This window comes from Cricetulus griseus, chromosome 8, assembly GCF_003668045.3.
Source record: "Cricetulus griseus strain 17A/GY chromosome 8, alternate assembly CriGri-PICRH-1.0, whole genome shotgun sequence".
NCBI classification, from domain to species: Eukaryota; Metazoa; Chordata; class Mammalia; order Rodentia; family Cricetidae; genus Cricetulus; species Cricetulus griseus.
In genome coordinates this window covers 84,359,274-84,503,452 of record NC_048601.1, presented here as the reverse complement: position 1 = coordinate 84,503,452, position 144,179 = coordinate 84,359,274, and the positions used below count along the sequence as shown (strand labels likewise).

At 42.6% G+C, this 144,179-nt stretch overlaps 2 protein-coding genes across 4 annotated transcripts; one reads left to right on the top strand and one right to left on the bottom strand.

Moving 5' to 3' along the window:
- Positions 1 to 39,259: 39,259 nt before the first annotated feature.
- On the top strand, positions 39,260 to 88,257 carry Fkbp9 (FKBP prolyl isomerase 9). The gene is made up of 10 exons (XM_027429714.2): positions 39,260 to 39,480; positions 60,840 to 60,985; positions 61,955 to 62,144; positions 62,944 to 63,089; positions 64,648 to 64,837; positions 69,200 to 69,345; positions 77,500 to 77,686; positions 82,057 to 82,202; positions 84,427 to 84,590; positions 86,895 to 88,257. The coding sequence occupies exons 1-10, from the start codon at positions 39,260 to 39,262 to the stop codon at positions 87,069 to 87,071; spliced, it is 1,713 nt and encodes a 570-aa protein (XP_027285515.1). The 3' UTR covers positions 87,072 to 88,257.
- A 4,163-nt stretch (positions 88,258 to 92,420) lies between these two features.
- Nt5c3a (5'-nucleotidase, cytosolic IIIA) lies at positions 92,421 to 131,545 on the bottom strand. 3 transcript variants are annotated; one of them, XM_027429718.2, is made up of 10 exons: positions 131,326 to 131,545; positions 108,888 to 108,942; positions 102,811 to 102,909; positions 101,417 to 101,486; positions 99,578 to 99,624; positions 98,445 to 98,530; positions 97,182 to 97,271; positions 94,741 to 94,903; positions 93,708 to 93,908; positions 92,421 to 93,087 (listed from the first exon to the last, which is right to left on the bottom strand). In XM_027429718.2, the coding sequence occupies exons 2-10, from the start codon at positions 108,921 to 108,923 to the stop codon at positions 92,986 to 92,988; spliced, it is 894 nt and encodes a 297-aa protein (XP_027285519.1). In that variant the 5' UTR covers positions 108,924 to 108,942; positions 131,326 to 131,545; the 3' UTR covers positions 92,421 to 92,985. The 3 variants fall into 3 exon arrangements, with proteins under 3 accessions (XP_027285519.1, XP_027285520.1, XP_027285517.1); XM_027429719.2 differs by lacking the exon at positions 108,888 to 108,942 and having other exon boundaries at positions 131,326 to 131,544; XM_027429716.2 differs by lacking the exons at positions 108,888 to 108,942; positions 131,326 to 131,545 and adding an exon at positions 104,606 to 104,745.
- Between the last annotated feature and the right edge of the window lie 12,634 nt (positions 131,546 to 144,179).

The following is a 144,179-nucleotide window of genomic DNA, read 5'->3' as shown; positions in this document are numbered from 1 at the left end:
CAGAGCTAGAAGCACCCTGGCAAGCTGTTCCTTAAAGCCTACCTCTTAAAAAATGTTTATTACTCAGAAAGATAACTAGTATGTTAATGAACTTTGAGAACACTTCAAATTTAGTTAACTTTACTAATGGTTGGCACTAATATATAAGATAATGCATTCAGCCAACAAGTATTGCTACATCTTCCTACTACAGGCAGGTTATGTTTAAATTACAAACCCAAGCCTATTTTTCTGACCTCAAGCATAGATTTATGAAGGCCTAGTTGAAAATTTCATATTCATACACATAGCTGGAGAATTTGTGGGATGTCTGCCTATTTCCTCAGCTATAAGATAGGATTTGTGTAGTATAGACTACTATTCCTAAAGGGAGGAATTAATTAAAAGAGTTTTTTTTCATACACTAAAAATTGGGAAACGCTATTACAATGGAGTTAGGTCTCTGTATGATTACACAATGGATGGTTTAAAATTGGAACAATTAAATGAAGGGATAATCAACTTAACCAGGTTTGACATACTGTTAATTATCATTTTGATAATCACTGTTGTTGTTGTGATAATTCTTGGTTTATCTCTTAAAAAGTTGGTTGGTATGAGTGCTAAGATACAGGCCTTACAAAAACTTAGTAAAACAGATCATAAAGATAATCAAATCTAGACAGAGGAATTTAAAGGAAAACCTAAGGTTTTCAAACAACCAACCTTAATATATCCAGTAACCTTACAGGAATTGCCAAATGATAGAGGCTCTGTAAGAGCCGATTGGACTCCTGAGCCAATGTTATATTTAAAGAGATTCAGGGAAGCGATAGTCTCATATGGTATGCATTCACCATTTGTGAAGCAGATGTTAAACTAGTGGTCAACTTGCAATCAAATTATCCCTAAAGACTGGAGAAACTTGGTTACAGCAGTCTTGGAGCCTGGTCCTCAATTACAATGGAGGGCCTGGTGGAAAGATGAGACTAAGACCATTGAACAATGGAGTAGAGCTAGAGGTATGGAAATCTCCCAAGGTCAACTTCTTGGAGAAGGAGATTATGCTCCTATAGAAAGGCAATCTGTATATGATGGCCACATCCTGGCTTTATGCCATGCAGCAGCTTTGAATTCTTGGGACAGAATTGAAGAAGTAGGAAAGAAGATGGAGTCGTTTACTAAAAAGTCATACAGGGCCTGAAAGAAATCTTCACTGATTTTTTTTACAAAGGTTGACATCATCAGTAAATAGAATGATACCAAATTCAGAAGCTAGACAAATAATAATTGGATCTCTGGCTTTTAAAAATGCTAATTCTCAATGCAAAGGGATAATTAGGCCTTAGAGGATTGGATCATGATGATGCTTGGATAGGAGAGGTGATTTCCAGGGGTTTGAAGAAAAATTGGAATGTCAAGTGCTTCAGTTGTGGAAAACAAGGTCACCTTAAAAGGGATTATAAACAGTGTTCCTAGAAACAATGCTTTTTCTAAATAAAATTCAGACAGGATGCCCCCTCCCTTCTGGATTGTGCAGAAGGTGTGGCAAAGGTAGGCCAATGCTCCTAATCTGAATGTCAATATATAAATACATTTTTTTTTAATTAGTCTGGGTATGGGCATGCGACAGTCTCAGCTTTCAGAAGGTTGAGGATTGAGAGTTTAAAGCCGTCATGAGCTACATAGCTGTCCAGTCATATCCCTTCCTGTCTCCACCTCCTTAGTGCTGGGATTAAAGGTGTGTTACTCCAAGTGATGGGATCACCTTTGTTTGAGCTCTGTTTCTCTTTTAGACTGGATCAATTTTGTGTAGCTCAGGGTGGCCTTCAACTAACAGAGATCCATCTACCTGTGTCTCCTGAGTGCTGGGATTAAAGGTGTGTACCACCACTTCTTTACTTCTATGACTAACTAGTGTGGCTAGCTTTTCACTCTGATCTTCAAGCAAGCTTTATTTGTTAGATCATAAACAAAATATCACCACAGATGATCTCCAGACCCCATCCTCACTAAAGAGCTATTGGAAGTTGGTGGTTGCCTGAAAAGGGAGTATCACTTTTTTTGAGGAGCAACCACTGGTAGGTGAATTGCCTCATATTTGCAAAATATGAAATCGGTAGGGGATGTGTTCAAAATATTAGGAGAGGTGGAAAAGGGAAATGGGGGAGGTAAATCTTATCATATTTCATTGTTAACAGGTATGAAATTCTCAGGAATAAAGAAATTTTACTTGGCTAGAGAGTTGACTCTGTGGTTAGGAGCACTTGTTTCTCCAACAGAGGACCCAGGATTGATCCCCAGCACTAACAGGTCAGCTCACAGCCATCTTTTCATGATCTCCACAGACACCAGGTTTGCACGTGGTGCACAGATACACACACAGGCAAAACACTAACATGTAAAATAATAAAATAATCTTAAAAAATAAAGAAAACTGTAATGTAACAAACTTTTTCCACATCTAAGTTTCCCTGTTAGACTGCTGACTTAGGTCCCTCTGTTTTTTTGAAGCTCACTAGGCTATCTTAAAATTCTCCACCTAAGGCCTAGGTTCTAGGCAGTCTCTGATACTAATTACTATCTGGCCATTTTCTGGCTCTTTGTTTTGGCCAATAGGTAAGTTCAGGATGCTTATTGGTTTATTGTGTCGTCTGGGTGTTGAGGAATTCAGTGTCTGTTCAAATTTTTCCAATATAGCTTTGTGCTTATCTTTCCAGAAATGATAACCGGGCTGCTAACCTCCTGTGAGCTGTCAGGTGTCCCATCCTGCTCTACAATGTTTGCAGTTGGTGGGCTGCCACTGTTTCAACACTAGAGGGAGATCCAGCCCAAGTTTGACCAGATTGTACATCTGCTTTACTGTTCAGAATGAGCCAGAGGAATATTGGGAAGGGCTAAACAGTCATGATCCACCCCTTACCTCCCCTGGTAATCTGAGCTGGGCAGAATCACCATGGACTAATCAGTTCCGGGACCAGCGCTACGCCTGTGGCCACCAAGGCACCACCATGTACCACCCTGATGCACAGCACTGGAGTGAGACCAAGGTCAAAAATGCCACAGGCTGCCTGCTGCTGAATTAAGACTCGAATAAGACTGCTCCCACCAACCCTAAAGGATTCTGGCTGGAATGGAAGTCTGATATCCTGGGGTGATGTATCTTTCCCTGATTTCAGGAAAAAAAAGGGAAAAAAAAAGACCACTCTGTGTTGTTGAATTAACACTTAAGTGATATTATTAAAACTAAAATTAGTTTTAATTAGCTTAATTAATTTAGTTAATTAATTTAACTTTTAAACTAGCATATACTCACACTTGAAAACACCATCCACCACTGATAGATTTCCACAGCAACTAATTAGTCAGAAAATGAGCCATTTCCAAAACTTCTTCTTTCTTTCTTTCTTTCTTTCTTTCTTTCTTTCTTTCTTTCTTTCTTTTCAAATCCTTAATTTGGTGATACAGAAAAGTTTTCAGTCCCTATTTCCTTGCATGAATAACCTTAAGAAAAGACAGATGCAAAATATATATGACTTACATTAGTAGACATGTACACACACACACACACACACACACACACACACACACACACACACACACAACTGCCAGGAACTCTTATCCTATGTCTTTTTATCCTATACAAGGGAACAGTAATTTTGCTTATCACCTCATAATCTCTGTGACCTTCTTCCATGCCACTTTTCCTAACCAGTACCCACAGAATCACCAGAGTTCCCGCTACACCCCATTTCACCTTCGGCGTTATGGAAGCTTGAAGCTAACTGCTGTGTCAATCTTCCTCCTCCTCAGACACCTCCTCTGACCCAGATTCATGTGCCTCTGTTTGCTTTATCTCTAACATAGTTCAACCAGCTATTCTCCCCAAGTGTCAGCAGCTTCAGGTTCAAGAAGCAGAAGCCCCGAGCTCAGGAAAACCTCCGTACAGTCATGATGAGGAGAACATGTTATGTTCTTTGGAAAGGGAGAAGGAAGCCAGGGCGCCTTGATGAGAAAATGTCCAGAAGAAGTGGAGTACCATCTCTGAGCAAAGACAGTGGCAATGAGGAAAAGTGTGGCAGGACTCAACACCTGCTTAAGTACACTCAGCAGGACAACACCTGAGCCACAGGCTGAGGGCCAGCCAGGCCATTCCTGCCACCACTGGCTGTGTAGTGCTGGAGGAAGCTTCAGCTAACACAGGAGCAACACCCCTGGGTGTGAAGGCTTCCTGGCAGGGGAAGTTGGCCGGGGGAACTTTACCTTTTACAGGCTTGGGATGACTGTGTTCTGGATTTCTGATCTTTAGGGTGGACTCCCTTTCAGGCATGGAAGTTCTGTTATTCTAGAGAAGCACGAGTAATACAAGGCATGTCATTGAGGCTTCAAAAGCCTTCCTTCATCCCCAATGCGCTCATCACCTCTTACTAGCCGATCAAGATGTAAGCTCTCAATTGTTCCTGCTACTATGTATGCTTTTGCTCTGCCACCTCGAGCTTTAACCTTCTGAAACTGTAAGTCCAATTAAACACTTCCTTTTATAAGCTGTTTTGGTAACAGTCTTTTGTCACAGAAATGGAAATGTGACATATTGCCTGCAATGGGAATACTAGGGGTATATGTCTTAGTTTCTTTAATGTTGCTATGGTAAAATTCCCTGACAGAAGCAACTTCTGTCTTATGGTTCCAGGGCCCATCACGGTAGAGCTGGTAACAAGCCTCCATTGTCAAGAAGCAGGAAGTGAGGGATGTTCATGCTGAGCTCACTTTCTCCTTTTCATACAGTCCAGAATGCCAGCCTAGGGAATGGTGCAGCCTACAGTGGGCAAGTCTTCCCACCTCAACTAACCTGATCTAGACAATCCCGCATCCATGCTCCAGGGGCTCCTTTCTAGGTGAGTCTAGTCCTGTGAAGTTGACACTTTCTATCTGTATCATGTAGGCCAACCTGTGACTATTCCAGAGAGAACTATGGCTCTCATACCAACCCATGGAAATACTTCCATTCTGCAGCACTAAAAAATAAATTCTTTAAAGTCAAAGTGAAGCTTTGCCACTGAGGAGGCTGAGACAGGCTGCTCTCTGTGAATTTGCGGCCAGCCCAATCTACATAGGGAGTTCCAGAACAGCCAGAGCTGTGTAGAGTGACCCTGTCTCAAACAAAGCAAACCAACAAAAAGTGAAGCTATGCAGCATATCCCCATAGGAAACAGCCTAAAGAATCCTAGAAAAAAAAGAAAGTGAGATCCAAGAAAAGAGAGAACAGCTTCTTGGTGAAGGGCTGGCTGTGAAAAGGAAGAAAGAGAAAAAGAGGCAACAGAACTAAGATAAGAAAGAAGACTCCTAGGAAGAGTGAGAGTAGACTAGAGGTGGTACTGGAAAGGAAAGGCAACATGGACAAGGCCTGCATGGATGAGGTGAGGTGGGAGGGCCTTGCAGAAGAGATCATTTGGAAGTCAGGCAGACTTCAGAACTCAAGAAGTGGATGGGAGCACAGTTTGGCCAGTGGGACACTGCTAGTTTTGAAAAGAACAACAGAAACTAAAAGTCCTAAAGCTTAGGAGTGGCTTTAAGCACCTGTCCCCATCATTCAGAACTTCCCTCCCTCATGAGCGGCAGTCATAAATAACCTGGGACAAGAAGTCTTCAGATGCATTGCAGCAGAGCCTATAGCAGGACTGTGACCCAGCAGTGTACTGAAGTACAGCTGCAGTATCACCTGGGTTTCTCCTCTGAAGTCAGCAAGGTCTACATTGACAGGAAGTCCTCTGTGCTGGCTAGTTTTATGCCCACTTAACACAAGCTAGATCCACAGGAGAAGAAGGTGCCTTAGTTGAAAAAATACCCCCATAAGATCGGGCTGTAGGCAAGCCTGTAGGGCATTTTCTTAATTAGTGACTGAAGGGGGAGGGTCCAGCCCATGGTGGGTGGTGCCACCACTGGGCTGGTGGTCCTGGGTTCTATAAGAAAGCAGGGTGAAGAAGCCATCAGGAACAAGCCAGTAGCAGCGCTCCTCCATGGCTTCTGCTTCAGCTCCTGCCTCCAGGTTCCTGCCCTGTTTGAGTTCCTGTCCTGACTTCCTTCAGTGATGAACAGCATTGCTGAAGGGTAAGCCAAATAAACCCTTTCTGCTCCAACTTGCTTTTTTGGTCATGGTGTTTCATCCCAGCAATAGAAACCCTGATTAAGACAGACCCCAAGGTTATCAAGTTGCAAGAATAAACTTTATCATCTTGTTCTCCACACCGCATTTCTTCATCAGTTTTGTATCTGGCAAGTTGGTTTGAATCAAACCCCTGGAAATATTGGGGACCACTTACAATGAGTTTTGGACAAGTAGAGGCTACTTATGCGTTGGGAGCCAGTTGGTATGAACGGCTAACACCTCTTATTTTCTGTTTTAAACCCTCCATTCTCTTGGGTAACAGTGTTTGCAGTATTGGTAGCTAGCAGTTGCTGAGGTCTGGCATATAAAGAGCCCACACTAAAGCATTTTTCCTTGTAGTAATATATTTAAACCTAATTTTGAAATGGATGCTAGCCTCATTTCCATCAAGATAAAGTAATAAAATTTGCCCATGGCCACCTTAAAAAAAGACTACAAAATGGGCATTCTTCTTCAGTTGAGATTTAAAATTGTCAGGTCCAAAGCAGGCTCCCAAAATGGCAGTGCTGTTGACTAATGTCCTAAGTGATGGCCTGGGTCCAGCCCTGGCTGGACTGTGTTGGCATAAAGAGGAGAATTGCTATCCAGTAAATGAAACCCAAACTCAACATTCCTCAGGAATTTCATGAGGGGGGTTCCCACCTGTCAGGAAAGATATTGCTTCCTTTATTCACTCTCAGAGGTCAACTACCTTGGGCAAAGGTCATCTAGCTCCTGATTAACCCAAGCAGTCTGCAACAGATCAAAGTCCCCATGCTCATTCTCATACTGCTCAGGCCTGGCACCTCCTCCCATCACTTCCTATCCTAGTAAAACTGGCCAGGTTTGGTCTTCCCACCAGCTGCTGACCTCTAGTCTCTGGAGCAGCCCAGCAGTTTGTGTCCCCAGTAAACTGTTCTTTACTAGCTACCGAGTGGTCTAGTTCAGTGATTTCAATGAGTCTTACTAACAAAAAATATTTTAAGGAACGATGAAACTGATAATTTAGCCAAAAATAATGTTTTAGAAGCCACATCTAAGTTTGAAAGGAAATGAAATTAGAAAATTGAGAGTTTGTGTCAGTACTACACAGAGATTCCGAGGACTGTGACTACCCTCCCCACCCCTGTGGGGCACTTTCAGCTAGTCCTCTGGTCTTGCCTCTTTATTTCCAAGCAGAACAAAGGAAAATATTGATTCAGCCTGTTTTGTGATAAAGCCTACAGGGAGAAGAGATCTCAGACTTGTAAAATGATTTTCCCTTTCAATTCTGCTGATTGACTCTTTCTTAAATCTCAAAGAGATACAAGTTTTCTACTTTGTTTTTAATCAAAAGCGTACTCTGAACTAATGTAATTGTGTCATGTGTGTTCATGATAACTATTTTTATGTAATTATTATTGTTATTACTTGCTCATTTGAGAAAGGATCTCCGTATGTAACTCTGGCTGGCCTGGAACTCACTGAGTAGACTAGGAAGGCCCCAAACTCATAGAGATACACCAGTCTCTGCCTTCTTAGTGCTGGGATTAAAGGCATGCATCCATGCCAGCCACTCATGTATATGTTTTTAATGTGTCATTTTGTATCTAAGACATCATGGGACAAAACTGAATCTGCCCCTAAAATTACTAAAAGTAACTGAGCACGTCGTATGAGGTTACACATGCTCACCTGCACATGGAGGGCATGGGCCTATGCCCGGTGTTTTCCTCAGTCACTTGTGACCTCATTTGTGAACTTACTCATCTGGAGAAGATGGTTGGCTGGTAAGCTCCAAGGGTCCATCTGGCCTCTCTGCCAAGCTGGGGTGGGGAGTAGTCACGTGCTGCCACGCTGGACGTTTATGTGGCTGTTGAGGGTCCAGTCACGTCCTCACGTTTGCACAGCAAACACTTTACTGACTGAGACAGAGCCCTGCTCCCCACTTTGTAGTTCCTAAACTGATTTAAAACTAAAATCAATATTTCTTGGCATGTCTACTTTGAGATCTGTATGCTGTAAATATTTTGATATGTGTGTGTCACACACGGGTGTACTGGTGTTCACATGCGTGTGGGTGTGGATGCATATGTCTACACTCTACAGGCCTGAGGTTGAAGTTGGAAGTTTTCTCTAACCATTTTCCTTTGAGCAGGGCCTCTCAATTGAATCTAGAATTCATTTGCATGGCTAGACTAGCTAGCCGCTTGCTCCAGGGATGCCGCCTTGCTGCCTTCTGAGCACCAAAGTCCCAGGCTGCAGCATAAGCTGGCATCATGGGTTCTGGAGATCCAAACTCAGTCTTCATTTTTTTTTTAACATATTGATTCTTGGGGAATTCCACATATGCACCCCAACCCCACCCATTTCCCAGCCCCTGCATATTTACCTTCCCTTGTAGCATCCCCCAAAAGAAAATTTAAAAAGAAATAAAAATTAAAAATACAAATAAAAATATTAAAACCAACAAAAAACCCAAACGACAACAACAACAAGCAAAACAAAAGCAAACAAATAACCCATTTGCTCCTCGGTCTTTCCCACCTCTCCTTTGCCTCTTCATCTTGGTGATGGGAGCTGCTGTGTATCACGCAGTGTACCCTTTTTCCCAAACATCTTTACTCGCAAATGTTCCTTGTGTAATGTGTTGTTGGTCAGACTCAAGGCCTCTGGCTTCTCGCACACCATTAACTCTGGACCCTCACTGAAACTCTTCCCAGATATCCTGCTGCTGCCCTGAGTCATGGAGACCCAGCCGCTGAGTTTCCTCAAGATCAGTCCCTTCCCACACTCCTGCAGGTCATAGATGGGACAGATGTCGGGGAATGCCATCTCAAAGCCCTGGATGTGTGCCTGGGTGGTAGCTGGTCAGTCCAGGCAGGTGGCAGGAATCACGCCCATGGTGAGGGGTGGGGCCAGCTTTCTGAATTGTGGGGAAGGGATGGGAGAAGTTCTCCTATGAAGGACCAGGCCAGCTCTCCCGTATAGGCCTGGGGGCAGTGTGGTCCCTAGACTCCAACATGGTCCCAGGTGGTAGCCCAGACCCCAGGCATCTACACGGCCTTTGATGGTAACAGGAGCCATGGGTATCAACACATGCCCAGACATGGCCCCCAGCCACAGCTTGGGCCCCGGATGTCAACATGGTAGCAGTACAGGCTACTCAGGTCTGTATGCCCCGGTGGCAGCATGACCCTCAAATAGCAGCATAGCCTTCGATGGTGACAGGAGCCATGGACATTGATACAGACATGGGCTTCGGTAGGGTCATGCCAATTTCATTATTACACAGCATTCATTTTATTCTTTAAGTCACGGGATAAGATTTTACTTTCAAAAGCTACTGCCGCTTTTGAAAAAAACAAAACAAAAACAGGTTTGCCAAGTATGGTGGTACATGTCTTTAATCCCAGGATTTGGAGGCAGAGGCAAGCAAATCTCTGTGAGTTCAAGGTCCATACTGCAAGTTTCAAGACAGGCAGGGCTATATAGTGAAACCCTGTTTCAACAAACAAAAAAATACATTTGCTTAAGATCTCTGTCTAAGTTGGGGTTTCTATTGCTGTGATGAAACAACACAACCAAAAGCAATCTATCTCACTATAGATGGTTGTGAGCCACCATGTGGTTGCTGGGAATTGAACTCAGGACCTCTGGAAGAGCAGTTGGAGCTCTTAACCTCTGAGCCATCTCTCCAGCCCAAAGTATTTTCTTAATTGTCAAGGTTCCCTCCACTCAAATGATTTTAGCTTGTATCAAGTTGACATAAAACTAGCAGCACAGCCGTGCAGTGGTGGCGCTCGCCTTTAATCCCAGCACTTGGGAGGCAGAGACAAGTGAATCTCTGTGACTTCGAGGCCAACCTGGTCTACAGGTCGAGTTCCAGGACAAGCTCCAAAGCTACAGAGAAACCCTGTCTAAAAAAAATGCTACCCCCTCAAAAAAAAAAAAAAAAAAAAAAAAAAAAAAACAAAAAAAAAAAACAAAAAAAAACCCCAAAAAACAAAAAAACAAAAAAACAAGTGGAGACTCAAAGGCCAGACTTAGCCCTTCCTTTGGTTGCTTTGTGGATCCAAAGGAAAAGATCCTTTTTGGCAAGGGAGGTTTCTGGGTAACTGTTATGATGTCTTAAATCTTTAGCCAATAATTCATTTGAGAGAACACAGAAATACCTCAATATTTTCCCTGTATTTATGTTTAGATATTTAAGACACAGTCCATGTTTTCTGTGTCAGGCACAGCTTCCTAGATTTTAACTGATGTATAGCTATTTTATTTAGAGAATATATTTCATAAATTTTGTAAAGAAAACTATCTTTAAAAAGAGGTAACAGCTAAAGATAAAAATGATTTGCGTGTGTGTGTGTGTGTGTGTGTGTGTGTGTGTGTGTGTGTGTGTCTTTTTGAGACAGGGACTTACTATGTAACACTGGCCTGGAACTACTATTTAGATCAGGCTGGACTCAAACTCATAGAGATTCTCCTGCATCTACCTACAGAGTGCTAAGATGAAAGGTATGTGCCACCACCTGGCAAAACTGTAATTTTGATGAAGAAGCTTAAAGAAATACCTTTTTAATTTAAATTTTTATTTATCTATTTTTATGTCTATGAATGTCATGCCTGCATGCATGACTGTGTGTGTGCATGCCTGGTGCCTGCTGAGGCCAGAAGAAGATGCCAGATCCCCTGGGATGGGAGTTATAGACAGTTGTGAGCTGCCACGTGGGTGCTGGGAATCGAGCCTGGGCCCTCTGGAAGAAGAGCTAGTGCTCTTAATCACTGAGGCATCATTCCAGCCCCACAAAATACCTTAAAACTTGTTTTTTCAGCTGAGTGTGGTGGTGCATGCCCCAACACTCAGGAGGCAGAGCCAGGAGGATCTCTGTGAATTCCAGACCGGTCTAATCTATAGAGCGAGTTTCAGGACAGTCAGGACTGTAACAGAGAGACAAGCTGTTTCAAAAAATTTATTTTTTTATTATTTATTTATTTATTTTGTTGAATGTGCATGAGTGTTTTCCGTGCCTGTATGTATGCGCTTCACACATGCTTGGTGCTTGAGAAGACCAGAAGAGGGTGTTTGCTGCTATGCTGGCTAGTTTCTGTCAACTTGACACAAACGAGGGGCATCTGGGAAGGAGGAGCCTCGGGAACAGCCTCCATAAGACTGGCCTATTGGCATGTCTGTTGGACATTTCTTTGATTACTGATTGATGTTGGCAGATCTTCCTGGGCATTGCCACTTCTGGGCAGGGGTCCTGGGTCGTATAAGAAAGTAAGCAAAGAAGCCAGTAAGTAGCATTCTGTCAGTGTCTTTGTTTGAGATTCCTGAGGCCAATTTCTTCAGTAATAGACTGAAATTTGGACCTATAAGAAAAAAAAAAACCCAAAAAACAAAACAACAAACAAAACAAAACAAAAATAAAATCCAAACAAACAAAACAAAAACCCTCTCATCCCTAGGCTGCTTCTGATCATGGACTTATCCCAGCAACAGAAACTTAGTTAGGACAGATCTCTTGTACTTGGAGTTACAAACTGTTGTGAGCCATTATGTAGGTTCTGGGACCCAAACCCAGACCCTCTGCAAGAGCTCTCTCTCTCTCTCTCTCTAACACCAGAAATGCTTTTAGATGACAAAGAATTTTTAGATTAGTTTTGTTCTAAGGTGAAGAATCGTTCCCAAGTAGAAAAATCAATGTGAGGGAATACTTAAAGTTAGGGACCGGAGAGACAGTCTGTGGCTAAAAGCACTGGGGTGCTCTTCCAGGGGCTGGATTCGATTCCAAGAACCTGCTTTTTGGCTGGCAATCCTCTGTAACACTAGCTCTAGGGAACCTGACCCCCTCTTGTGGCCTCTTCGGGCACTGCAAGCATGTGGTGCACGGAACTTCACGCGGGAAGACACCGGTACTCACCAGGAGAGCTGACCTTAATTGTCAACTCCACATCTGGAACAAGTAAACCAAAGCAGCTGGGCAACTTGTGAAGGAGTTTCTGACTGGGTTATTCGAAAGACCCACCCTAAGTCTGGGCCATACCTTTTGGTGGCAGCCCACATAAAAGGATGTGGAAGAAGGAAGCTTTGGTTTTTGCTAGTTTACTCTCACCTCCATGGCAAGTTCTTCTGTACTGATGCTGAGGAATTCCTTCACTGGTCTTAGAGCCTACTTTGAAATTCCAACACAGACCGAAGACTAGCATCTTTCTAGACATCCTCCAGATCTCTAACACCATACTGGGACCACTGAGGCAGTCAGTCGTGTACACCACACGACTTGGCCTTTTCATCACAAGACAAACATTGTTAAACTACCTGAACCACAGCCTGTAAGGGAGTCATGTGTGTGTGTGTGTGTGTGTGTGTGTGTGTATGTGTGTGTGTGTGTGTGTGTGTGTGATCAGTTATCTTCCTGACTTTTATGACACATAAAAATGAAAATAATCAGATTTTGGCTTTGGGTCCTTCCTCTGCTCTGCAGAAGGTCTTCTCTGCCTGTGTGCTGTGTGCATGTCTCCTCCCTCCCAGAGATGCCTTCTTTAACGGCTCCTTCTGCCTGCAGGGCTTGAGCTTTCTCGGCTGCTACCGTGTGCTTCAGATTTTTCCTGCTTTTTAATGTTTTTAACTGGAAGAGAAAATGAGCCCAATCAAGACCCATAGACTATATTATGTCTCGACTGTAGCATTTGGGGGGTTTCCAGATTTCTTCTGAAGATGGTATCATTTGGGGACTTCATCTTGGGATTTCTTTTGAGGACCACTGACTCCTCAAAATGGAGATGAAATCTTTCAGGGTTCCCCCAAGTTCCCCTCTGAATTGCCTCCTGGACAACTGGAGCAGGTTAGACCCTCAGGTGCTTAAGGACAACAGTCTTAGTCCTGTTCTGAACCCAGGCAAAGGTAGGCCTCCAGGAAATAATAACCAGTGGTCCCCAGGGCAAACCTTTTACTATGCTCTCATTCTTCAATTAGAGTTGCTCTGTGAATGAGAGGAAAAGACCTCTGTTCTCTATGTTCAACTTTTCCTTTATATTCAGGACCATCCAGATCTTGCAAAAACCTGCAAGATGGCCCCACTGACGTTAGCTGCAATGTGTGACCTGGGAGGAAGCTTGTGCATAAGCCCAACAGGGGCAGCTGGACAGTCTAGTCCAAATGGGATCTGAACTAACTGTGGCCACTGGCCTACCCTTCTAAATGCGGAGGCTAACTCTGACTGTATTTTCACTAATTATGGTACCCTACTCCTCTGGAAAATAACCTCCTGTAACTGCAAGGTGACTTCCTGTGTCCTAACCATCCAGGTTCCTTGATTAAATGAGGCAATTAACTATCCTATTGACAAACTCATGGGATTAGGAGAGATTATTCAAAACAAACAAACAAGCAAGCAAAAACATGCTATGCCCACGGGACACTGATGGGCAATTCTACGAAACAAAACAAAACACAATGGGACTATGCTGGAAAATGACATCTGGCTTCGAGCTGAACAGGCATGGGACCCAGACTTCACCCAAACTTGACTTCGGGTGTCCACTACCATGCAAAATTTTATGTGATACATGAAGAATGGTATATATTATTGGGTGGGACTAACTAATGATACAATAGTTCTCATCAATTTCTTATTTGAGGTTTCCACACACCCTTTCAAACCTACAGGGCTCAGCCAGTCATACAGTTACTAAACCAAACGTATGTTGATCATGAAGTAAAGGGACATTCCTCATTGACCTTGTCTCTTAATGTTCCCGTGAGGTTACAACTGACTTCTGAAATTAAGTTGGCTGAGGAAAGGCTCCATGAACTCTTGAGTCAGACAGTGTCCTGCATGGTGCGTATTTTACAGTAGACAATGGTGGCAGAGAGATTACCAGTCTCACTGATACCCATGACAAAGCCTGTCAAGGGTTCTCTGGATATTTTTCTTGCCTGCTCTCTTACTCCAATAAGGGCAAAACTGCTCCAACTATTTTTCTAACTGCACTCTCAGTAGGAATTACAGTAGCCACGTTCTCACATCTTGTGTTTGTAGATGCTACCACAGTTGTGTATAACAAGTTCCAAAGATACACACCATCACCAATGGCTGTCTTATGCTCTGGGTAATCACCACCCATTAAGTTTTATCATGGCCCCTTAGAGGACTCCTCTGATGCACTTTTCTTTCTTTCTTTCCTTTTTTTTTTTTTTTTTTTTTTTGGTTTTTCAAGACAGGGTTTCTCTGTGTAGCTTTAGAGCCTATCCTGGCACTCGCTCTGGAGACCAGGCTGGCCTCGAACTCACAAAGATCCACCTGCCTCTGCCTCCTGAGTGCTGGGATTAAAGGTGTGCGCCACCAACGCCCAGCTTCTCTGATGCACTCTTAGCTGCTGACCCCTGTTGTTCACCCTTTGCTGGTTCGAAGCATCTAAGAGTGGCCGTTGCTCTTAACCCCCCTAATAGCAATTAGGGTGACCTCTGAAAGAGGGGAATGAGAGGCCAGGAGTTAGACTCACTGGTAGGCACACAGCTAGGGAGAGGGGTCATGTAGGCAATAAAGGTGGTAAAATTTCAAGACAGCAGCTTCTTCCTCAGAGTCCTGACTTGAGACAAAAGCCTCTCACCAGTAGGCCCTTGGCTTAACAAGTTCAGGGCCAGATCAGGACATGCAACTCAACAGTTACAGACCAATCAACCATCCTGTCTTCAAACCGGACAACCCTAAAGTAGGGAAAGACACTTCAGAGGCCTCCAGAAGTGACTACACTTTCAGCTATCTGAGCCCCTCCCCCTTTGTAGAGAGTCTTTCCTCCTACATGTGTTATGTATGTGTTTCCTCAGCCCCAATAAATGCCTTCCTGTAACTGCTAAAAAACAAAATAAAAGCAATAATAAAATGAAATTTTAAAAAATATTTCAAAAGTTAGAAAAAGGTAAAAATTAAAATGTAAAAAAAGATGGCACAGGTATGACAAAATTGTCTATAATTAAATGCATTAAAATTCCTAAATTCAGAAGTGAACATCCTAACGCTATTGTAGAACTGGTGCCCAAGTCTCCGTTTACCACAAGATTTCCTTAAAGCAGTGGGAAGAAATAATCATGAGGCCCAGTGATCCACCCACACCCTTCTTCAGGGTCCTGATATGAAGTTTTGGTTTAGAGATAAAATAAGAGATAAATGAGGGTCCCACCCATCACTGATCCATCATTGTCTAGGCTCCAGTCTCTCTTACAAAGGAGTTGACGGGTCTCCGGACTGTGTGATATCTTGAACAGGCTTGTCCCTGGGCTGGACCAGCAGCCTTTTCTTTCTCCCAGCATGACACTTCTGGGGGAATTCCAACTCCTTAGGGTCAGTCCCTCAACTCTCTGATAGCTGAAGGGAGTGTCTCTCTTTAGTCTCTTTAGTCTTTGCTTCTGCAAGACAGCTACATTAGTAACACTTCCAGAAAACCAGCTTAGAGAACAAGAATTTTATTTTTTATTGTTTGCAAATATTGAAGAAATTTAATTTTTGGTTTTTAAGCCCTGAAAACAGTAGTGATTAAATAACAACAACAACAACAAAATGGTGCAGTTTAATTACTGCTAGTTGTCACAAGACTTGAAACTTGAGATAGTGAATGATAACCAGGTTGCAATCAACCCCTTTTAGGAAAAATTGTATTTGGATTCTGTTTCATAGTTAATGGTTATCCTTTGTTCATGGAGTGCCATAGTTAATGAGAAGAGGTCAAATAAATCACATAGTCTAAGATGATCTCAATGAGACATCAGCTTCAATTCCAGCTTTCAGGCAATTCATATATCTTGGAACTTTTCCAAGACTTCCAAGTTACTTCCAACAGGTTTGTGAAAGTCTGTAGGGTTCTTTGGTGTATAATACGTATGAATTGCTCTCTGGATATATCCAACTCCAGGAAGCCTACCTTAGATGGAATGCTATTAATAAAATTTCATTTGACAACACTGCATGATCAGAGAACAAGGATTTTATGTTTTATTCTTTTACTGAATGAATCATTTAAAACTGTGATTAGATTTTGTCCAAATGCTAAGTTTATGTTTTCACTCTGGACTAAAGTCTTCACTTGCCAGACGCACACTTCCTTAGGAATACAGCATTCCATGAAAAAGAATTATTCTTATTTGGGAGCATTCTTACTAAATCATACAGTAACCAAGAAACTTTTTAGCAGACAAATATTCAAACCCATTTGTAAAATTGTCTATTGCCTAAGATTTTTATTTAGCCTATGGTTTTCAGCCCTATACATTGGTGGCCAAATAAATAAATAAATGAGAGTAACTTCGAAAATTGACTAGAGCTCTGGCTTCTTTAGTTAAAGGAATTTCCATTAGTTGGAAATTTAAGATCTATCCCGTTTGAGGGGAGAATCACTAATCCCCTTATTAAAATAATTACCCATTGTCCTACAAAAATAGACAGGAGGTCATATAAGCCCCTGGGAAGAAGCTGTGTCTTCAGACTGACTGATTACAACTGCAGCACTGTGAAGAGGTTGGGATGGTACAGGTTCAAAGGCTAATTACCTTATCTTGGACTACTTATAGCCCTTCAGAACATCCATTCCTTGCCCACCTGTGTCAGAACTAATATTCTGTGACTTATGGGTAAAAATGTTTTGGAACCTTAATAGCTTTCACCAACCCAAAGCTAAGAATGTCATCTTGTGCCTAAGGACAAGCTTCCTCCACCTCACTGTAACCGCCTCTCTGATGTGCACACCAGTGCCTTGCCTTGACTTATGACCTTCTTTGCTCTAAAAAATTACAAAACTTCACAAAACTGCTTCCACATTGGGACATGGAATTTAGGTTAACAGAAATCTGTCTTCTGGGGCCATGGTCACTTAAATGTGGCTCCAGAATAAACTGTCCCTTATTTTAAGTTGAAATCTATATTTTTGTTTTGACAGAAAGCGTTATGCATGGTTCTATAGGATCTTTAAACATAATAACTCAAAATACAGAACTTTGCAGAGCTGTTCTACAGTAAATTCCTAAAACAGTGACAGTAAAGAATTAAACCCATGTGATTTCATCAGCTGGAGAAAGGACAGCACAGTTTAGGCTCCACCTGGCCTGGAAGGAAGGCCTCTATCAGGTCTTTTTAACCACTTTCTGTGCTGTACAACTTCAGGAAGTAAACTCAGATGTACACTTCTCACCTTTGAACTTGTGCTTCTAGAAGCACATCCATGTAGACTCTGAGTGACAGTCATCTTCTGTTTACATTGACAATGCAGTGCCCCAAGTGTTTTGGTTAGGATTTCTATTGCTGTGAAGAGACACCATGACCATGGCAACTCTTAAAGAGGAAAACATTTGATTGGGGCTAGCTTATAGTTTCAGAGGTTTAGTCCATTGGCGTCATGGTAGGAAGCATCTTATTGGCCTGTAAGCGAGTCTGTACAGAATTTTTGATTAATGATTGATATGGGAGAGCTAAGTCCAAAGGTTAGTTCCCCTGGGTAGTTGTTCCTGAATGGTATTAACCAACCAGATGGAGCAAGCCATGCAGAGCAACTAGTAAGCAGCACTCCTCTATGGTCTCTGCTCCAGTTCCTGCCTCTGGGTTTCTGCCCTGAGTTCTTGCCTTGGCTTCCACTGATGATCAACTGTAACTTTCAAGCCAAATAAACCCTTCTGCCCCCCAAGTTGGTTTTGGTCAAAGTATTTCATCACAGAAATGTAAAGAAACTAAAACAAAAAAATGGTACCAGGTTTATATCGGTGTTGCTATGACAGACAAGATTAGGTTATTTTGGGAAGACTCTGAAAATGTTTAGAACTTTAGACTGGAAAAGCTTTTCATGCTCAGAGCTTAATGAACTGTTGTGAGAACTTGGAAAATAATGCAGATGATGGCAGCTTGGCTTTCAAAGTTTCAGAAGGAATCAAAGACTCCATTTGGGCTATTTGTAAATTATTGTGTATTAAGATCTGTGGTTAAGATCAGTTGAGACTGTAGAATCAGCTGTGACTTACAAGAGACCAGCACTACTGAAGGATGAAACCTTTGCTTTTCTGGGAAGTTGATGCTGGTTAGTTGGAGCTGAGAGGTAAGTGGTGATTAAAGAGAGACCAGCATCACTGATGTCAAATCTTCTGAGAGTATTTCCTCAGGCTCAGCACACAGAAGCTGCAGTCTAGAGCTGTCCAAGGCTTCATCTCATACTGGTAGCCAAACTGGTAATATGTGGGTATTTCTCATGTTGTGCTGGCTTTGAGGGTATGAAAGGAGTCATGGGAGCAGCTAAGGCTTGGAACTGTGAAAGGCCAAGAAGGCCAGTAGTGACAACGCAGCCACAGTTGTAGTGGAGACCCCAGTATACTGGGGATGCCAGGACTATGGGATGACTGTCAAGAACCGTGGCAGCTATGGGATGGAACTGGCTTGAGACTATGAAGAAATTGTGTGTGCTGCCAATGATAGAGCTGGAAAGTAGAGTGGCCCAGGACCTTTGGAGCCCAGAGGATGATGATGGGTTCCAGATGTCAAGAGCTGAAGTTTTTACACTGTTGAATTTTGATTTAGCTTTAATTTGATTGTGACTGTGCCCTGGTTCTTTCCTCTTGGAGTGATAAAGTAGTTAAATTATTTTTAATTTTATAGGAGGGGACAGTTGAAAGACATTGGACTTGTAAAGAGATGCTATATGTTTTCAAGTGTTTTAATTTTTTAAAGACTGTGGGATTTAAAAAGCTATTTACATTTTATATTGTAATATTGGTTTTAGGGGATATTGGTGATAAACAAGAAAGGAAAGGTTATAGTTTAATAATTATGTATTGGCATGTCAAGTTGACAAGGGATTGATTGCCTTGGTGTTTTTTTGTCACCTTGATACCAGCTAGATTTATCTGTAAATAGGGACCTCAACTGAGAAAATGCCTCCATCAGATTGCCTGTTTGCAAGTCTGTAGGGCATTTTCTTGATTGATGATTGATATGAGAGGGATCCAGCCCACTGTAAGCTGTGTCACCACCCTTGGGCAGGTTCTGAATTGTATAAGAAATGGGCTGAGCAAGTAATGCAAAGCAAGACAGTAAGCACCATTCTCCATAAAATCTTCCCTGACTTCTCTCAGGGATGGACTGCAACTGAAGGCTGAAGTAGACCCATTAATTTGAAAGCTGGTTGTGGCAATCATTTTATCATAGTAATAGAAGGCAAACCCAGACAGCAAAGCAATTTATTTTTTAAATTTTTTAAATTTAAAGTAAAAACAACCTTATTTTACATACCAATTCCAGTTTCCTCTCCCTCCCTACTCCTCCCATCATCCTCCCCCCCCAATTCACTCCTCGGAGGGAATGAGGCCTCCCATGGGGGAATCATTAAAATCACTTGGGGCAGAACCTAGACCCTCCTCTTTGTATCTAGGTTGAGAGAGTATCCCACCATAGAGAATGAGCTCCAAAAAGCCAGTTTATGCACTATGGATAAATATTGGTTCTACTGCCAGAGGCCCCATAGACAAGTCCCCAAACTGACTCCCACATTCAGGGGGCGTGGTTCAGTCCTATGCTGGCTCCCCAGCTGTCAGACTGGGGTTCATGAGCTCCTACTTGCTCAGGTCAACTGTTTCTGTGGTTTTCTCCATCCTGGTGTTGAGCCCTTTGCTCATCATTCCTCCCTCTCTACAACTGGATTCCAGGAGTTCGGATCAGTGCTTAGGTGTGAATCTCTGCTTCTGCTTCCATTAGCTACTGGATGAAGGCTCTATGATGGCATTTAAGGTAGTCATCAATCTAATTATAGGGGAAGGGCATTTAAGGTAAGTAAGGCAATTTCTTTTTGCAAAATGTATATGCCAAAACCCAAACTGGGTAACAAGCCTGCTAAGGCAGGAAGTTCACTTGATTTTTATCTTATAGATGCTTAAAGCTCCAAACTTAAGGGCCAGGGATGACTGGATGACTCTATGCTGTAAAATTTAGAGACTTAGAGCTCTAGGTACTCTGGTTGAAGGCTTGTTGCTCGGGCTGACCACTGGCAAGTAGCCCCGTTCATAGTAGTTTAGTGTACTCGACAGCATTGCTGGGCAATAGCAGGCAGGAGGAAGCGGTACCTTCTAATGTTAAAGGTTTCCCTTAGCCCTAGAGGAACACCCCTTATAGCTCTCAGGCTTGGGATATCTGAAACCCTTGGCAGCTAGCTCCCTGGATCTCTCCCAGCAACCAGGGCCTGTAGTTTCTCTTCTCAAGCTCTCCAAAGCTTTCTGCTTTTCTTCAGCTTCAGCTCTCCGGTCTCCCTTGCCTTCTCTCTGTACAACCGTCCCTTGTTCCTAACACTTTTAGCCCCATGCACAGATTGCAATACATTAGTGATGAACTCAAAGTTACCAATAATGTGTCAGGCTTGTCTAAAGGAAAGAAACAAAGCACTTGCCCTGGAAGTCCTTTAGCTAGGAGTGAGTCTGGATTGAATTCTCTCCTTCATGTTTCCCATGCCTTCTGTCTCTATGTGTATCTCTTCCCTTGACAAAGGGTTTCACTCTATTTAACGGCCAGCGCACAGAGAAGCAATGGGATACTTTACAGAAACCTTAACAGAGTTTTACAAGGGGTTAAGTTGCTGGCTCCAACAGACCCCAGCTGACCCAGACAGCAAACATGTCTATCAATCAGTGTCCAGAAACGCTTGCTTTCAAATGTTATAGTAGATTCTAGGAAACTGCTTTCAACTTCTGGATTTGCTGCTTTCAGCAAATAGACATGTGCATTGGCTGGATCAGAGGCACGGCAAGCATATAATTTAAGGTTGCTGCTATGCCCTAGCTTAGGTTGTAAAAGCTGATTACATGGGAAACTCAAGGCAAATAAGGTTGGATGTGACAGTGTTCTCTTAAAAACAGACTGAATGAACAGATTGAGGACCCAGTAGGCTAGCAGTGCTAAGTCTTAAGTGACTTCTAGATGTATTATTAATTTTCTATAAAGGTCCAGCAAAAATTTAAGTCTCTCAGAATGTGAGACATATTTTCAGCATACCTCATCTGCCAGTTTCTGGGACTGCTCTGCTGCTTTCTTGTCAATATTGTACCATTGCCACTGCTGCCACTTCCACTGATAGTGAGTGCTGCCTTTGCCACTGCCATGGCGTTTCTGTAGCTTCTGTTATCCTTTCTTTATGCTACCAGCTCAGCGCACTCTAACAATGGACTTTTCTCATCTGGGCTGATGATGGCCAACAACATGAGAAGCCCTTTTTGAGTTATTGGCCAGGGCTGTCTAATGGTGTCCTAGTCAGTGTTCTCTAAAGGAATAGAATGTACAGAATGAGTCGCTCTATATAGACAGGGCATTTATAGGCCGGGCGTTGGTGACACACGCCTTTAATCCCAGCACTCGGGAGGCAGAGGCAGGTGAGTGAATCTCTGTGAGTTCGAGGGCAGCCTGGTCTCCAGAGCGAGTGCCAGGATGGGCTCCAAAGCTACACAGAGAAACCCTGTCTCAAAAGACCAAAGAAAAGAAAGAAACGACATTTATTAGAATTATAGGCTGTGGTCAAGCTAGTCCAACAATGGCTGTCTACCAATGACACATCCAAGAATCCAGTGACTGAGCAGTCCATGAGGCTGGATGTCTTGGCTGGTCTTCAGTCTCAGCTGGAATCCTGAAGAAGTAGGCCCTAATTCCTTCACCGCCAGTGAAGGAACAGACTTGTGAGCAAGAGAAGAGCACACTGGCAAAGAGTGAAAGCTTCCTTCTTCTGTGATTTTTTATATAGACTCCCAGCAAAAGGTGTGGTGCAGGCCAGAGGTGGACCTTCCATGCATGCAGATATGGTGCTGGAGGGGTCATACATCTGGATTGGCAGGCAGCAGGAAGAAGGACGTGACACTGGGCCTGGCTTGAGCATCTCAAAACCTCAAAACCCATCCCCAGTGACATACTTCCTCCAACAAAACGTGCTAGTACCTCATGTAAAGGAAGGGCTATGGTTGCACCAATCACAGGCCTGCTGCTGGGTCACTGGGTCAGGGTACAGGTCCCCTCTGGCCAGGATTAAAATGGCTTCAGAGTCATGTAGAGTTCATCAAGGCTTGTCCATGCATTTTTCACTTAGAGTCCTTCTTATTTCCTAGTTTCTTTGGTGAAGAGGAATGTAGGCTGGTAATCCTTTGCTCTATGTCTAAAATTCATGTATGAGTGAGTACATACCATGTTTGTCTTTTGTGACTGGGTTACCTCACTCAGGATGGTTTCTTCTACTTCCATCCATTTGCCTGCGAATTTCAAGATTCCATTGCTTTTTTCTGCTGAGTAGTACTCCGTTGTGTAAGTGTACCACATTTCTCTATCCACTCTTCAGTTGAGGGGCATCTAGGTTGCTTCCAGGTTCTGGCTATTACAAACAATGCTGCTATGAACATGGTTGAAACATATGTCCTTGTTGTATGAATGTGCATTATTTGGGCATATGCCCAAGAGAGGAATTACTGGATCTTGAGGTAGACTGATTCCCATTTTTCTGAGCAACCATCATACTAATTTCCAAAGTGGTCTTACAATTTTCACTCCCACCAGCAATGGAGGAGTATTCCTTTTTCTTCACATCCTCTCCAGCATAGATTTTCATTGGTGTTTTTGGTTTTAGCCATTCTGGCCAGTGTAAGATGGTATCTCGGAGTTGTTTTGAGTTGCATTTCTCTGATGGCCAAGGGTTTTGAGCACTTTCTTAAGTGTCTTTCAGCCATTTCAGATTCCTCTGTTGAGAATTCTCTATTTAGTACTGCACCCCACCTTTTAATTTCATTGATTGGTATTTTGGTGGCTAGCTTCTTGAATTCATTGTATATTTTGGAAATCAGCGCTCTGTCAGATGTGGGGTTGGTGAAGATCTTTTCCCATTCTGTGGGCTACCGTTTTGTCTTACTGACTGTGCCCTTTGCCTTACAGAAGCTTCTCAGTTTCAGGAGGTCCCATTTATTAATTGTAGATCTCAGTGTCTGTGCTACTGGTGTAATGTTCAGGAAATGGTCTCCTGTACCAATCCATTCAAGGGTATCTCCTACTTTCTCTTCTAGAAAATTCAACTGTGACTGGATTTATGTTGAGATCTTTGATCCATTTGGACTTAAGTCTTGTTCATGGTGACAGATATGGATCTATCTGCAATCTTCTGCACGTTTGAATCCAGTTGTGCCAGCACCATTTGTTGAAGATGCTTTCTTTTTTCCATTGTATAGATTTAGCTTCTTTGTCAAAAATCAGGTGTTCATACGTATGTGGGTTAACATCAGGGTTTTCAAATCGATTCCATTGGTCTATTTGTCTATTTTTGTGCCAATACCAAGCTGTTTTCAAAGCTATGGCTCTATAATAGAGCTTGAAGTCAGGGATAGTGATGCCTCCAGAAGTTCCTCTATTGTACAGGGTTGTTTTGGCTATCCTGGGTCTTTTGTTTTTCCATATAAAGCTGAGTATTGTTCTTTCAATGTCTGCGAAGAGCTGTGTTGAGATTTTGATGGGGATTGCATTGAATCTGTAGATTGCTTTTGGCAAGATTTCCATTTTTACTTTGTTGATTCTACCCATCCAAGAACATGGGAGATCTTTCCATTTTATGGTATCTTCTTTAATTTCTTTCTTTAAAGACTCAAAGTTCATACTGTACAGATCTTTCACTTTTTTGGTTAGCATTACCCCAAGATATTTTATGTTGTTTGTGGCAATTGTAAAGAGTGATGTTTCTCTGATTTCTTTCTCAGCCCATTTATCATCTGTATATAGTAGGCTTACTGATTTTTTTTTTTGAGTTAATCTTGTATCCTGCCACTTTGCTGAAGGTGTTTATCAGCTGTAGCTGTTCCATGGTAGAGTTTTCGGGTCACTTATGTAGACTATCATATCATCTGCAAATAGTGAAAGTTTGACTTCTTCCTTTCCAATTTGTATCCCTTTGATCTTCTTTTCTTGTCTTATTGCTCCAGCTAGAACTTCAAGTGCAATATTGAAGAGATATGGAGAGAGTGGACAGCCTTGTCTTGTTCCTGATTTTAGAGGAATTGCTTTGAGTTTTTCTCCATTTAGTTTGATGTTGGCTCTTGGTTTGGTGTATATAGCTTTTATCATGTTTAGATATGTTCTTGTTATTCCTGTTCTCTCCAAGATCTTTATGATGAAGGGATGTTGGATTTTGTCAAAGGTTTTTTCAGCATCTAGTGAGATGATCATGTGGTTTTTCTTTTTCAATTTTTTTATGTGGTTGATTACATTGATGGATTTTTGTATGTTGAACCATCCTTGCATCCCTGGGATGAAGCCTACTTGATCATGGTGGATGATTTTTCTGACGTGTTCTTGCATTCGATTCGCCAATATTTTGTTGAGTATTTTTGCATCAGTTTTCATGAGGGACATTGGTCTGTAGTTGTCATTTTTAGTTGTATCTTTGTGTGGCTTGGGTATCAAAGTTATTGTAGCCTAGTAAAAAGAGTTTGGCAATGTCCCTTCTGCTTCTATTGTGTCGAACAATTTGAGGAGTACTGATATCAGCTCTCCTTTAAATTTCTGGTACAATTCTGCAGTGAAGCCATCTGGCCCTGGGCTTTTTTTGGTTGGGAGGCTTTTGATGACTGCTTCTATTTCATTAGGGGTTATCGGTCGATTTAAACTGCTTATCTGTTCTTGGTTTAATTTTGATAAGTGATATCTATCCAGAAAATTGTCCATTTCCTTTAGATTTTCCAATTTTGTGGAGTACAGGTTTTCAAAGTATGACCTGATGATTCTCTGTATTTCCTCAGTCTCTGTTGTTATATCCCCCTTTTCATTTCTGATTTTTTTTTTTAATTTGCATGTTCTCTTGCCATTTGGTTAGTTTGGATAAAGGCTTGTCTATCTTGTTGATCTTCTCCAAGAACCAACTCTTTGTTTCATTCTTTATAATGTTTTCCTAGTTTCTACTTTATTGATTTCAGCCCTCAGTATGATTATCTCTTGGCATCTACTCCTCTGTGGTGAATTTTCTTCTTTTTGTTCTAAAGCTTTCAGTTGTTCTGTCAATTCTGTAGTGTGACTATTCTCCAATTTCTTCATGTGGGCACTTAGTGCTATGAACTTTCTTCTTAGCACTGCCTTCAGAATGTCCCATAAGTTTGGGTATGTTGTGTCTACATTCTCATTAAATTCTAGGAAGTCTTCAATTTCTTTTTTTATTTCTTCCTCAACCCAGGAATGGTGCAATTCAGTGTTATTCAATTTCCAGGAGTTTGTAGGTTTTCTGCAATTTGTATTGCGGTTGAATTCTAACTTTAAAGTGTGGTGGTCTGATAAGATACAGGGGGTTATTTCAATAGTTTTGCTTTGTTGCCACTATGTGGTCAGTTTTAGAGAAGGTTCCATATGGCGCTGAGAAAAAGGTATATTCTTTTGTGTTTGGATGGAATGCTCTACAGATATCTGTTAAACCCAATTGGGTTATAACTTCTGTTAGATCCTTTGTTTCTTTGTTAAGTTTCTGTCTGTTGGTCCTGTCTAGTGGTGAAAGTGGGGTATTGAAATCTCCTACTATAAGTGAGTGGGGTTTTATGTGTGGTTTGAGCTTTAATAATGCTTCTTTTACAAATGTGGGTGTCTTTGTATTTGTGGCATAGATGTTCAGGATTGAGACTTCATCTTGATGGAACTTGTTTTACCCTCTTATTAAGCACTTTTGTGTAACAATCAATAAACATGCCTTTGCACATGTTCAAGCTTCAGGTCATGGAAACTGTTCTGGCTGCCAGAGAGCCTAAAATTTTTTTTGGAGTGACCCTCTTTCTTTGATTAACCCACACAATACTGAAAACGCAACAGCTTCAAATGATCCTTACATAAACCATGTGGGTGTTATGAAGAAACATGCCTTAAAGAAATTGGAACTCATAGAGTAGGATGTTGGCCCTGAGAAGCACTCCTCCTTTGCTGGAGGGAATGCAAACTTTACAGCCACTTTGGAAATCAGTATGGCAGTTTCTCAGAAAAATGGAAGTCAATCTACCTTAAGGCCCAGCAATTCCACTCTTAGGCACATTCATACAACAAGGACATCTGTTCAATTATGTTCATAGCAGCATTATTTGTAATTCCCAGAACCTGGAAGCAACCTAGATGCCCCTCAACTGAAGAATGGATAGAGAAAATGTGGTACATTTTACACTACTCAGTGGTAAAAAATAATTACATCTTGAAATTCTCAGCAAATAAATGGAACTAGAAAAAAACTATCCTGAGTGTGGTAAACCAGACACAGAAAGACAAACATGGCATGTACTTATTCATATATGGATATTAGACATAGAGAAAAGGATAACCAACTTACAATCCACAACCCCAGAGAAGCTAGGAAACAAGGAGGACCCTAAGAGAGACTAAATGGACTGCCTGAGAAGAGGAGAGAGACAAAATCTCCTGAGTAAATTGGGAGCATAGGAGAAAAAGGGGAGAAGGATAGCAGGGAGGAGAACATGAGGGATCAGGAAAGTTGAGTTGGGGGAAGAACAGAGAAGGAGAACAAGGAAACAGATATCTTAATAGAGGGAGTCATTATGGGCTTAAGACAAACATGACACTAGGGAAAATTCCAGGAATCCACCTAAGAATCTAAGCAATAGTGGAGGGGTTACCTTAAATGCCCTTCCCCTATAATAAGATTGGCGACTACCTTAAATGCCATCATAGAGCCTTCATCCAGTAGCTGATGGAAGCAGAAGCAGAGATTTATGGCTAAGCATTGAATCAAACTTCTGGAATCCAGTTGTAGAAAGGGAGAAATGATGAACAAAGGGGTAAGACCAGGCTAGAGAAACCCACAGAAACAGCTGACCTGAGCAAGTGGGAGCTCACGGATCCAAGTCTGACAGCTAGGGAACCTGCATGAGACTGAATCAGGCCCCCTAAACATGGGTGTCAATTAGGAGGCCTGGGCAGTCTATGGGGCAGCTGGCAGTGGAATCAGTTTTTGTCTCCTAGTGCAGGAATGGGCTTTTGGAGCCCATTTCTGTGGAGGGATACTCTCTCAGGGTAGATACACAAGGGAGGGCCTAGGTCCTATCCCAAATGAGGTGACAGACTTGGATATCCCCCCCCCCCCGGAGGTCTCACCCTCCCTGAGGAGTGGGTGCGGGGGTGGGTGGAGGGTTGGTGGGGGGAATGGGAGGCTGAGAGGGAGAAGGAACTGGGATTGGTATGTAAAATAATACTGTTTTTAATTTAAATAAAATATTAATGAAAAAATTTAAAAATTTAAACTAAATAGTCCAATTTCTAGCCCAGGGTTTATCATGGTAAATAATGTGAATTACAGTGTGTTGTGGACACTGGAGGTAGGAGACACTCTTGGAAATCTCGGGGAGGGAAAAGAATAGGGAGCCCCTGAAAATAACTTCCCTGGACTGCCCATTGACCTCAGCTCAGACAGCTGTGTTGTCACCATTCCTTTAGTTATGCTCAATGAGAAGGCTACAGTTACAGCCGCTCTGGCTTAGCTGCCACTGTTTGTTGCTTTCCAAGCTCAATAAAATGTGGAACTTTTTTTTTTTTTTTAGTGACCTACTTTACTTACCAGTTTATATTTGATTTCACTATTAACACTTCAAATCCTGTGTATTTCTGGAGGGGCTGGGTGGAGCCTAATTTTTTGCCTTTGATTCGTTGCCTTCTGTATAAAGTACCCCTTCTCCCTGGTGTGGTTTCACTGTCCCCTGAGGTTGCTGGTTTCCTATTCTCTCACTGAACCTCATCTATTTTTACCCTCTGAACAGCTTTCTCTCTCGGCATCCCTTTTTTATCCCAATATGAAGTTTCCTTCTTTTCTAGAAAATCTTTCTAAGGGCAGGAGACCAGCTGCTATCATAAAATATTCAAAAGTACTTCCTTCTATTTCTCACTGTGGTGTCTTGCCAGTCGCTCTGATTTCCTGGTCTTACCCTGGGGACCCAGAGACTGCACAGGAAATTGAGCCGAAAGCCTCCCCCATTTGCAAAAGAGAGGATACAACCGTAACTTGGCCCCAGCACCATCCACCCTAGGTGGCCCCGGGCTTCGTGGACCACTGTCTGGGGAAGGGCTATCTGATCCCAGGCACTTCCTCTTAGGAAGAATCAATGCTGCAAGAATGGGTATGCAGCCATCCACACGGTCGAGGGGTGACCTGAAGATCCTTGTCAGAATGGCTCTCATAACTCAGCGAGAAACTTTTCCTCCTTGGACCCCGCATTAATCCCTTATCCTCAGGGCCCTCTGCAGGAGCACAGACACTTTTTCAGGCGACAAGGGGCATCATAAATCTAGTTACAAGAAGCATGGTGTCCAAAGATGAGTGCTAATGGGGTTGCTCACCTCGATCTTGTGCAGCTCCCCATCCTTGTCAAAGACACCACGAGGGTCTGTTCTGCCAGGTCCTGACTCATTGGCCCGAATCAAGCCTTGGTGTTTGAGGTCAAACCAGCAGGAAAGGAGTGATTGTTCCCTTGCTGGAGTCCCCCAGCTGGCCTTTGTCCCAGGGTGGGTGCATTTGTATAAATAACACTTAATGCCAATAAGAAGAAAATATTTAAAAAGTATTGAAAAATAAAAATTGTACAAAATTTATGGGCTACAGTATAATATTTCAATACATGTGTACAATGTATAATGATCAGGGTGAAGCCGTCTCAGACATTCATCACTCCTCTAAGTTGGAAACTTTCCAAATACATATTAGTTAATTTGAAGTATTTAACTTATTTTTGTGGAGCTCATTTATCCTATAGTATTAGAGAATCCACCTCTATGAAGTGTGAATTAGGACCCCCTGTGGTGGCATGTGAGGGAATATAGGGCCTGACTTGTTAGGGTGACTATTGCTGTGATGGAACACGATGACCAGAAGCAACTTGGGGAATTTACTGGCTAGTTTTATCTCAAGTTGATAAAAGCAGGAGTCATCTGAGAAGAGGGAACCTCAGTTGGGAAAATGCCTCTAGATTAGGCTGTAAGCAGACAAGCTAGTAGGACATTTTCTTTTCAGTGATTGGAGGGGGTGGAGAAGGCCTAGCCTATTGTTGGTGGGGACACTCCTGGACTGGTGGTCCTAGATTCTGTAAGAAAGCAGGCTGAACAAGCCATGGGGAGCAAGCCAGTGAGCAGCATTCCTGCCCCCCATGGCCTCTGCATCACTTCCTGCTTCCAAGTTCCTGCCTCGTTTGAGTTCCTGTCCTGACTTCCTTTGATGATGAACTGCAATGCGAAAGTGTAAGCTAAATAGTCTCTTCCTCCCCAAGTTGCTTTTGATCATAGTGTTTCATCACAGCAATAGTAACTCTAAGCCAGAAATTGGTACCAGGACAGTGGAGTGTCATTGTGACAGACCTGACCACGTTGTTTTGGGGAAAGACTTTGGGACTTTGAGCTAGAAAAGCCATTGGATGTTCAAAGCTTAGTGAGCTGTTCTGTGGGAGCTTGGGATATAATATTGTTGAGAGAAATATAGATGACGTAGGCTTGGCTTGTGAAGTTCCAGAGGGAAGTATGACAGTCACTTAAAGTCTCTCTTGGGGCTGTTGCACATTTTGGGTTAAGAATTCGAGGTTCAAGTTAGCTGGGACTTAAGAATCAGCAGTGATCAGCAAGACACCAGAATCACTAAAGGGAACCCTTTGCTGGTCAGCTAGAGCTGAGAAATAAGTGGTGAGCAAGAAGTGAGCAGCATCACTGAGGTGAAATCTTGTGGGAAGTGTTTCCTTGGAGTTAGCAAACAGAAACTGTGTTCCAGGGGTGGCCAACATGGTGGCCGAACTTGGTAATGCTCACCAAGGTGGTATTGGTTTTGAAGGTCATGGAGAATAGTTGAGGCTTGGCAGTGTGTGGTAGAACTGGAGTCCTTGAAGAGAGCCCAGGAGAAACTGCTGGTGAAAGTGAAGCCTAGTTGCAGCAGAAGACCCTGGAATTTTGGAGATGCCAGTACCATGGTATGACTACCAAGAACAGCAGCAGCTTTGAAGTGAAGCCAAACGGAGTGTAGGAGACTCAGACTGTGTGGGCTGCAGAAGATGGAGTTGGAGAAGCGACTCAGGCTTTTCGGAGGATCCTAGACATTGGACACCAAGTTATTTACACAGTTGGAGTTCAGCTCTGCTTTTATTTGTTTGTGACTGTGCCCTGGTTCTTCCTTCTTGAACTAAGAAAGTATTTGACTTTTTTTTTTTTTTAATTTTATAGGACTTGTTGAATGTGGTGTACCTGAAAATGCTATGGCTGTCAGAGGAATGATTTTTTTCCAGAGGGATGTTTTTAAGAGACAGGAAGGAAATCTAGCTCAACATAACCTAGTTAGCTGGTGCTGGTGCAAACTTCTAGAGTCTGACACTGGGAGGTTTATTATAGGCATATTTAAGTACAGTGCAATTTGGAAATGTTTCCTGATGCAATACAACCCCCTGTACACAAGGAGGCATAACTACATTGAAACTCTTTTCAAAGTACATGTCACTTCTTCCATAAAGTTGGATTCTAGAGACAGGCTGCATGTGTTATCTTAAGGGACTATGGGAGGATCTGGTATGGTCTTGGTCGTACAGATAGCACAGAGGTCACCTGGGCTTTAACCACCTCCAGTTCTGGTTGTGGAAGTTTGGGGGAGCCCCTGGCTACACAGATAATGCAAAGGTCACCTAGACTATTAGCCACTTCTGGACCTGCTTGTAGGAGCTTGGTATGGCCGGCCCTACAAATAACACACACACAATCAAGTTATTAATCACCCCCATTCTCAGCCTTCTGGGTAGAAAAACAGGTTATACATCCTTTTCTTTGAAAAGACATCCCTGCTTTTTTTTTATTTTTAACATTCCCAGTTTTCCCAGAGCTATCTGTGAGTGGTAGGACCTTTGTGCTCCCACCAGTTGAGATATTAAACTTTTAAAGAGATTTAACTTTAAAGAGAGACTTTAACTTTAAAAGAGACCTCGGATTTTGAAAGAGACTAAATTTTCTAAGTATATGTTTCTTTCCCACCCACCAGCTCCCAAATAGTTAACACAGAGACTAATGTTAATCATAAATGCTTGACCAATAACTCAGGCTTGTTACTAGCTAACTCTTACATTTTAAATGAACCCATATTTCTTATCTATGCTTTGCCATGTGGCTGGGTAACTTTTCCAAGTACAGCATACCCATTTTGCTTCTCTCTGCATCTGCTTACTTCTCTTCAGACTCCATGCTTCTTCCCCCTAGCATTCTCAGTTTTGCTCTCTCACCTAAACTTATTCTGTTCAGCTATTGGCCAGTCAGCTTCTTTATCAAACCAATCACAGTGATATATTTTCACATACAATAAAAGGAATATTCCAAAAAAATTAAAGTGTTTAAATGTGTAAAGAATGTGGATGCTGTGGAATAACCTTTTTGTATTCTGTGAAGATGTGTCTTTGCCAAGGTGCCTTCTGATTGGTTTAATAAAGAGCTTAATGGCCAATAGCTAAGCAGGAAGAGTTTAGGGGAGACTTCCCAGCAGAGAGAGACGAAGAGAGGAATCTGGGCTTGGGAGAGATGCCAGGAGATGGAGAATAAGCAAGACATGTAGTTGGAGAGGTAACAGCCATGAGCCATATGGCAGCACTTAGATTAATTGAAATGGGTTAATTTAAGTTATAAGAATTAGGAACCAGCCTAAGTCATAGGCCAAACGTACATAACAATCTCTGTGGCATTTTATGTGAGCTGGTGGCTGAAAGAAAACTCCAACTACATATGGAACTCTTTAAGTCTATAAAATGTTTTTTTTTTTTAAGATTTATTTTTTTTTATTATGTATGCAGTGTTCTGCCTGCAGGTCAGAAGAGGGCACCAGATCTCATTATAGATGGTTGTGAGCCACCATGTGGTTGCTGGGAATTGAACTCAGGGCCTCTAGAAGAGCAGTCAGTGCTCTTAACCTCTGAGCCATCTCTCCAGCCTGTCTGTAAGATGTTTTATCTTGTGATGCTGATATAACTGTGTGACCTTGGGGATGAACAGGAAAAGAAAGGTTGTGGCTTAACAGTGATGTTTGTGTGTCAAGTTGAAAAGGGGTCTATTATCCTGGCTAGTTTTAGGTCAGCTTGACACAGCTATAGTCATCTGTGAGGAGGGAATCTCAGTTGAGAAAATGCCCCTAGAAGATCATGCCATAGGCATACCTGTAAGGTCCATTCTTAATTAGTGACTGATGGCAGAGGACCCAGGCTAGACTCCCAAAACCTCTGCATCAACTCCTGCTTCCAGGTTTCTTCCTTTCTTCCCTGTTTGAGTTCCTATCCTAACTTCCTTTGATGATAATCTATAATGTGGAAGTGTAAGCTAAATAAACCCTTTCCTCCTCAAGTTGCTTTGGTCATGGAATTTCATCATAGGGTTAGTGGAACTAAGGTGGAAAGGTTTATTTTGCTTATGTTTCCACATCACTGTTCATTATTGAAAGAAGTCAGGGCAGGAACCTGGAGGCAGGAGCTGATGAAGAGGCCATGGAGGGTTGCTGCTTACTGGCTTGCTCCTCATGGCTTGCTCAGCCTGCTTTCTTATAGAACCCAGGACCACCTGTCCAAGAATGGCCCCACCCACAATGGGCTGGCCCTTCCCCCATCAGTTGCTAAGTAAGACAATTCCTTGATCTTACAGAAGCATTTTCTCAATTGACTTTCCCTCTTCTCAGATGACTACAGTCATGTCAAGTTGACACAAACTAGCCAGCACAAGGCCCTTGGTAACAGTAAATGTTTTGTGAATTTGAACAACCAAAAAAATCAATGCAGTATCTACTCATAGTGAACTTGGGTGTTTCTGGAAGCATCTGTATTCACTACTTAGTGTCAATGTGGCTGAGGTTTTGAACCTGCACTTTTCCTTGCAAATGAACACTTTCTGAAACAGACTAGAGATCAGCATCTGACATGAATTTCAGTGTTTTTACTATATGAAACTTTTTACTCTTAAAGCAACATAATGGTAAGCCTGGCATTGGTGGCTCACACCTTTAATCCCAGCACTCCGGTGGCAGAGGCAGGCAGGTCTCCGTGAGTTTGAGGCCAGCCTGGTCTCCAGAATGAGTGCCATGATAGGCTCCAAAGCTACACAGAGAAACCCTGTCTCGGAAAACCAAAAAAGAAAAAAAAGAAAAAAGAAAAGAAACATAATGGTTTAGTTTAGTTATAGAAGACAAAGACTTTTTTCTTTTTTTCTTTTTTTTAAGACTTTTTTTCTTATCACCGTTTCTCAACATGTAATAAATAAGTCGGTATGTCTTTGGATAGTATGTGTAATAACATTTGATTATGTGGCTGATGCACTCTTGAGCTTATAGCAGCTAGTGTTACCTGCACAAGCCTGTGCCACCCACATTCTATCATGGATCAGGGAGGGGCTCCCAAGGCTCCATCCCTTCCCTAAGGAAGTTATGCTGGAGTCTCAGTGTATTTCCTGTAGGTAGTTTTACTGGAGTGTCAGTGTTCTGTATTTCGCAGGGCCATTAAAGAAAAAACTTCATTCCAGAGTGTAATTCAGGCTCTGTGGCAGCACGGAGCAACAGTTTCTAGGAACTGAACCTCTAACAGACAAGCAGAGCATTTATTGGTTGTTACATAAAGGATTTGGGGTGGGGGTAAAGCAAGTTCCTCAAATCAAACCTTTGATTTAATATATATATATATCTATATATATAGATATATATATGTTCTCTGAAAGAAATGACCACACCCCTGCAACTTCAGTCCTTATTGTGTACTCTTTGTGGTATCCAATAATGGAAGATGTTCCAGGTGCGCCAGGACTGTCTTGTGACCAAAGTCATGCAAAGGATGGGAGATTCCTTCAGAAAAACTACTCCATAAATCACAAAAAATAATCTGTTTTCTACAATGATTTCTTCAAGGTCTAAATACTTCTAGAAAACAACTGCTTCATTTAAATTTTTACCATAGATACAATGAGAAACAACTATTTTGCTTTAATGTTTACCCTAGGTACAATGACTACCAGATTCCCACCATGCTGGAGAAGGGTATCATATTCTTCAGTGGTGTAGCCATTGGTAGGTTGTCTATAAACAACCCTAGTTACGTTCAGTGGGAGCGCACATAAGCTCCTAACATACACACACACACACACACACACACACACACACACACACACACAGAGGAGGGGGGTGGGAGTTGGGAATAAGAAAGGGGAGGGGATTGAGATAAGAGAGGATTATGGGAGGGAATGATCAACGCCCATTATAGAATATGCTAAAATTGTCAGATAATTAAAAAAGAATGCTTGATTTTAAGAAAAGATTTTGAGCTAGACATGGTGCTGCTTGCTTATGATCTCAGCACTGGGAAGACAGAGGCAGGAGGATCAGGAATTCAAAGCCAGCATAGGCTACATGAGACCCCATATCAAAAAACAAAACAAAACATTTCTGTTGATGACTTTTGAGTTTTACATGAAAAATTCATTCATTGAATTTTGGTTTTTGATTAGAGCAGAATTTCCAAAATGACCCGAGGCAGGCTTTTACCATATTGTAGTCTGTATGTGTTTATCCAAAAGGTGATCTTAGCACTGAAGACTTTAAACATCAAAATATCAATTAGCTCAGGAAAGAAGGTTGATGTTGGTATGTGTCCTGCAGTGTCAACTATTCAGCCAGGATTAATTCTCTGTACAAAAATAAGCAATTATATGTATCTCATTGTTTCACAAACTTCGTTTCATTTCTAACAAATGGAAAAAAACACATATTAAAGAATTGTTTTAAAATAAAACTCTTTATGATTTAGCATTAGTAAATGTTTGATTTATATACCTATTTTATGCATTTATCTATTAGAGTGAGAGGGATCATGTGTAGAAAAAGTTTAAACATCTCTGTTATAAAACATATGAAGTCTCAGGGCTTTGGTGGTGCACACCTTTAATCCCAGCACTTGGGAGGCAGAGGCTGGTGGATCTCTGTGAGTTCGAGGCCAGCCTGGTCTACAGACTGAGTTCCAGGATAGGCTCCAAAACAATACAGAGAAACCCTGTCTCAAAAACCACCCCCCTCAAAAATAAAAAAATAAAAAAACCCAAACCAACCAAACAAACAAAAAACAAAACCCCCAAACAACAACAACAACAGCAAAGCATCTGAAATCATTATGTGTCATTCCAACAGCTCCTGGCCCATTAGCATCCTCTTTCCAGCCCTTCTCTCTTCCATACCATTCCCAGGTTCTGGTGACCTCTCTTTCCTCTCCTCCTCTTCTTCCTCCTTGCTCTTCTTTTTCTTCTCCTTTCCTCTACCTTTCTGCTGGACATTAGTCTTGGGCATGTTAGGCATGCACTGATATATTTATATATACATACATGTATATGTGTATATGTATATATGTAATTATAGCTCATATTTTCTTTTTTTTTAAAGATTTTTTTTTTTAAAAAGAATTATTTATTTATGTACTTTCTGTCTGCATGTATCCCTGCAGGCCAGAAGGGGGCACCAGTTCTCATTACAGATGGTTGTGAGCCACCATGTGGTTGCTGGGAGTTGAACTCAGGACTTCTGGAAGAGCAGACAGTTCTCTTAACCTCTGAGCCATCTCTCCAGTCCTAGCTCATATTTTCTACTTTGAGATGAACAGTTTACTTTCTATATTCAAGAATATGTGATATTTGTCCTTCTGTGTCTGATTTGATTTCCCCAGATCCATCCATGTTTCTTAAATGTATCATTTCATTCTTTTAAAGTATGTTGTAATAAACACGCTAGTGCAAGTGTCTCATTGAAACAGGGATTTCAATTCTCTTGGGTATGTACTCAGTATGGAATGTCTGGCTCATACCATACTTCTCCTTCCTGTTTTTCTTTCTGTAGTACTGGGGATTGCACCAAGTGCTCTGCCTGAGCCTCTTACTTATTTTTTGTCATGAGACAGCATCCTGCTAAGTTGCTTAGGGCAGACTTGAATTCATCCTGTAGCCCAAGCAGGCCTTGAACTCTGTCTAATCTCACTGCCTGAGGCTTCTTAGTAGCTTGATAATAGGCTTGTGCTTCCAGGCTTGCCTCAGATGGTAGCTCCACTTCTAGACTTTGAGTAACCTCCTATTTTCCAAAATAGCAATACTAATTTATACTTTCATTAAGAGTGTGAGATGAGCCAGATGTGGTGGCACATGCCTTTGGCAGAGGCAGGTGGATCTCTGAGTTTGATGCCAGCAGAGTTCGAGGCCAGTGTAGTTTACAAAGTGAGTTTCAGGACAGCTAGGGCTACATAGAGAAACTCTGTCCTGAAAAACCGAAAATCAAAACGAACAAAAACAAACAAACCCCCAAACCAAAATCAACCAACCAAACAAAAAACAACCAAAACAAAATGAAAAACAAAACAAAAGCAAAAAGAATGTGAGAAGATTCTATTTCCACACCCTTGCATTATGCTTTTGTCTAACGACAGCCATTCTGAATTGAAGTGATATCTCATTGTATATATTTTATGTGTATAATTGTTTTGTCTGCATGTATGTCTGCACCATATGTGTGCATGTTGCCTGCAGCAGCTGGAAGAGGATGCCAGATCCTCTGGAACTGAAGTTACAGACTGTTGTGAGCCACCTTGTAGATGCTAGAAATAGAACCAGAGTCTTCTGGAAGAGCAGCCAGTGCTCTTAACCACGGAACTGAAAGACCCCCGGAGGCTCAGGCCTCCAGGGTCTTGGTCCAGGACCTCGACGACCCCAATCACCGGGTGGAGGTGGAAACTTGATGCAGACAGCTCGAGGCTTTATTATAGTTGTTTAACGAGCTAACCCCATGTTGGCTCGGGCCTTTCTTCTATCCACCATGGCGGATGGCTAGGAAAGACAGCTCAAAGTGTCTGCATAGAGATCTTATAGGGTAGCGTAAGGGGAGTGTCTAGGGGTTCACACAGGCTCAGGATTGGTGTGCCTCCAGGCTTGGAGGGTTTGTCTTGTGTTGTTTGGTCAACTAGTTGTTATGGCCCATAGGCCTTCCCAGGGCAGTTGCTATGCTCTGCATGTCATTGCTGTGCACTTGTCTGTAAAGCACACCCAGAACCGTAAAGCATAGCACCACCAACTAACTTCTGATTGGTTCCTTGCCACGAGGCAGGCATCTGACCTCCTAGTAACCAAGGAAAGGTCAGGCAAGCAGTGTTCGGCTGTCATGGCTCCCAAAATGGGGAGCTGGTCCCTTCAGAACCATCTCTCCAGCCCCTCATTATGGTTTTGATTTGCATTTCTTTGATTAGTGCTGTTGAACATTTAAAAACTTTGATCACACACATTCATTTTTCCTATTGAAAAAGTATCTATTTATCAACTCATTTGTTTATTCATTTGCTTATTTAATGTGGCGCTGGGATTTGAATCCAGGACCTTGCACACGTGCTGGGATTAAAGGCGTGCGCCACCAAGCTGGGTGAATCGAAATTCTTATATTCTAGAAATGAATCCCTTTGTCAGATAAATAGGTGGCAAATGGGTCCTACCATCCCGAGGCTATGTCCTTTGTTGTTTTCTTTGCTTGACTTTTAATTTTACTTTTTAATACCAGCTTTAGATTTGATATACTCCTCTATGTCCAGTTGAACTTTTCTTTCCCAGGCTTTTGGAGTCTTAACCGCCCCCCCCCCCCAAAAAAAAATCCTCACTTAGATCAACGTCCTGAACTGTTTCTCTGTGTTTTAATTAAAAAATATTTATTTTATGTGTGTGGGTGTTTTGCCTGCATCTATGTCCTTTTACTACATCTATAGTGCCCACAGAGGCCAGAAGTTGGCCTCAGATTCCCTGTTGCTGGAGTTGCAGAGAGCTGTGAGCTGCCACGTGGGTGCTGGTAACCTAGTCAGCAAGAGCAGCCAGGGCTCTTAACTGCTGCGCCATCTTTCCAGCTCCTTCTCCCAGTAGTTTCAAGGCTTTGACCCATTTTGAGTTGGCCTTTGTGCACAGCAAGAGATAGTGTTCTAGTTTATTGTGCTTGCAAGAATATTCAGTTCCCCAGTGCCGTGACTGTGAATGTACGTGCCTGCTGGGGATTGAACGTTTGTCTTACAGATGCCTGGCAATGTGTAAGGAAGGCCTTCCCAGTGTCTCAAGTAGCTGGGAGTAAAGAAAGGTTTTGCTTGATTCTAAAAGCAGAATCCGATGTAGTCTTGATCTTCAGAGTCTGGGGAAGGAATGTGGATCTTCTCTTTTTTTTTTTTTTCTTTGTTGATTTAGCTTGAAGCTTAGTATGGATTTCCTTTTTTCCTCTATCCTTTGGCTTGTAACTTAATTTAGGACACACCAATTTTTTTTGAAGCACTAGAAAGACTGACACCTAACTTTTTTTCTTTCTTTTTTTTTTTTTTATGGTCCACATGTAGCTTCGTCGCTGGACTCTAGTAAGTAGCTCTATACTACTTTGTAAGTATCCTATTTTCTCTCCAGTTTGCAGATGCTCTGAAACTTTGCTAATTCTCAGCTCACTCAGGTTTAGTGCTTTTGCTTTTTTTTTTTTTTTTAAACAAGCTTGTTTGTTGTCGGCTGTTTATTTTTTCTTTTTAGTTGATGTCTTTACTAGTTTTTTTCTTTAATCTGGATTATTTGTTAGCATTCCAAAACGAGTTAAGAAAGCCCCAGTGACTTACTTTTCATATTTCAAAGTTTTACTAAATCGAGGATGCGTTTAGCTAGTGGAATCCTACACACGCTATTACATGTGCGGGAACTTCCCTTCACCGATCACATTAGTTCACAGCCACTCAGAGACATCCCGAGCGATGATGGTTCCAACCTCTTTCCTGGGTACACCCCAGTAACTAAGTTTTTAAAAAAAGACTCTTTTTAAGTTTCATTCCTTTTCCAGAGCAGCAATGGGAAACTGGATCCGCTGCCACGTAGGAGTTTGCAAATCGTCTCTTGGGACCTAAAGGGATCAGGCGCGGGGCCTGGCAGTCCGGCAGTCTTCTCCCGGCTTCTGGAAGCGGGGAGGGCAGAGGAAGTCCCGGGAGCTCGGCGCCCCTCCGGTAGGGCGCGGCTCCTCCCCTCCGCCTGGCTGGGGGCGGGCGCTGCGGCCCGGAGCTAGCCGGGAGCCCTTTCCACGTTTGCAACGCTGCGGCGCGCCCAGCCTTGCTCTCACCACTCCTGTCCAGGCCGTGCGATGGCGATCGGGGCCCGGGGCTGGCGGTCCCGGTCTTTGCTCCTGCTGCTCCTCTGGGTGACCGGACAGGCGGCGCCCGTGGCGGGCCTGGGTGTGAGCTCCGAGCTTCAGATCGAGCGGCGCTTCGTGCCTGAAGAGTGTCCGCGCACGGTGCGCAGCGGAGACTTCGTGCGCTACCACTACGTGGGGACTTTCCTCGACGGCCAGAAGTTCGACTCCAGGTACCCCGCGTCCCCTCACTCCCTAGGGATCTCCACCAGCCCTCCCCGGCCCCACCCGCCGCCCTCCCCCTTCCTGCCCCCGGAGATGGGTTGAATCTCCTTCCCTAGACCGCCGCGGTAGGTGCGACCTTGAGATTGTGGTCGGGACCATCCCTCCCTCCTCCTTCTCTGCCCGGCTCAGCGGCACATGCTTTCACAAATTCGTGTAAAATGGCCACTCGAGGAGACCTCCAGGCAGCCCGCTGCCTTCTTGACGGTCCCTTCTTACTGGCCCCTGAATTTCATCCCTTGAGGACTAGGAGGAGGAGGAGGAGAAGGAGGAGGCGGCGTCTGATAATCTCAGCCGCAGAACTACGCTGTTGAGGAGCTAGGCACCGTTCTGTTTTGTATATATCAATATGCATGAGATCATTTAAATATCTCGGGAAGTTCCAAGAAGAACCTCGCCTTCCTTCACCAGGGAGGTAACGGCGATGAGCGAGGCTTATGCAAACGGTGGACTCAGGCTATGGGAATTCAAATGCAGTGCCTGTGTGTAACGTCCTGTACCTTCCCTTCCGGCTTCACAAAAACTGCGGGAGAGACGGCCCAGAGCAGCCCTGCGCTCTTGCCAGCATAAACTGCCTCTCTTTAGCCTCTCTCCTCTCCCAGGCTGCTGTTACTAACCTTGGGCTGTGCCCTCGTAGTGAGCCACTCCACTAGACAGGTAATGGTTGAGCCTCTGCTGTGTGCGCTTATGAACAAATACAAGCAGCCACCCCTGTCTTTTTTGAAATTGTCGGTAGTGAGTATGTAAAAGCATTTAAAAGCAATTAGCAATTTAGCTATGTGGAAGGCACGGAGCAAGTGTTTAGATATGGCCATCTTTACTGTTAAGAATTTTCAGGGACACACAGGGAGATGGAACGCAGTACTTTATATATTCTAGGCAAGCTCTCTATTACTGGGTTATATCCCCAGACCTAGTCACACAGTTGTTTCAGCAGTAGCTTTTATACCAACCAGCTTTATCGAGGTATCATTATGTCATGCAATTCTAGAATGTAGAGGGCTGGTGAGATGGCTCAATGGTTAGGGTCATGCTGAGCATGATGACCTAAATTCAGTCCCTGGGATTCACATAGTGGAAGGAGAGAAATGACTCCCACAAGTTGTCTTCTAACCTCTACATGAATGTCATGCCCCCCACCCCATAAATGCATAATGTGTAAAAGAAAGCCCTGGAAAAATAGATTATACAATTTGGTGGGTTTTAATATGGTCATAGAGTGTTGTATAGATACCACAACTATCCAATTCTAGAGTGTTTCCAGAAAAATGCTGGGCATCTCCCGCCTTCCCCTCTTTCCTCCCATCTGAGCTTTCTGGAAGTTACTATTCTGGACATTCATATAAAATTGAGTTATGCAATACGATTTATGATGCTCTGTGTCTGGCTTTTTTCACCTCTCATAAATTTTCCAAGTTTCATCCATGGTCAGCATGTCAGAACTTCATTCTGTTTCATACACACAGACACACAGATACACACACACAGACACACAGATACACACACACAGACACACCGCATACACATACACACAGAGAGTCAGAACACAGACACACACACACAGACACACGCAGACACACATAGACACAAGACACACACATATACACAGACACATACAAACACACACACACACACACACACACACACACACACACACACACGCGCGCACGCGCGCTTGTGTCTAAGTTTTTGAGGCCCAGAACCTCAAAAGCAGCTACCAATTCTTTTCCATAATGCACTATACTGTCATTCCTTCCATCAGTATGCCGATTTCTTCATGTTCCTTTCACATTTTCTGGGCATGGTGGTGCACATAGCAGGAAGATCTCTGTGAGTCTGAAGCCAGCCTAGTCTGTATAGTGTGTTCCGGGACAGCCAGAGCTGTATAGTGAAACCCTGCCTGTCTCAAAAAACAAAACAAAACAAACTCCAAATCCCCAAATTACATTTATTTATTTAGTGTGTGCACACATGTGTGTCCATGCACATGCATGCCACAGTCAAGTGTGGAGGTCAGAGGTCAGCTTACTGGTGTTGAATCTCTTCTTTCACTCTGTGCATCTGGGGATTGAACTCAGGTTGTCGGGCTTGTTGGCAATCTCTGTTCCTGGCTGAGCTATATTGCTGACCCTTGTTTCCCTCAAGATGGTGAGCATCTCTTCATGTACTAATTGGTTATTTGTGTATCTTCTTTGATTTCCTCCTCTCATTATAAAATAGGGAATGATTTTTTTTCTTTTTCTTTTCTTTTCTTTTTTTTTTTTTTAGATTTATTTATTTATTTTGTATACAGTGTTCTGCCTGCATGCCAGAAGAGGGCATCAGATCTCATTACGGATGGTTGTGAGCCACTATGTGGTTGCTGGGAATTGAACTCAGGACCTCTGGAAGAGCAGTCAGTGCTCTTAACCGCTGAGCCATCTCTCCAGCCCATGTTTTTTTTTTTGTTTTTTTTTTTTTCTTGAACCGAAAGTAATTAATAATTCTCATTAGAACAGGTCCTACTCTTATGGAAGGCTGCCATTGTGAGGCAGTATAAGACAGTGGAAAGAGCAGCTTGGTACTACCTAGCATTTATGCACTGTCTACCCTCAAGAGGTCTAGTCTCTTACGTTTCTCTCTGATTCTGTCATTTAGCTTAATCAGGTAATTGCAAAATAATGAGATAGCCATGGTAAGAATAGCAGAGCCTGCACTCTCTCACAAAAGGCCATATCTAGTTTTACCTTGTGCCTTTACATATTTTAATTATTTCCAGAAGAATTCATCGACCCTCACAAGACAGTAAGGAAGATATATCTTCAGATGAAAAGCGAGGCTAAGAATGTCCAAACGACTTGCCCTAGACACCTTAGAATTATGTGGTCTTGTGGGGATTTTAATGCAGGCAGTTTATGACCACAATTCTATTCTATAGTCAGCCCATAAATATGATGGAAGAGAAGAAAAAAAGCAGTGGACTCACATAGAAGGCTTAACTATACGTTGTGTGTGTGCAGGAGGTGGGTGGGTGGTCCGGATGGAGTTCCTAGATTGCAGGGGAAGACCCAAGGAAGACTAAAATATACTAGGGAGGAGCAGAGGAGGAGGGCTTGGTTCGGGGAGGAGGTGTGGCTGGTAGTGGGGTATGGAGGTGGACGCATGGTGCTGTAGAAATGAGGTCTGAGGAAGAGTTGAAGGACGAGTGGGGTAATGACAAGCAGAAAAAGCAAGGGAAGCTAGAGGTGAAGATTTAAAGAAATGAAAGACTTTCCAACCTTTTAACTGACATGGAATTATGCATATTTACAGGAAACAATGTAATAGCTAGGAGCCGGCTAGCTTTGGTGGGAATCTTGCTTTCTGGATATGGCCTGTGTTTAAGGACAGTACTAAGTTCCTGAAGACTGAGTTCTGGGCCCCAGGGATCAGATTTGCTTTCACAAGTGGCTGTGATGGAAGACACTGAGAAGCTGCTTCACTGTTTCCTTCTTAGGTCTCTATTCCTTTGGAATTTGTGGAATGTTAGGATATGAGTTGGATAGTCTGTCTCTTTTTAAAAGACTTTTATTATTTGTAGTTATGTGTCTGTGTGTGGATATGGGCATATGCAGGTGCCCTCAGAGGCCAGAGGCGTTGAATATCCTAGAGCTGGAGTTACAGGCATTTGTGAGCTGCCTCATGTGTGTGCTGGGAACCAAAGCTAAGTCTGCTTCAAGAGCAGGGTGAGTTTTCCCACTGAGCCATCTCTCCATGGAGCCCATGACTTTGGTACTCTTACACAAAATGTGTGTGGAGAGGAGACGTCTAGGAGTTTGGACTTTGGCTGCTTTGGGGGTTTTGCCAGAAGAAAATGGCAACTGTGGGCCTGGTGAGGTGGCTAAGTGAGTAGAGGTGCTCGCTGTCACACCAGATGACTCATTGCCCCCCCCCCAAAAAAAAAAAAAAAAACAAAAAACACAGTAGCTGTTAAAAGAGAGAAAAGTAAATGATGACTTGAATTCAGAGTAGAGTCATAAACCATCAAGAGTTTCTTGGGCTATGATTTTTTTCTTTTTCTGTGTTTCTGTTGTCCGGACATTCAGTCACCAAGATGACCAGACCTTCAGCCCTTGGCCACCACTTTGGATGTGGCTGTGTATGACCTCGGTGGCCTTGTTAATATGCTCCCATGGCTACTGTTGCAGAAGCAGGCAGATGGCAGCCTCCACCTGCCGGTCCTGCCAGCCTTCCCAGGTTCATCGTAGGAGTTCCATGGCATTCCCAGGCATGAGAGTAAGGGGAACAACACTTCTAGGGCCTCTGATTTCCTTCTGGGACTAAAGTTGAGTATGTTTCCATTTCCATTGTCCTGGAAAAAAGTCCTCTCACTGGTTCACTCCCAGCCTTCAGACCTATCTGCAGACCACAATGTACTTGATTGATGGTGCCATGTGTCCACTGATAACTCGGTGGATAGGTCAACTTTTGCTGCTCTGACTTTCCCACTAAATACATCAAAATCACCCAGACAGATTCATTACACAGTTTCTGATTTGCTGGCTCTGGGGTTTGGGTTCAAGAACAATTTGTGACAAGTTCCCTACTGACCCAGCTGTCTCGAAGATAGGACTCTGAGGACCTTTGCTCTAAAGGAACCGTAGATTTGATGGGTCTCATTTTGTTACATTTTCATTCATTCACCCGTTCATTTATTCATTAAACAAATACTTATTGAGAGCCTGCTCTTCCAGGTGCTGGAGATGTAGCAGTGAATAAAACAGAATCCTGACCCTATGAAGCTCGAATTTCTAGGGGAAGGACACATATTTAAGTTACACAGCAAAATAGAAGTTGGTGAGAGCTGTAGAGACAGAGACGGGGGGAGGTTTTGAGGTGGGGGTGAAGCACTAGGCTCAGAAAGCTGTGATGACAGTAGCCACCTTGATAATAACTAACTTCTGGACTCCGTGGTAGACTCTCTGTGCCTCACGTAGGTCAGAGAGTGCCATGTGAGGGGTAGACATCCATGTCTCTGCCACTTGGAATGTGAAGGGGATTTCTGTCTACTGGACAAGGCTTTGGGGGAAGGCCTGATGCTTGAGATAGGCCTTGAGCATGGATGGGATTTTATTTCATCACTGTAGAGAATGTCTTTAAAAGAGAAAAGGGTGTGTGCAAACCCTGGGTGTGAACAGTGCATACTCAAGGCACAGAGAAAGAAAAGAAAAGAAAAAAAAAAGTGTTGATAGTTGGACCAGGAGGCAGAAGACCCAGGGCTGGTCAGGTGCGGGGGAGCCATTCCACAGAAGCCCTGATAACTATCAGAGGATTTTGTGTGCACTATCCAGGAGCTCTTCAGTAGGTAGATTATGAGTAGGGAGCCCTAGTTATTAGCCTTGTTGCAAATTTATTTTGCATAATTATTCAGTTATGTTTCTAATCTTGGGATATAACAGAATAAAAAAAGACAAAAGCCATGCCCGTATTATGGTTGAGAAAAGCATGAAGACCTATTCCAGCTTACCTGAGCAGAAAGCAGAGGGAGTTAGTGGAAGAATCTCTGATTTGGTGCGAAATTCCAGGATCGTGAGTTGAGATGACCTTCTCCAGATCCCTACGGGGCTGCATAGGAGGTGTCCTCAGAGGAGAGCCAGCTTTCCACACTATCCACGTGATTAACCAGACTCTATCTCAAGTCCCAGATTCCCGGGAGAGAGTTTGGTTGGTTCCATTTGGGTGAGGTGTCTGCTGTGTAGGCATTCAATTATAAGTCTCTTGAAGTTGGGACCCAGGCTCATCCCTGCAGTAGGCCTGGTCCTTAGAGAAGAGCCGCTGGGCTGAGTAGCAGCTGGCATTGTGTCGGGGTGTGCAGGGAGAAAATAGCAATGAGTAACTGGTCAGGGTGTACTCACAGGGAGGCAGAATTTAGAGAGTGAATGTAGGTGGCAAGAGCTGGAATGCTGGAGAGTGGCTGAGGAGGTGTGAGGTTGCCTTGGGATTCATTCTCTTGGGTCCCTGGAGGCTGCTGGCAGGTTGACCAGGCATCCCATCCTGGAGAGATTTATCGGCAGGACTTTTGATTCTCTCGGTGGGGGCATTGCAAGTTACTATACATTCATAAGGGTGGTTTGATTTGGGTGTATTTTTCTGACTGAGCCCTTGTGAAGAATTACCTATAGGAGTCTAACATTTTAATTTGTGCAATTGCTTGAGAGTAATACTCTGTAACAGGGACATGACAGCTTGACTTTGCTTTGAAGTGTTTTCCTTTAATATTTTCATGTGCTGGAGAACATTCCAGCTCCTGCCTGCTCACTCTCTCTGTTCGCCCTTCTCTTCCTTCATCACAAACCTTCTTTCATTTTTCCATCTGGGCAGCAGACAGGTAGCTTGCCAGATCGTTTCCTGGTGTCTTTATCCTGCCAGGTCCATTAGCTGCTGGTAGATGTGGCTGCTTGAGAGAAGTACTCTTGTACAAAGCATCTGGGAAGCCCAGCCACCTTTGGGAGTGTATGGTGTGGAGGGAGGGTGGGAGGCAGGAACATCAGACCTTGCCTGCCCTCTTTTGAGTCTGCAGCTGGATCCATCCTTAGTGGAGGAATGTCACCAGGGGAGGGGGCCGGTCACCCTGCAAGGAGGAGAGTTTTAGTCCACTTCACTAAGGGCTGCTGTGTCAGGACCACTGTTGTCATGTGAAGCAGATCCCAGATGAGGCAGCCACCTTGAGTTGGCAGAGGGGAAACTGAACTGTCTTGGAGGCACCCCAGGTGGCTTCTATCCTGTGTGTGTGTGTGTGTGTGTGTGTGTGTGTGTGTGTGTGTGTGTGTGTGTGTGTTTTGGGATGGGGTGGGAAGACTCCCTATGTCACCCCAGCGGGGATCAAACTTGACATCTTCCAGCCTCAGTCTCTTAAATATGGGGATTGGAAGTGTTTGCCACCAAGCTTGGCCTGTTTGCTTTTGAGACAGGATCTCCCAGTATTACCCAGGATATTGGCTCAAATTCATGGGTTCAACAAATCTTCCTGCCTCAGCCACTGGAGTGGCTGGGGCTGCCTTACTAGCCTTTGTAGTGTTCGGAAACATTGTCTTCAGTTTTGACTTGTCCAAACAGAATCTCAATCTAGAATTTAAAACAAGCTGACCTTTCCCCTCCTAGTTGATATGTATAACAGAACTGAGGAGAGAATTGTCTGCCTCCTCTGGGTTGGCCATTTTTCTTTTGTCTCTGGATCTGAGATAAAAGTGGTTTCATCAAAGAATAGTATAAGCATGTGCCATTTAATTTTAGTTTTTAAAAAATACTTTTTTTTTTTTTTTTTTTTTTGGTTTTTTGAGACAGGGTTTCTCTGTGGCTTTGGAGCCTATCCTGGAACTAGCTCTTGTAGACCAGGCTGGTCTCAAACTCACAGAGATCCACCTGCCTCTGCCTCCCGAGTGCTGGGATTAAAGGCGTGCGCCACCACCGTGCGCGGCTCCTTATTTTTTATTTTTATAAGTGTTTGTGCACCATGTGCATGCTGGAGCCTGTGGAGGTCAGCAGAGGACACTGGGTCCCCTGGAAGTAGAGTTACAAGGTAGTTGTGAGCTATCATGTGGGTGGTGGGAAGCAAATCCAAGTCCTCTGCTATGCAAGCCTAACGGGTGCTCTTAACCACCGAGCCTTCTCTCCCGCCTCAACAACTTATTAAAAATTAATACAACAAATAATAAAGGCTGGGGGTGTCGCTCAGTAATAGAAATGTGAGGCTGAGGGGCTGAAAAATGACTTGATGACTAAGAGCCGTGCTGCTCTTCCAGAGGACCCAGGTTCAATTTTCAGACATGGTGTCTCCCAACCCTCTGTAATTCCAGTTCCAGGGTATCTAGTGCCCTTTCATAGGCACCAGGCGTACATGTACACACAGGTACATAGGTGTACGCTCAACAAAACACTCGTACACATACAGCAATCAAAAGTATGTGAGGCCATGGATTCAATTCCAAGTTCAGCAAATAAATAATAGTGATATATATGCACTGGTTAGGCCATTTTAAAACTTAAAATTCTAGCTGCCCAGCTGCTAAGAATTGAGAAGGGGCTCCTGGGTAGGTGTGGTCCCTTGTTGCCCTGTATACTTCCTTCTGTCCTGCTCTAGCCTTCGCAGGTTCTAGGAGGCCCATGGGATGGACCTTTGGCCATGTCTTACGTTACACACTCTTTAACCTGTGTCTTCTCATTTAGATCCACTCCTATTTGCTTTCAGTTTTCCAAAGTTTTATTGCCATCCCTGGCCTGTTTTGGCCATTTTTACAGTTTCTTTAATCCTTTTGGAGGGGAAGACCTGGGAGGTTTTATGGATTCATTTTACTATTTGTTCTTATATTTATTTTAAAAGATTTACTTGTTTTATTTTATATTATATGTGTTCGTTTAAGTATGGCCATGCATTGTGGGTACCTGGGGAGGCCAGGTGTCAGATCCCGTGGAACTGGAATTATAGCTAGGTCCTCTGCAACATCTATTTCCGTTCCTGGGGACATCCATGCATCCTTCCTAGGGTCCTCCTTGTTATCCAGCTTTTCAGGAGCTGTGGACTGTAGCCTGGTTATCCCTTGCTTGACACCTAATATCCACTTATGAGTGAATACATACTGTTTTTGTCTTTCTGAGTCTGGGTTACCTCACTCAGGATGGCCTTTTCTGGTTCCATCCATTTTGCCTGAAAATTTCATGAGGTCATCATTTTTTACAGCTGATAGTACTCCACTGTGTACCACGTTTTCCCTATCCATTCTTTGGTTGAGGGGCATCTAGGTTGTTTCCAGGTTCTGACTATTATGAATAATGCGTCTATGAACATTGTTCCTTGTAAATAGAGTTCTTAATTGGTCTAAGTAATAAAATCCCAGAGTCAGATATAGAGGAAAAAGCTGAGGGATTAGAGAGAAGAAGGAGCAATCCACCGCCACAGCTTACTTCCTTAGTGTCTCAGCAGACAAGAGGGGGAGTTACTGTTTTTCCCTGCTTATGTCCTGTTTCTGCCCGGCTATCTCAATCCTGTCTGTCTGTACAGACCCCTAGACCTCTATGGTTAGCTAGTGACAAGCTCCATTCTCTGACCTTTAGACAGGCTTTATTTTGTACAAGTAAGATATCAACACATAGCCCTTTTTTTTGTCTAAAATTAAAAAAGGTTATAACTAGTATAAGAAAAACCATATACAATAAGTATAATAACTATATACAGCATATACAGGCAATAAGTACATCAACAATGTCTAGTTCTTGACAAATTCAGAGAAAATACTCCATATCTATTCTTTCTTGATGAGTCCAAAGTTTTGTACATAATTTACTTTCTATTCTAATTTGCATTATCAATTACCTTTTAATGTCTTTCAAACCTATTCCACTTAACACATCTTTAGTGAGTTTCTTTACTAAGTAAACAAGGAAATCTATAACTATACTATTTAGTCTTCAACTCCCTCAGTGACCCAAGAAGGAAATAATATTAACTGGGTAAACAGGAAGTGCAATCAAGTTACTTCCAAAAATGTGAGAAATGACAGCAACAGCTGGCTGCCTGGAAAGTCACCCAAGGTTGCTCTGCAATGTTGGGGCATCCATCTTCGGCCTATAGGCCTAGCATATCTGACAGACATTTCTGTGAGCCAGGATAATCTAAAGGACTGGACCGCCTTGTCTTGGCAAGGTTTGTAGTCACTCTTTTCGGTGTCCTGTTTGTCCAGTTTGGGCAGTACACTGTCAGCAGTTGAGGCAAGGGCACTTTCTTGCCCAGTGGCTTACTTTTGCCACAAAGAAAGTAAACTCCATATGGAGTTTCTTCTATGCCCATCATCTTCTCCAATGTAGATTGACGCTGCCAGTACCAGACATGTCTCATTGTCATAAAAAAGAACCTATGTTATTAAAACATGTTAAGTGCCATATTCTGTAAATCTCTGGTGTTGGAAGATGTCCTGTCTTTCTAAAATATCCAGTTTACCTTGTAAACATACCTAATGTGACTACAAATTTGATTGTAATAGTTGGCTAATTACTAAGCTACATTTCCTTATTATCCCATATAGTTGATAATAATAACTTTCAAGGACTAGAAATTTGTATTGCATTATTAAATAAGCTGTATAGGTACAATACCTTTAACATATTAGAAATGTATGCACAGTACGTTTTAGCAAAATTAATCTCAAATTTGTATAAATATACAACATTTGTATACACTATATAAAAATTCAATGCAATGTAAAATATTTAAAACTAGTAGTTGCTTTTTAAGAGTAGATTCAATAATCTACCTTTTTATCTTATCAACCTCAGTTTTCCCAGTGCTTGGGTTACAGGCATGTGCCAGCCCACCCAGCTTGCCATTTGTTCCTTCAAAGATTCTTCCTTGCTGTAAAAGAACCTATATTCAGAAGTGTAGCCTGTTATTTATACTATAAGAATAGAGCCACCAAGTACTTATTTGTGTTAAGTGATACGTTGCAAAATAATGTGTGCTTCTGTGTAGACAGTTTACTGAGTTGAATATGACGGGTTTTGCTTATCTCTAGCAATAGCGTCATGGCTAGATAGCCTTTTTTTTTTTTAATTCAAGTTAGGGAACAGGCTTGTTTCACATGTAAGTCCCTTCTCCCTCTCCCTCCCCTCACTCCCATCCCTCCTCCCCCACCCCCAACCTACCCCCACCCCATCCACCCACCACTCCCCAGGCAGGGTAGGGCCCTCAACAGGGGCTCTGCAAAGTCCACCAAATCTTCCTGTTTAGCCATTTTTTAGCCATTTTTTCTTTTTTTCTCTTTTCCTTTTTTGAGACAGGGTCTCAAACTTGTTGACCTTGACTTCTGATCCCCCTGCCTCCACTGCCTGAGTGTTAGGGCACAAGTGTGAGCCATCAAGGGATTGTTGTGGTGTTGGGGATTGAGTGCAGGGGTTTGTGCATGCTAGACTAGTACTCTGCTGTTGAGCCATATCCCAAGCCTTAGCTAGATTCCCGCCCCCCACTTTCTTAAATGTTAACTTCATTTTTCACTATTAGTCATTTATAGAAAACACCACAAATCTCCTGGAGTCAGAGATAACTTTTTAGAGCCAACCAGCATGGTTCATATATATATATATATATATATATATATATATATATATATATATATATATTTTTTTTTTTTTCCCATAAAACTTCACCTAAAATTATTTTTATGTACGGTGTCTCATGAAGGATAACTCAGCATCCTCACGTCCTTCTCTATTCTAAGTAGCTTACTAAATTCTGGGTGTTACTGAAAGACAGAAATCGAAATTTTGCCTAAAGTACCTTACAAATTTTTTTTTAATACAGAATATTTTTTCCTCAAAATCCAGTTTGTTTTCTCCTAGAGTTTGTTTCTTTTTGTAGAATTTTATTACAATATGTTTCGATCATATTCGCCCTGATACCTTCTGCAGACCCCCATTCTTCCTTCCCCTCCTAACTGTGTCCCTTTCTTCTTTTTCTCCATCAAGACGAATTTGTGCTGCCCAAAGGTGCTTGGATGTGTGGCCTTCTACTAGGAATGGTAGACATGCCAGGGGCCATACCCTTAGAGGAAATTGACCCTTCCTTTCCTGCAGCTAAGAATTGCAAGTAGCCCCTCAGCTAGAGGCGAAACTTCTTTACTCTCCGTGCTGGGATTTGGTTTGGCTTGGGCTTGCACAGGCCTTGTCCTAGCTAGATACCTTGAAGAGTGTCACTGGGAGGCGCTGCAGATCCCATCACCCTTTGGAGGCAGGTAGTAGTGTCCGGGGCAGTGACAGAAACTGCCAGTGAGTGAGCAGGGGCAGGAAGTGAGTGGAGAGGAAAGGCAGGCCAGGGTGCTCGATGTGCTGTGTCCCCTGGCCTTTCTAGGCCCGCTTTTCAGCAAGCGATTCTCTCTGCAAGGCTCCCCTGTTTGGGCCGTACATTTACCACCCACATGTCCTTTGGCTTTGGTTGGTTTCAGCCATAACACATAAGGAGGGGTCCTCAGAGGAAGTGGGGTGGTAAACTTTAGTTCCTACCAGTAGGGTCACCAAGGTTTGTGTCTCTAAACCAAAGGTCCCAGCCCTAGTCATGTGTCACTTAGCTGCTAAAAACTCCCCGCCCCCTGGCACAAACATAATAAAGGTACTCCCTTCTCAGTCTTGGGCTACTGCACTGTTCCCTGTGCACATAGCCCCTTTGCTAAACAATAAAACTTACTATTGTAACTGTTTAAAAGAATGGAGTTGCAGTGTGAATTACATGCATTTGACATACAGTGGCTCTCTAGGACTGTTTTTTCTTAAAAACTCCTAACTCTAGATGCACTGACAATTCCTCCCCGTCTTTACTGCTCCCCACTTTCCTGGTAGCCACATTTTACTTCCGTTTCTATGAGTTAATTAAAGTCATAGAAAGTCATGTCTGGCTCATGTACTTTGTAGAATCAATCAGACATGTAGTGTTTAATCTTTCTTGACTGGCTCATTTCACTTAGTGAAGTATCCTCAGGATACATTAGTGATACATAGCATATTGCCTTTATTTTATACATTTCTTTCATTTTGTGTATTTTCTCCCATGGGTCAGCTGCTGCACATTTAGTTTGCTTCCATTTTTTGTTTTTGACTGTTGTGGATCATGCTGTAGTGAACATGTTTGCACAAATATCTCTGCAGGTCTCTGTTTTTAATTCTTTTGGGCAAATAGATTCTTGGATCTTCTTTTACTTCTGAGCTACATTTTTTGATGCAATTCCTTTTTTCCATAGTAGTTGCTCCATTTTTCATTCCCACCAATAGTGCTCAGGGTTTGAGTTTCTCCACATGCTCATCTACACTGGTTATTTCCTGTGGTTTTTAGTGACCTCCCTGCCTGACCTGAGGTAATATTACTATCATTTTAAAATTATTTTTTAATTATTAAATTTATGTGTGTGAGCATATATGTGTGGGTGCTCACAGAGGCCAGAAGAGGGTGTTGGATCCTATGGGATAGGAATTATAGGCGGGACAGGAATCACAGGCAGATGTGAGCTGCCCAGTGTGGGTGCTGGGAAACAAACCCTGGTCTCCTAGGAGAGCAGCAAGCACTTTTAACTCCTGATCCTTCTTTCGAGCCCCCTTAATTCTGTTTATAGATGAGGAAACTGAGAAGGCCTGGAGAAGGGCATTGACTGGCTTTTGTCAGAGATGGGATTTAAGCCTGGGTTTTTCAGTTGCAGAGCCACTGAGGCCAACCTAGGATTCAGGACTGAGGAGGGAAGGATAGCAGTAGAGGCAGTAGATGTGGGGAGTTTTTAAGGAGAGATTCAGAGAAGGCAATGCTACAGTTTAGGGGAAGAGGGTAATGGTGCCAGTGTAGTCCAAGAGATGGGAGAGGCTACCTATGAAGATAGAATTTGAAGTCCTCTGGCCTGGCTTCTAGATGGCTCGGTATCTGCCCCCACCCCCATCCCTAGGTAAGTACCTGCTTTTGGAGCTTGCTGGGAAAGTGTAGGGTCTGAACTATTATGTCTTTATGCCCTGACTGTGTTCAGCCCTTGTTGGGGAAGGGTTTATCCCCGACTCTTTGGCTTGGCTTCCAGTGCTGTCCATGGAACCTTCTGAGGGCATTGAGAAGGGCCAGAGGGTCTTGATCTCTCTAGGGCAGTGGAGACAGTTTTTTTTTTTTTTTTTTTTTTTTTTTTCAGGTCCATCTGTGTAGATCACAGCTGAACCTGGAACCCAAGCTGCTTGAGACTCATGCTAGGCTGTGGGTTAGATACTGGTTGGCAGCACATACCTGTTATGAGTGCCCAGTAAGCTACCTGTGGTTAGTGGCCACATATGGACAGCACAGGATTCGAAACATGCTTTTATTCATTGTTCTGAGTTAGAGTGGAGATTAAGGCCAGTGATTGTCTACTGGTAGACACTGAGTTGTCTACTTGGGAGTGAGTCTGTTGGCCACCTGACTCACCAGCAGAGGGCATGCAGCTGATAAGTGCTTTGTAAGTACGTTGTGGTTTTAATTTGTATTTCCTTGGTGCTTGGTAATACTGAGCATCTTTTGACATGCTTGTTGGTCATTTGTATTTCTTCTTTGAAGAAATGTCTATTGAAATAGTTTTTCATTCTTTTAGTTGGGTCATTTTGCTGTTGTTGAGTTGTAAGATATCTTAGATAATCAAGGTATGTTAGTTATTTTTATATGGCGTGTTAGTTATTTTTCTTGTCACTGTAACAAAATACCTGACAGAATCGACTTAAGGAGAGGATTTTGCCATGTACTTTCGAAGGTTCATTCCATCATGGCAGGAAAGGCATGGTGGCCGGAGCAGCTTGGTCTATGACAGCTGGAGCTTGCAATGCAGCTGTCTATATCTCGGCCAGCGGGAAGTAGAGAACATGGGCCAGAGCTGCAAGTGGCTGTAATCTTCAAAGGGCCACCTGTAGTGGTCTGTGTCTACTTGCTGTGCCTCATATCCCTGAGTTGTGTAACTTTCCCATGGAGCATTACTAGCTAAGGCCTAAGTGTCCAAACACCCTGAGTTTGTGGGAGATGTTTCACATTTAAACCTTACGTGGTTTGCATATGCTTACTGCTGTTCTGTAGGTTCTCCCACTTTATTGATTATTTCCTTCACTGTGAGGGTTTCTTAAGTTTGAACAACCCCACTTGTCTGTCTTTGCTTTGTCAACCTGTGCTTTTGGTGCTGCCCAAGAAACCATTGTAAAATCCGATGCTAAGAGGCTTCCCCCAGTGCTTTTTGAGATGGAGTTGAAGAATGAAGCCTAAGTTGGCCTCTTGTTCCTTGATCTTCCTGTGTCAATCTCCCCATTGTTGGGATAACTCCTATGAGCTACCATGCCTGGCGATCCATGTTTTCTTCTAGGAGTTTTGTAGCTTTGGAGCTCAAGTTTATATCTTCAATGTGCTTTGCATTTGATGGCATAAAGCAAAGACCCAACTTTTTTCTTTTGTGTGTAGATATCCAGATTTTTCTGGGACAATTTATTGGAGCCTAGCATTTCACCACCACATGGTCTTATCAACGATCCCTTGATCATGTATGGAAGGGTTCATTTCTGGGCTCTCTGTTCAGTTTCATTGGTTTCTGTAATTTGAATCTGGGCTGTTTTCATTACTATCATCTTCTAGAGTTAGAGGTCAGGAACCAGAGGGTATTGCATTTACTCTTCTTTCTTAGGATTATTGTGGCTATTTGAGTCTTTGGACATTTCCAGATGAATTTTAAGATTCACCAGGAATTTGATAGGAATTGCGTTGGCTCTGTGGGTCACTTGGATGGTGGATGTGTTGATAGAGATTAAGTCTTCCAACCAACCAACACAGGGTGGGTGTCTTTATTTTTGTCCTCTCTATTTGTATTTGTATTTGTATTTGCTTAAAAAATTGTAACATTTATTTACCATGTGCATGTGTGTGTGTGAATGTGCAGTACACACATGCATGTATGGAGGTCAGAGGTCAGAGGACAGATATTCTCTGCTTCTACCATTTGGGTTCTGAGGATCAAACTCAGGTTCTCAGGCTTGTTGACAAGTGTCCTTACCAAATAAACCACCTTGCCAGCCCTCTTTAATGTATTTCAGCAGCATTTCTCTATTTTTCAGTGTGTAATTCTTTTGGGCCCTTGTTTAGTTTATTTCCAGCAAACATTTTTTTTGTTTTGCTATTGTAGATAGAATTTATTATAAACTTCTGGTTGTTTACTGGTAGTATGGAAATGGCTCATTTTTGCTTATTGACTTTTGTATTGTGTAACATTGTAAAAGTCACTTATTAGTTCAGAGAGGGGAGGGGAGGGAATTGAGAGAGATAGAGCTCTTTAGGGTTTTCTACAGACAGTTACATGTGTAAGCACTGTAATACTTACCTTTCTTCTCTCCAGTTTAGATGCCTTCTACTTCCTTTTCTTGCTGAATTGCTCTCACCAGTTTTTTCAGGACTTTGTTGAATAGAACTGGGAAAGCAGGCGTCATTATTTTATTTATGAGCACATGGGGAAAGCATCCGGTCTTCTCACTGTTGAGTATAATGTCAGCTGTGCACAGCCTCTTCATTAACTGCCTGGTTGGGTGAGCCATCTGTTTCCCGTAGGACCCCAGTTGGGACACCTATAAAAGGTGTGAAATAGCTGGACAGAGGGACAGGCTGCAGAAGTGCTTATTCTAGCATTGCAAAAATGATTTTCATGGCTAGTTCTTGGCTTGATGCTTCCTTCACAAGAGTTTGTGCCAGGATACTGATCAGCATAAATCTAGAACAACTTCAGTTTTTCCAGATGGCCAGCCTTTTGGGCAATAGATAGCACTGGTTTAGCATTGTTAGAACCTTACGTGTCTGGGTGGGTACGTAGCACATTTTTGCGTGTTTCTCATAGCTCTGTGTGACCATCAAAGGAAGGAATTAATACTGTGAGGCTGACCATCAAAGGAATACCGTGAGGCTGCAGAGCCTCCAGAGGCCTGTGCCAGGCAGGAGCGGACTTAAACAGTCCTCAAACACTAAATGTGTGAGTACCTACCTGTGTTGTGTGAATATTAGGAGGATTCAGGGACTAGGAGGGTTCAGACTCTTTGTGAAGAGCTCACTTAGCTACTGGACCTAATATGTAAGAGCTGCTCTATCAATAGTAATTATTATTGAAAATGTGCATTAAATTATGCTGAGTGAGGTCAACCAGACCTGGTGGAAAGAGAGCACCACATGCCCTCTCTTCTTTGTGGACACTAGCTCCAAATCTTTAGATTCAATTATGTAATTGGAAGGATCTGAAGAACCCACAAGAAAAGGACTACAGCGGGATGGAGAAGGAGGAGGAGGAGTCTAGAGAGAGGCAGGGTAGGAGAGCAGTGCTATAATAAAGGGATAATGGGAAAATGTGCACAGGGAATTTAACTGTGGATACAGGGGGAGAGTGAAGAGGTCATACTAAGGATGTTTGAAAAAGCCACAGGGCAACGTGTTGCTACATAAGCTTGCTTTAAAATATATGCGTGTATACGTATGTGTATGTATGCATGTGTGTGCATGCTACCCTCAAGAGGCATGCATTGAACACAAATCTCAGTGCCAGGATGGGAAACCTCCAACAAGATGTAGGTCAGAAGAATGCAAGACACTCCTAAAACAGCATGGGCTATTGCCATTTTCCTTGATTGCCTTCCAGATTTTGAAGGTAAAACTATTGCGGAAGATGCTAAAGACACAGGACCATAGAGGAATAGAGATGGAACTGACCTAGAAGGAAGATGCTGTGCAAGCTACCAAGGGAAGGAAGCAATTAGTGGTTCTAACCAGTTGTAAAGGCTACAAACAATATTACCAGCCCAGCAAGATATCTCCAGCAGTGCAATAGTGGCACTTTTGTCTTGGTTGGTTGTCTGTGACTGTACCTCACCCCAAAACTCCTGTATAAGTGTGTGTGTGTGTGTGTGTGTGTGTGTGTGTGTGTACATACATATATAGTATATATACATCTATATGCATGTTTATCCATCTAGCATTTCTTTTTTTTTTTTTTTTTTTGGTTTTTCGAGACAGGGTTTCTCTGTGGTTGGTTCTCACAACAACCAACCGTTGTCTAATTGGACTTAAGGCCTGTTCAACAGGAGGGAATCATGCCTGGTAATGTAAATTTAGTCAACTCCCCATGGCTGGAGAGGTCATCGACCTGAGAGAAGAACCTGCTATTACTGTTTTCCTAAATCACTAGAATTTCTAACTGCATTCTAAATGGTTACCTTTATACCCACAGAAAGCTGTAGCCCTCATGCCTCACCAAAGATGCTTCTTTCTACAATAGGTGGAGACTATTCTAGAGACCCTCAACTGGCCAAAGTGCAGAGAATGAGTGACTGGGATGCCCAACCCGAACTGATACACCTGTAATGTAAAGCTCAGGGGAAAGCACAAAGAAGGATTGTAAGAGCCAGAGGCCCAGGATGCCTGCTATTAAATGATGTCCCTTAGGTGTGTCAGGGAAAACACATCCATGAAATAGCAGCAATATGGTTTCCTGAAGAGATCTAGCATAATGACAATATCAGCACACATGCCAGTGTTGATGGGGGATGTTACACATGGTTTCACCCCTAGACGAAGAGCTACAGGTGGTCATTGTCTGCAAAGAGAATCAGTTTCTTCCATGAGCAAGCTCCTTCGTGGATTTCCAATCCCAAGTTTTCAGCTTTGGGATTGGATAACCTGTTTCATATAAGAAATGCTAGATGGAGCTGGGCGTTGGTGGCGCACGCCTTTAATCCCAGCACACGGGAGGCAGAAGCAGGCGGATTTCTGTGAGTTTGAGACCAGCCTGGTCTATAAGAGCTAGTTCCAGGATAGCCTCCAAAGCCACAGAGAAACCCTGTCTCGAAAAACCAAAAAAAAAAAAAAAAAAAAGAAATGCTAGATGGATAAACATGCAAAAAGATGTATAGATGTATATATACTATATATGTATGTACACACACACACACACACTTACACAGGAGTATTGGGGTGAGGTACAGTCACAGTCATCTAGGGAATCTGCAGAGTTTATTCGCTGGGACAGCCAGAGCATTGGACATCTGGGAAAGGTAGAAGACTGAGTCATGAAAAGGAGGAACCCCTTGGCAGATGCCAAGAAAGTAACACCTGGGAGTCAGAGGGCCGCCAAAGTGGAGAGCTTGGCTTGAGCCCAGATAGTAAAAGTGATAGGTGGAGATTCAGTGCTGCGGATGCAGAGAAAGAATTGTCAACTACAGAGAGAGGCAGAAAGAACCAAAGAACAAACTTCATTACAACAAGCAGCTCCCATCAAGATGGTTGAAGGGGCCTCAGAGGCGAGAGGCCACTCAGGGACTCAGGCTCCCCAGCACTCTCCCTCTGCATTCCTCCTCCCTGAGTGCTCTGGCTGGGATCCTAACCTGAGTAGACTTTTCCTTCTCTGGTCCTCAACCCCCTTGGAGCAGGAAGCAGGCCCTCTTGAAGGGCCCCACACTCAGTTCCCTCATCAGCTTCTGTTCCCCTGGTCCTCCTTCAATATGTATGTACACGGAATAATAATAACTAAACAAGGGAGCATGGATTTGGGAGGCAGGGCACGGGAGGGGTGTGAGCTGGAGGGCAGGGGGCGGGAGAGAAGTAGATACAGTGCTCATGTATGAAGTTCTCAAAATAAAATAGGGCCAGAGAGATGGCTCTGTGTTCAAAGCACTGACCACTCTTCTGGAGGTCCATAGCTCCAGTTCCAGACATGCATGCAGTGTACAGACATACATGCAGGCAAACACTCATACACATAAAATAAATTAAAAAAAAACAAAACTACAGACTAGTAAATAAAATAAAACAAAGCCCCAAGGCACTCTCAATTTAATTTGCAATTTCTTTATTCTCCATGTAGTTTTCAGTGGAATGGTTTTTCATCATCGTTGGCTGTGCCTACGATATTCTCCTGTCACAAATCATTCTTTGACTATTTTATTTTAGTCTAATGGACTTTTAAAATAGGAGTCAATGCTGAATGTGTAAATGTCTCAGAAAATGAACTAACGTCGTTGAAACAGGCCGTGTGTACTTAAAAAACTGCAATGAACTTGGGAGCTATTCACATTGTGCCGGTGGGGAGCGCATTTCTAAAGCCACTCCCTGCCTGCGCATTCTTGCTGCTCCCACACATGCTGTGTCTGGGGAGTCTTGGCAGCTGTGCTTTAGGGTTGGTTAGCACAATCCGGAAGATGGCCCTGAAGATGGCTCAGTGATATGGCCATGCTCAAGCACAAGTCGGTTGCTGGCATTTCAGGAGGTGGCGTTTGCGCCAGCATGGAGGTACACGGTTGACATGTGTGGAAGCTGCACACACTCCTTCGTGTTCTGGAGTGGTATCTGCCTGAAGTCCTGCTTTCTGTTCACTGGCTGTGAAGAAAGGAAGGCAATGGAAATGGGGTGTAAGAGTAGGGGGAGATGGAGAAGGGGGCAGGTCTGAGGAAGATGGCAGCACTGCTTGACCAAACTGTTCATTAGGAGAAAGTGAGGAAAAGGCAGGAGTTTCAAGAGGAGGGTCGGCACAGCCTCATGAAGTCAGTGCTATTACTTGGTAATTGTATTTTACTCCCTTTTCTGGATCTTAGAAAATGGATCTTTCCATATTCTATATATGAGTAATTGGAAAGTGGTATCATTTTACACGGTAGCTCTGTTACCTATAGTGTGTGTGTATGTGTGTGTGCTCACACGTGTGCGTGAATGCATGCCCATCATAGCACACATGTAGAGGTCAGAGGATGTCTTGTTGGTTCTCTCCTTCCTTCCATCCACCACGTTAAGTCCTGGGGGCCCAGGTTTTGTCAGGCTCGGCAGCAGGTGCCTTTAGCAGTGAGCCACCCCCTGGGCCCTACACCTCACTCACTGACTATCCTTCTAGTGTGAGTGAGCAGGAATCTGAAAGATGGCACAGAGCAATTCATGGCACATCTGACTCAAATGCAGCCAGGGCCATACCCTTGAGTTGTTTCCATAGTTTATTATTGTAAACCAAGATCCACAGCAAGTTTTCTTTTGCTTATTTCTATTTTTCACTCATTTCCCCTATCGACCTGTCTCTTTCCCTTGTTCTGCAGCACTGGGAACTAAATCCGGGGCCTTGCAATGCTAGGCAACTACTCCACCACTGAGCACTATCCCCAGACCTCCTTTGCTTTAAATTTTGAGGCAGTCTCACAAGGTTGCCCGGCTGGCCTTGAACTTGTGGACTTTTTTTCTCAGCTTCCCTTCTGCCTGATAGTCCATGTGGGCTGTGAAGCCCAGATGTGTGGTCTTTTTCTTTTTCTTTTTCTTTTTTTTTTCCAAATACAGTGTTTGCCATTTTCTAAAGTACTTTTAGGGAAGTACTTGTTTTGGACTTATTTATCTCCCAAAGCATATATCCATCATCTCCCGGAAGATAAAAGTGTTGCTGAATTCAACATTAAAAAACAAGGGCGTACATCCAAGCCGTGATTTGTTATATATTGTTTGACCCATCAGCATCCCTGTCTACTGCATGTGCCTCAGTGTACTTAGGACATCAGAGGACAGCTTTTAGGACTTGGTTCTTTGCTTCCATTGTGTGTTTCAGGGGGTCAAACTCAAGTTGTCAGGCTTGTGTGGCAATCATTTCTAAGTGGATCTGTTGGCAATATCTAAGCTAATATAAAAGTTTCAACTCCTCAGATACTGTCCAGTGAGGACATTTCCTGGGTCAGTAACTCTTTGCTAGGCCTTTTCCGTTGCTGTGACCTTCATGAAGCTGTTTTCTCTGTGGGAATAACTATGCTTTTATCTCTCCCCCCTTACCTTCTGGATCTTCAGCTATGACAGAGACTCTACCTTCAATGTGTTTGTGGGAAAAGGCCAGCTGATTGCCGGGATGGACCAGGCTCTGGTCGGGATGTGTGTAAACGAGAGGCGCTTAGTGACGATTCCCCCAAACCTCGCCTATGGAAGCGAAGGAGTGTGTAAGTTTTCACTCTAGTTATAGATACTTTTGCAGCCTCTGTAGCCTACATGGTTGGAGAATTTGGGATTTTTAACAGGGGAAAAAGAAAGGCTGAATTTACAGCTAGCATTTACATTGGTAGGTTTATCTCTTAGGCATAGAAGAAAGTGCCAACATAGGACTATCTAATGAAACTTTGATGAGAGGAGCTCTTCTCCCCCACCTCTTTTTTTTTTTGTTTTTGTTTTTTTTGAGACAGGGTTTCTCTGTGTAGCTTTGGAGCCTATCCTGGCACTCGCTCTGGAGACCAGGCTGGCCTCAAACTCACAGAGATCCGTCTGCCTCTGCCTCCCAAGTGCTGGGATTAAAGGCGTGCTCCACCAACGCCTGGCTTCTTTCTCTCATTTTAATTTTATTTGGAGGAAGGATGTAAGAAGAACGGGCCCTTTGGAATTGCATATCAGTGATGGGTTTGAATTCTTTTGACTTCTGTTACATTGATAGTTGTCAATTGACTTTCCTTGTGGGATGTGAAGATATTTATTTAACCCACTTAGGTCATTGATTGCAAACCAAAGATCCCACCTAAACCCAGCCTGGTGAACCAGTGAGTTTATTGGAGTAACTCATGGAAGCTTGGCTGGGGGTTACTTCAAGGAGTGTGAGCGACTCGGCAGCAGCTGGATCAGCAGCTACATCACCCTCTGTAGCATGGGTGATGCCAATCAAAACTGCATCTCTCGAGCTCCCTGTATTACTTAGAGGCAGCTCTTTGGGCACAGATCCTCTCCCTAGCCACGGTTTACACTTTTACAACGTTGGGGAGAAACCTAGTAAATCTTGTAACTTAGCTTCCCCAGTCTCCTTTCTCCCTCCTGGAGGGAGGGACTCAACATGGAGGAAACAGCTATTTGACAGTGGCTTTCTAGGGATCTCTGTATCGCCAGCAGATGGCAGACTTTCAGTGTGAACCCACTTTAACTTCTAGCTGGTGTGATCCCTCCAAACTCAGTACTTCATTTTGATGTCCTCCTGATGGATATTTGGAATTCTGAAGACCAGGTTCAGATTCAGACGTATTTCAAGCCCCCCAGTTGTCCTCGGACTATCCAGGTGTCTGATTTTGTGAGGTACCATTACAACGGAACGTTCTTGGATGGGACACTGTTTGATTCTAGGTAAGTCCCACTGTTTGTGGCAGTGTGTGAAATGCCATTTGGTTCCTTCTGTCATGTCTTCTTTCTGTTCTCTTTTGGAAACCAGAAAAGGTACCCTACCAAACTATACCTAGTACCAAATCCTACCCCATATATATATATGTTTTGGTTAGTGTTTGATTCTCTGAGGTACCAGTCAAAATATAACACCTTAGAAGAAATTAAGAAATTAAAGCCAATCTTGATTTCATTTAAACCACATCTCAAGACCTCCACTTAAGTGAAGAGCCACATTTCCTAGGAAGTTCATGCGTACTTGACTCATTTATATAGTTTGCCCATGAAAGGGGAAGGGGAGGGCTAGAGAGGTGGCTCAGAGGTTAAGAGCATTAACTGGTCTTCTGGAGGTCCTGAGTTCAATTCCCAGCAACCATATGGTGGCTCACAGCCATCTGTAATGAGATCTGGTGCCCTCTTCTGGCCAGCAGGGATACAAACAATCATACCACTGTATACATATTAAATAAATGGGGGATGGGGTGGAGGAATGGAACTATAGAGAAGTATGAGGCTAGGATGGAAACCGGGCGACACTCTGCGGTTTTCTGTAATGACAGAATGTTCAGTGAGCGGGATAGCTGTTGACTGCTGATCTAAATATGAGCTCCCTAAATAATATCAGGGAGCAAAAATGGGATATATGCTTGTCACTAGGGATGAGTGTGGGCTCTTTGTGTACTTGAGATTTGAGAAACAAAACATCCAATGGATGAATTAGAAATAGTATGGAATTTCCTTCCCTCTTCTCCTTTTTTTAAAGCCACAATCGCATGAAAACCTATGACACGTACGTGGGGATTGGATGGCTGATTCCGGGAATGGACAAGGGGCTGCTGGGCATGTGTGTTGGCGAGAAGCGTATCATCACCATCCCTCCTTTTCTGGCCTATGGAGAAGAAGGAGATGGTAAGTCCTCTTTCTCAGAGCTTCTCTCATTCATCTTTATATGTTTACTTTTATTTTTGAGGATGTGTGTGTTCCTGCTTGTCTGTATGTGCATTACATGAGTGCATTGCCCTCAGAGGCCAGAAGAGGGCTTCAGATCCCCTGGAGCTGGAGAGACAAGCCATTGTGAGCTGCTTGGTGGGGGTGCTGGGAACTGAACCTGGGTCTCTTGCCCACTGGGCCATCTCTGAGCCATGTCTCTAGCTTCATTGTCCTTACTTTTATTTGGAGAGCTCAGTTCATCTGTGTCCTGTGAAATACACCAGGACTTTTGCTCTGTATCAACACTCCCTCTATGGCAGCCACTAGCTACCACATGTGGCTGTTTACCTTGAAGTGAAAACGAATTAAAATTCAGTTCTGGTCACATCCTCACATTTCATGTTTGCAAGAGCCACACATTGCTGGGGGCACCTGAGCTGCTATGCTACAGAGACACCTTTCATTCCCATCATTGCACAAGGTTCTGTTGGATAGTGCTAGTCAGGATGATCTTCTGTCTGGAACTTGCATTTGGTCACGGCCATTGGTGCTCATGTTAAGCGCTGTGTTCCTCCCTGCCTTGCCAGCTGCTGCCCTGTGCACCAACATCTCTCTCTTTCTTATCTGTAAGCAGTATTTGACCTAGACAGTTTAAAAAGATGTACACATCAAAGTTTAGCCACTGATGTCTGAATGGGCACATTTCCCAGCTTTTTTTCTTGAGAGCGGTCTAATATAGTGTAGGCTGGCCTTGAATTCATTATGGAGCTGAGGATAACCTTGTATTCTCATCATCTTCCACCTCCGCAGTGCTGGGACTCATATGCCACCATGGCTGGTTTTACAGGCATAACTTTTTGTCTTCAATGTTTTTGTTCTGAGGTTGAGGTTGGTTGAATCCATGGATGTAGAACGTGTGAACATAGCGGGTAGGCTGTGTCCAGCACACCCTATCTTAGAAACATCCAAGAGAAACAGCACCATGCAGAAATGAGATAGAAAAGATATAAAAACTACTTTTGGATTATGTGTATCATTTTCCCCTTGTTATCTAATTTCTGTTTAATCTATATTTTGTTTTGGGTAAAGAACTTTATATTTAAAAAAGTGGCTCTTGCTTTTAAAGAACAAGACCATATAGTATTTTCCAGAGCAGAGTCACAGTTTTGGAATTTGTGCCTTTGAATGTTTAAATGCATCTGTGCAGACAGAACCCACAGGAGGTATGGTTTGGGTTTCCATGTGGGTGCATTCTGCCCACAGAGAGCTGCTCACTGCAGCCTGGGAATCTGGAGTGTGGTCATGGTGGTAGTATGTGGCTGCTGTCAGCTTGCTCTCCCTGAGTCAGTCAGTTGTTCTGCTATGCCCACTAGCCCACGGTTAGACACCAAGGTGAGACACTGTAGCTACACAACATGGAGAACTGAGCATTTGTTTCCTTGTCTTGAAAACTTCAAGGAATGAGGAATAGCAACACAGAAGGCATGAGTGGTGATTAAATTTTGTTTCTGGAATGAATTCTTCCATTTCACTCTAGGGAAGGACATTCCTGGGCAGGCATCCCTAGTCTTTGATGTTGCATTGTTGGACCTCCATAACCCCAAGGATAGCATTTCCATTGAGAACAAGGTAGTCCCTGAGAACTGTGAGCGAAGAAGTCAGAGCGGGGACTTCCTTCGGTATCATTACAATGGCACACTTCTGGATGGCACCCTCTTTGATTCCAGGTAAGGAAACTACTTTTCACTCACCAGAACATCTAAGTAAAGTGTAACCAACCACGGTTGACTGTGGTCTAAATATACCAATTGTGCTGACTCATAGTTTAATCTTCAGTACAGGTCTCTGTTTTCAGATTCTGAATTTGTTCCTAGGTGGTTACAAGGGTTTCCTGATTTAGATGTGTTGAAAGAAAATGGGAGGGACTTACCAGACACCTGTTATATTCCTTCCCATTCTGAACCCCGCTGTAGACTCCAAGATGTGGAGTGGTCAGAAGTGAGCTCACAGAGATACAGTGGACTAAAAAAACAACTCTCTGTGGTGCTGTAGCTTCCCAACATTGGATAGTGTTGGAGCTCTCTGAACATCATCTTCAGTTTATTCTTTGTTTCAACACGTTCTCCCAGATGGTTCTCCAAGTGAAGGTATCGAGGATGCTGGGTAAATGTTACAGGACAACCAGCTGGAGGAGGCCTCTGGATGTCTCTAGTTCCCTCCTGAATGGATGTTTCAGGGGGCGAATACTCTGCCATTTCATCAGTAATTACACAGGTGGCTTCAGTGCACAGTGCACGAGGCAAGCTGTGGCATGTCTTGCACATTCAGGTGTCAGCTTAGTTTTGAAACCACTCCTTTAGTCTCCTATAAACAAGTGGTGACGGAACCTCCCTGTCTCTGAGGTAATAGACTTCTAATTTGTTTTTCCACATCTAAAGCATCAGTACATCACAGGAGGACTTTTCTGTGGTATTCTTTCTATTGGGAAAACTCATCCTTCTTGTTATTAAGATCTCTTTTACACTTTTTACGAAAGTTTTCATATGAAAAATAGTAGTCACATGGTTTGAAGTAAAACTAAGTAATAAATTAAGATATTCAATAAACATGTCTATTTGCCTCATTTGTTCTATTCTTTAGAGTTAACAATTTTAATTAAGATGTGCTTATTTTATGTATGTGAGTGTTTTGCCTGCATTTATGTATATGTATCTGGTGCCCACAGAGGTCAGAGGTCAGAAGAAGTCATTGGCTCTCTTGGAACTGGAGTTATGGATGGTTGTGAGCCATCATGTGGGTGCTGGGAACTGAACTTGGCCCTCTGCAAGAGGAACCAGTGCTCTTAACTGCTGAGCCATCTCTCCAGCCCCAATTTAGCCATTTTATAAGTGTCTCTCTTACTCTTCCTTTTCCTTCCCCTGTCCTCTCTCTTCTCCCCTCTTCTCCTTTCTCTTTTTATTCTCTTGAATGTTTGTAATTTGGGAATGAACCCCAGGACTTCATACTAAGCTAAAACTCAAGTCTTTTATTTTTATTCTTTGAAATGGGCTATTCCTCTGTAGCTTACACTGGTCTTGAACTCCTGAACTCAAGGTGGTCCTGGTAGAATGGTATGTCCCTGTGTTCCCCAGCTACTTGGGAGGTTGAGGCAGGAGGATTATTTTAGCTCAGATGTTGGAGGCTAGCCTGGGCAGCTTAGGGATTGGCCTGTTGAAGGAAGGGAGGGAAGAAAAGAAGGAGGTAGACAGATTATTTTCTGGGCACACAAGATTTCTTTCCACATGACAGAACTATTGTTTCTGCAGGTTTTGAGTAGTTTTCCATTTGAGTACAGTGGGATATTGCTTTCCCTACCCAACATAATCAATTTTGTCCTAAACTTGGGCAATCAATCCTTTTTGGGGACTGTTACAATAAATCTTTCCGCCAAAAGCCACCCGAGCCCTACCGCCACGTGGTTGCTTTCCACCAGCTGCCCGAGTTCTGCCCGCTGAGTTAGGGCCTCAAAAGAAAAAAGGGACTGGAGAGATGGCTCAGAGGTTAAGAGCACCGACTGCTCTTCCAGGGATCCTGAGTTCAATTCCCAGCAACCACATGGTGGCTCACAACCATGTGATCCACTGGCAAGAGAGGGCGCCAGCAGAAGGCATCCTCTATAAGTCTTATAAAATATATAGATTTATGATAATTAAGCCTGAGCTAGCAGATGAGAAATCCTAGTCATTGGCCAAACAGTACTTTATTCAACAATCAACAAGATGAACATACACAGAAGTATATTCCCCATCAGGGGACCATTTATGGTTTTACTACCCTTTGACATTTAGGAGTTTTAATTATTTTTGTACCTAATACTTCAAGCATGTTTCCAAGAACAATCTTTGGCTCAAAGCTTGTGTGTGTGTGTGTGTGTGTGTGTGTGTGTGTGTATTTAATTTTAATATATTCTTTTTTTTTGAGATAGGGTTTCTCTGTACATAATCTTAATTAAAATAGAATTATGTTGCTTTCCCCTTTCCTGTCCACATGCTTATGTATATTTTTATAGCTTTTGATATACATCCTCTGGGTAGCATTTAGAAGTAAGAGCCAGGTTTGTTTGCTTATGTTTTCAACCCTAGCACTTGGAAGGCTGAGGTAGGAGGATGGTCTTAAGTTTTGATGCTAGCCTGATCTCAAAACACACACACAAAAACCCAAACTAAACTTTGTTAACTTTCAAGAGAAAAATCATACCTATGGGTTTAATCTGAAGTTCTTTGGTTATTGTTTCCAGATATTTATTTAGATATCTTTTACTATTGTTTTTGCCCTTTTTTTTTTTTGTTTTTTGGTTTTTCAAGATAGGGTTTCTCTGTGGCTTTGGAGGCTGTCCTGAAACTAGCTCTTGTAGAACAGGCTGGTCTCGAACCCACAGAGCTCCACCTGCCTCTGTGTTTTTTGCCTATTTTTATATTGATGTTATTTAATTTGTCTTTATCTTATTGATTCGAAAAAATTAACCTTTTTATGGTTGATATTGTTGAAAGCATTTTCCTCCGTTTATATTTTAATTTTTGCTTTATATATTTAGCGTTTTGACTATACTATGGCATGGGAAAGTTCTCTGGCCTTGCCTGATTGGTATTCTAAGTGTATCCTATTTCCAGGTCCCTTTCCCCTAGATTTGGGAAAATTTCTATGGTTTTATTGAAAATGTTTTTGTGCCTTGGACATGAAATTCTTCTCTTCTTCCTGTGCCTAGATTTGGGATTTAAATTATGTTCTATAGATCTTGAATATTCTATTCATATTGTATTACTTAATCTGTCTTTGATGTTGTCTCAATATTACACTTCCTCCACCTTGTCTTCAAGCTTCGATATTCTGCCTTCCTGTTGGATCCGGTCTGCTGGTGAGTCTCTCCAACTTTGATGGCATCCAGAAATTCTCATTTCCAGTATTTCAGTTTTGATTCTTTTCAGTATTTTTTTTTAAATCTCATGTATGTATATGTGTGTTTGCATGCATAGACATATGAGTGCAGGTATCTGCAGAGGCTGCATTCTCACAGAGCTGGAGCTACAGGAAGGTTTGGGCCACTGCTCTGGGGGTTGGGAACTGAACTGGGGTCTTCTCTTATCTCTCTGGCTCCTTGGTATTTCTCTTTTTTAATTCCACTTTTATATGTTGTATTGACTTCCTTATTTCATCCATTTATTTCTCTTCTCTCTTAATTCATGAGTTTGTGTTCTATTTGATTTTCTTAATATACTTATAGTTATCCTTTGAATTCTTTGCTTGGGATTTCATCTAATTCATTTTCTACATGGTCCATCCTGTGGAATTGGTATTTCTGGATGGAGTCAGGCTGTACTTGTTTTTTACAGTCCTTATATTTTTACACTGGGGCTTGTGTGTCTTTAGGTTTTGTTTTGTTTCTGTTCTTTTCACCTTCACCCTTAGTTTTTTCAGTGGAAATGTCTGCAGTGCTCAAGAGGGACTGGGCTTCATTAACTTAAGATGTCACCCTTGTCTGCTAGAATGGTGTTAAAGGCACCAGACTCAGTCCCCAGTTCTGCTGGAGAGTAGAATACTATCTCCCAAAACAATTGCTGTCAACAGGAAGGCCACTATGAAATTACACGATAAACAAAACACAGTCATTGTTTAAGCATTAGTTATTTTAGGAGGTAGGAAGCATTGATAGTACTTCGTATGCTCTGCTGTGGGTGTGAGTGGGAAGGGAGAAAGCACTATTGAGCTGATAAAAAGATAAACCAGAGAAAAGTAAATACCAGGGTCAAAAGGGGCCTGGGAAGGAGCTAGGCGACTCCCATCAGCTCTGTTGTGTGTGGCTGCTTCTCACACTCCCATTCCTTTCATAATGTGACCACACACATAGGAAGTATAATATGTTGTTTCTGCAGATGCTCACGAGCTCCCCATTCCAGGGAGCATATTCTTGGGCTGTGTGCTCAGATTCTATGGTGTAGCTGTTCTGGGTGTGGAGGTGCCTGTCGTCCTTTGGCATCGGGATTCTGGTAATTCCCACAGCTGCTGTGGGTGTCCCTTATGAATGACCTCATCTTTTCCTTCTTCTCTCTTAGCTACGCAAGGAACCACACCTTTGACACATACATTGGGCAGGGCTATGTGATTCCTGGGATGGATGAAGGCTTACTTGGTGTTTGCATTGGAGAGAGGCGAAGGATTGTGGTCCCTCCTCACCTGGGCTATGGAGAAGAAGGAAGAGGTGTGTATTACCTGCCCTCTTCACTAACTGGCTGCTTCCGCATTGCTCGGGTCAGCACGTGTTGAGACAAAACAAGGAAGCCAGATGCAGGGTAAAACCCCATCCCACCGATGGAGTTCATGTCTAGATCTGTTTGGTGGCAACTGTGTCCCCTACCCATTTTCCTTCTCTTTCAGAAAAATCTAAAATCTACACAAGTGTTGAAGGATTGCACAATGAATTCTGCTTTGTTTCACCAATTGTTAACATTTACTACATCTGTCTATCTATCTGTTACTGTATATATTTATTTATTTTTATTTTACATGTATGAGTATTTCACCTGCATGTATGTAAATGTACTGTGTGTACGCTTTGTCTGAGGAGGCCAGGAGAGGACACTGGATCCCTGGGAACTAGAGTTAAAGACAGTTATGAGCTGTCGTGTGAGTGCTAGGAACTGAACTTGGGTCCTCTGGAAGAGTAGCCAGTGTTCTTAACTGATGGGTCATCATCTCTCATGCACCAACATTTTACTATGTTTTAACTGCTTTTATATTTCTTTCTTTATTTTAAATGAAATGGTTGAAAGTTCATGTAACTTCTCTTCACTCCTCCCCCCTGGTTTTTATTTTGCACATTGAGAAATTCTCCTATTTAATTGTACAATTCAGCAACATTAGTGAACTTGGTGAGTTGTGTAGCGAGCACCTTAATTCTCGAGACATTTTGTCACCTTAAGAGCAAACTCGCTTTAAAAAGTTGTAGAAATAAGTGGGGCAGTGGTGGCACCCACCTTTAATCCCAGCACTTGGCATGCAGAGGCAGGCGGATCTCAGTGAGTTCAAGGCTGGCCTGGTCTACAGAGTGGGTTCCAGGGCAGCCAAGGCTGTCACATAGAGAAACCCTGTCTTGAAAAACAAAACAAACAAACAAAAATTGTAGAAATAGCTAAGTATGGTGGCATGGGTCTACAGTCCCAACACTCTGGGGGTAGAAGCAGGAAACTCAGGAATTCATAGTCATTCTTGGCAACATAAGGGATTTGAGGCTAGCCTGAGCTAAATGGGACCTTGTTTCAAAAACAAAAACAAACGAACAAAAAATAAAACAAAACAAAAAACATAAAACAGATACAAATAATATATTTTATCTTTAGGATAAAAAAAAAAATAAGACCTCCAAACCTCCCTAAATCATACCATGAGAAATTACTGCTACCGTGATAGGCATATTACATTCAAAAGTGTCCATGGACCTCTAATATTCCTTATTCAAAGGTATCTGTGGGTGTGGTTAAGGACCTTGAAACAGGGACAGTGGTCTGGGTTATCCAGACGGCCGGCCCTGAAATGCTTTGAGGGCCTTTGAGGGAGGCAGGATGTGAGCTGGATGAGAAGCTAACTTAGCTTCGCTGAGACTGAGGCAGTGGCCATGGCCACTGGTGCTGGTCACCTTTGGTGGGGGCAGGGGAGGGGACAGGACAAGGAAACTCCTCTGAAGCTTCCAAAAGGAGCCCGCCCCTGCCAGTGCCTCTGACTTCCAGAACTGTCTGTTTGCTTGTTCTCTTTCCCTGTCTCTTCCTGTCACTTTTCCTCTCCTATATCTTCTTCCCCTTGCCTTCTGTCTCTCTTTTTCTTACAGCGCTGGGCATAGAACCCTGTGCATCCTAGGCCAGTGCTTCACTGTTGACTTCACCCCCAGCTCAGTTTTTGTAGTTTCAAGCCCCCGAATTTGAGGTAACTTGTTATCCCAGTAGTAGATATTTCTGTAAGTTAAAAGAAATGTATGCACTAAGTATGGGTTGTGTGTCTATATTCATGGCTCTCGGAAGGTGGAGGCAGGAGAATTGAAAGTTCAAGTCCAACCTGGGCTACTTAGGTAGGCCCTGTCTCAAAGATAGAGAGGGAGAATAAATAAATACCTATCTATGTATCTAGTATAGATAGATATACTATCTATACTAGTATATACTGAAAGAGGTTATCTTCTCATTTTGTGTTGTAATTCCTGTCTTTACTCAGTTTGTTGTGAACAGTTTTATATGTCAACAGATATTTTTTGGTTTTGCACCTAGCCTTTAACAGCCAAGCTATCTTAAACCCATCAACAGATACTTTTAATAGCTACATAGTATTTAATATTTGAAGTCATGTTTATTTTTGTTTTGTTATTGTGTTTTTTCTTTTGTGTTGGTTTTGCTGACTTGCTTAGATTCCCTTAGGGCTAGTTGATGCAGTTGTTTTTTTTTTTTTTTTTTCATGGTTTTATAGTCTTTTTGCTGCCAGAATTCTGTCTGACCTCATTGGCTGAATATACTCCCTTCGTTAACACTCTTCTGATTTCTAGTCACATATAATACGGGTCTTGGGAATTTTCTCTGAAGGTTTCCTCATAGAGGATCCAATCAGGCTGATTGGAAACGGGAGGGTACAATTGAGAAGCATTCTTTCTCCTCTGACTTAAACTTCTGTCTTTCTGGGCCATCAAGGTTCATACTTTAAGAAAATGCGCTGGAGACAGGTGTGGCAATGCACGCTGTGATCTCAGCACTCAGGAGGCAGAGGCTGAGGCCGGAGGCTTAGGAGTTGCAGGTCATCTTTAGTTTCTTAGTTACTTTCTATTGCTGTAGTAAGACACCATGACCAAGGCAGCTTGTAGAAGCATTTATTTGGGGCTTACAGTTTCAGAGGGTTGGGGTCCATGAGGGCATAGAAAACACGGTGGCATGGGTAGCTAAGAGCTTAGATCTGTAAGTAGGAGGCAGAAAGAGTTAACTAGGGATGGCATGGGCTTTTGAAACCTTAAAGCCTGCCCCTAGTGACTCACTCCCTCCAACAAGGTCACGCCTTCTAGTCCTTCTCAAAAGGTTTCACCCACCAGGGACCAAGTATTCAAATCTATGATCCCATGGATCCAGTCAATCTCATTCAAACTACCACACTCGGCTAATAGTGACTTTGAGGCCAGTCTGGGCTACATGAGACCCTGTTCCAAAAAAAAAAAAAAAAAAAAACAAAACACAAAGGACAGAGACACAGATACAGAAGGAGAGAGGGAAAAAGATAAGTAGGAAGAAAGAAAGAAAAGCAAAAAGATGGGGATATACACCCCAGTGGTAAATGCTTTACCACACCCCATGTGGAAAATACATGAGGCCCTGGGTTCAATCCTCCTCGATGAAACAAATAAATAAATAGACAAATAAATAAATAAATAAATAAATAAATAGGTAAAATAGGCCTTGCTTCATGTCCTGTTTAGTGTTTTGATGCTACTGTTTTATACTGTATTAGTTTTTAGTTCTAGTAACACTGTTACTAGTAACTGTGTTCTAGTACACAGAAGCAGATATTTTTTGAGTATTCTTTTTTCATTATGACTTGAAGAGTAATCCTTCCCGTCTTTAAAAAAGAGCACACTGATGAAAACCACTTGCTTAAGGTATTTGTTTTCCCTTTTGGCTCTCCATCAAGTATGAGACTGAGGTCTGAGAATTAAATGGGGATTTGGGAAACGGCCAAAGAATCATAAATGCTATGAGCAAGAGGCTGCTCCATCCGGAATCCCATGCTGAAGTGTAAGCTCAGATGCTCTTGCAGGGGAAGATACTGCCTCAGTGCTCTGGACTCAGTGACTATTTTGGGGTGGTCACATAGGACTTCATGCTGATCCCTGGAGCAGATCAGCATCCAATGGCCCAGAAACATGTGAGGATGCAGATCTGCCCGGCTTGTGACTTCCTCTCAGCCCACCTGACTAACAAGGTCTCAGTAAGATCTGCAGCAGCAGTGAGCCCCTCTCTCGAGGGGCTTTGCCCACATTTTGTTTTGTGGTAGCCATTTCACCTGTAAAGTGAGTAGAACTCTGGAATCATTCTGGCCTTTTCTGCCTTGCCGTGTTCCTTGAGGACAGCCCTGAATGAGGGCACTTAGAATGTTTGCAGCTCTGATATGTGGCTTCCCTGTTATAGAAGTGGGCTTCCTTGTGGTTTGCTGTCTTTTAAGCACTTTTTAGGGAAAAAGAGAGTGACCAGAATAATTGCAATTTTGCCCACAGGTGTCTGGGATTGTGTGTGTGTGTGTGTGTGTGTGTTGTTGTTGTTGTTGTTGTATATGTGTGTGTGTGTGTGTGCACATACTGTGCATGTGTTGAGTGGAGGCCTGAGGTTGGTGTCAGATGTCTTTTCTGGATTGCCCTTCCCTTTATTTTTTTCAGACTGAGTTTCTCTGAACCTAAAGCTCATCTATTAATTAGCTGACCAGCCAATGAGCTTCAGGCTAGGATTGCAGGCATGTAGTCTATGCCCAGAGTTTTACATATTTTGGGGATCTGAATTCAACTTTTCATGCTTGTGTGGCAAGCACTTTGCTGACTGAGCTGTCTCCCCAAACCCTCTGGGAATTCTTGCACAAAAGCTCATTGAAAACTGGAAACAGTTGTGGATAGTGTTACTATAATAAGGCTTGTCATATAAACTTGAGGACCAGATGTTTGATCCTTAATTCCCAAGTAAAACAGCCAAATATGCACTGAGGAGGCAGAGACAGAGGGATACTTGGGGTTTGCTGAGGGAGCCTAGATGACTTGCTCAGTTCCAGAACAGAGGGAGACTGTGAGAGAGAGAGAGGGAGAGAGAGAGAGAGAGAGACAGAGAGAGAGAGAGAGAGAGAGAGAGAGAGACAGAGAGAGAGGGAGGAGGGAGGGAGGAGGGAGGGGGAGGGAGGGAGGGGGAGAGAGAGAGAGGGAGAGAGAGGTAGACAGTGCTCATGGAACAACATCAGAACTCGCCCTCTGGACTGCATACATGAGTATGTGTACTTACACACACATGTCCATACACAAAAGAAAGTGTTACTATAATCACTGTTTCTGCAAGATAGTAAAGACCTATAAAACTTGAGCACTTTGCTTAAGGCACAGAATGGAGCCACAATTAGACCCAGAGCTTTCTATGTGTGTCATAGGACAAGCCCTCATTAGGCAGCAACTTGTGGGTTTCCATATGTAGTGAACTGAGAACTCAAACCAGAAGTTCCAGGTATCTCAAGAGGAATTAATGACTGCCAGGGAGTAGAAGAGTTTTCTGCTGGGCCAGGCAGCCTGCTAGCAGCCTTTGTGTCAGCCTTGCTGGCTCTTTGGGGGCTCAGGACTAATCCTCAGGGTTCAAGGTCTGTTCTCTGGTTTTATAGGCTAAGATACACCATTTGCTGGTCTATCAAAGATGTACTGAGTAATTTCATGCTCATGTTCTGCTTAGGTGGGAACCCATCAGGCAGTAAGGGAAACAATAACTGCCCGCCCACACAGAGCCTAGATCCTCATTGATGCCCTCTCTAGAATGTTTGTGTGTCTCAGTTCTCTGGGCACCTGGGAGGCTGACCCACATTAACTTCCTAGAAGTTGACAAGCAAGCCTAGCGCTAATACAGTACTCACTGAGCGGGTGTGAGTCTCTCTCTTGGTTGACCAAGATGTTTGTGTCAAAGAAGTTGACTTAGTCATCCGCAGAGTGCTTAGCAAGCTAGGGACGGATCTCGGGAATGTGTACCAGACCCGAGGGAATGTGTGGATCTCTAACTATTCAGTTTTCTCCTGTAGAAGGCTCTGGTTCCCAGTGTATCATGAAGGGAGCATTTTGTTTACATTAATCAAGTTTAGTGTCCTGCCTAGTTATGCCTCTATGCCTGAGAAAGGTTAGTCAATCACATGCCATTAAACATAGTCTTACTTTCTTTTATTTTTTGAAACAGTATTTCACTGTTTCAAGTCCCCGTGGCCTGGAACTTGCTATGTAGACCAGGCCCACCTAGCATTCACAGATCTCTGCCTACCTCTGACTCCTGAGTTCTGGGGTTAGAGGCATGCACCACCATGCCCAGTCATAGTTTTTCTTAAACATAGTCACGTTGGAAAAGAAATCCCTGGGGACTCTCAGGCTCAGAGATTCTCAGATGTTGGTGCAGATGAGAATCACCTATGGTTTACAGGGGGGAGTAGAGTGGCATGGGGCCAGGCCTCTGCATTTTCACCTGTTAATCCTGTTACCTGAGGCCACTGTTAAAGTCACAGAATGAGGCTCAGGCACTGCCATGTTAATTTTTCTTCTTGAGACAGGCTCTGTCCATGTGACTTCAGAGCTCACCGTCCCCCTCCTCAGTTTCCCTACTGACACTGTTTTTTAAGGCTCTCATGTGTTTTTTTGTTTGTTTGTTTTTTGAGATACACCTTTCTTTTTAATTTTTATACTCTTCATGTGTGGAGAATTACACTGTTTGATTTTGTTTTACTGTCACAAACATCCACATGAACAACATTTGTACCCTTTTTTGCGACAGGGTCCTATTGTGTAACACTGGCTGGTTTGGGATTTGCTATGTCTATCAGGCTGGCCATAAACTTTTTTATCTTCTTGCTTTTGCCTCCTGAGTGTTGGGAGCAAAGAGATAGTGGTGCATGCCTTTTTCCATTTAACCATTTTTTAAGCTCACAATTCAGAAAAACTAAGTGTATTCACAATGTTCTTGGAGTTGCTGGGGTCAAAGCCTGGGCTCAGGAAAACCTAAGAAGTTAGCTTCAGACTCATTCCCAGCATACTAAGGAAAGAGATAATAATTGGTGAAAGGCTGAGAAGTGAGATTAACTCAGAGTGGTCACGACAGACAGAGGAAGTAGTCTGATAACCGACTTCCCATACATCCGTCTTTAGTGACATGCGGCTGAGGTTTAAGTAGAGGGCAAGAGGTACGTGTAACTGAGCAGTTCTGGTCCAGATGTGGTCCTGCCCACCACTCTTCCAAAAGGCAGTTTATTTATCATCATGGTTTTTTATTATTAACTTTATCAGTATCTGTCCTGAAGAGGCAGCACCTAGGTAGGAAGGCTGATTCAGGGATCCTTTGTACAGGAGATGATCACAGACGGACAGCTGCCTCACACTGGGGGTTTGTAGTCCATGGACAAATGACCACATAGAGATCCTGATCCTAACTGGAGTCTCGTCACCAAGCCAAGAGATGCCATCTCAAGGACAAAGGCCATCACTCTTTGCACTGTTCTTATCATGAGACAGTAACTGCCCAGAGGCCATCTGGCCAGTGACCAAACTCATACTTCACCCAACTACTGTGCAAAACAAGGGCTGAGTGAAGTTAAGGAGTGAACTGACTGGAGGTCTGATCTTAATGCTTGGCTTCAGCTTTGTTCTGTTTTTAAGATATTTATTTATTTTATCTTTGTGAGTGTTTGCTTGCATGCGTGTATGTGTGCCACATGTGTGAAATGCCTATGAAGGCCAGAAAAGAGCATTGGTCTCCCTGGAACTGGAGTATAGCTGGATATGAGCCACTCTGTGAGTGCTGGAATGGAGCCCGGGTCCTCTTCAAAAGCAACACGTGCTCTTAACTGCTGAGTCATCTCTCTAGCCCTGCACACTTCAGTTTTAAAGTTTGCCACTTAGTGGCTTTTAGTGTATTCACACTGGGGTGCAGATGCTTTGATGAGACCTGTTACAAAAACTCAAACCAAAAATACCACAAACACAACAACACCCACCGATGTGAATATCAGACATCTATGTCCCACTATAAGCAAAAATTTCTCTATAACTTTGGGTGAGCCTCAAATTGTGCCCTAGTTTCCCCATTTGTATATTGAAGACATAAGATTCTGGCAATTATTAACTGATATATACAAGTAATAGGTGCTTATTAAATAGCAGGCACTCATCTAATTGCTTTATATGTACCAGGCCTGATTATGCCCGTCCTGTGTGGAACAAGCTGGATGCACTGCAGATTCATTTCCCATGCTGCGTCTTCTGTCAGGACAGGGCAAGTCTTCGTTTGCATAGGCTTGAGTGTCCAGATCTATGTTTCAACTTAGCCATCCCCCTTTTCATGCTTTGTAATTGGGGCAGTGGGTTTGTCTTGAATATGAATTCAAATTGCACTCAAATTAGTTTCATGATTCCTGTCAACTGTGCCTCCGTTCCCTCAAGTACAAAATGAAGATTAGTTATTTCTGACATTCGTCTCAGCTTCTTTTTCCTAGTGTCCTTTCTATTTCATGCCTGGGTCCCTGGGTTTCTTGCCAGGACACACCTGCTGGTACTGGGGAGGCAAGTCTGTGCTGCAGTGGTGGCCTTGTTCATTGATTCCCTGTGTCTCCCCTTTAGGGAATATTCCTGGCTCGGCTGTGCTGGTATTCGACATCCATGTGATTGACTTCCACAACCCTTCAGATTCCATCAGCATCACTTCCCACTATAAGCCTCCTGATTGCTCAGTGCTGAGTAAGAAGGGGGACTACCTGAAATACCACTACAATGCCTCACTCCTGGATGGGACTCTGCTCGACTCCACGTAAGGATGCCTGGGAACCAGATATGAAGGGACCTTGGATAGTAGTTCTCACTGTCTTCCTCTCTTTGCCAGATACTGGGTAGGGGTTGCTTGGTCCAACCTCCCCAATGTGTGGTGTGAGCCTTCTCAGTGCTTAGTGAACCATTGTGAGTATTTCCTACTAAAGGTCTTCCTGGCTCTAGACTGTTTCCTACCTGGTGGAAGTCTCTTTCCCAAAGTCATACCTATATTTAATAACTAAACCCTTGGAGCCAGATGTAGTGATTTAACAACTGTAATTCTTTTGTTTGGAAGGCTGCAATAGGAGATAGAAAGTTAAAGGCAAACACAGATACATATCGAAACCCTTAAATAAATGTTGTTTTTATCTAAGTTGTTCTATTTACCAGTAAAGACCTGGGAGTCAGACATTGAGGTGAAAACCTGCTAGATCAGAGAAGCTGAGAAGCAACCAGCTGACCTTGCTTTTTGGCCAGCAACAGAGCAAGAGAGCATCTCTCCACCTGCCCCAAACCTAAAAGACCTGTAACTGTCTGAGTCTCTCCCTGTTCCTTCCTGTGCATCTCTCTAGCTTCTTCCTGGATCCTCTGTACTTTCCATGGCTAATTCATGTCAACTAGTCACTGGCTCCACTCCCTGACTCAAGGTTAATTTTATTCATACAGTCTCAGAGTTTCACAGTGAGATCAAATATCCTGCAACAAGTTAGAGCTAGTGTCAGTCTGGTATACAGGATTGTCCTTGTCCTAGTCTGCTACAGACACTGTGTCCTCACTGGGCTCTCACCTTGCACAGGTAAGATGGCTCTCTCTGCTGGTGGACATTTGTCCCTATTTATAAGTCCTTCATGTTTTCAAAACTGTCCCTGAATTCCTAGGAGGGATCACTGCTCCTGCTTCTTCCGTCTTCTAATGAGTTCTGTGTTTTTCATCCCCTGGCTTTAAGTTACTTTTGTGTCTGTTATGATATGAATACTTTAGGGACATCTGGTTTACTTACTGGCATTTTTTTTCTATTATTTGCCTTGTATCTGTAATGCAAAAGGATCATTTTATAAATGTTAGGTGAAGCCAGTCTTTTCTGTGGGAAAGGGCCATTTTCAGACTTTATATTTCTGTATAAGAACATTCACTTTTGTGTTGAGCCTGGTTTAGATCCCTGAGTCCAGAGCTGGGGAGCAAAAAGGGCTTCCTTCATGTAAGTAAGGGCTGCTGTTTGTTCTGGGCACAGAGGTGCCTCTCTTTTACCTGTCACTCAGCCTTCCAGCTCTGAGAGTTTGGCTTTGGACTACGGGGTCCTGCATGCCGACACATTCAGTGTTATTTCATCAAATCTAAAATTCATTCATTGTTAGAAATACTATTTTATGAATCTTTAAGAGCACAGAAATGTAATGATGCTCTGTCCGTCATAATCACAGAGCTGTTAAGATGTGTGTGTGGGGGGAGGTGGGGTGGGTCCACATTTTAGAATAGATGAAATATATCCTTAACAGAGACCTGGCTTACAACACGCCTTGCAGCATAATTCCAGCCACTGGTTGTGGAAGTATTCAGAGGTGTTGGGAATGACCAGGGAATTCACACACATGAAAATGGCCCAGAGGGTTAGCTCAGTGGAAATCGCTGCTACCATCCCTGCTCTGCTGTTCAGACCAAGAGAAGAGAAGTAAGAGTGACAGATGAAACCCTACATGGGTACAGTAGACACAGCCAATCTGCTGGTGTGGGTGCTTGTTAGGGTTTCTATTGCTGTGATGAAACACCATGACCAAAGCAACTTGGGGAGGAAAGGGCTTATTTGGCTTCCATATAACTGTGCATCACTGAAGGAAATCAGGACAGGAACTCAAATAGGACCTGGAGGCAGGAGCTGATGCAGAGGCCGTTTGAGGGGGATCCTGCAGACTTCCAGTCTGAGAAGTGAACTATGGAGAGATGAGAATGAAAAGTAGGTTAAGATTGACTTTGTCACCCTGTATCAAGTCTTTGGGGAGTCTGATGTTATTAGGCTGTTTATTCCCAACAAATTTAAACATAGTATAATCTGGAAAACAAGGTTTTCCAGGTATAGTACAATTCCTGGTGCACAAGGAAGCATGATTGCATAGATATTTGACTCAGGGTGAATGACAGTTTTTCTAAGAAGATGGGTTCTAGAGGTATGCTGCCTGTACATATAGGGCCCAGGGAAGGCTCTGGCTGGTCTTGGTCATACAGATAGCATACAGGTCATTTGGGCTCTTAGCCACCTCTGGTCCTATCTGTGGGAGCTTGGGGGAGCCTCTGGATATACAGATCATGTGAGGATCATTTAGACTGTTTGGCATCTCCAGTCCTGGTTGTGAGAGCTTAGGGAGTCCCTGCATGTAGGGGTCATTTAGATTACTAGCCACTGCTGATCCTGGTTGGAGGAGCTATGTATGACCTAGATCAACAAATAACACAGAGCACCAGGCTATTACTCACTTCCAGTTCTCAGCTTTCTGGAAAAATAGGTTATACATCCTTCTCTTTGAAAGAAGAATCCTGGGTGCTTAGCATTCCTGAATTCCCTAGAAATCTGTGGGTGCAAGGGCCTTCATATTCCAAAAAGCCATGGTGGAGGGGTCCTGTTCACAGGCTTGCTTCCCCATGCCTTGCTCAGCCTGCTTTCTTATGGAATTCAAGATCACCATCCCAGAGTTGGCATGACCCACGATAGGCTAGGCCCTCTCCCATCATTCACTAATTAAGGAAATGCCCAACAGGCTTGTCTGCAGCCAGGTCTTATAGAAGTATTTTCTCAATTGGGGCTCCCTTCTCTCAGATGACTTTAGCTTGTGTCAAGTTGACATAAAACTAGCCAGCATAATGCTGCTTCCAGAAGACATGGACATTTCAATGGGAGACTGGGCAAGGAGCCAGAGAGCTAAGGGGACTCATGACAGGAATCAGGACGCCCAGGAGGCAGGGGTGGGAGAACACAGAAGGAATGAGGATGGCGTTTGACAATCCCACAAAATAAGTAAATAAAAAAAAATAAAAAGACCCTAGAGAAAAGAAGCAATGGAGTTGTTTGTTAGAGGATTCTTTTATAGTCTGTGTTTTTCATCTGGGAGCTTGTTATGGGATAAGCAAGGTCTTGGATATTCTGTAAGCCTCAGAGACCTGTACTGCTTCCAGCTGGGCCCGGAGAGGCAGCATGGAGATTCCTGGTTGCCGAGAAAGGCTTAATAGCCAGTGGGTCAGAGGTGGCTCCTGTGCAGGCCTCTCCGAGAGGACATCCTGTGCCAGTCCTGGCTTTGTGTCATGCTCCTCCTAGGTAGGGTAAGCACAGGGTTGTCTTGGGTTTGCTGGGTTCGGAACATCAGCTGGCCTTGGGAAGGAGAGGCAGTTCTGGCCTGTGTAGGCTGGGAGGCCCGGGAGACTAACCCTAAGAGACATCTGCACCTTGTCACCTGGTGATGAGCACCAAGGGAATGCAGAGCCTAAGAGCTGTTGTTTCCCTTTTGAAAGTGGTAGGAGTGCTGTAGGTGTAGACTTTCATCATGGCTGAGGCTACGGGGCCAGCTTCTTAGCCAGGTCCCCAGGATCCCTGAACTTTGTGGTTATAGAAATTCTCCGTGGGATCTGTGGAGTTGGAGACTGTAGAGACAGCATCGCCTCACACCCTTTTCTTTGCTTTCCACCGTGTCAGCATATTTATTCTTGACTATCATTATCGCCACACTACAGGCAAAGAAACCAAGGTGACATTTCCCAGGTCAAATGAAATGGCAGAACCAGGATTCTTTCAAGTGCTCTCAGTGGCAGGGCCTCCTCCCTGGCCCACAACCAGGATTCTGCCTCTGGCCTTGCATCTGAAAGCCATGTTCCTAAGCCTGCTTCTTACCTGCAGTGCCAGCACTCTAAAGTCTGGGGCAACAGGATCAGGAGCTTGAGGTCATCATGGATGCCATGGAGATTGAAAGGCCATCCTGGGCTACATAGTGTTTCTAAATAAACCAGTAATAAAATAAGACCCAGGCTCCTAACTACCCTATATACATTATACTCCCATAAAATGCTGGTCTAGATACAAAGAACTTACTCCTTGAAACCACTGGAGAGCCAGTTGTCACCATCCATGTAGTTCTGTGCTTACTTCATTTTTACCAGAATTCCTGTAGGGTCCCTCATAGCAGTAAGGTCCCAAATCAGCGTGCTCCTGCACTGTGGGACAGCCATTTTGTCTTGATTTTCATGCCGTTGTCAGTTTAGGAACGGGTAGGCTGGTTGTTTTGCAGTGTGTCCTGCTGTGGGTCTGTCTGACATTTCTTCAGAACTGTACGCCTTGAGCAGAATGCCCTGCACCACCATTGATAGGCACTCATGTCTTCTCTTTTTCAGATGGAACTTAGGCAAAACTTACAACATTGTGTTGGGATCTGGACAAGTCGTGCTGGGGATGGACATGGGTCTCAGAGAGATGTGTGTGGGAGAAAAGCGAACAGTGATCATCCCGCCCCACCTGGGCTATGGAGAGGCCGGTGTAGGTAAGTGACGGTGTTCAGGAGTGCTAGGAAATTCCCCATCCAAACTTTGGGCTTTTGGTGCCGTAAGTAGATCCATAGCAGACTGCTTCCATGTTAAAACTGCAGAGTTGGTAGGTTTTTTTAATTTTTTTTTTCCTTTTTAAAGTTTTGAGCATTTTTGTTTAAAGACCCTGTCAATTTTGTTTAAAGATCCATGTCACTGCCCCTGATTGCCTTGAGAAAGATCAAGTTTCAAGAAAACACACCACTGGTCTGCAGGTTCACCTGCCAGGCCCTAGAGGAGGGCTTTGGGTAATTTGGGGTCAGGCTGCCTGCTTCTTTGGAACTGTTTCCTGGGCCAGGTAGAGTGCTGAAGGCCATTGCTGTTCACTGCTTTGTAGCCTGGAAGTCAAGAAAGATGCTGTACACTAGAGATTGCTTTCAAGTTCTGGAAAAGTCAGCTACCATATCCTTACAGTGGTGACATTTTACTTTATTATTTCTGATTCCAGAACACTCCTTTATAGTGTTTTTATACTGCTGACAGCTGGCATAGAAGGGTGCCAGCTTGTAAAAGTGATTGGCATACTGGGTTGAGTTTCTTTAAAAAAAAAAAAAAAAAAAAAACAAAAAAACATGCATGGTGGTGCCACGCTTTTAATCCCAGGATTTGGGAGGCAGAGGCAGGCAGATCCCTGTGATTTGTGGCTAGCCTGGTCTACAGAGTGAGTTCCAGGACAGATGGGGCTGTTACACAGAGAAACCCTGTCTAGAAACCCCCATCCCCGAAAAACCCACTTTAAAAAGCGTATCAAAATATATCAAGTTCTGCCTCCTCCTCTCACTTATCCCAGAAAAAAGGCTTCAAACAATATGTATGTGTCCTTCAAGACTTCATATTACATATAATTATATCATATACTAAATGTAAAATATAATTTAGTGGAAAAGCTTATGGTTGGCATGCATGGGGCCCTGGGTTTAATCTTCAACACCAAAAATAAAAAACAAATTTCAAAAATATAATCTATAATTTTTAATAGTTACAGTACTTATTTTTTAATACATGTAATACTTCTTTTGAGTCTTACTGTATATATTGACCTTGAATTGTATCTAATTTTCAGGCATTGTTATTGTCCTTACAGTGGTGCTATTAAATTTATCCTAAAGCTCTCTAACAGAGGCTGGGAGTACATTTCAGTGACAGAGTGCTTTTGAATATGTGGGGGGCCCTGACTGGTTCTCTCTGGCACCTCAGAGGAACAAAAGGTTCTACAACTGTTGTCCCTACCAGTGGCTTTTAAATGTGTTGCTTTTACCAAAACATAAGGCAAGAAATACTTTTTTCTATGGTTGTTACTGTTTGGTTTTCTGAAGTAACCTTTTACTATGTAGCCCAGGTGTGTGTGAGCCAACACACCTGGCCTGGTAATTGCATTCGGTCTTTCATTTTGTATTCCACATAAACATAGAATTGATTCATTTATGTGTGTGCATGTTTGTGTGGGTCATGTGTGTTTGTGAGTGCATGTGTGTGTATGTGTGGGGCTAGAAGACAATTCTGAGTGTCTTTCCTTAGGTGCCATCCACCTTGTTATTTGAAACACGGTCTCGCACTGGCCTGGTACTTAAGGAAGCTAGACTGGCTGGGCCTCTCCCCAACTTCCCCATTGCCGGGGGTTATGGGTGTGTGCTACCATGCCTGGCTTAATGTTTTATTTAACTTGCATTTGTTTATTTATTTATTCAGTGTGTGTGTGTGTGTGTGTGTGTGTGTGTGTGTGTGTGTGTGTGTGGGTCAGAGGCCGAATTGTGGCATTAAGTTTTCTCCTACCATGTTGGTCCTGGGAAATCTTATTTAGGCTTGGTGGGAAACACTTTTTTGCTGAGCCATTTTGCCTGCCCATGCCTAACATAGGTAATGGGAACTAAACTAAGGCTCTCTCTCTATAGCCTGTATGTTTAGTTTATATAAAAACTGAAACCCAGGTTTCATGAAACAACACGTGTCCTTCCTGTATGGGATATTCAGGGATCTAGTTTATTTTATTCCTAAAAAAAAAAAAAAAAAAATCTGGTCATCCTTTACTCTGATCTCATGGCTCTCTGAGGGGTTGCTAGCTACAGTTGGGAATTAGTAGCATCCTTGGGTATGGCAGCTGGAGACTGGGGAGGGCAGCATGGGTGGGTGGTGCCAACCACTGGCCTATGGTTTAACACCAAGTTCTCTTTTGTTGAACAGATGGAGAGGTGCCTGGCAGTGCTGTGCTCGTGTTTGACATTGAACTGCTGGAGCTCGTCTCTGGCCTTCCGGAGGGGTACATGTTCATATGGAATGGTGAAGTGTCTCCCAACCTCTTTGAAGAAATCGACAAGGATGGCAATGGGGAAGTCCTCCTGGAGGAGGTAAATGGCCTTTGTAGGAGGAGGGTCAGAGGTTGTTCAGGGGCCTTCTGGGAGCAGGGACCCATTCAGTGTGCCGAGGACAGAGCTGGCCATGCAGATCCCTTGTGATACTGGTAACTAGCACATATGTGTACCAAGGGCTTTTACACATATTCCCACGTTCAGGAGCAGAGCTCCTGGGAGGTGTAGGGATGTCTCGAACACACAGATCTGGATTCAGTTCCCAGTCACAGGGTGCTCACTGCAGGTCTGCCTGGATGCATGTTCTCCAGCTCCATCCTCACAACAGCCATGTGAGAGGCATGCTTGTGTTTTAGAACAACGGTTCTCAACCACTACAGGGTCGCATATCAGATATCCTGCATATCAGAATCCTTGCATCAGGATTCATAACAGTAACAAAATTGCAGTTGTGAAGTCTCAACAAAATAATTTTATGGTTGGGGTCACCACAACATGAGGAACTGTGTTCAAGGGTCACAGCATTCGGAAGGTTGAAAACCACTGTTTCAGAAGAATATGAGGAGAAAAGTAGTGGCCCATGGAAGGTCCCAGCTTCCCAGTGTTTGAGGCAGGGCCACGGCAGAGCAGTAGTCTTTTGTGCTGTCATGGTGCACGGAGTTAGAGCTCATGGCTTACTCCACTCAAGCACATGCTCTGGTCTTCATTCTTTGTCTCTCTACACCATCAGCTTTTCCTGGACCTGGAACCTTCCTTTTAGTATCACACATTTTTTCCCCTCCATTCTTTGTGTGTGAGATGTAGTGTCAGTGCATTGCCAAGGCTGCCCTCTTGAACTTGTGGTCTTCTTGTTTAGCCTCCAACGTGTTGGGGTGACTGGCAGACACCATCGTGTCCAGCACAGTTATTTTATATGTTGTGATATGTCTTTCCAGTTTTTCATTTCTTTGCTCCTTTTACAGCAAAACCTCCAAAGATGTGTATGTTCTACTTTTCTTTTATCTTTTGTTCCAGTTCTTGCTGTTGTTTGCTTTTTATTTAATTGTATGCATCCTTTTTTATTCTTGTTTTGAGATGAGGTTTTTGCTCTGTAGCTGAGGCCGTCCTTGAACTCACGATCATCCTGCCTTAGCCTCCCGAGTGCTAGAAATATAGGCATGTACCATTGTGCCTGGCTTTATTTTGCTTTTATGAGATGGGTTCTTCCTGTCTTGCCCAGGCTAGCCATGGATTCCTGAGATAAAAACAATCTTTCTTTTTAGTAGCAGGGACTTCAGCTTTCCACCGTGACCAGCTTTTCATTCTTTAGTTTCATTTTATGTGTATGGATGTTTTGCCTGCATGTATGTGTGTACCACATGCATGCAGGCCAGAAAGGGTATCAGATCACCTGGGATTGGAGTTACAGATGGTTGTAAGCCACCATGCTGTGCTGGAAGTCAAGCCCAGGTCCTTGAAAAGAGTAGACAGTACTCTCAGGCACTAAGACATATCTCCTTTTTTTTTTTTTTTAAATAAATTTTATTTAAATTAGAAACGATCTTATTTTACATATCAATCCTAATTCCCCCTCCCTCCCATTCTCCTATGCCCCCCACCCAGACAACTCTTTGGATCATTCCCTGACTCCCTTCAAATCTTTGCAAGAGTCTCCTTGACCTCAGAGGTTTGTCCCTGTCTGCAAATTTACTGCTTCAACTCACTCTCCCTACTTAACCTTACCTTGTTTCCTCTCCCCATCCTCTCTTTGGTGGAACACCCTACTTTGTAACTCCAAGTATAATTTACTTATTATTTGCATGTAGAATATCAGTATCACAAGGGCAGTTTTGTTTATGACGTGTCTCATGAATTTAGAATGATGCTTGGCACATGGTAGGTGCTGGTAGGTTTTTATTGTGAATGAATGTGTGGGTGTAACACTTTTTGGAGTGGTCAGCCTCAGGTGGGAAGCTAAAACTGCTCTGGTGGCTGAAGCTCATTGGATACCTGGATCCTAGGGACTTAAAACACTTAAACATTATTCTTATTTTTAAAATTATGTGTATGTGGTGGGGAGGATATGTGCATGGGGCTGGAGTTATAGGTGATTGTGAACTACCCAACATGAGTGCTGGGAACCAAGTGCTCTTAACTGCTGAGCCATCTTTCCAGTCCCTCGTAGAGGGACTTTCACCTACATGTCCGGAAAGAATCCTAGGTCATGTAGTTCTCCAGAACCACTTGGTTTGGAAGCACAGGCTCTCGTTTTACGGTCTCCTCACTTTCCTGCTGCAATATTTCCAGCTTGGTTGTGCATTCTCAGCCCCGCCATTTCTCACATTTGTCCTCTCCCCTTCCCAGTTCTCAGAGTACATTCATGCGCAAGTGGCAACCGGCAAAGGGAAGCTAGCTCCCGGTTTTAATGCTGAAATGATCGTGAAGAACATGTTCACCAACCAGGACCGGAATGGAGATGGGAAGGTCACGGCCGAGGAATTTAAGCTCAAGGATCAGGAAGCCAAGCACGACGAACTGTAAGCCTGACAAGAACCACTTTGTGCCAAGGAGAGCTTGACACCAAGTGACCTGTCATGGCAGAGCATGCTGTCAAGGTGTGAAGGTTTCTAGGAAGGTATGACATTAGCAAGTAGTAGGTGGGCCATGTAGTACCTGGTACATACGTTGGGGTGGGTTGATGTCCATGGTGAGAACTTGGGTGCATTTCTAGGGTTAGTAATAGAATCTGTGCAGAGGGCCTTGGCATGGGAAAGCCTGTACGACCAAACTATATTTATGAGTCCTCTGAGAAGTTGTGTTACTAAAGGAACATGATTTCATAGAAGACATAGCCGTCATGGAGGAAACAAGTAGTACCAGGTGTGTCTACCTAAAGAGATTGATTTTTTTTTTTTTTAATCTTGCTGGTGTCTTAAGAACTGTTCACTATGTGGGCAGAAAGAGAGAGCATGAATGCTCCAGCAAGATTCCCTGACAGCAGCCAGTGTTCTTTGCCCCGCATAAGCTCTTGATAGTGGGCCCTGTGCACCATCCCCTGTCACCTTCCCTACAAGTCCCCATCTCCTGCTTTTCCGGGTCGCTCCCTACACTGGCCGCCCTCTGATTGGTAGTGTAACTTGAAGGTTAACAGGAACTTCCTGGGCAGGAAAGACCACAGACCAAATGGAAGATGTGTAGAGGGTTTGGCCTGCATTTGCTCTAGAGAGTCATGTGCTTGGCTCTTCCTGTCCTCCCGACACTGCCTGTGTAGGGCTCTCACTCTACTGTGCCTTCCTTCGGTTAGATAGATACACACAGGGCTGATAGCTGTTCTCACTGGTCAGCCAACAGAAAATTTTACTGTGACTAGAGTGGATGCCTTATCCCAACAAATGAAGGTGACATTTTCTGCCACTCATTTGTGTCTTAGAGGACAATTTGGGGTCTCCTGCTGTAGAAAAGCAATAACATTATTCAGGCCAGCCCATTCCCACACCATGTGGTAGCCATGTTCCTGCTTTATGTTCTGTCCCCAAATGTTGGCACTTAGCCTGAAGTAATCAAGGTTTTTCCTTTTGAAATGGTCTTTTTTTTTTTTTTTTTTACAAACTTAAACTGTTTTGTACTGATGTTGCCCTGAGATAGTTCATGCAAATGCTGGACACTTGTTCAATGAAATTAATGTTAGAAGCCTGACTTTTTTTCTGGTATAAAATGTTGAATCATATCATCTGGCTTTATGGTGTTTTATTTGGAAATGAAGAGGGTCTCATGAGAGTGCAGTATGTGGTCAGTCCAACCCCCTTGACAACTCTACAGGACAGCATTGCATTTTTTACAGAGTACTCCATGGGACACTGGGACATTTATAGGGAGGGGATGGGTCCTGGGAGGAAACACACTAGATAAGCTACTTGGAAGGACAATTTTACAGTGTGGGCAGGACTCAGGGGAGCAGAAAATGGTGAGACACTGTGGAGATACAGTTGCTTAGCAACAGCTGGAGGCTGTTTGCTACTCCTGGGCCTGGAGGTTAAGGTGAATCAGCTGGAGCCTGCATTTATGTGTTGAGGCGTCTATCTAGCTCTCTCCAGAGCCTGGCTGATAATGCAGCCGAGACACACCATTTCTCTCACCCTCCTGTTGGGTGCCTGCCATTGGCTCCCGTCAGGTGAACCCCAACCTAAGCCAGAAGGAAAGGACATCAGGGGCTGGGTTTCTCAAAGGTTGGCCTCACGGGGTGGGCAATTTGTGAAGAATGAAGTTTGGGGAGGTGACTCAGTTGGCAGAACCATCTGGAGTTTGAAGCCATCCTGGGTTACAGAGTGGGTAGTAGCAGGCCAGTGAAGGTCACATAGGGAGAGCCCCTCTAACCCATCCACAGAGAGAGAAGAGGGTGACTCTACTAGTTGGCCTGCCTGGAGGACTGTAACCCTAAGCACTTACTGGCTCTTGCACTGTCCACTACTTAACAACCTTAGGTGTCCAGGAACAGCTATTTACTTTAAGTCCTTCCCCCTTGGCTTTTGGAAGGAACTCAAATCCTTTTATTTAATAAGGAGGGTGCTGCCAATTATTTAGGTCCACTCAGTCACAGAATCATTTTCAGCTTACATTGTGTATATTTAAAATGCTGGTTGAGTTTGGATTTTTTTTGAGACTGGGGTCTTTTGTCTCTAGTCTATTATCAAACCCTTGTCCTGAAGTGATCCCTGTACTCCATCTTCCAGAATAGTTGGGACAGCAAACACCCACCATCACACTTGGTTTAACTTGGATTTCATTTATTTATTTATTTATTTATTTATTTAAATTTAGGAATCTCTAGTCTAGGGCGGTCTTCAACATGTCACGCAGCTGGGGGCTGGGATTACAGGTATGTGCCGTCACACACAGTTTGCGGCATATGGAACCCCGAGTGTCTCATCAACTCCCCAAGTGCTGGATCATAGTATGTGCCATCACATCTTGTTTGGTGGAAGCCCCACGTCGACCCTCATCTCTCCAACATCTCTTCATTCATCCTAGTGGCATTGGGTGCTGTGGTGTGTCATGCAGTGTAACCTTTTGTCCTATCGGCCCCACCCACACAGTGTTCATTGCAATGAATCATTGGTCTGGTTCAAGGCCAATGACTTGAAGGCACACCATTATCACTGCCCACTCATCGAAACTCCTCTTGAATATCCTGCTATTGCCCTGAGTCATGGAGATCCTCTGGTTATGGTTCCGAAGCACCAGTCCCTTCACGCACTCCAGCAGGTCAGAGATGGCGTAGAGGGGTTGATGTTAGAGTGGGCCAATCCAAGGCCCAAGATGTGGGTCTGGGTGGTAGTTGAGCTGGTCAGACGGGGCCACTGCCCCCCCCCCCACTCTATCGAGGGCACAGCCAGCTATATATACACACACACATAAATATCATGTATGCATGGGAGAGAGAGGGAGTGGTTATGGACGGGCACACAGCCTATATGTGGGGACAGAGGACAACCTGTAGGAGTTGGTTCTCTACTTCTACTGTGTGGGTTTCAGGACTGAACTCAGGTTGTTAGACTTGGTGACAAGTGTCTTTACCTTCTGAGGTGTCTCCTCAGCTGCCATAACTCATTTCTTGATGGCTACATTAAGAAATTAAACTCTGAAAACCAAACTTGAATGTAAAAACCCTGGGCTGCAGGTGTAACCGGGTAGCAGTGAGATGTGACCGATTACAACCCTGCAGTAGCAGGTGTGTGCAGGAGCCTTGGAGAATACCAGTTCTTAGGATGCCCATGGTATGGCTGGCGGAACCTGACTAAGCTGGGGGCTGTGCTCTGCTTAGGACACAGATCCCATCCTGTGCAAAAGCCCTGGGTTTAATCCCTACATAAGAATGTAGCTCTTATCTTCATTATTTTTGCAACACAAAGTTATTGTGTAGCCTAAGCTGCTGACCTCAAACTCACGTTGCTCCTCCCTCAGGCTGAGTGCATTGTCTGTATCCATTGCTGTGTCTAACCCATTAACTTCTGTATTCTTTACAGACAATATATGTTATTTATGGAAGCTTATTATTGAGCCCCTTGTAAACAGGCAGTATGAGAAGCTATGGGGAGTGGAGGAAACTCCAAATGAGTGTAGAAGGGGTGGATGAAGTCCTGAGTGAATGTGCGTTATTGATAAGGTCCCCAATGCCCCAGACCCATGGGGATTGGCAGTCTTCTCTGGTTGGACTGACTGACAGTTTACAACATCGACTGCATCTTCCTCTTCCTAGATGTGTGCAGCCTGGGACTGCTCTACAGACACCTCCTGCTGAGACTAGCTACTTCCCCTTCCTGTGCTGGACATACAAGCAGCTCCAATTGTTGCCTACAGGGTAGGAGGTGCTGCTGCAGCAGTGTAGACTTCACCAGACCCTAGTTTTTCTGTGCGTATCTGGCCTTTCATCATCCTTTTGTCACCCCAATTAGATTTCTAGGACCTAGCTGTGCAGGACCTGGTGAGAGGCCCTGAGCAAAGTGTTATCATTAGATTATTGATTATATGTGAAAGCCTTCTGGGCAGTCCTGATATGCATATACCATGTTGTCTACAATTTAATTTAAAAAAACGTGATTGTGGGCATTGAACTAGGATCCTTGTGAATGGTAAAACTGAACAATACTTGAGCCCACAGGTTTACATTTTAAACATTTTTACTTGAGATGGGATCTTGCTATGTTGCCCAGGCTAGTCTTGAACCTGGCAGATTCAAGGGCTTGTGTGGGATCAGTCTTCCAAGCTGCTGGGGCTGTCCATGTTTGCCCGCACATCAGCCTTACTGTCTACTTTTGAGTTTATTTGGAAATACTTCTTATTAAATACTTTTGTCCTTTCACATATTGTTAAAAACATGGATAAGAAGGTTTCTATCATTTACGTTGCCTTTCTGCCCCATCTGGTTGGACTAGAGACTGCTCTTCACAACGAATGGGCAGCCCAGTCAGACCATTCTTGGTGACCTAGGCAAACCACTTGGTTGCCCTCAGGATCTGAAGTTCAAATGTTATAATCAGGATCAAATGTATCAAAGTGGGAACTAAACCCTCTGGAATGGAGACTGGAGAAGGCCCTAACTTTGCATTACTTAGTCACTCCCCGTCCTCTAGGGACCCAGTGTGATGGTCCTGATGAGATAGATGTCTTGGTTATCTGAATACTTGGTCCCCAGATGGTGCTCTCTGGGGAGGCTCAGGAGGTGTGGCCCTGGAGGAAGTACAGCACTTGGGAGGGTTCTGAGAGTCCAAGGATTCCAGCCATTGGTAGTGTTGCCTCTGCTGTGTGCTTGTAGCTCCTCCTGCTACTGCTGCCTCTGCTTTATTTATCCCCATGAAGCCTAACTCCCGGAAGTGCAAAAGCCCAAATCCATGCTCTCTTCTCTAAGTGGACTTGGCTGCCTTGTTTCATCATAGCAATAGAAAACTAACTAAATATATTCAGCTATATTTTGTTTCTGAAACATTTACAAGGAACTCTGTTCTTGTGTTCAATAAAAGAAAAGAATTTTCACGGTCCTCCGTATTTTTGCAGGACAAGTTAAATTTTTCCAGCAATAGTTTTTTTTATGCTTAGACTTAAGATTACTTTGAAAGTAGGATTAATGAAAATATCCACTAAGACAGAGGTTAGGATTTATGTATCACTGATGAAGAAAGCAACCAAGAAGAAAAAACATGGCAGTGCTCAATAAATATAAATATTTGCTGAATATTTTGTTTGTTTGTTTGTTTCTGTCCCTCCACCTCATGTAGCCGAGGCTGGTCTGACTTGAGACTGACTTTAAATTCTTAATTCTCCTGCCTCTATTTCCCATGTGCCAGGATTACAGACAGACGCTGCTATGACAGGCTGAATAAGATCTCAACAGCAGAGTTTAAAAAAACTTTCCATTTCGGGTTTATTTTCAGTGTTTCACACAGAATATTTGTAATGTTAGTGATACAGACACCAACAGTTTTTCAGATACAAAGTGCTGGACTTCCCTAGCAAATATTTTTTCAGACAAAATAATCAGATAAAACTCAATTTCAGGAGAGGGTGTCATCACACTCCACCCAAATTACAAAACTGGCAGTGGTTAAAATCAGAGACACTATCACCCGAGACAGTGGTCTCTGAGCCCCCACACTCACCTGGTAAAGTGCCCAGAAACTGCAGAACTGTACCCAAACTACAAAACTTACTTGGGAAAAGGGAGTTCTTTGTCTAATTTTGACTTAAGATCATTTTTAATTGCTTAAACAATCTGTAGTATCGTGATGGAGGCGGGAAGAAGGGCTGCAGTTTACAGGTCCAACACACCTGGAGATCAGAGGACGCCATAGGAAGGGAAAGGGGAATCCAAGAGCAAGAATGTATTATAAATAAGAGTCTTTCCTCAAGATGGCCAGTGCATTTCAGCTGGACCTGTGGTAGTCGTCTTCTCTCAAACTGTTTATAATGTCTTTTGTAAAATTGAGTTGACGACCTCCAATGATTCTTCTTTTACTAAAACAATATCGTAAGAGTCCATGTATTTTTCTAAAAGCTCGTCTACCTAATCAACAGAAGAACAAAAATAGAATTAACATGCAGAGAAAGGCAAATAATTTTCATTTTAACTTCATAATGTTAGATCTGTAGAATATAAGTCTAATTTCATAAAAGTTTTGAAATATAAACATTCCTAAATTCCTTTTAAAGGAAATCATTTTGTTTCTGATTAAGATTTTAATTTTTTGAGACAGGGTCTTTCTGTATAAGTTTACCCTGGCCTTCACCTTTGAGTGGGCCTGCCTCAGCCTCCTGATGGCTGGCATGATAGGCCTGCATCACTGTGGCTCAGCTTATCCTCGGGGACAGGAAGTTTCCACATGGGCACTTTTCTCCCTAAATAGTTTCTTTCTACTACCCTGGTTCTGACTTTGGGCAACTTTATACAAGGAACATTTGGCACTGCACAGAGACATTTCTGGTCCTCATGGCTAGGGAGTGCTGTCCACTGCCCCTGTGAGAACGTGACCTCCACACATTACACAGGTCTGTGCTTCGTATCTCCTCTAGTCACTGCCAAAGTAGGACAGTAAAATAACTTCCTTACACGCCTTTGGCAATTAATTACAATGTTTCATCTTAAAATTTTAGAAAGAAAATTAAACTACAGCATTACACACTCACTCTGTCATTCAGATACCCAATTTTCAGAATGTGTTCAACATTGGCTACGCCATCTGCCATCCTCAAGTCTCCTTGGGAGTCCCCCAGCAGAATGATGTTGCTGTTGTCTTTCAGTTCGCTGAAATAGTCTGTGTTCTTCAAGGCACCATCGTGTTTGTTGAACACATGAATTAGTTCTCCTTTGAATCCTTTCAGAACTCCCTATTAAAAATGTTTTAAATAACAGCTTAAGGAAAACTTTGTTACATTTATCATGGTATGTATACCTATGCAGGCACACATGGCAGTGACTGTTTGGAGGGTTGGGGGATGACTTTCAGGAGCTGGATCTCTCCTATCCTGTGCACCTGGGGATTACATCAGTTGTCAGGCCTGGTGGGAAGTACCTTCATGTACTGAGCCATCTCACTGGCTTGAAATAATGGGTTTTTGTTAGATCTTTTACGGTTTATGATTCTAAACAGCTGCCACTATTTTCATGTCTTTAAATTTGTCTCTGACTTGATTTCAAAACACAGAAGTCCATCACACTTGGGGCAGATAAGAAGGCTCCAAAATACAACATATTTTCTAAACAGCAAAACTCAGCTAATCAAGAATTCAACTTTGGCTTTTCATTTTGTTTCTAGCCAAAGGATTCTATGTAGCCCAGGCTTTGAGCTCATGACTATAACCTCAGCCTTTTGAATGCTGGGATGACATCTTCAACACGCCCAGAACATTTTACAGTATACTCATCCAGAAAATGCCAGTATTATTCATCTTTTTCCCACTTAAGAGGTAGTCTTCAGGGTTGCACTATTAAATTACTGTCATATAAGTTTTGTGAATTTTAATATTAACTGGTTAATAAAACTTTATGGAGGGCATAAAATACACATACAACAGAGAAAGCAAATGAATGAATCCTAGCCTGTCAGCAATGTCTAATTTAATGACTGTCTAACTGACATTAATAAAGAACATGCAAATTTACATGATTAAACTATTTCAGATTGGATATTAGCCTTAAGGAATGACTTCATATTCTTACATTTTCATCAAAATCCATGAAGTTGGATACTACTTTGACATTTGAATGATAAACTCCAGCTTGACGTATAATTTCTTCAAGCACATCACCGATACCAGCCGAAAATATGAACACAGGGATACCATGCTTTTGAAGTTTTCCAAAGAAATTCTCATATCCTTCCCTGTGAGTGGAGACAGTGTTAATGAGCAAGATCTCTCTCTCTTTTATTTAGAAGGTATAAAGTAAAAAACCTTTGCCTATTTTCACAAATCATATTCTCACTCCAAAACAATGGCCACGTCAACAGTTGACTCTTTACTCTGCTATCAGTTCTAACAGTACAAGTCAGATGTTTTTAGACTTAGAGCAAGCATGGATAAAAGCCTATAATTTATACCATTTAAAAGCAAGGGATGAAATCATACTGCGAAAAGTCCACTGGGGTGAGCTCGAAGGCCACCTGCCTGAGGTCCTGCTGCTGTGCTCTTCATACCTCGAGCAGAGCAGAGCAGAGCAGAGCAGAGCAGAGCAGAGCAGAGCAGAGCAGAGCAGAGCAGCAGCTCGCACTCTTCTACCTGCTGCTGCTCTTCCCAAGACCTTTCATTTATGTATTTTAATTTTCTGTAGAAAATAATGGCTTCGCACATATACATCACTGTATCTTGCTCACTTGTCCCCGCCATCTTTCCTTCTCTGACGATCCCTTCCTTTCACCAAACCGTTCATCCACTCATGCCAGACACATTTAGACAAAAGCAAATCTTCAGGATTTTGTTCCCCTCCCCTTACTGTCTCTTGCTCTCCCCTTTCCCTCCATTTATACCTCTATGTTCACATCAAATGTATGCTTACATGTAAATACACATTTATACTTAAGGCTACATCCTGAGTGTGAGAGAATATGTGATATTTGTCTGTCTGAGCCTGGCTTATTTCTCTTAACATAGTTATCTTCAATTCCATCCATTTTCCAAAAAAAATGAAATCACCTCATTCTTGTTTGTAAAACCTTAAAATCTACTTTCCTTTTCACTCTTTATCAGCTACAGGTTCAGTTAAAATTCAGTTATGAGTGAGACACTCAGCTGTTCTTACATTTGAATCTTTCCTTCTTTAAACATATTTACTTTATCATCCCAAGAGAAAAGTGAGGGGTAGTTTAGCGGCAGAGCAACTGCCACATGTGTGGGAGGCACCAGGTTCAATCCCCAGAACGGAGGGAAAGAAAAGCATCATCACCATGTTTGCCAAACAAGTTGAAAAAAACTTAAGGTAGGTAAAAAGTACTGAAAGTAAATTTGATGATTTTCACACATTTATAAACCACACATTACAAATGCAATGTGTGTGTGTGTGTGTGTGTGTGTGGTGTACAGTACTTGCTAAGTAGACCGTGTGTGTGTGTGTGTGTGTGTGTGTGTGTGTGTGTGTGTGTGTGTGTGTGTGTGTACAGTACTTGCTAAGTAGACCAAGCTGGCCTTCAGCTGGCTGTGATCCCCCATCTTTGCCTCCTAAATGCTATAATCACAGGTTTCAACACCATGCCAAGCCCTGCAAATACTTTACCTATAAACTAACACGTTTTCCTTCCCCATAAAGTTTTCAAAGCCTGAGAATTCCAAAGGTAGATTCATGTACAATTAGAAATGACTCTTAGTTGAAACCTTTCCAGCTTATAAATATTTCCTTTAAATTTCAGATCTCTCAAAACTGAGTTCCTAAAGAACTTGAAAATGATAATGGTAACATGTCTGTACATTATTCTTAAAATTTTGTCAAACCATGGAGAAAGGAAATACAAATAACTTAAGTTTTCCAATGCTCTTACCAAATCTAAATGAAAACTTTTTAAATTTTTTTTTTAAAGATAGGGTTTCATGTATCCCAAGCTGGCCTCAGACTTGCTGTTTCATGCAAGATCCTCCTGTCTCTACTTCTCAAGTGCTGGGACTATAGACATGTGCTACCATGCCCAGGTTTTAAAGAAGTGTTTTAAAGTTTTATTTTATTTGTATGGGTGTTTTGCCTGCATGTATCTCTGTACATCATGTGCACTCCTAATGCCCATGGAGGCCAGAAAAGGGTGTTGGGTCCCCTGGAACTGGGGTTACAGACGGCTGTGAGCTGCCATGTGGGTGCTGGAAATCGAACCCCTGTCTGCCAGAAGAGCAGCAAGTACTCCTATCAGCTGAGCCGCCTCTCCAGCCCCTTACCATGCCAGTTTTATTCAGTGCTTGGACCAAACAAAGAGCCGTGGGTGTCTAGACAAGCGCTCTGCTAACTGAGCTACACCCCAAACCCTGACAGCTCTAACCTATAATGCTTTTCTTATCTCATCACCATTCATTTTGTGACACTGCTATATTTTACCTGTTTTATGGAATAACATGATAGCTTATTTTAATTAAAACACATAACTGAATATTTACAGCAGCAGCAACAAAACCCAGGAGACTTACTTGAGCATCACATCAGAGTCTGCCACAATCTCTTTAAGTTTGGCTTTTGGTATGCCTTGTTCAACAAGCAAACCATGGGACTTAGTATACCTGGAGATTACAACCGGAGGGGAGAGAAAACAGTTAAAATAGTAAAACTATTATCTTTATTGAAAGCATTCCTGAGTGTGAGATCATGGCTGTTGGTCCTCACCATGTGAACTTAACTCTCAGACACCGAGGAGCTTAAAATGTGTGATGGTGTTCTCTCCCCATATGTCCTAGATGTCACAAACACAGGCTCCCTGTAAACATGTCAGTGAGGACAACCCAGAAACAAGTGAAGCCGCTCCTTAGTCTACAGATAAGAGTCGGTCTAACCTGGGCTGACAAGCTCCTTTCTCCTTGCTGAAATAAGCTGAGTAATTCTTTATCTTCGTGCAGTTTAAACTGTCCTGACTCCTTCCTGTGTCAGCTTCTGCTCTCCTTCCTCTTGTGAGACATCTTAATGCTAGAATGCCCTCATGGGCCTGTCCTCACTATGCAACCTTGAAACAAGCCCTCTGCTTCAGCTGTAAATTCTGGGATTACAGGTGTGCACACCAGGTTGCCTCAGGGACTGGAGCATATTCCACCCCCAGATAAACCTAACTGCACGCAGGCCTTTCTCCACCTGGAAATCAATCCTTTCGTTTTCTAAAACTAGCTCTAGTTTTGTTTCTACAGGTAGGCAGAGAAGGTTTCTTTTCAACATTTACTACCACCCGCAGGTGACCTGACCATGCTCCCCGAACAGCTCCTGGGGTATTTCTGGCTCTTTAAGTTTTAAAGCCAATGTTGTTGCTCAAATCCAAGCACTTTCCACTCCCTGGGTGCTTCCCAGAGGAACTGGTGGACGGGCCTTCTGCACCTCTACATCTGCCAAGGTTGTGTTGTGTAGTCCCGAAGCCTCCACACAAAGCTCTCACTGTGGTCTCCAATGCTGTGGTGTGATGAGCACAGCCACAGGGGTGGGTGTGGTGTGGACCCTACTTCTTACTCTTTGTTCTTGGATCACGTCTCGTCTAATAAGCTTTAAAATAAAGGTCTGGCTTTAGGACTTATGTGCCAGACTTTTTATTTACTCTCACTGCATGCCATCTTGAGACCAATCACAAGCTGTTAATTCACCATGGTGACTAAATTTATTCTGTTTTGTTATCTGCGTATCTATTTGTAAACATGAAAAGAGGAAAACAAGCCACAGCTTTCAACTGGGCCACTTGCTGCCAGAGATGCACTCACCACTCTACCATGTGAGGGAACTTCTCTTCCACAGTGAGGAAAGGGTCAACTTCAATAGCGTAATAATGCTCCTTTAGCTGCAGTAACTACAAGGAAGGAGTAACTTAGTTGTGAGGATTACACACTTTAGTCACTTACCTGATTATTGCAGAAAACAATGCAAGCAATAAAAAACAATGAGGGCCTTTAAGCTACTTTTCAGTAAAGATTAAAACTGGAGATGGTTTCATCTTGGTTTACATATAATCGAATACAACTGCAGAAGCCTGCTTACTTCCAAGTCAGCAATTCAGAATGCCATTAGAAAAAACCGGGAGGTTTATTCTCAGCTCTGCTCTGCAGGTGCTGTGGTACTGAATGTAAGCACTGCCTATGTTAGGGAAGTGATCTGGCTGACCTGCCACTGAGCTATGGCCCGGCCCTAATTTTACTTTCTATTTTGGACCAGGTTCTTTGCTAAGCTACCCAGGTGACTTTGAACCTTTAAATCCTTCTGCCTCAGCCTAAGTAGTAGGATTACAAGCCTGAATCACCAGACCTGACAGCAAGTTTAGTCCTGAAATCAAAGTAATTGACTTTGATGGGTACCCTGCGCTGCCCTGTTAAGATAGAGGCAGGCACCCCAGGAACACCCTGATCAGTTTAAGGGGCAAATTAGAATGAGACTCAAGCACCTTTGCCTCCCCAGTTAATGTAAGGAGCCAGAGTGTTGTAATAACAACTTCTAACACTGGCTGTGCTGGCAATGGTTGCACACCCTGTAATCCTAGTACTTGGGAGGTCAAGGAAAGGGGAACGGAATGTTTTCTTCAGCTAGCCAGTGAGTTCAAAGCTAAAAGAGACACCCTGCCTTGAAGGGGGAAAAAAAAGCCAAGATGGAACAGGAACACATACAATAAATGTGACATTTACTGACTGCTTACTTTGTGCCAGATATGGCTACAAGCACTCAACATTCATTTCACATCTTTTGGGGGTTGGAGCCAAGGCTGGCCCTAAACTTGAAATCATCCATCTCCCCTCAGGACTCTAGTCTGGGATTATATATGTATGCCATCATGCCTGTCTAAAGAAAACTAATCAGCTGAGGAAATGAAGGGTTAACTATGCATTTGAAATGACTGGATATTTACCTTTCGTCGACATTCGTCTGTGACAAGTTTGCAGTTGTCAATGATATCTAGAGAGACAGTGCACAGCATAGGCATTAAAGAAAATACTCTGGTTGATGCTACCACTAATAAAGATAAGTTGAGGGCTGGAGAGATGGCTCAGCCATTAAAGGCTAGTCTCACAACCAAACATATAAAGATAAGTTGCTTCTTTTGTTCTTAGAAGTAACAAATACGTCTAGAAGTATATCATTTTCCTTTTCTTTCTGTTTAGACAGGGTGACCTGGTTAGCTTTTGTTAACATGACAAACTACAGTCACCTGGGAAGAGGGAATATCAACTGAGGGATTGCATCTAACATACTGACTGGTCTGTGGCCATGTCTGTGTGGCATTTTGCTTGACTAATAATTGATTTGAAAAGGCTCAGCCACTGTGGGTGAGTCTACCTGACCAGGCAGGCGGTCTTGGGTAGTATAAGAAAGCAAGCCAGCAAGTCAGTAAGCCTCCATGGTTTCTGCTACAGTTCCTGGCATGACTTCCCTCAGTAATGGACTATAACCTGAAAGCCAAACACACCCGTTCTTTCCCCACATTGGTTTTGGTCTGTTTTACTGAAACAACAGAAACCAAACTAGGATATAAGGTCTCACGTAGCCCAGGCTGGTTTTGAATTTTGGATCCTTTTGCCTCCACTGCCCCACTGCTGGGACTATAGGCAGAAACCATCCATACCTGGTTTATGCTGTCTCAGAGACTGAACCCAGGGTCTCATGCTTGTAAGGTCACCACTCTGCTGAGGACATCCCCAGCCACGAAAGATACCATTTTCTTAAGGATAATACTTTATGTAAAATATTTCCTCTCCAAGTTTTATTTATTACTAATGAATTAGGTAAGGTAAGATAAAATCTATGGTTTTGAGTTGTTTTCATTTCATGTAATACTCTGTATTTTTCATATAATTAAAGCTCCATAAGTACCACTCACAATGGTTGTACAATCTCTAGTATGTAGTGGAACAGAATTTATACTATTTTTCTAGTGTGAAATTGTTTTTAGTTGCCTGCCAAGCTGCTGTCATTATAGACAATTTCATTCTGTGTTGTCAGAGCTTTATACATGCTAGGCCAGTGCCCTACTACTGAGCTACACCCTTGGCCCAGAGCATGCCTGCTGGTTTTCTTGTCAACACCAACACAAGCCAGGGTCACCTGGGAAGAAGGAACCACAGTTGAGAAAATGCCTCCATCAGATTGGCCTGTGGGCATTTCTTAACTGATGGTTGGTATGGAAAGGGCCAGCTCACTGTGGGGGTTCCATCCCCAGCTGTATAGGAAGGCAGGCTGAGCAAGCATTAAAACAGCCAGCTAGCAAACAACATCCCTCCATAGTCTCTGCCTGAGTCTCTGCCTCTGGTTCCTGCTTGAGTTCCTGTCTTGGCTTCCCTCTACATTGGGCGGCAACTGCAAGCAAAACACTTTTCCTCCCCATGTTGCTTTTGGTCATGGTGTTTACAATAGCAATAGAAACCTAACGAATGAACAACATTTGATAAATGGTACTTTTTTAGGTTATTGCAAGATTTAAAACCTTTTCAAGCATTTCTTAGGTAATATATAGACTATACACTTAGGTAATATATAATATTTTTAAGTCTTCATTCCATTTACTTCCAAAGGCATACATAAAAATAGCTATTCATCTAAGATGAGTAAAAACAATTCCTCAAAACATAACAAGAAAAAACAAGTTCCTTCACTTTTAATATCAAGAAGAGAAAGCAACAACAACAAACCCAGTCATCTCACTGATAAGTATTTACAATTACATTCATTTACTTAAGAGTATCACACTTACTATGACATGTTGGGCATCTTTTCCCATTGTAGGAAAACCTACTTAGTGTCATATCAAAGTCTGTTATTATCTGTGAGAAAAAGGAGAAGGCAAAATGTAAATAGCCCATCACAATCGTAAGCTCACTATGTTAACCAAATATACATCCTGGAGCCTGTTCAATGAGGTCCTGGGAAGTCCTTCATCTAACACCACAACACAATGATTTGAGTGATTGTTTTTTCAATTAAAAATCATGTGTGTGTAAGCACACCCTGCTTGGTGTGTGTGTGTGTGTGTGTGTGTGTGTATAGAGGACATCTTCCAAGGGTCAGTTCTCGACTTCCATACTGCTGAGGTGGGGTCTCACTTGCTTCTGTGGCCCTGCTCTGGATACTTAAAGAAATAATTAGCAATTGGGCAGTTCAGATAGCAAAGGAATTCTTGTAATGAAGTTGGACTAAACAACTTCTTCAGTTCCTTCACATTTAGTGTGTAATTCTCTACTTCCTGGATGATGCATGCCCATGATCTTGGGAGTTGGATGCAAACAAAAATCCAGCAAATGACAGCAAACCATAAAAAATCCCAGACTGACAGTGAGAGAGAAACGTGTGAAACTCAACTATGTCCGCATAAAGTTACATTTTAATTTGGCAATGACTCAGTTAATTAAAATGTAGGATAACTCAAAACTGTATTCTTTTAAGTATGATTCCTGAAATGGTTTACATCTGTGTGTAGTATTAGTTACCTTAGAACTTAATACTGAAAAGACCCACGTGAGAGGTCTGGCAGAACTCAATGGGAGAATTAGTGATTAGCACGGCAAGGTCTTGGGTTTAATCTCCAGCTTGCTTGACCATGGCCTATGTGTTGTCTCTGTCTCAAGGCTATTCCTTTCTTTTTTGTTTTCAAAAGAGTATTCCATGTATTTAGACCAACTCTAGGTAAAAGATTTTACATTTTACACTCCCAAAGTACAGGCAAACCACCCCCCGCAAACCAAAAGCAGGATATTAATAGATTAGCTAGGGATAGGACACATGGCTTTATCCATGTGTCCCTAACCCCAGACACACGAGTGTGCTTCAACTGGCTTCAATTTTCATATAATAAACTTTGATCATAATCTTCCCCCTCCTTGAATTTCCCATGGCGCTTCTCACCTCCAGGCTTTTGTGCTCTCTCTCAACAAACAAAAAAATCAGATCAAAGAAACTAAAAAGACAAAAAATACCAAACCCCTCCTGACTGTGTAGCCTGTCTTCTGTTGTCTGCTGCTCCTGGGTGGGGCTGCCCTGGAGTGTGGCTGACAGACCCAGAACCTTCCTTCCACTGGGGAGACTTGCCTGTCCCTCTCCCAGAAGCTGGCACTGCCAATCTGCGTCAATGTTTTAAAAAGTTTAAATCACCTGAAGTTTAGCAGCTCCTCCTTTAATGAGGCCACAGATAATTTCTTCTACTCTTGTAGGGTTCTTGATTTGAACTGAGCTTTTCTGAAATTCTGGCATCTAAAAAGTGAATAGAAATGAATTACTTTTACTCACTTTCCCCAGTTCATTAGCTACCAAGATGCTCGTATTAAAAAGTATAAAAATGAGGAGGCATTGTTTTAAAAAAGAAAGTCACCATATAAAATTACCATTTATATACACAAAAATTAAAACACATAACTGGTTTTCATCTAGAAAATGAAGATAAAGTTACACAGTGTGGAGGCACAAGTCTGTAATGCCAGCACTGGATCGCTGAAGCAGAAGGGTCTTATGTTTAAGACAGTTGGAAGTACATAACAAGAGCTCATCTTACACAAAGAAACTTAACAAAAGAAAACCCCCCCATTTATGGTTCATTTACTTTATCAGAAAGTATAATTTTCTTATATAACTATACAGGTAATGAGCTTCCCAGAATTTATAGAACATAAAAACCTGTTTGTCATTAAAACAGAATCCTAGAGAATATTTGAATTTTGTAATAAACTTATTTCTTCTAAGGAACTTTTTGCTTAAGATTTAATTTGTGTGGTGGTGCCCACCCTTTACCCCACCACTTGGGAGGCAGAAGCAAGTAGATTTCTTGAGTTCAAGGCTGGTGTGGTCTACATAGCTGTTTTAGGCCAGGGCCATATTTTGTCTTGGCAAAACAAACAAACAAACAAAAAACTCAAAATCACAGACTAGGGCACCTCCTATAGTCTTACCTACTCAGTAGGATCACTTGAGCCCAGAAATTTGAGGCCAACCTTGAGAACATAAATTGGTCCGTTTTAAAAATTAATTAAAACTTAAAAATAAGCATGTGAGAAAGTACACATAGGTTATATGCAAATAGCATACCATACTATGTAAGATAAGCTTTGTGCTGGATAGTTTTGTCAACTTGGCAGAAATTAAAGTCATCTGAGAGGAGGGAGCCTTAATTAAGAAAATGTCTCTCAGGATCAGGCTGTAGGCAAGCCTGTAAGGCATTTTCTTAATTAGTGATTGATGGGGTGGGCCCATTCCTTTGTCAGTGGTCCATCTCTGGGCTGGTGGTCCTGGATTCTACAAGAAAGCAGGCTGTGCAAGCCACAAGGAGCAAGCCAGCAAGCAGCACCCATCTATAACCTCTGCATCAGCTCCTGCCTCCGGGTTCCTGGCCTGTGTGAGTTCCTGCCCTCACTACTTTTGATGATGAACTGTTATAAGGAACTGTGAGCGAAATAAACCCTTTGCTCTCCAAGTTGCTTCTGGTTATGGTTTTTGATCACAGCAATAGTAACCCTAACTAAAACCAGCATTGAGAATTAAAACCAAGATTTTATTTGTATTCATACTTATGTTTTAAAATATTTCTGAGAAGAAAAATATCACATAATTATTCCTTGTAAGTTTTTGTAACAGATAATTAAAATAATGGGCTGGAGAGATGACTCAGTGGTTAAGAGCACTGGCTGCTCTTCCAGAGGTCCTGGGTTCACTTCCCAATACCCACATGGCAGCTTACAACTGTCTATAATTCCAGGCTCTAACGCCCTCACCCATATACATGCAGGCAAAACACCAATACACATAAAAATAGAAATAGATAATTAAAATATCTCTAAAACTGCAAAGTTGTTTTAAGGCCACTGAGTCTTCTCTATGTTCTGAAGCCCAGATAATACATTAATTCTTCTCAGCCTAAGAACAAGTCTTTCAAGGTAAGAGAACTACTAGAAAGTACCTGGGATTTATGAAGATTATAGGGCTGTTCAACAATTTTATATTGGGTGCCATTTTTTGCTTGAACTCTATCATGAGTCGAAGGAAACTGACAGAGGAATATTAACTTCAGGAAGACATGGTGCTTGTATACCAATGTCTTGGAGGTGGCACAGGAAACCATGATCATTTCACACTCTGATACACAGCAGAAGCAAAAGGTTCCTTAGAAGAAATAACTATCATAAAGGTCAGTATCCTCTGTAATTCTGTTTTGATTAATAGTAAGCAAGTAGTATGTCAAGTTATGTCTCTCCAGTGTGTAGAACATGGCCAGCTTTCTTTCCATTGTGATCACCAATAATAACATAACCCATAGAAGGCGCTAGACTTAGGTTTTTATTTCAAGACAATCTGAACAGATTAACTCTACCAGGTTCCAAGGTGTTCCTACATAAACACTAGAGTTTAAAAGGTAACAAGCCAGGCAGTGGTGGCACAGACCTTTAATCCCAGCACAAGGAGGTGGTGGCAGGAGATCTCTGAGTTTGAGGCCAGCCTGGTCTACAAAGCAAGTTCCAGGACAGCCAGGGCTACACAGAGAAACCCTGTCTCGAAAAACCAAACCAACCAATTAAACAAACAACCCCGCCCCCACCCCCAAACTTGAAAAAGCAATACTAATACCCCCCACCCAAAAGGCCAGAGCATTTCCCAAAGACTGGAAGATAACAGAGGTATACAGGAAAGGGAAATAATTGTCCAGGAAATACCTATATTTATTTGCCCACCCCCCTTTTGTAGGGGAAGGTAAGATGCTGGGAGTCAAGTGCAAGGATTCTCAGATGCATAAGTTCTACTAGATCTACAGCCCTTACACACTTTGTTTTAAAAGCCATATCTTCAGACAATGATAGGAACACCTGCAATGTACCAAACCTTGACACTACTATCCTTTAATGTAACCAGACCTCATGGGGAATGGCTCAGTCCATAAAGAACTTGCTAAACTCCATGAGATGGGGTCCCTGGGCTCGTTCATTAGCAAGTCCAGTAGAACCAGAAGTTTCAGACTCAGTGAGAGATCCTGTGTGAAAACAGTAAGGAGCAATAGAGGATGGTGTCCAATATTGATCTTTGGCCTCCACCTGCCCCAAGCCTCAACGGACATGATAAATACTGTGTGTCTATTTTGTGAAACCTGCTAGAGGCTACATATGATGTGGACTGACATGTGCCTGCGGAGTTAAGGACCTAATCTAAGGACTTACATTAAGGGCCACTGCTCCTTTGGAGGACTCCTTCTGCACTCCCTTACAAAAAGCTTAGCTGAGAAGAGCATATTCTTGACTAAATAACAAAACCCATTGGAGCTGGTGAAAGGGCTCTGTGCTCCCAGGAGCCATGTAGGATGGATCACCACTGTTTGTAACTCCCTCTTCAGGGTATTTAAACCATCTTTTGGCCTCTGTACATGCACTTACATGCAAGTACTCCTTTTCTTACATACATAATTATTTTTTTAATCTTAAAAAAACCAACTCATTATAGTGAGGGTAAACAAAGGATTATGTTGCCACAATATTTTCACCTAGAAAATGGAGAGTTATTTTATATTGAATGTAATACCTTCTCTCAAGCAAGCTATACTCTCAAGGTTCAGCTGACAAGAATAGCACCTGGGTACAGTGCTTCACACCTTTAATCCCACAGCACTCAGAAGGCAGAGGCAGTTGGATCTCTGAGTTCACCTGGTCTACAGACCAAGTTCCAGGACAGTCAGGGCTACACAGTGAAACTCATGTTCCAAAAAAAAAAAAAAAAAATCAAATCAAGAATATTACCTAAGACCACTTGGTGGCGCCAATCAACCACCCCTGATTGTAATCAGGTCTTCACCTACATGTTATATCTGGTGAATTATAAAACATTTTTCTTTTTTGTTAAATCATCAATTATGATAATTGTTAGCCTCTTCTTCTTCAGTAGCAAGCAAACTGAAATCTCAATCACATTTCTTTTCCTTAATCATTACACATCAGAAAGAACCAATGGCTGGGGACTCAGCCTTGCCTGTGACTCTGAGAATACACAACCATTCATTCCAAGTAGATAATCAGTCAGCACTCAAGTGGCTTTGGAGGCAGACTGCTTACAACACGGAAACTAGGACACAGAAGGGTGGATGATGCATGGGGAAGAAATACAGAGCAGTGTCTATTGTTAGCATCCAGGCACACCTTGGCCCCGCCCCTTGGGGACCTGGCAAAGTGCACACCTGTGTGCATGGCAAGAAGTACCCAGGCTCTCTACTAGGTCTGCCTGCTCCCACTCTCTCTCTTTAGGCTGTTCCTCTGAAGGGGCAGGCACGTCTCTGTCTCTCTTCTCTCCTCCATCTCCCTTCCCTTCCCCCAATAAAACTTCCTACATGGTGTATTTGTCTTTCAGCCGCCATGGGATCCACCAAGGTTCCCCTCCTGCCACGTATCGTAACAGCTATGGCTCATGTGTAGAGTCCTCACCTAACATCTATAAAACCCGGGGTTCAATCCCAGCAAAAGAAAGGAAGTAACACAGACAGACAAAAATGATTTATAGATATACCATACTCCTTGGCTGAAACAGTTTAAGCTGATGTATATTGAATCAACCATTACAGGGTTCATTAAAATGTACATTTTTATGGTTTTATGTACTAGTTAAATAAAGAAAAAGGAGTATTTACTTATTTATTTCCGATTCATTCATTTATTTATTTATTTATTTATTTATTTATTTATTTTTGGTTTTTCGAGACAGGGTTTTCCTGTGTAGCTTTGGAGCCTATCCTGGCACTCACTCTGGAGACCAGGCTGGCCTCGAACTCACAGAGATCCACCTGCCTCTGCCTCCCGAGTGCTGGGATTAGAGGCGTCCATCACCAACGCCCGGCTCATTTTATTATTCTTTAAAGACAAGGTTTTACTGTGTAGCCCTGGCTGGCCTGGTACACCCTACGTAGCTTAAGCTGGCCTTGAATTTGTGGCAATCCTCCTGTGTCAGTCTTCAGAAAACTGGGATTACAGGTTACACGATACTATGCCTGGCTCCAAGGAGTATTATCACGGGGAATGTGGAAAGCTGATGGTATTTTTTCCCTACAGAGACTTGCTCTTTCCCTAAACTCAGCTGTTTCCTGTGTGTTTTCAGGAACTTCTCTCACCTTTTGTCAGATATAAAGTTGGTAGTTTCACACTGTTTATTTACATAATAGTCTCACTAGCCCAGTTGGCTTCAAACTAATTATGTAGCCAAGAAAGAACTTGAATTCCTGATCTACCTGTTTCCACCTCCCCAGCAATGGGGTTACAAGTGTAGACCACCACAGTTAGGTTTTCTGTGGTATTGGGGACTGAACCATCTATCCAATCATCTATCCATCCATCCACCCATCCATCCATCCACCCATCCATCCATCCCTCCCTCCCTCCCTCCACACAGTCGTGTGTGTGTGTGTGTGTGTGTGTGTGTGTGTGTGTGTGTGTGTGTGTGTGTGTGTGTGTGTAGGTTGGAGGACAACTTTTAGGAGTCAGTTTTTTTTTCCTTAAGCCACGTGGGTCCTGAGGATTGAACTCAAGTGCCATGCTTTGTGGCAAAAGTCCTCACTCACTGAGTCTTTTCACTGGCCCTGAATGCTTGTCACTTTAAACTACACTTAAAATATTTCATTCTGAATGGTTTAAATACGAGAGTGCCAAGGACTACTGAAAAGAACAGGAATCTGGCTGTGGCAGATAGGCCTGCAATCTCTGCCTCAGGAGACGGAAGCAGAACCAGGGGCTCAAGGTCGTCACTGAGTTCAACCAGCCTGAGTCACAGAGACCCAGTCTCGTAGGACAAAAACCAAACCACACATGCAAACACACAGGGAGGGAGTAAGGCATATGCAATGCTGGGCATGGTGTCGCATAGTCTCTAATCTCAGCATTACCCCTCTCGGGGCCGAGACAGGAGGGTCCCACAGCCCTGACTCACATACAGAAAGACTCCATGTTAAAAAATAAAAAAGAGTAAAGCAAAACAACAGCAACAACAAACTCACCAGAACCTAGCCATCATTTTATGTTAAGAAGAACTATAAAATGTATTATATTTCAAGCAAAGTAATGTCAAAGATAATTGAGAGTTGATTTTATCATTTGTGTGCTAAGCACCATGAAGAAAGTCCTATAGAAAGGCCCAGTCCTACAGGTGTACAGTTAAAGAGAAGAAACTGGAGAAGCGTCACCGTTCACAGGCGGAGCTGGGAGTACTCGCATACCCACCATTTTCAAAAGGACAGCAGACTCCTGATTAGTCATTGCTTGGTTATCCAATCTTCTGGATTTCCCCAGGTGATGTCACAGCAGGAGAGGAGGAAAAAAGGTACACGTGACACACTTACATTTGAGGCTCTTAATACATGCTAATGACCTACGAATATAGTGATTTAGGAGGATTTAAATATCAAGGAATTGCAGGCTGCTTGCTCAGCAAAGGATTTCCTCTATTAAGTAAAATTTTAGGATGAAAATATTGTATCAAGAAAATATTGTATCAAGCTCTCTTCTAAGAACCAAAATAGTACTAATAGGTTTGAATAGAGATAAAATGGACGACACATTTGCAATAATAGACTTTACTACAAGATTGGTTTAAAAAAGAAAGACCTCTGTAGTCTAGTTTGCCTTGAGCTCCTGGGTAACCTCCTACCTCAACCTCCTTCTGTTGTGGAATTATTGGTATGAACCACCGTGCTTGGCTTTGCAAGTATATTTTATCAACACTTTTTCCACACAAAGGTTGAAGCCTGTGAGAAAAGTGTGTTGGTAGAACCAAATCTACATAAGAGTTTAAATAAAAGAAGAAACATAATATACTATTTTTCCTTCCTTTTTTTCAAAAACTACTTATTTATTCCCTCCACTGTGTCTAATTAATGTTGCCCATATGTGGGCATAGTGTGTGTGCATGAGGTCCTCCCCTGGAGTTGGGAACCCACCAGTGGTCAAATGTCTAGAGAAAAGTGACCTCCTCCAGCAGCCACCAACTCTATGGAGCTCCTCAGCGAGAGTAGAGTTTGAGGGAGCTCTTCCCCTTCCATGCTAAATTTTCTACCAAGTTAAAATCTTTCTGTGTGTATAAATATGTGTTGTGCTTGCACTTAGCACTTGTGTTGGGACAAAACCGATACACAATGTGTTTGTATGAACATTTTTAGGGGGCTGCTGGGTAAACTTTATATCCTTTAAATTAGAGAAAATATTGCTTATTATTTTTCTGGTTTTGCTCTATAGTATAAATGTTAGAGAAGATTACTATTTTTTTCCATAATGACTTTATTTTTACCTTACTCCAGGTAAGGGAAAATTGAATGATCAAAACCCTGTTTTAAGACAGCTACTTAAGGGCTGGGGATGTTTCTCAGTGGTAGAGGACTTGCCTAGAATGCAGTCCTGGCCTTGATCTTCAGCATGCCGTAAAAACAGAAATAAACGGACTAAGAAAGGTGCTCATCCATAGGTGCTGAAGAGACACCTCAGCTGTTAAAAACGTACACTGCTCTTGCAGAGGACCGAGTTCCATTCCCAGCACCCACACCAGGCCCTTCACAACTGACCGATACACAGTGCTGGTCGCCTCAAACTAGTGGCAATCCTCTTGCCTTACTGCTCCAAATACCGGGATTATAGGCTAACAACCGTCATACTCGGCAGCTGCTGGTTTTTAGTCATTCACGTATGCTCTGCGAATGTCAACCCAGGAGCTTCCCTTCCTCCCAGTGCTCACCAATGTGACCGGATTTAACCTCCACTCATCGAACCAAACCTGTTTGAGTATGAGTGCAGTGCCCAAACCTCACTTTGCTACCTGTATTGTTATAAAAGTGTAAACACACACACAGCCGTGGTTGTCAGCATTCCGGACTCTCAGAAAGAAGATACCGGACATCAGGGCAGAGTATTTTTAACCAACAGTCTTGTAAGCCTATACTGGGGTATATAAAGTTCCAGCTTGTTCTGCCAACAGTCCTCTGCGGCAGATGCTTCAGGAGAAGAGCTGCTGGAAAAAACACTCGAGCACAGAAGACATTCAAAAATAGAACGCTCTCCCCTTGAACTCTGAACTCTCTTCAAAGGAAGTCGTAAACTCTTTACATTTGGAACCTTGAAATACGAACTAGAGCAATTTGCAGACTAGAAAACAATTCCTTTGTGGACTTTCAGTATGAGCTTAAGGTTTCTAAGCATGCTAACTCAAGAATGTGTAGAACAAGGCTAAAGAATGAAGCAAAAGGTAAGACCTTCACTTGAGTTTGTTATGTAAGAATTTACTTACTGTCTGTCATTCTGAGGCTATTGTTTTTTTTTTTAATCTATAAGATGGGTCAGCTGTCTACATAAGCAATTTACTTGCTTTAAAAAACAGACTTTAAAGATTTGGAGTGTAAACTGAGTATCTAAAATAAAGGCTTGTTTCACTCTGGCTCATAGGAAAGTAGAAAAAAATAAATCAATTAACACAGCTTTTATGTGGTGAGTCTGCTTTAGTTTTCATGCTTGCAGAAACATGAAAATTACACTGATAAGGTAATGAAATTTTACATAATGCAATTCGTTGTGTCTCTTACATAAGAAAAGGTACATCTCAGTATAGTATGGAAAGGGCTCTGGCAACAGTATTAACTGTTTCTGGTAAATTCATTGTATTTTTAATTGCACCTCTCTCAACTAACCAATACTGTTTCTCTTAAGTTTGATATATTAAGATGTCAAATTTTGTAAGGTGATTATAATATGGAAATATGAACTATAAATTCACTTTTAATGGAGAATTGTAATAATTTCTTTGTTGCATTTGAATAATTCTCACTAGATAGAAATAAACATACACAGACTGGAAAGTGAAACACTCTCGATACACACAATAAACAAAACTGAAACTGAACAGCTGAAGGTGTAGGAGGAAACAGGAAAAAAAATTCACAGACTGTCTATTTCGGTGTGGGCAATTTATGCCAATTTCCTTAAACGGGAAAATAAGTTAGGATTTTGTGGATAAATATGAAAACAGTTTGTAAGCTCAGAATGTAGTCCTCCAGCCTACCATCCATGTCAGTTCTAATACTCAACAGTAATATTCAAGACAGAAAACCAAGGCAGATGGAAACTGTGCAGCTGACCCCGAACATACTCTGACTTCTTTCTGTCATGTCCTTTCTCCTAGAACAGCAGCACAGGTAACAATAGTATCCAGTAAAACTAAGTAAGCTGTTCATATAACAGTCTGCTGCATGGTCGAATTTTAAGACGAAGCTATATGAAACTTGGAAATCTGATGTAGAGCCTCCCTGCCGGAAGCACTTAGGAGGTTGGAGGCCAGCACAGGCTATATAAGACCCTGTCTCCAAAGGGATCTGACATAGCCACACGTGTTCTACATTTTACTGTGATGCATAGACTCTGCGTTTTAAGAATGCATTTTTGGAGGAGACTTACACATGTTAGGCAAACAGTCTACCACTGAGCTATACACCTAGTCCTTACATGTCTGAAGCTTAATTTTTCAGTATCCAAGTTGTTACATCAGGAATCTAGCTTTTATCTATTCACAACATATGTTAGCATAACTCCAATCTATAATGTCCTGGTTAAAGCTCACAGGTATAAAAATTAATCTTTATTACCAGCCATTATAAACTCACGTGGCTTTGTGCAAAATTAAGTCACATAGCAACTGAATGCGTTGCTCTGCACTTCTGAGAGCACGTCACTTTTGCCTAACATCCACATGTCTAAATAAGAGATGTTTAGAATCAGCCTGTAAACGTTAGTTACTGAGCCTAAGACATCCCAAGGCTTTACACATATACCTTTGCAAACCACAAAGACTTTTAGATTCCACTACATTACCTCAGTCTACTTTTAATTCCTCCTCTGTAGACTTACAAGGCCAAACTTTCAATAAAGAGCAGTAAGTTACAGATAAGAAACTCGTCTTCAGGAATAGTGAGCACTTACTCTGAAGGTAACCCGGCAAGCTACGGCAGCAGCAGCAAAAGAAAATTCTTCCTGTCTGAGAAGCACTAATATAGCACAAGGTGCAGAGGGCGGATCCCAAAAGCCTTGACTAAGCCTTATGCAAACAGTCTTGTGACGCAAGCGGAACAGCATTTCACTATGCTATGGGTGACAGCCTTGCTGGCTCGAAGCTTGATACCACTTAAGTTTACAGAACGTAACGATCTGGGAAAACATGATGGCTAAGAGCTAGTAGCTCGGCACTAGGAGCAACTGCTCTTCCACCAAAGAAGGCACTGTTCTCTGAACTCTCAAGTCACCCCTCTCCTCTTCTGACTGCACTGCACTTGCCATGTGTCCACTCCTCTGGTGGATGCTCTACTTCAAGACAAAGTCAAAAGATAAAGTTGGTTGCTGGAGCCAAGGAAGTGGGACAGGAGGCTGTTTCAGTTTGGCAGAGTTCCAGCTTTTAAATGAAAACATTTGGAAGGGTGGTGTGTAGCAGTGATGGTGCCCAGTAATATACATGTTTTAGTGTCACCAAACTGTATGCTTAAACTTGACTAAAATGATACCTATTGTACTGTATAGATTTTACTTTTCTTTATATTTTCCAGAAGCTTTTGGTAAATTTTATTAATACCATGCCAAAACTATGAAAACTATTATAAAACTGGGAAATACAGGTATAACCGTGTCCCCCTGTAGTCTCGGCTACTAAGGATCCAAGGCAGGAAAATCAGTGTCTATGTGAGTCAGCCTGTGTAACACATTATGAGAGGTTTTGTTGTTATTAAAAAGGGAGACACAATGTTTTTATTTAAAAAACGAAACTAGTCTAGTTTTTAAATGGAGCAGCAGGATGGCAATATGCTAATACTGTACCAGGGCTTTCGAGATAAGGTAGAACATGAGCTCTGGGAAGCTTTATCATCAGGAACACGGCTAAGCTGAACACACATAAATATTTTTCTATCCGCTCAGAGGAATTTAATGACAGGTTGCATTTTAGTAAATAAATTTTGTGAAACAGCAAGTTTTGTTTTGTTTTGTTTTTAAGAGAGTTTATGTTTTTGCTCAGGCTAGGCTCAAGCTCCTGGGCCCAAGTGATCTTCACGCCTCCTCAGCCTCCAGAGTAGCAGGACTGTCCACTACAAGTCCACATGACCAAGAGCTCTTGAACTGCTTTGTGGGGAGAGAGGGTGACAGATGGGGAATACAGGGTCTCACTACATAACACTGGCTGGCCTGACACTTGCTTTGTTTGGCACAAAACTCAGAGAAACATCCCCCACCACCACCACCACACTGGTGCTGGCTGGGTGTGCATATTCACTTCTGTGGTGGTGGTGGTGGTGGGGGGCCTGTTTAGGCCAGAGGTCATCTTCTGGTGTCTTTCCTCCTTAATATTGAGACAAGTCTCTCAATTAAACCCAGAGCCTGACTATTCAGCTAGGTGAACTAGTTAGCTTGACCTGGACATCCCTGTTATCTGCCTCCTTGGTGCTGGGATTACAGGTAGGTTACCAAACCTGCCTGGCATTTATATGGGTGCTGGGAATCCTAACTCCAGTTTTATGTGCCAAGTGTGCCATCTCTCCAGCCCAGGCACTTCTATCTTATTATAATTAGATTTTGAAAGGGTCATTAAGAAAACATTTCTCTAAGAGGAAGACTTACTATATCTAATTAGTGATGGAAATTCAAGGACAGCAAACAAAAAACACTAACTACTCTAACCTAAAGATTACCTCTTTTAACTAAGGATTTTGGGAGTTACACGTCCATACCTTCTTTGAGAAATATTTACAAATATTACTGAAAGTTGTAGATATAAACATTCCTTCTACATACTATTTAGTGTCTAGTAACTTACCCTGAGGAAATAAGGTTGTACACCAAAATATAGTTGCAAAAATATAGACTGTAGATTTGTTTGTAATACTAAGAAACTGAAAGCAGCCATAGTGACAACACCCAGTTGATTCTTAACACAGGACCTAGGTCTGATGTCTAGCACTTGGGAGGTAGAGGCAAGAGGATTAGGAATTCAAGGTCATCTTTCTCTGAAGAGTTGGAGGACAGCCTAGGCTACATGAGATACTGTCTCAAAAACAAAACAAACATGGAACAGTAACAAAACATAAAACTCCAGACTCCAAAACACAGGGCAGGTAGGGGATAGCGCTGTGGCTGGGTGGTAGTCTGCTTAGCATGTACAGAGCCCCAGGTTCCAGCCCCAGCACCACAAACACAACAAAGAGCAAAAGAGGGTGGATACACTCTGACACACACATGAAACAGATGTATAAACTCTCAGAAATGGTTATTGCTAAGTGTGGTACTTCAAGCCGATATTCCCAGTACTTGGGGGCAGGAGTGTCACTGTTCTAGGCCATTTGATGCTACATAGTAAGACCCTGACTTAGAAATAATAAAACAAAATATTGTAAGTAGCTAAAATTTACTAGCTTCTGTGTGGGTGTGGCTCAGTTCACAGGGTGATCACTTAGAATACTTGAGGCCCTGGTTTGATTCCAAGCAGTGAAAAAATAAGTAACTAAATGACACGAATAAATGATTTAAGTGTGTGGACATTCCTCATTCTCTGTCTCTACCACACATGTACTGTTCTCCCATTTCCTAAGAGAGTTAAGTTATACAGCTGCTAAGTAGCAGCGATAGATTAGAGTATAGGAAGCACAGGAAGTCTAAAACAGGATAGGACCCATGGCAGCACTAACAGTCCACTTTTATAGCCCAAGTTTTAGAAAAGAAATGATTTCCTTGGGAAATAAATGGTGTGTTTAAATGTGAGAGTCAGCAGCAAACAGCACTAATCTTGTCCATTATCAGAAAAGTTGACAAACATCTGGACAAATAACAAACCTATTGGGAGGCAGGTGCTCACAACACACCCAGGTCATCAAAGCAGACAAAAGCTGCAGCCACAGCAATATCTTGTCTGAGACATAGAAATAAAAATCCCTCAAGGACTGATTAATATTTGTTTAGGGCTTGCACTGTCAGTACTAAAGCATGCAAAGGCCCTTGACAAGCACTCTAACCTAATGTGGGTAATGAGAGAACTCCATATACCTCTTCTTCACAGTAAGGCAGTATGGGATGTGGAGAAACTACGGTATGTATTACCTTTATGCCAGCTATGGCCGGAAGCTTAAGGGTTTTTTGTTTGAAATCATGTTGTGCTACTGTGAGCCATCATGCACACAGGCTTGTGCCACTGGAGGGCTCGGGTGCACACTCACAGTCTAATCAAAACGCACAACAGTGGGCTACAGAAATTACTGAACTACTGACTCCAACTTCAGGACACTTCCAACAACTGTGCGACTGATGCACATATGAGCTGACACTCTGGCAAAGGGAAAATCACTTTTCTCCCATGGTGCATCACTGGGAATATCATGACACTTCATGGCAGGGGGCAGGGTCTATGCTCAGGGGCAGCTGGCCAACACACAACAAACTCAGAGGTGTTTTTGTGGACTTTTTCTTTCATTGTGGCCTTTTTTGGTCTTAGTGGTCTTTGCTTATTTGTTTTGATTTTCTGTGGGTTTTTTTGGGAGGGGGTTGTCTTGTTTTTTGTTTAGAGCTAGAAAGGAAAAGAGGGAAAATACGAATGAGAATGAACAAGAATAAACTTGAGTGGGTAGGGAGGTAGAGAGGACCTGAGAACAGTTGGAGAGAAGTGATCAAAATGCATTATATGTGAAAATTTTAATTAAAGACAAACAGTTTTGGGGGCGGTGGATGTAATTCATTGGCTAGTATTCATGAAGCCCCGAGTTTGAACCTCAAAACCACAAAACAAGCAACACAAACTGGGTTTCATCCCAAATAGCCTTTCCAGTGTTTTCTGGGAAGGGCTAGAAAGAAGGTGGATGTCACAGGGGCAGCTCTTCAGCAGTGGAGTGGACTTTCATCTCTGCACTGTGACCGGCCTGGCTGAAACCACCCATATACCTCCCAAGGGCAAGCACTGATCAGGAATTCAGATGCCAAAGGGCAGACATTTCTAGGCAGGACTAAACTATCTGTCAGGTAATCGTCTCCACTTTGAGACTGCAACTACAAGTTTGTTTATCTGACTAGCAAGTATGGTTATCTTTATTAACAAAGAAAGTGAATCCACTTGTGTGTTTGAGTAACTGTTCAGAGATTTTTAGTCTGTCAACTATTTAACTGAATCAAAACAAAAATCATGACTTCAGTTTGCCACTAAAAAGTTTATTAGGGCTTAGTCAGCCCTGAAATCACAAGGACCTGAGTTCTGTCCCTAGAACTCCCATTTCAAAAAGCTGGGTATGGTGACACATACTTGTAATCACAGGGACTTGGTGGCCAACCAGCCTCGCCTACTTGGTGAACTAGTTGGTGGATTACGGTCTGTAAGCTGAGGAGAGCTTACAGGTTCCATCTCAAGAGACAGTAAAACCTTCCCCCAAACCTCAACTAAGTGGTTTAAGATTTCAAACTTCCTTTGAGAAACTCAAACAATCTTTAACATCTTTTCTCTTAGTTAAAAAGCTTCCTATGCTTCCTGCTAAATGGGCCATGTCCTGGTATTTCAAGATTTGTATCTCTCAAATTGTTGTCTCCACCTTATTACCGCTGAATCTCTGTGCCTGAAACAGAACTAAATGAAAACATTTTTATATCTCCGACTTTCCACAACACAGTTTGTACTCTGCTGAAAAGAAACGCTACTGCTACGGATTGCTATTTTGTATAGGGCATATTAAATAAAAATGGTAAGGTAAGCTTGTCCTATTGGTGCATTGTTGTGGGGTATTTTCTTACTGTGTGAAGAGGTACTACTGTGATTGTTGTAATGAAAAGCTAAATGGCCAATAGCTAGGCAGGAGAGATAGGCAGAACTTCCAGGCAGAGAGAGGAAGAAGGTAATAGAGGCAGCACGCAGGACAATGGAGACACAGAACAAGTGGACACACAGATTAGGAAAGAGTAAAAGCCACATGGTAGAATTTAGATTAATAAAAATAAAGCTTAATTTCAGTTCTAAGGGTCAGTGGGACAAGCCTAAACTAAGGCAGAGCTTTCACAATTAATAAAGTTTCCGTGTCGTTATTTGCGGGCTGGCAGTCCTGACGAGAAAGCATACCACAGCGCATCCTATCAGATACACAGAAATGGAGAACACAAAGAAAGACAACTCACCACACAGCAAGATTTTCAGGTCTCACAGTGGCAACAACACAAACCAAACATGGCTAACGGGTTATGGGTACTGCTCAGTGGAAAAACGCGTGCTTTAGTTATAGTATGTAGGAGGCCCTGGGAAGATTGCTCACATAAAGACAACGGGAGGCTGAGACAGAAGGATCACCGAATTTAAAGGCTAGCTTGGGCTACACAGTAAGACTGTCACAAGAGAAACAAAACAAAATTTAAAAAAAAGCACAAGATGGAACATGACCAATTCCATTTATAGATTCTAAAGCCTTAAACTCACTAGTTATAAACTAAATCGAATGCTGTAACAGCCAATACAAGCAAATCAAATATCAATAAGTGATCAGAGAGGAAGGACAGGGTCACAGGTGATTTTCTCATCATTTGTCACTAACATTACATGTTTAGGCAGCTAGACTCAGCTTAAGCTAAAGGCAGTGTGCTAATAATTAGAGCTAGATGTTTTATGAGTTAGGCAAATAATGCAGTTATGTACTTGGTCCGGGTACATGCTATCAACCCAAAGAGATTTAGTTTCGCCTTCTAGGGCTTTCCAATTCCAGCCCTGTAGTCTCCCTTTCCTTGCTGTCTTTTCACTTCCTTTGTTCTTTAATTTTTTTTCTTTTTTTTTAAAGACAGGTTTCATTATAGTCCAGGCCTTGAATTTACCACCCTTCTTCCTTAGCCTCCCAAGTGCTGGGATTATGCTGTGCCCTATACCATACCTGACTCTAGTCTTTTTTTTCCCTAACTCTCACTAACATCAGGAAGTTTCAGTTTTACATTTCAACATCCTACAAGGCTTAGAAGTTCTCAACTGGTTCCTGTCTATCTAGTTCTTTTAGAGCCGTAACAGTGTGACAAGACAGACCTTGGCAGATGTACTAACTGATCATTTTTCCTAAGGAAGCCGCATATAAGAACATGGTGATTTGAAGGCTGGAGTAATGGCTCAGTGATTATGAGAACTGGCTGCTGTTGCCGAGGATCTGGGTTCTGTTCCCAGCATCCACACAGCAGCTTGTAACCATCTCAAACTCCAGTTCCAAGGGATCTGACACCCTCTTCAGACCTCCCTGGGCACCAGACACACACATGCAGGCAAAACACTCATATGCATAAATAACGCTCATATACATCAATATGTCTTTTAAAAATATGGTGTTTTATTATTAGTATGACATTTATTGTTTTCTCAATTGCATTGGCTCATGAGATTCTGTATCTTAGACTCCCAAGTAGCCTGATGGGCATACCACAACTGCCTCCCGAGTGCTGGGATTAAAGGCGTGCGTCACCACCGCCCAGCTAACTATGGGATTCTTAATGCTGTCTCCAACATAAATTCCCAAACAGAAGGACATGCGGGTCGATGTAAATGAGGCGCTGTGCTGTGTGTGACAAGGCAGAGGAGACAAGCAGGAGTACAGAGAACTTTTCAAGTCACACCACCTACTTCCACCTACTTACAAGAAGGAACTTACCAAACAGATTGAGTAACCCCTCATCCACTGCAGGGTGAGAATGCAAACAGCATATAAAACAAAATGACAAAAAGACAATCAAGTCTGCCATAATTGTCATACATGTTAAAAAGTTATAGCTTAAAGGTTAAAGTAACTCTGAGAGCTTACATAACAGTACCTAACCTGGAGGGCATGGTGGGTCACACCTTCAGCCCTAGACTCAGATCTCCGTGAGGACCAGGCCAGGCTACATAGTGAAATCCTGTCTCAAAAGAGTACATGATCTTCAGACAATGAATATAAACTAAGAAGACAAACACAAAAGCAGCTAACACCAGGGCCAGAGACGTAGCTCAGCATACAGCTCTTGCTACTCCAGCAAGCCTAATCTCCAGCAACACACACTAGACAGCAGCATCTACTGCAGGAGAAGCCTGCCACCTGCTGACAGAAACCTGCACCCTGCAGATGTTCCTGACTGCTGGGAGGTCTTTTGGGTTGTTCGTGTTTTTTTGTCTTGTGTTTGTTTAACAATTAACTTAAATATTTTAGGGACAGAGTCTCACTATGTAACCCTGGCTGACCTGGAACTCACAGGGCTCCGTTTGTTTCTGCCTCTGGAGTGCCACTTGCCCAGTCATGACTGATACTTTAATCCGGACAAAACAATCTCTCAGGTACGGTTTTCACACTACATTTAAACAAACAGTGAAAGTGCCAGTGTTGTGGCACATGCCTATTATTAGCTCAAGGCACAAAATGCAGTCAGAAGCTAGAAGACACAAGAAAAGACAAAGGGCCACCTCGTTCTTTTGGTTCTGGTTTATGTATCTTGCGGGCTGGCACCCATAATAAGCATGCCACCTGTTAAATGGTTAATGAACCACAGTACAACTCCTTGCTACCCATACACAGGCAAGGGTCCCTTTCATAAACTACAGTTGACCCCTGTCACCTCCACACAGGTAAGGGACCCTTTCATAAACTACAGTTGACCCCTGTCACCTCCACACAGGTAAGGGACCCTTTCATAAACTACAGTTGACCCCTGTCACCTCCACACAGGTAAGGGGCCCTTTCATAAACGACAGTTGACCCCTGTCACCTCCACACAGGTAAGGGACCCTTTCATAAACTACAGTTGACCCCTGTCACCTCCACACAGGTAAGGGACCCTTTCATAAACTACAGTTGACCCCTGTCACCTCCACACAGGTAAGGGACCCTTTCATAAACTACAGTTGACCCCTGTCACTCCCACACAGGTAAGGCTCCTTTTCATAAACGACAGTTGACCCCTGTCACTCCCACACAGGTAAGGGGCCCTTTCATAAACGACAGTTGACCCCTGTCACTCCCACACAGGTAAGGGGCCCTTTCATCAAGGTTTTCCTCCTTTGGTTCTGCTGCTTCTTCGTCCTCCTCCTTTTTTTTGCATTAGGACAGGATATTGTGCAGTAGCTGACACTAGCATGGAGTCCAGAGTAGCCTAGAATTTGTGGAAATCACCCTGTTTCGTCAATAAGCATGAGCCACACTAAGCCTTGATAAGTGTCCCTTATCCATCCCAAGGCTTTGCATAATGTACCCAGTAAGTCTCGTCTTCGAGGACAGAATTCTCAGCATAAGGAAAATAACTGGAACAGCAGCCCCATCCCCCCCACCCCCACCCCGCCAATCTAAACTTACTTGCAGACTAACGAGCTCTAATGGCCCCAAATCAGTTCCAGTACTTGAGAGTCTACCAGGATTGCAAGTTTGAGGCTAGCCCTGTTTACACAGTGATTTCTAGAACAGTTGGAGTACACAGTAAGAACCTGTCTTAACAAACAAATAAACAAATAATGGAGGTTCCCCACACCCAAATCACACTGTACCGCTATTGCTGAGGGACCTGTGGCATGAGCAGGGGTCCTTTAGGCTCGTGGGGGACGGGGATGGGAGTCCTCAAAGCTACACAGCGGGTAACAAGACCAGTCTTCAGGAAGCTAAGGCAGGAGGAACATTCAACTACTATGAAAATTACTGCTAAGCCAAAAACCTTTGTGAAATCTCAATCTCTCTCTCTCCCCCCTCCCCCTCTCTCTGTGTCTTCCGCCCCCCCCTCCTGAGACAGGTGATGGTGCTGGACCTCCGAGCCTACTGCGCCAGTGCTGAGGGGATGACAAGCTCATGGTGCAGCTCAGGGCTTCCTGCGTGCCAGGCAAAAGCTCTCCAACTGAGCTACAGTGCGAGACCCCAAGCTTATTGTAATTTCTGCTCCCTAGATTTTAGTAATGCCAGTTTAGTGTGTGCTCAGAGAGAAGCATCAGTTTAATCATATAAAATTCATTCTGGGCTTTATTAATTATCTATTTTTTAAAATGACACAAAGACCCTCCAGCAAACTAACCACTACACTTACCATCAGAGAAATGCAAAATAAACTACATTGAGAGTCCATTTTTTTTTAAGGATAATATAGGTTAATTTTATTTGGGGAGAAGTCACTTACATGAGATACTGATAACCCACAAGTTCCAGCTCCAAGGATCAATGCCCAGCTGCTCTCTGTGACCTGACCAGGAACCAAGAGAGAGTAAGCCTTTCCTGGACCCCAGAACAAATCTCATATGCTCAGGTACACACCAGTGACCACACCTTGAGAGTCCATCTTACCCCAGTCAGAATGGCAGTCATTACATAAAAACAAATGCTGGTGAGGTTGTGTCCACTGCTAGAGACGCAACCTGGCCCAGCACTGTGGGAATGAGTGTGAAGAGTTAAAACTATAACCCAATTACAGCCTCGTCCCTTTGGACACTGCAAATACTTCCAATAAAAAATGCAGGTAATTAGAAACAAATCAAACTAAACCCTGAACCCAATGTATACGTCCCAATATGAAAACATAAGAAGCATGAAAAAAACAAGGTAGCACAACTCTTAAAAATTACTAATCATATAGTAATGTCCTGCAACAAGAATTAATCAGATGAAACCCCAGAGAAAAAATTCAAAATATTTATCACCCCATCCTGCTGAAGAGACTAGGAGGAAAACAAACATCTCAGCGTAATAAAGGCTAAACATACACCTGTAGCCAACCTTATAGAAAAGGAAGAAAACTCAAAGCATTTCCACTAAAATTAGGAGTAAGGCAAGGGTGTCTACTTTCTCCACTCACTAAATGTAGCACTTTAAGTCTTGGCTTGAACAAAAGAAGGGAACAAATGGGACACAAATAAGAAAGGAAAAAGTCCAAGTACCCTTATTTTCAGACGCTAAGATTCTACATATAAAGATCACAACGGCCCCATCAGAAAACTCTTAGCACTGCTAAACACTTTCAGTAAAATAGAGGCATACAAAATTAACACAAAAATCAGTAGGCTTTCTATATACCAATAAAAAACACGCTAAGAAAGAAATCAGGGAAACAATCCCACTCACACTTGTATCAAAGGGAAAATACTGGTGGTTGAAGAGATGGCTCAGCAGTTAAGAGCTGCTCTTCCAGAGGACCTGAGTTCAGTTCCCAGCACCTACGGCACGCAAACTGTAACTCCAGCTCTAGGGGATGCCTTCTTCTGGCCTCTGAAAGCATCTGCACTTATGTGTGTTACACACACACACACACACACTTAAAATTAAATATTTTATGTAAATATCTTAAAATAAATGTAAAGAATGAACTGAAAGTCCTGTACAATTTTAAAACACACTGTTAAAGCGGAGGACTGGCTAGACCTGAGAGTGAAATCTGTCTGGAACCCTTAGAGACACGAAGGCAGGAGGATCAGTTGAGCTCAACTTGGACTACAGTCATAAGATTCCTTAAAAAAAAAAAAAAAAACAACAACTGAACAAAAACTTCAGATTGCTGGCCCCTATCTGCAGGTTTCTGGTTCAGAATATATATATATATATATATATATATATATATATATATATATTGTATATAGGGCTACATAATTTACATTCCCTAAATCACTAGCAAGTGGGAGAATGGCATTTAAAAATGTCCCATGATTTAAGTAAGCAGCTTCTGTAAGCCTTAGCCAGGTGGTAAACACAGCTCTGTAAAGAACAGACATGCCTATCTTTCAAGCCCCAATCAAATGCTTATGTTGTTAATACAAATATTGAAAGTAGAAGGACGTAAAGAGTTTTTGAACAAACTAAAAATGTTAGGAACTTGATTGAAACTGGTCTCATCTGTCACACAGATGAATTCACAACAACAGAAACAAGAAGCCGCAGCAATTGTTTCAGGAAGCAACTCTGAGCTCACTAGATAGGACATCAAGCTTGTCGTTAGGGCTGAAAATGTGGTCAACTGTGGCACGAAGATAATGTAAAGGAGGCATGACCTGTGGTTAGAAGAACAAAGTCATATAGCCTGCTATAAACATTTCTGCAATATTTGCTAATCTGAGGACGTGGCTCCGTGGTAGAGTACTTGCCTATGCTCAGACAATTCCACAGAAAGTTGGCTACAGAGATAAAGTCAGTGTCAGGAGTTGAGCGCACTTATATTTCTTATCTTAAAATACATTTTCTTGAACCTTGACTAATTGATTGCTACTCCTCAAATATTGCCATCAGTATCATTTCCTACTTCCTTGAAGACATGATTTTCACAAATTAGGTTTGTTTATTGTTTTTAAAGTCTGTGACTTTTGGGTTTAATTTTATCAGTACTTCCCTCTTCCTCAAACTTGAACAGTGTACCTCATAAAACCACCTTTGTTTTCAAAAGGAAACAAGTTCATAGCTCTTACTTAATTTTCACAGACTTTGCTTCATCTTTGAACTTGGTTCTAAGTTGTAGTCTCTGAAAAACATAGTTACAGAACACACACACACACACACACACACACACACACACACACACACACACAGCACTACTGTAAAAACACTTACACCTCCCTGCCTCTTTCTCTATCCCCTCTTCCCTCCACTCCTACTTAAATCTACAAAGGCAACTCCTTAGTTCCTGCTGATTCACGCTGATGTTTTCCTTGGTGAATATTCCCTTTACATGAATTTCAGAGAGTGCTCTACCTAGTCTGAAAGGAATCATCATATTAAAAACACACAATGTAAAATCCTGCTACTGGAGAAGTAAAGCTGTCTTAGTTACTTTCCACTGCTGAGACAAAACAATGTTACCAAGGCAACTTACAAAAGGAAAGCGTTTAATTTCGAGTTCATGGTTCCACAGGGTTACAGTCCATGACCATCACTGAGGAGCACAAGACAACAGCAGGTAGGCAAGCATGGCTTGCTGGAGCAATAGCCGAGAGCTTACCTCTGATCCACAAGCACAAGAAAGAGCTAACAGGGAATGGTGTGGGTTTTTGAAACCCCACAGCCCATTGCTAGTAACACACTTCCTCCAACAAAGCCACTCCTCCTAATCCTTCCCAAATAGTTCCACCAACTGGGGCCAAGCATTCAAACATATGAGCCTATGGGAGCCATGCTCATTCAAACCACCCCAGAAGTTGGTATGGACTTCTTTGTGGGGGACCCCTTCTTCCACTCAGTCTCCCTACTCCTGACCTTTATCCTACCATAGGGTAAACCACTACCTGGTTCGTTGGTGGTCCCTCATGGCTCTTGTCTTACTACGGGGGTTATTGCCCTTCCTTTCTTGACTCTAGCCTCATATGTAGCTTGGAAAAGTAAGGACCTGACAGCAAAGGAGATCATGGTGACATCTTTTGACATATCCAGTTACAACTGACCTCCTTAAACTTCACCAGGTGTCAATCTACCTGGAAGACACAATCTATTTAAAATGCCAATCTCTAAAGCTCTGCTACTAGGACAACACTTGGATCTTCTCACTATTCCTACTTCTGCTCAACTATCAGACCTCAGTTCATTTTCCAGGAAAAAGCCAAATCACAGCCTGTAAGGAAACCATGTGGAAATAGAAGTTAGACATGTCTCTAGAAATAATAGATTTGCTCTGCAGTCATATATGAATAAAGAAACAAGTAGATAACTGTCAGAAAATGCCAAACTTTATACAGCTTTCATTTTCATCACAAAACACAAAGGTAACTTACTAAACATGGAGGAATGATGAGGTGAGGGTTTTGTTCTAAGGGTGATCAACACTAGACCTGGGAGTACAGCTAAGAAACAGAATACTTTACTTGAATATTGAATCCCCAGGGCTGAGAACAGCAACAAACAATAACACCCCCCCACACACACACACAAACACACACACTCCTTCTATACTTATACATATGGAGGTCAGAGGACAACTGGCCTAAGTTGGGTCTCTCTCTCTGCCATCCCAGGGATGGACCTGAAGTCATCAGGCTTGGTGACAGGCACTTTTAGCTGTGGAGGTTATTTTCCTGGCCCCAGAAACAGGCAATTTTAAATATCTTGCATGAAGCTGTGAATGCAGGTGAGTAGTAGAATGTGTGCTTTCCATGTGTGAGATCTGGGCTCAATTCTCTGTACCCAACAACAAGTCCCAACTAATTAACTTGCAGGTCAAGACAATACAATTAATTTGTCAAATAAGAACTACCTAAATTGAAAACATTTCCTCTATGTTGTCCCCTTTCCTCTATGCCATATACAGAAGTCCAAAGCAATGGCTAGGAGGCCAAGACAGAGAAGGGAAACAGAACTGACTCTTCTTCTCCATCCGTTACTACCGGCAACCATTAATTGTAAAGAAAATGCCTGCAGCACCCCACAGGTTGGGGTGTCGAACAAGCCCTCAGTTCAATAACAAGCCTGCAGAGACCAACAGTGTACTAACACCATAAAGTTCCTTAGCACACAAAATATTTATTAAAATCTTTACTTTTGGCCAGGTGTAGTGGTGCATGCCTTTAATCCCAGCACTCAGGAAGAGGGAAAGGGGCACATAGGTATGTGTAGGGAGGCTGCTTAGGAGGGGAGCAGGCTTTGGAGGATTTACTGTTCACCACTCTAGCTAAAAACCACAGCTCTAAGTTCAGTGTGAGTCTGTCTCAAAAAATAATGGAGTGGACGGCAAGACAGGAAAACTTGCAACAATAATGTCTGATCTCTATGACACTTGCAAACGTAACACACACACACACACACACACACACACACACACACACCATTTTTAAAATGCAAAAAAGACATAAAGCAAACTAATCTGGAAAAACAGGCAAATGTCTTTATCATTCAATTTAAAAAAGATATGCTGAGAGAAGGTTACAAGGGTATAGAGAGAGTAGGTGGGGCTTCCTAAAAGCTACTTCCTTTTTCAATGGAAAAACTGTGAGGGGAGGGAAGGCTACATAAGGACAAACGTTTGGAGAAGATGATAAGAAAATGGGAGCACCCGGGAGCCTCTCCCCACCTCATTGCTGGCAGTCTCCCAACCTGAAGGTGTGTAGCCTGCTTCAATAAAGCTTTCTTCCTTGGCTCTCTTGACACACATTCCAGTCTTTTCCTGCAGTTTAGGTGGTTGTCTTTCCCAACAGATAAAACAAGAGGCCCTGGCTAGCAGGTTCCATCCAAGGGCCATGAAATTGACAAGTCTGACCTAGGACTGTCCATGGGGGACTCCGGAGGAGGCCGCACCACAAGCACAGGTCCATCGTCAGCCCAGTGTACAGTGGTGCAGGTGAACTTGAAGGTCTGGAAAAGGCAGGGCTAATCTCTCCCTGAAAGCCAGTTGCTATACCTCCACTGGGCCTTGTCTGCCTTCAGGGTGCCTCTTTGTACCTCTTTCTCTAGAAGGTCACCTTTCTTTTGCTTCAGACCCAGAACTTTAGTATGTACCGGATTTCCATCCTAACTCACAAAGGGCTCACTCAGCCTGGAACAGTATCCTTCTCTCACTGACATGGATACAATCCCTGGCTTAGAGAGAACTCTCCAAGCTACAGTTTGCTCAGGTGCAGTGAGAGCACAGGCAACCTGTGCAAGGCCACACCACTTGCAAGTTGAAAAGCAACCGCCTGAGTACTGAGCTGCCTGACCCAATGTTCCCATTCTTACTGGGCTCCACAGGGTATCCAGCTGTAAGGCCTAAGCACGGGAAAAGATATTATGTATCCACGTAGAAAACTACTTTGCTACTAATGTTTCTTTCTTTCTTTTTTAAGTCTTAAAAAGACAAATGTGCTTGTGTGTGTGGCAGCAGGGTGCTTTTGGTCAGCCATACTCAGTCTTCTCTGCTGCTGGGGCAGTCTCTGTCCATTGATTCTAAGCAAAAGAAGGCACTGGATACTCTGGAGCTGAAGTTAGAGATGGTGTTGAGCCATCCTGTGTCTGCTGCAAACCAAACCCAGGTCTTCTGTAAAAGCAACAAGTGCTCTTAACCACTGAGCCATCTCTGTAGTTGAGCCATTACTTATCATCAAAATCTACAGGCACAGACTTAGTGGTACACACCTGTAATGCCAGTGAATCTAGAGACCAGGAAAGAGAAATGCAAATTCAAGGCCAGCCTGGGCAATTCATTGAGACTCAGTCTCCAAATAGAATTGTAAATGGGCTTGTAAAGGGCTTGCTTGGCATGCAATAGGTTCAATACCCAGTACAGAAAATTCCCCATATAGTAAATGCTCATTTGTAATGCTAACATATATCCATATTTTTAAATACTTCTTTGAAAATGTTTTCTCACAGAGATATACGACCTGGTGGCACTTGAATTGTCACATTGTTTGTGTATCAAGCAACAGGATGTATTTCACCTTGTCTCAATGACTCAATGCTGCTGCAGGGAACAACCCTGATAATGTAGAAATTAACACAGGGATGACCTTGTGCTATCAGGCCTGGCACCAAGTGCCTCACTGAACTATCTTGCTGACCTTTCAGTTAATTTTTTTAAAATCAAGTAAACCACCACCACCACCACCACCACCACCACCACCACCACCACCAAAAACCCCAAACCCTTTTAGATCACTAGAAGCTCTGGGTGGGTATGGCTATGGACCCGAGTCTGTAAAACCTCGTCCTAAATGCCAGGTAATAACCAACATTTATAGTCCCAGCTAAAGGAGAACATAGGGTTGGAGGTCAATTCTGTATGGGGTTCTGAAACAGGCATAGGCAATATAGCAAGACTGTCTCAAAACAAAACAACCTGAACACCTAGCCCAGCCTTGTCACTCTTGCCATATCATTTACTGGGCAGCCACTATTTCATTTTTTATCTGAAAACATTTATGGATTTGATGAAACGTGAGAAAGACAGAAGACTCAACTGACAGAGCTCTCAGTGGTCAAATGGGAGCAGTATTAGGAACAAATGAAGTAGTACTGGATTTCAACTCCAAATATAAGAGAAATATCTATGAGCCTGTACTGATGCTTACATAATTTCCCATACAGAATAACCCCAATAGTTCACACAGATACTTTACCCCCAAGGATGTGACCTGTAACTCTACTGTAAACACAAACTTCTCATATGATGTCTTTCCAAAGGGCACATCCTGAGTAGGAGACATAAAATAACTGACCGTGGAGACTGCTGACAAGCTTACTTCCACCAGAGACAGCTACAAGTTAGACATTAGGCTGACAGCATGCACCCTTGCTATGTGATGAAAGTAACACTTCACTAGTCACCCTCTGAGAAACCCTCACAATCCTAGTTAATCAGGAGACAAACCCCTGATAAAATCCAACCAAGGACATACTGCAAAATATATAACCATAACAACTGGAAAGTGTGAGGGACAAGAACAAGAGAAGTCTGAGAAAGTGCCCCAGTCAAGAAGAGATAAGGAGACTGAGGGGGGGTGCTGGGGGTGGAACACATGTGCAGAGGATCAGCGCGGGGTAAGATAAGGAGCTATGATGAGTAAGCGCACTGTGGTACCCAAGAGGGGCTCCTAGAACAGAGAAACACATTAGTAAAAGTAAAGGAAATCTGAAACAAAACAAAACAAAACAAAAACAACCTTGGCCATGTAATAATGTGACAATATTTGTTCATTAACTGTATCAAATGAGTCATACAAGATGTTAATGACAAGGAAAACTGGTATGTGATATATGAACTCATGTTCATACTACTGTAAATCTATACTGTTCTAAAATAAAATGCATGGAGAAAGTATTTCATAATGACAAATAGTAATCTTAAGAGACTGGAGGTGTGAAAAAGAGAAATCTGGAGCTGGTCTTGGTGGTGCATGCCTGTAATCAACTGAGGCAGGATTACAAATTCAAGGCAAGGATAAGCAATTTAGAAAGACCCTGTCTTAGAAGGGGGTGGGACCTGGGGGGCAGGACTAATGAAATGGCTATGCTTGTCTAGAAGGTATAAAGCCCTGGGGACTATACCCAGTATAGAGGGTGTCTGTATGTTGCAATCTCCATTAGTAAGTAAGGATATATTTTAATACGGATTCAGGGAGCACGAGGATAATTAAATTTGTAAAGAACTTAGCCAACTTTGCTAAACAGGTTGTCTTATCTCTCTGAATACTTCTAGTATGCCTTCTAGTTGGTTTTCTCCGGATATTTAGGTTGCTATGTTACTGGACATTTCCACTATGACATGCATAGCTCCCCAGCAGTTCCTTAATGTCTTTCAATTAAAAATGTCCTGGTTGGCACGGTGGCTCATGCATGTAATCTTGTATCCAGATGGCTGAGGCAAGAGGATCACCATGGGTTCAGAAGGTCACAAGTGGTGTCATTTTTCCTCTAGCCTACCTTGGTTAGGTAGTTATATGTTATCTGTGACCAGAACAGCGATATTCAATGGAATATCCCTGGGTTTCTACAAAGTCTCTGAAGGAAAGGCATAAAGGCAGGCACATCAGACCCCTATGTCAAGACTATTATAAAGAGAAAGAACTAGAGCTGGAGCCACATTTCAGGTCATTCTAATACTTCTCCCATGTAAAGGAACAAGCAACTTACAAAAGTAAAACAAAACAAACAAAAAACTCTTTTCACGTTTTCTACAGAAAAGCTACTAGCATGCCAGATACATATTACAGCTTACTTAAAACAATGCACTTTATGTACATGCAAAGATGGACGGATTTGTATGGTACATGCAAGTGAAATTGGCATTCTTCATGGGCCTTTATTATTTTTCCACAAGGAAAGCAAACCCTTCATTGAGATTTTGTGGAAAACCAGTTCATAGTTTAAGTACATACAGAAAGATGTGAAATCAGCTTCTTCCCCCCCCCCACTGATGAATTATAAATTCTGAATACGAAGCAAAATAAAGCCATTTAAGTTCTTTAGGAAGGCAGCAAAACTTCTGACACAAGATGTTTGCAACCAGAGGTATACAAAGAAAATAAGCTCTGATAAAAGACGTCTAGCCTAAACTATTGTTTAGAGTAGTAATACTGTCAACTTTACAGTTTGGCTCCGCATGTTCACTTGTACTCCAGCAAAGAAATCACACCCATCACTCTCAAGTCAACAGGTACCATCAAAACAAAAACCTAAACGAAACATATCCAACCTGGGAACAACAAATCACTTTTAAATGTACCTCGAATGGAATTCTGGAGACAACTTCAACGAAGCTGTAAATAATTCTTAAAAGAACATTTTATAGGATTCTCGCAGGAGCTTTGGGGGACCGACACAAGAACACTTTTTGGAGCATTCGACTAGGGAGAACATTCAAATACTCGAGCTATTCCAATATCCCACTGGCTGGCTGGCATCCCTAAAAAAACACTGAAGATGCTGTTTTCATAACGTAACGCAAGGCAGCCCGGATGCAAAAAAAAAAAAAAAAAAAAAAAAAAAAAAAGAAAAGAAAAGAAAAAACAATACCAAACGACTCCTGGACAGGAGTCTGAATCGGATTAGCTGCACCTCCCGCAGGCGGGTGCCGATTTGAGATTAGCTCTGGAGAAACGGGTTTTGCAGCGTGAGGGAGTTATCTCGGAGCATCTGTTCGCCTTATTCTTTCACACGGACTCCGTCAAGCATCGGCACGCGTGCAGCCCGCCCTCGCGGCGCCGGCCGCGCTCGGCCCACGCTGCTCCCGCAGCCCGCGTGCGAGCCGCGGCGCCCGCACTCACCATCTCGATGATCTTGGTCTTGCGGCCCGTCTTTCTCTTCAAGGTGAATATGTACTGGGCCAGCACCACGCCCGCCACCACCGCGCACACACTGGCGCTCGCCACCGCGCCCACCCGCGCCACGGCGGCGCGCGTCCATGGACAGGCCCGCGTGCCCCCGGCGCCACAGCCCCGAACCGGCAGCTACGAGCCCAGGGGCGCGGCGGCACGCGGCACGCCAGCCCGGAGCTCCGCCCCGCGCGGCGGAGACCCGGGAAGCCCCGCCCAGGAGAGGTGGGGGCGGGGACAGAGGGGCGGGGACTGCCTGTCCGGAACCCCACCCCCACCGCGGGGCGGGACTTCCTCTGACCGGGCCGCCAGAGCTACGCCGCAAAGACACGGAAGTGCTGGAAAGAAGTGGCGTTTGTGTAATCCAGAACCCCAACTCTCTAAACGCTAGGCAGTATCTATAGCACACAGTAAAGAGCTCCCAGAAATGCACGGGACAGTAACCAAAGCCCTGTCCCAGTGGAAGAGATTTCAACCACCGCCCACTCAGAAACTGTGCCCCGACTCTGCCAACATGGACTACAATGCCCAGCAGCCTCAGCGGCTCCGTGTCTGACTTGCGCATTAGCATCCTGGGTTGGAAGGCCAGGTTTTTAGGTTTCCTGGGGAGGTCTGTGTGCTGCAGGTCTTCCCTTCTCAACCCACTGCTACCCACTAGTTAAGCGTACGTTCCTCAGCAGTGTGAGCAGCCAGACTTGCAGTTATTTACACTTACCTAGTGTCATTCAAGGGGTTGGTATTGTTTCCTCTGCTTCTCTAGGAATGGGTTGGTAAGGGTGCAAGAGAGATTTTTAGGGTCGTAACTCCAGTTTTGTGAGACCGATGCTGCTGTTTGGCCAGGCTCTCTCTGTCTGGTAATGTGCAACCGAAGGAAGTCAAGAATTAATAACTGTGGAGGAGAAAGAATACTTTTTTCTAGGCTAATTGGCCTAAAAGCAAATTGATGTACTAACCAGAGTAAAACAATTTATGTATTGTGCAAATAGCAGTCCCACACAAATAGGAGACTCAAGCTGGTCATGGTGTAGCAAGCTTCTAATACCCACACCTAGGATCCTAAGGCACGATGATTGCTGCCAGATGGCTGACTAACCAAGACCATGGACCATGACCCTGGTTCACAAACAATAAAACCTCAAAGAAGTAGCCAAGAAATTGAGGCTAACATATACCATCCTGGGTTACTGAAATAAATAAGTGTTGTATTTGATAATTCGAGAGTGATGTGGAAACGCAGGAGTGGAAATGTACGGTGACTTAAGGTTACACTGGGCAGATGAAAATCTTTCCAGGGCTATGAGAGTGAGCTCAGTGAAAAGGTTATGTTTGGAGTAGATCTTGCACTAGTAGATATATTTACTAGTAAAAATTTCCACATACACACATGTGTGTGTTTCTTCTGCGCAAAGGATGTTTAAAATTTGAAGGGATTTGTATTAATTACTTTTCTGTTGCTGTGATAAAGCACCATGATCAAGGCAACTCATAGAAGAAAGAATTTACTGTGACACATAGTTCCAGAGCACTACAATCCGTAACAGTGCAGACAGCATGACAGTAGGTGGCAGCGGGTTATCGGCATGGCAGCAGGAGGAGAAAGCTGACTGCACACATCTCAATTACAAACACAAAGCAGAGGGAGCAAACAGGAAGTCACGCAGAGTCTCTAAACTTTCAAAGCAAGCTTCCAGGGACAGGCTTCCTCTAATGAGGATGCACCTAAACCTCTCCAAACAGCATGGCCATCTGGGGACCACTTGTTTAAACATCTGAGCCTAGGGGGAACATTCTCATTCAAACTACTAGGAGATGTAAGATACTGGAAATACAAGCATAATTTATGTGAAATTCTATGAGCATCTTTGAGAAAAAGGTACAAGAGATCCAAAAATACCTTGAGGAATGTCATATGGACCTTAAGCAGCCTCTGCCGGTGACCTGTACTACAACTGACAGAATTGGTTCAAACAGATTTCAGAGTGTCGCTGAAGCAGGATGAAACTACCAGGAGTTCTTGCAGTAGGATTATTGTTACCTATTCTTTCTTCATTTTGTAGACCACAGCAGTTTCGATTAATTGAGTTTGTTACAAGACCAAAATTCAGTTAAGTGTTGTTGTACTTTGGATAATGAAAATGGCCCCCAGAGGCTCAAAGGGAGTGACATCATTTGAAAGGATTAGGACTTGTGGACTTGTTGGAGGAAGTGTGTTACTGAGAGTAGGCTTTGAGAATTCTGGATCTCAAATCAGGCCTAGTGGCTGTCTGTCTGTTCCAGCTGCCCGTGGATCCAGATGTAGAACTCTCAACTACTCCCCAGCATCATGTCTGCCTGTGTGCCACCATGCTTCCCACCATGACAATAATGGGCTATACTTCTGAAGCTATAAGCTCACCCCACTTAAATGTTTTCCTGTATAAAATTTGCTGTGGTCATGGTGACTCTTCACTATTCTTAGAGTAATAGAAACTCTAAGACAAATATATACATACATACAATATTGACTACTATGTAAAAACTGCTGTGTAAAGATAGTGGTAGCACGATAGTGATTACTTGGTAGGCCAAAACAAGTGAATCATGAGTTTGAGGCCAGTATGAGTACATTATCAATGACTTATCTTTTAAAAAGGTAGACTGCTTATTGCTCTCACTAAGGCTGTGAGCACTATACTGAATGAATAGAGAGAATGGTAATCCTTGTCCTATTTCAGGGTTTAGAGGAAATGATCTGGGAATTCCCACACAGTATAATGTTACCAGTAGGTTTGTTGTAGATAACCTTCATGAGATACGTTGAGATATGTTTTTCCTGTTCTCAGTTTCCTCAAGATTTTTATTATGAGGAAATGGATCTTTGTGGAAGTCCTAGTTTCATCACCTGAGATAATTAAGTGTTTTCTGACCTTCTATCTCTTTATGCATTGAATTACACTTAATGATTTGCAATTCTGTATTCCTTGTATTCTTGAAAAAAAGTTAAATTGGTCACAGTGGATGATCTTTGATATGTGTTCTTAAATTTGCTTTGCAAGAATTTTAGCATCTATGTTCATCATTGAAGTTGGTCTATCATTTTCTTTTTATTTTTTTATTAATTTTTTTACTTAAATTAAAAACAATCTTATTTTACATTCCAATCCCAGTTCCTTCTCCCTTTAATCCTCCCACTTCCCCCACCATCTCCCCAACCCACCCCCACCCACTCCTCAGAGAGGGTGAGGCCTCCCATGGGGGATCATTAAACTCTGTCACATCATTTTTGGGTAGGACCAAGGCCTTCCCTCCCTGTATCTAGGCTGAGAGAGTATCCATCCATAGGGAATGGGCTTCAAAAATCCAATTCATGCACTAGGGATAAATACTGGATCCACTACTAGCGGCTCCATAGACTGCCCAAGTCCTCAGACTGGCAACCATGTCCAGGGGGCCTACTTGGGTCTTATGCATGTTCTTCAGCTGTCAGACTGCGGCCCATGAACTCCCACCTTCTCAGGTCAGCTGTTTCTGTGGGTTTTTCCAGCATGTTCTTGATCCCTGTGTTCATCACTCCTCCCTCTCTACAACTAGACTCCAGGAGTTCAGCTCAGTGCTTATCTGTGAATCTCTGTTTCTGCATCCATCAGCTTCTGGATGAAGGCTCTAGGATCACATTTAAGATAGTCATCAATCTCATTATACAGGAAGGGCATTTAAGGTAGCCTCTCCACTATTGCTTAGATCCTTAGTTAGGGGTCATCATTGTGGATTCCTGGGAATTTCCCTGCTGCCAGGTTTCTCTTTAATGCCATAGTTGCTCCCTCTATCAAGGTATCTCTTCCCTTGCTCTCCTCCTCTCTCTTTCCTCCAACTCAACCTTCCCGATCCCTCATGTTCTCCTCCCCCTCCCCTTCATCCCTCCTCTTTCTCCTACCTCCCTTCCCCTTCCCTCATGATCCCAATTTACTCAAGAGATCTTGTCCCTTTCCCTTTTTCAGGGGTTCATGTAGGTCTTTCTTAAAGTCCTCCTTGTTTCCTAGTTTCTCTGGGGTGGTGGATTGTAGGCTGGTTGTCCTTTGCTCTATGTCTAATATCCACTTATAAGTCAGTTTATACCATGTTTGTCTTTCTGTGTCTGGGTTACCTCACTCAGGATGGTTCCTTCTAGTTCCATCCATTTGCCTGAGAATTTCAAGATGTCATTGTTTTTCAACCACGTTATAGTACTCCATTGTGTAAATGTACCACATTTCCTTTATCCATTCTTTGGTTGAGGAGCATCTAGGTTGCTTTCAGGTTCTGGCTATCACAGATAATGCTGCTATGAACATAGTTGATCAGATGTCCTTGTGGTACGAGTGTACACCCTTTGGGTATATATATGCCCACAAGTGTTATTGCTGGGTATTGAGGTAGCTGGATTCTAAGTTTTTCTGAGAAACCACCATCCTGATTTCCAAAGTGGCGGTACAAGTTTGCACTCCCACCATTGGTGGAGGAGTCTTCCCCTCATTTCCCATCCTCTCCAACATAAGGTTTCATTAGTGCTTTTGCTTGCCTGCTTTGGAAGTTTGCATGCACTTTCTGATACCATGAAAGCTAGTCTTCAGAGACAGAGTGTTCAGGTCAGTTCTAGTTCAGGGCCCTCTGGGCCCTCTGTAGGAAGTATATAGTATCTTCAGCAATAGAGATTTACCTTCCACTTCTGGGAGACAGCAAAGGACAACAGCAATAGGGTTATATTTTGGGAGTCTCTTAGGCATCCCTGGACAACAACTAAACAGAGGGCTTCTCTTGTTTGGTACTGAGATTTTTGTTAGTTGGTCCTTGACTCTTGGAGGGAGTATTGTCAGCACCAGATAAGAAAGGTTCATTAAAACTATATATGTACATTTATACACTGAATGGCATTCATTCATAGGGTTTTGTTTTGTTAAAGAATTGCTTGATTCTTTGTAGCTTTTTAATATATCCATATAGTTATTTTACCTAACTTCCTCCTTTTCCTGTACCTAACCCCATTTCCCTATGGAATCTTCCTTTCCAAATTTCTCCTATTAGATCATTTGTATCTTGCTAGTCCCTTTTACCCTTCTCCCACCTTTTTTGTAATTACTCCATTTCCTTTCATAAGATGCCATGTCCTCTTCCCATTTCCCCAGTCAGATTACTTGCACCCTGCTCCTCCCCTTTCTATTGATCCATAACCCACTTATCCTATCCCGTCGATGGTCCTATTTGACTTTCCTGGTTTCTGTAGTTACTGCAGGTTCTGTACTCATATCGGAATATTTGGAGCTAAGAAACTCCAGTAAGAGAGAAAATACAGTATTTGTTTTTCAGAGTCTAGTTGATCTCACTCCATATAATCTTAACTGTAAAGTTCATGATTTCATTTTATTTACAGCTGACTAGTATTCCTTAGTGTATATGCACCACCTTCTCATTAGCCATTATTTGGTTCTAGGGCATTTAGGTTGTTTCCATTTCTGAGCTATTGTGATTAGAACAGCAATTAACATGCTTGAGCAATTATCTGTGGAGTGTCGTGTCCGGTCCTTTGGGCATCTGCTGAGGAATGGTATATGGATGGGTCATATGGTAGATTCAGTTTTAGCTTTTTAAGAATTCTCCACAGTGACTTCCATAGTTGCTACACCAGTTTCCAATCCCACCAACAGTAAAAGAAGGTTCCATTTTTTCTGGATTACCTCCAGCATTTGTCGCCAGTTGTTTTGTTTATCTTTGTTATTCTGAGAGGGCTATTAGAAAATGTCAAAGTTTTTTGATTTGTATTTCCATAATTGCTGGATGATGAATTTCTTTTGGGTATTTCTTGACCATTTCATTTTCTTCTTTTGAGAACGTTCTATTCTGTCTAAGGCCCATTTTGTGAGTGTGCCTTTTTTCTTTTTGTCTCTTTGCTTTCTGAGTTATCTGTATATTCTGGATATTAAACCTCTGTCAGATATATAATTGGTAAAGATTCTATTGCTTCCTATAGGCTCCCTCTTCACTTGCTTGGTTTTTTCTACAATTGTACGGAAACTTTGTTTTCATCAATTCCAGCTTGTCATTTTTTTTGCCTTTCTTGTTGGGCAAGTGGAGTCATATTCAGGAAGCCTTCCCTACACCTGTATCATGTATTGTACTGCCTATGATTGATTAATTCTATCAGGTTCAGTGTTTCAAGTTTAGGCCTTAGATCCATTTTGAGTTAGTTTTTATGCAAGGTAATAGATACAGGTCTAATTTCATTCTTTTGCAAGTATTATATCCAATTTCCCCAGAATCACTTGTTGAAGATATTTTTCTTCATGTGTGTTTTTGGCATCTTTATCAAATATTAAATGGCTGAAGTCCTATGTACTCATGTTTTTTCCATTGGTTTACATGTCTGTTATGTGTCAACACCATATTGCTTGCTTGGTTTTTATTTTACTGTGGCTCTGTAATATGTCTTAAAAACTGGAATTGTGATTGTTCCATCACTATCCTTTTTGCTTAGGATTGATAGGTTATCCAGGGTCTTTCGTGGTTCGTGAAAACTTTAGGATAGTTTTTCTATTTCTGTAAAGAATAAGATGGAGATTTTGATTGAATTGCATTGAATTTGTCAATAGATTTTGGCATAATTGTCCTTTTCACAATGTTAATTCTAGTAATCCATGAGTAAGAGGTATCATTCAATTTTCTACTGTCTTTATCTCTTTTTTTCCCAGAGATTTAAAATTTTGTTTTCTGTTTTTTATAGAGACATCTTGCTTCCTTGGTTAGATTTATTCTTAGATATTTTCTTTTCTCTGAAGCTATTGTGAATGGGGCTGTGTTTAGTATGTTTTGTTGTTGCTTACAGAAAAGCTATTGATTTGTGCAAGTTGATTCTGTGTACTACCACCCTGATGAATTTGTTAATCATTTATAGTAATGTTTTGATAATTTGAGTATCTTTAATGTATAGTCCATGTCATCTGCAAATAGGGATAGTTTGAGTTCTTTTTTCCCTACGTGTATCCTTTAAATTTTCTTCTCTTGCCTTATTTTTTCTGGCTAGTCCATTGAGCACAATGTTGAAAAGGAGTAGGGAAGGTAGGCATTGTCTCCTTCCTGACAAGTAGAACTGCTTCAAGTTTTTCTGTGTTTAGGATGATGCTGGCTTGGCTGTAGGCTTCTCATAACTGGCTTTTATTATGTAGATGGATGGTCCCTCCAGCCCTATATTTTCTAAGACTTTTATCATGAGTGCATGTTGGGTTTTGTTAAAGGCTTTTTCTGCACCAGTTGAGATGATCATGTGATTTTTGTCTTTAAGTCCATTTATGTGGATTATTACATTTATTGACTTGTGTATATTGAACCATCCCTATATTTCAGGGATAAAACCAAATTTTCATGTGCATATATACTCTTTTTATGTATATCTCTATTCTGTTTGCAAGCATTTTATTGAGTCTTTTTGAGTCTATGTTCATTAGGGCTATCGGCCTATAGTTTTCCCTCTTGTGTTAGTACTTGGCTTTGGTATTAGAGTGATACTTACTTTGTAGAAGTAGTTTTTAGAGCACTCCTTATGTTTCTTTTCTTTTAGAAATTGAGTGAGAAGGACTGCCTCTAGATTTTCTTTGAATGTCTGGGAGATTCTTCTGGGAATCCATTAGGCCCTGGACTTTTCTTAGCTGGAAGGCTTGTTATTATTATTTCAATCTCATTTGTTACGAGTCTGTTTAGTTTGTTGATTTCTTGGTTTAATTTTGTGGTTTGGAAAAATCTAGAAAATCAAACATTTCTTTTACATTTTCCTCCTTAATGGAGTATAGGTTTTTAAAATATCTTCTTATAATATTCTGAATTCCTTTGTTGTCTCTTGTAATGTTTCCTTGTTCATTTCTCATTCTTTTCATCTGGTTCCCCTCCTTCTTTCTTTTGGTTAGTTTGGCCAAGGGTCTGTTAATTAAATTTGTTCATTATTTGTATTTTTCTTTGTTTCTGTTTTGTTTATTTATGCTTTTATATTTGTTATTTCTTGCTGTCAACAGGGTTGCATTTGTTTTGTTCCAACTTTTTCAGTTGCATTATCAAGCAATTCATTTGTGATGTATTTCCTTCCTTCTCTCCTTCCTTCCTTCCTTCCTTCCTTCCTTCCTTCCTTCCTTCCTTCCTTCCTTCCTCCCTCCCTCCCTTTCTCTCCCTGCCTCTCCCTTCCTGCCTCCCTCCCTCCCTCCCTCCCTCCCTCTCTCCTTTCTTTCTTTCTTTCTTTCTTTCTTTCTTTCTTTCTTTCTTTCTTTCTTTCTTTCTTTCTTTCTCAGGATTTCTCTGTGTAACAGCTCTGGCTGTCCTGGAATTCAATCTGTACTTCAGGCTGGCTTTAAACTCACAGAGATTCACCTGCCTCTGCCTCCTGAGTGCTAGGATTAAAGGTGTACACCAACACTGCCCAGATTTTTTCTGATTTTTTAAAAATGGGCACTTTTAAATTTTCTTCATAGGGTTTCCTTCAATATATCCCAGAGGTTTTCTTTTATTTTTCTTGAGTTCCAGGAAGATGTTATTTCTCTATTGATTTTGTCTTTGAACCAGTCATCATTTTATAGTGACTTGGTTGATCTCCATGAGTTTGTGTATCCACTAGAGATTTGTTGGTTGTCAATTTTATATTTTATTGCATGTGTTTAAATAGGATCCAAGTAGTGATTTCAATCTTTTTTATTTGTAGTGATTTGTTATTCATTTCAGGATATGGTCTATTTTAGAAAAGCTTCTATGTGCTGCAGAGTAATTTATATAAATCTTGTCTGATTGGGGAAAATATTCTATAGGTCTCTGTTATGTTCTTTAGATTTATGATGGCTGTTAATTCTGTTGTTTCTCTGTTTGCTTTTTTTCCATATGACCTGTCTATTAAGAAAGTTGGGTATTGAATTCACCTTATTTAATGGTTGATGTAAATTTCTGCCTTTTAATTCAGTAGTAGATTTTTAAAAATGAAATTGGGTGTCCCTGAGTTTGGTACATATATTTTTAAGGCAGTAATGCATTCTTCCTTTACTGTTCCCTTGATTAGAATGAAATATCCTTCTGTATTTCTTTTATTATGGTTCTTTTTTATAGTTTCTGTCTTTAAAATTTTTTTACATTCCAACCCCAGGTCCCCCTACCCTCTTCTCCCACCTCCCCAACTCTCCTATTTCACCCCCATCTACTCCTCAGAGGGTATAAGGTGACTTGGGGAGTCACCAAGTCTAAAATACCAAGTTGAGGCAGGACCAAGACCCTCTCCCCTGAATCAGCCTTGGCAAGGTATCCCACCATAGATAACAGGCTCCAAAAAGCCAGTTCATGTGCCCAGGATAAGTTCTGGTCCCACTGCCTGGGGCTCCCAGAAAATGGATCAAGTCAGGTAACTGTCACCGACATTCAGGGGGCCAAGTTCAACCCATGCAGGTTCCCCAAGTGCCAGTCCAGTGTCTTTGAGGCACTGCCAGCTCAGGTCAGCTGTCTCTGGATTTCCCCATAGGGATCTTGCCCCAACCCCTTTGCTCATATGATCTCTTCTCCCTCTCTTCAACTGAATTCCAGGAGCTAAGCCCAGTGCTTGGCTGTGGATCACTGCATCTGCTTCCATCAGTTACTGGATGTCAATTCTATGATGGGAGTTAGGGTGTTCACTAATCTGATTGCAGGGGAAGGCCAGTTCAGGCATCCTCTCCTCTATTGCTAGGAGTCTTAGCTGGGGTCATCCTTGTGGGTTCCTGGGAATTTCCCTGGCACAAGGTTCTCCCTAACCTCTACCAAAATATCTTTTTCATTGCTCCCCCTCTCTGTTCCTCCCACAACTTGGCCACCTCAATCCCTCATGTTCCCATCCTCCACCCCTTCCCTTCTACCCCACTCCTGGTTACCTAGGAGATTTTAAATGTCCTTCTTAGGGTCCCCCTTGTTACCTAGCTTCTCTGGGGCTGTGGATTGCAGCCTTGGTATCTTTTGCTTTATGTCTAATATCCACTTATGATTGAGTACATCCCATATTTGTCTTTCTGGGTCTGGGGTTACTTTTTCTTTTCTTTTGATTAGTTTTAGTTCAAAATCTATTTTGTTAGATGTTAGGCTAGTGACTCCTTCTTACACCCTGGTTCCCCAAGGCGTTTCATTGGTGTACTTTGTTCATCATTTACTCTAACTTGGTGCCTGTTAACTAAGTTTCTTTCTTTCTTTCTTTCTTTCTTTCTTTCTTTCTTTCTTTCTTTCTTTCTTTCTTTTAGACAGGGTTTCTTTGTGGCTTTGGAGGCTATCCTGGAACTAGCTCTTTTATACCAGACTAGTCTCTAACTCATAGACATCCGCCTGCCTCAGCCTCTCAAATGATGGGACTAAAGGCATACGATACCACCCAACCTAAATGTGTTTCTTGTAAGCAAAAGATAAATAGATTTTGTTTCTTTTTTTAAATTTTTTATTTTATTCTTTTATTAGTTCAAATTAGGAACAAGCTTGCTTCATATGTCAAACCCTTTTCCCTCTCCCTCCCCCCCCAACATCCCACCTGCCTCTATCCATCCCCCCCACTCCCCAGGCAGGGTAAGGCCCTCAAAAGGGGCTCCCCGAAGTCTACCACATCATCCTGGGCCAGGCCTAGGCCCTTCCCCATGTGTCCAGGCCAAGAGAGCATCCCTTTACATGGGATGGGCTCTCAAAATCCCTTCTTTTTTTTAAGACCTTACATATTTAATACAGTGCGTTACCCCTGTACAAATGGAAAAAAAATAACTTCAACATTTCTAGACCAATATGGCTGTTAATTTTTGTACAATGCCAACTCAACATGGTAAACTGGGATACTTTTTTCCAAAGTTGACAGCACAGCTAAAGTTTCCAAAAATTCAAATTATATATGTATGTATATATATATATATATATTTATATAAAAAGACCAATAATAGCAGTATGTTATGCATCAATAGCAGCAACAGCTTTTCCAGGTTCTTCAGTCATTTGAAGAAAATTGTAGAGACATCCAGCATACTCCATTTAAAAGAAACAAAAACAAAACAAAAGTAAAAAACAAAATCCCAGAAAACAGCGCAGTTCTGTTACTCTTGTGGTACCTGGCACCATTTTTTTTTAATTAGCTTCTCAATCATCATCTGGCAGGAAACCATTCCGAGCAACATCATTAAAAACAGCTCTGATAAAGCATGGTCACTACTATGTATCATAAAGCAGGTCCACAAATGAGTGAGTACATATCATGTTTGTCTTTTTGTGATTGGGTTACCTCACTCAGAATGGTTTCTTTGAGTTCCATCCATTTTCCTGCAAATGTCAAGATTTCATTGTTTTTTCCTGCTGAGTAGTACTCCATTGTGTAAATGTACCACATTTTCTCTATCCATTCTTCAGTTGAGGGGCATCTAGGCTGCTTCCAGTTTCTGGCTATTACAAATAGTGCTGCTATGAACATGGTTGAACAGATGTCTTTGTTATATGAATGTGCTTCTTTTGGGTATATGCCTAGGAGTGGAATTGCTGGATCTTGTGGTAGACTCATTCCCATTTTCTTGAGGAGTTGCCATACTATTTTCCAAAGTAGCTGTACAAGTTGGCACTCCCACCAGCAGTGGAGGAGTGTTCCCCTTTCTCCACATCCTCTCCAGCATAAACTATCATTTGTGTTTTTGATTTTAGCCATTCTGACAGGAGTAAGATGGTATCTCAGAGTTGTTTTGATTTGCATTTCCCTGATGGCTAAGGATGTTGAACACTTTCTTATGTGTCTTTCAGCCATTTTAGATTCCTCTATTGAGAATTGTCTATTTAGTTCTGTACCTTATTTTTAATTGGATTGTTTGATGTTTTGGAGACTAGCTTCTTGAGTTCTTTGTATATTTTGGAGATCAGCCCTCTGTCAAATGTGGGGTTGGTGAATATCTTTTCCCAGTTTGTGGGCTTTTGTCTTGCTGACTGTGTCCTTTGCCTTACAGAAGCTTCTCAGTTTCAGGAGGTTCCATTTATTAATTATTGATCTCAGTGTCTGTGCTACTGGTGTTATGTTCAGGAAGCAGTCTCCTGTACCGATTAATTCAAGAGTATTTCCCACTTTATCTTCTAATAGGTTCAGTGTGGCTGGGTTTATGTTGAGGTCTTTGATCCATTTTGACTTAGTTTTGTGCAGGGCGAAAGGCTTGGGTCTATCTGTAGTCTTCCACATGTTTGCATCCAGTTATGCCAGCACCATTTGTTGAAAATGTTCTCTTTGTTCCAGCGTATATATTTGGATTGTTTGTCAAAAGTCAGGTGTTGGTAGGTGTGTGGGTTAATATCAGGGTTTTCAACTCTATTCCATTGGTGTACCTGTCTATTTTTGTGCCAATACCAAGCTGTTTTCAGGACTATAGCTCTGTAATAGAGCTTAAAGTTAGGGATGGTGATGCCTCCAGAAGTTCGTCTATTGTACAGGGTTGTTTTTGGCTATCCTGGGTCTTTTGTTTCTCCATATAAAGTTGATAATTATTCTTTCAAGGTCAGTGAAGAATTTTGTTGGGATTTTGATGGGTATTGCATTGAATCTGTAGATTGCTTTTGGCAAGATTTCCATTTTTACTATGTTGATCCTGCCTATCCAAGAGCATGGGAGATCTTTCACTTTTCGGGTATCTTCTTTAATTTCATTCTTTGAGACTCAAAATTCTTATGGTACAGGTCTTTCACTTTTTTGGTTAGTGTTACTCCAAGATACTTTATGTTGTTTGTGGCAATTGTAAAGGGTGATGCTTCTCTGATTTCTTTCTCCACCAATGTGTCATCTGTATATAGTAGGGCTACAGATTTTT

What these genes read in the sequence shown, in the direction of transcription:
- Fkbp9 (XM_027429714.2), top strand. Translation starts at nt 39,260, where the DNA reads ATGGCGATCGGGGCCCGGGGCTGGCGGTCCCGGTCTTTGCTCCTGCTG. An exon ending in GGGACTCTGCTCGACTCCAC is followed by an intron (nt 77,687 to 82,056) that starts GTAAGGATGCCT and finishes TCTCTTTTTCAG; the next exon opens with ATGGAACTTAGGCAAAACTT. An exon ending in GGGAAGTCCTCCTGGAGGAG is followed by an intron (nt 84,591 to 86,894) that starts GTAAATGGCCTT and finishes TCCCCTTCCCAG; the next exon opens with TTCTCAGAGTACATTCATGC.
- Nt5c3a (XM_027429718.2), bottom strand. Translation starts at nt 108,923, where the DNA reads ATGACTAATCAGGAGTCTGCTGTCCTTTTGAAAATG. An exon ending in CTGCTGTCCTTTTGAAAATG is followed by an intron (nt 102,910 to 108,887) that starts GTGGGTATGCGA and finishes TTCACTTTTTAG; the next exon opens with ATGCCAGAATTTCAGAAAAG. An exon ending in CAGACGAATGTCGACGAAAG is followed by an intron (nt 98,531 to 99,577) that starts GTAAATATCCAG and finishes CCTTCCTTGTAG; the next exon opens with TTACTGCAGCTAAAGGAGCA.